This window comes from Adiantum capillus-veneris, chromosome 1 (assembly GCF_014529385.1).
Source record: "Adiantum capillus-veneris isolate H3 chromosome 1, ASM1452938v2, whole genome shotgun sequence".
Classification (NCBI taxonomy): domain Eukaryota; kingdom Viridiplantae; phylum Streptophyta; class Polypodiopsida; order Polypodiales; family Pteridaceae; genus Adiantum; species Adiantum capillus-veneris.
Window position 1 is genome coordinate 187,903,217 of NC_140931.1, and position 131,419 is coordinate 188,034,635.

General features: G+C 43.0%; 1 protein-coding gene and 1 pseudogene across 1 annotated transcript; one reads left to right on the forward strand and one right to left on the reverse strand.

Moving 5' to 3' along the window:
• Positions 1–6,252: 6,252 nt before the first annotated feature.
• On the reverse strand, positions 6,253–79,409 carry LOC147466187 (dynein regulatory complex subunit 4-like). The gene is made up of 12 exons (XM_086524558.1): positions 79,327–79,409; positions 78,924–79,186; positions 58,305–58,424; positions 58,088–58,215; positions 55,579–55,657; positions 55,427–55,507; positions 29,342–29,521; positions 29,120–29,269; positions 28,930–29,034; positions 7,142–7,273; positions 6,888–7,031; positions 6,253–6,601 (listed from the first exon to the last, which is right to left on the reverse strand). Exons 2-12 carry the CDS (start codon positions 79,137–79,139, stop codon positions 6,503–6,505), a joined length of 1,434 nt encoding a protein of 477 aa, XP_086380684.1. The 5' UTR covers positions 79,140–79,186; positions 79,327–79,409; the 3' UTR covers positions 6,253–6,502.
• Positions 79,410–105,418: 26,009 nt separating this feature from the next.
• Positions 105,419–120,508, forward strand: LOC147466188 (4-hydroxyphenylpyruvate dioxygenase-like; annotated as a pseudogene).
• Positions 120,509–131,419: the final 10,911 nt, after the last annotated feature.

The window sequence follows — 131,419 nt, forward strand, 5'->3', positions numbered from 1 at the left end:
ATGCACCAATATCTTATAACCCACCGGCATCAAAGTAATTGGGCACCAGTGAGAGAATCGCTCGCAAAACGCTTGCTTAGGCAACAATATAAGTAAACCTTCTTTCCAAGAAATTGGAAAATCGTGTTTCTCCCATGTTGCATTTATCATGAAAAGCAGTGGTTGTTCAAGAGCCTCCCTAAAGGAGAGGAAAAATTCCACAATAAGCCCATCCCAACCGGGAGACCGCCAACGGCCCAAAGCAAGCAATGCACTATGCAATTCTGAGGCAATGAAGGGGTCCTCAAGGAAACATGCATCTTGCAGGAATATGATTGGACTAGCAAAGGAAAGCATCAATTGACACGCATGGCAGGCAACCGAAGCAGCCTAAGAAGGAGCAGCAAACACCTGTCGATAATGCAAAACCATGGCATCAGCAAGTTCTTGCTTTGAAGAAGTCCAAACGCTGGAGGAAAGCATAACCCGCTTGATTGCTTGTGAGACTCTTGCATGATGCAAATGCTTAAAGAATTGCTTCGAAGCACAGCCTTTATCCATGAAAGCCTATTGTCAGGCATGCATCTGCCATTTAGCAAGTTTTCGCTTGTCATTATGTTGAATACACACACAAGCTTCGCACAACTCCGACATCACAGAGTTAGACAAAGGCCACAAATCAACCCAACACTTTAGCTATTGACAAGCTTGCTTCGCATCCTTGACATCCCCTCGAATGCACTGCATGTAATGTCACAAACTGCTCACGTGTCAAAGCTCTACAGAATGGAGCTAACTTACAGATGCCGGTCGAGGGGCCTAAACCCTAAGAAGAACAAGTAGCAGAAGAAGAAGTCCTACCAACTTATGGAAACCCCATCCGATAGGGCCCCACTGACATCAAGGGATTTAAATAAAGCAAGACTCACACACACACACACACACACACACACACACACACACACGCGTGAAAAGCTAATGACGTAGCAACTGTACGGACGCTCCGTGTTTTGCGTTGATTGATGACGTGGCAGTTGTACGAAATTCCGCAAATCGCGCTTGCATCTTTTTGGCATTGCTTTTGGGACCATAAGCTTTTGAGTTTTGAAGGCTTTTTATGTAAACTGCTTTTGGGGTACAGAATTGGGCAAGACATTGACTGTCGAGGCAAGGCCTGAACACAGTTTGCGCAGAATTGAGGGGAGCCAGGTACGCTCAGGACAGCTGGTGGCACAGAGCAGGCCAGAGGTGGCGCGTAGAACAGCAAAGGCAGCGCAGGGCTGCAGGGATGTAGAGATGTATGAAATAGAGAGAAATATCCATTATCCATACATGCATGAATAAAGTGTTAACTAAAGAAAAGAGTGGAGGAAAAATATATTGAACAAGCGAAAAAGAAGGATTAAAAAGTACAAAAAAAGAGAGATAAAAGTGACAATGGAGTAGAGAGGGAATTTAAGAATTAGAAGGAGAGGTAGAGAGATAGAGAGATGTAGAAAAGTGAAGAGGGAAACTTGCAAAGAGAGTTTGAGAGAAGGAGAGGCAAAGCAGGGGGGATACATATAGAGAGATGGAGGAACAGTGAGAGGTGTGGAGGTGGAGATGGATTAGTAAATAGAGAGAGGTGAAGAGAGATAGAGAGAGATAATGGAAAGAGAAAGAGAGGGAAAGGGGCAAAGAGAGAGAGAGAGAGAGAGAGAGAGAGAGAGAGAGGTTGAAAATAAAGAGCGGCATTGATAAAAAAAAAGAGAGAGGTGGAGGTAGAGGGTGAGAGTGAAGAGAGGGAAAGGGAAATAGGGATAGAGAGGTGAAGTTAGAGGTAGAGAGGTGATAGGAGGGAAGCCCAAATAGAGGTAGAGAGAGAGGCAGAGATAGAAGGCATAATAGAGAGGTTTGAGAGATTGAAGCATGCACATTAGCTTCCTCGCAAGGGAGGGTTGAAAAGAAAAAACGATATCTTTGTATGATGCATGCATCACTGATGTGTTAAACTCTTACAATCAATGCCCTAAGCAATTGGGATTCATGACTAGTTGCTTTATCGGCAAACTTTCAAGGTGAATACTCAAAGAACTCCAAGTCCTACACTTGTGGAAAGGTTGGTGCAAGGTTCACTTATGGGAACACCAATCTAGGAGGAACCGATTATCATGGAAACAAGGTAATTGTTCAAAGGGAGAAGAGAGGCGGTAATGAAGCATTCACTTCCCACCATCCAAAATTTGTTATGGAGTCAAGAGAATGCAAACCACATGGTCGGCCAAAAAAGATAATATTTGATGTTCCATCTTGTGAGGAGGATATCACCAATGAGATGAACTAGGACAAGCATAGTTGAACAGCATTTGAAGGGTGTCCAACACAAGATTTGGAGGTAGAGAGACATAGAAAGTGAGTTTGCTGCGGATCATCCGTGAGAGCATAATGATATGTGGCCGCTCTATCTGTGTCCACCAGGGCTAGGCTTGGTGCCCATATGGCTGCTCCATACATCAATGAAGGTGTGACTAGTGTGTTGAATAGCAACCCCTTCGTCCTGGGCTCCTGAAAGTGTGCCTGGTGACACTGCCTCAAGCTTGGCTAGAGCAGCGTATCCTATAGTGAGTCTATCATGAGCTCCTGACCCCATGGTGAAATGTGTCCCTGCAGTAGAGAAAGCGACTCCAAGGTTACATATGATTTGACCATCTCCACATGTCCTCCTGCTAGCATGAAAGGGCCCAACTCCCCCTGTGGTGATGTGTGTAAGATCATGACCTTGGTCTTGCCAAGGTTCACTTAAGCCCTCTCTGAGTGCAGAACTCATCAAGTGCCTCTAGATGTCGCTGTAGACCTTTTGGAGTCTCGAAAACTTAAATGATGTCATCAGCATATAACATGATATGGACTGGTGTACCTGATAAATCAACCCCATCTCCACCTCGTAAGAGGGCTAGTATCTTGGCTGCATAGATGATGTGATCCCAGTATGGTCCGAGGCTCTCCCATGCTCTAGGCGCTCTATGGCTATAACGACTATCCTCTTAGTGAAAAAGGTAGTTGTGGTAGGTCGAGACTCCTGTGGCTGTGGGATGGGGGCGCTGGTGTGGTACATTGTATAGACCGTCTTCATATGTGTGCCGTCTCTGTGGATCCTCTATCCGTGTCGATGCGCGTGGCTCCCTGAAACTCCACCAAGAGACTTTGCAGTCTCTGCTCATGAAACGGTGATCCTCTGACTCCTCAAATGCTCACTTTTTATGGCAAGTAAGTCTCTCCATCTCTCTCTGTGATGAGCCCTATAGCCCTCTATGTGCGGAGACGTGTCTGTAGCTCTCGACACTCGTTCTCATACTATCTGTTATGGGGCATACTCCTAGCTCCAATGTGCTCCCCACAGTGTGTCCGATGTGGGAAGCTGCTCCAGGCAATGTTGTCTAGTATGGAGGCCAACTGTGCAGTGAGATCATCCAGTGGTGCTGTAGGATCAAGCCTCTCTCTACTCTGTCTGCATAGATGTCTATTGAGATGTGGGAGAAGTAGATAGTGGCATGTGGAGTTGATGAAGCTCGGGCAGGTGTGCCGGCTATGGGAGGTCCAGATATGTGTGGTCTGCACCAATAGGTCGGGGGGGGAAGTGTAAAGGAGGTGATGAGTGATGCAACCTCTATAGGTCCCATGACATAGGCCACCACCGTGTCGGCTGATCTGGTGTCCTTCATGTGGAAAGCAAGTCAATCCTCCAGATCCTGGCCAGTGGGCCATCGTGTTACAAATAACAAGACGGTGGCATGTCACTAGCTCCAAAAAATTATATATATATATATATATATATATATATATATATATATATATATATATATATATATATATATATATATATATATATATATATATATATATATATATATATATATATATATATATATATATATATACACACACACACACACACACACACACACACATATATATATATATATATATATGTATGTATATATATATATATATATATATATATATATATATATATATATATATATATATATATATATATATATGTGTATATATATATATATATATATATATATACATATATATATATATATACCAAGATGAATCTAGAAAAAGCCTAAAATCACCATCAAAGGAAAGTGCAAGGTAAAGACCCATGGTAGTCACCCACAAGACAATATCACCATCAGCTCCACCATGCGTAGTATTGACAAAATACCACGCATCCCCACTAACGTCGTCAGTGCCCAATAGTGGGTGTAGAACAACCAACATATGCTCCAAAACACCACACGCACACACACATGAGCATACATCAACACAAAGCTCAATGTACTGAGTTTCTGTCAAGACTCCAAAGATCAAGGACAGACTCAACCATAATGAAACCTAGCACTAAAACAAGCATTAAATCGAAAGAATTAGCACAAAAATGAGGTAGTTGATACGGCATACACACCACAAAGGATAGAAAGAATTAGCACAATATCATATGGTCGTAACTCAAACGAAAACTTCACAATGTGAAGTCTACATGTCCGTTGTACGACTAAAAAATATACCTAGATGAATCCAAGAAAAGCCCGGATTCTTCTTTGAAGGAAAGTGCAAGGTATAGACACAATGTTCTCTGTTTGGTCCTCCATCCTTTGAGGTGTTCCTCTGCATCTACTACATGAATAAGCTCAGTATCTCTACAACCATACATGTCACACTATCTATCTTGTATATGCGCATTGAAGTCTCCCATGAGAGAGACCTCGCCCAATGTGGAGTAGTGCATAATCTCATATGAGAGGCACATGTATGGTGAGGGGCCTCGCTCATCTGTATCTCCGCTACTCTTTGTGATAGCATATGATGATCCGGATGGCAAGGTTGACACGTACGGTCATGTCCAACGCGTACACGTACGAAGACGTGCAATACTATTCGAACTAAAAAAAGTTAGACGTACGTTGACATAACGTACAATGCAAAAAAAACTTCATACATCTTTACACACTACAAGAGAGACTAAACCAAGAAGTTTTCAAACTCAGAAGTTAGAACATGATAGATCATATGAGTCATGACATAGACCTTAGTACTTGGTATTAAGTACTTCCAACTTAAGTCTTACAAGTTAGAACATGAAAGATCTATCCATGGACATTGAAAACGGTAATGTCCGAAAAAGGAAGAATCATGATCTCCAAAGTGGTGGCCGGCGGCCACCATAGTAGATCTGCTACCCGAGCCTCGTCGCACATAGGTCATGGGTGTTTGGGCAAATGCAACCGTTGGGCTCTTGGTCAAATGCAATCAAAATTGCCAGCGATCCCACCCAAAAAAAACACTTCTCAAAAAGAAAAACGGGCGAGCCATGTATGGAACATACGAGTCATACAGTACAATACGAAACGTACGAATCGTTTCGTACGCAGTACAAGGACAACCCTACCTGATGGTGAGAAGTAGCATAATGCAATGTAAATCACTCTGGTCTGTGTGAGTTGTATACTAATCCAAATATACCGCTAATCCCCCAGATCCTCCATATGTATTTTGTCACGTGGTCCTCCGATATGCAAACTCCCACTGATAACCCTCCACTCGTGGTAGCCCCCTTTCCGAGCTTTGACTGTCAACAAAGCATATCCCGCCCCTCCATCACATGTTCTAGTCTCCCTGGATGTGTCCAAAAAGAGCCATTGCAATTCCAAACTTCAATATATCTCTCTTACTGCTCACGATCTTATAGGCCCCAAAACCCTAGTCAATGGATCAACCATTGATGATAATCCGATCATCGTGGCATGTGGCTTTCTCGCCCTCCTTGCAGGCCTATCGAACTCGTGAACTAATATTTAACCCTACGTCTTCAACTTGGAATAGCTATCAAAAGTGACCAGCTCATTCTAGCACCCCCTCTCTCTCTCATTGTCTCTCCTTTTGTTTCTCTTCTCCCCTCTCTCTCTCTCTCTATCCCACTTTCCTTGCACCAAGGTTTGAAAGCATGTTGTTCTCTAGGGTAATCATTTCCAAGAGAAACGTACTTTAGCAGCTTTTACTTTAGGTAGAGGGAGGGAGGAGGTATAGTGAGACAAGAAGAGAGGGAGGGGGAGCATGGATAGAGAGGGAGAAGAAAGGGAGGGAGGAAGAAGGGATGTTGAGAGGAAGAGAGAGGGAGGGTGTGGACAGAGGGAGAGGGAGAGGGAGGGAGGGAGAACACACACACGCACGCACACACGAGCGAGAGAGAGAGAGAGAGAGAGAGAGAGAGAGAGAGAGAGAGAGTTCTATGTCACCACCAAGAAATCTTGAAGATTGATAATGAACTTAGAACTTAGCAACATGGAGAGTTAAGTACATAAAATATCTAAAACAGGCACAAACTAGTAAAGGCAGAAAATTCAACCTGAAAGTTCATGAGCCCTTGGAAAGAGTGTTCTCTTATGAAAACAATGACAACAATGCCCTTTTTCCATTCCAACATGCAAGATGGAATGACTACTCCGTTTACACAGCAAGAGACATTTTGCACCAGTTAAAACTCAGATGCATAGAAAGGCAAGCCCATTTCTTGTAGAGGTATCTTATACTGAACCAGCTTTGTTTTAAATGCAACTGACAGATCTTTGTATGCCTGTAAACGAATTCAAACAGTTAGCTCTGTAAAGTGTTTTTACTCCACAATTTTGGAAAAATCAAAAAGCTTTCAAAATATCTAAATTGCAAAAGTGAAGGATGACAAAGGTGAAGGGTGATAGTGTAGGAGATGGAAAGCCTCTTGGCATTGAGTAGTCAAAAGACTGTGTACTCTCTATCAAAAGAGGGTATATCGAAGCCTTTCCCTCAGCGTTTTCTCCTTGGAGCTCTCCTTAAACTATGTGAAATGTATGTATTGGCAAAGAAAATGAAAACAAATTTACCTTTGTAAGTCTGCCCAATTCATACCGGAGCTGCCTAATCTCCTTGTTTTTAGAATCAATGGTGTGGTTCACATTATCTTTGGCATGTTGAATGACATTTGGATCTCTATTTGCAAAAGCTAACACCTCTCCAATTTGAGCATCCTAAACAAAAAGTTTAACTCCATATCACACGATAAGGAAATATTTCTTTCATATTTATTATTTAACAACAGCTGTGTGGTTTTTGTGTGTGAACTTATTTGCAAGTGTACCTTCTTTTCCAAGGTCTCTTCCAAAACTTGAACTTTCCGCTGAATGAGGAGATTTTTAAGGTTACTTTTTTTCTGCAATTCGAATACTCCATTTTCAAACCGTTTGTAAAGCTCATCTCTTTCGCTCGTGACCTGAAAAAAACAATATTTGTATCACTAGCTGCAGGTTTAAGTGATGATCACGAGAGCAACCAATAAATTTTACTCCTCAATCCATCATGGATATGAAACTATATGTTCACCGAGTACAAAAAAGATATACATGTACCTAGCAAGCTCCATCTGAGTTACCAAACTGGGGTTATATGATGGCATGCATGGATGGGTATGAGGTGAAGAGCCCGCGAACGATGGAAATCAAGATCGGAGAAGGCCTGCTCCGGAATCCACCCAAGCTCCTAATTGGCTGACTGTTTAGAGACTCTTTTGTAGTTCCCTCTCGGTGATTCGCTTGGTATCTGAAAAACCCAAGCTGCCCTCGTGTCCAAGTCGGGTCCACTCCCTGAGTATTGACACTGAATGTTAACACTTGGACCATTGTGCTAGATCGACCATTGCAATGACCTGCCTCAGAGTCCTATCAAGATCAACCTCAAGGCACGTCGAGAGCACCATCTTCATGCCCACGACAACAATAGCTGCCTTCGTTACCAAGACCACAGCATAGTAATGCAGACTGTGACCTAGCCTAGTATAATGGGCTTTGTTATAGCTGTTTTCGACCTCCCATCTCACACACATCAGCCCTCAGCTCCTTTCCACACACTACAAATGAGCCATAGAGTGACTTCAAGACCGCAGATTTGCTGACCACACAAGATTAAAAAGTGAGCATCTCATTTCCACAGCCAACACCATAGCCCCATTGATTGCACACAGCTTCAACAAGGCTATGGCAGAGCGCTTCCCAGAGAAGTGGACTAGACACACTATTGTGCCTATCCACAACTCTGGTGACACCCTAGACCCAAGCAATTACAAGACCATCATGATTGGCCAAACTCTACAAAGCCATACTTGAGGCAGAGCTCAGCTCATATATAGAGAGGGAGAAACTCAAAACCCTCGACCATGCAGGGTGAAGACGAGCTTTTTATACTATGTAATATGGATCACATCTTCATTCTATGTTGCCTCATTGATGGGGCAAAAGCGTGGAAGAAGATGAAAGCCGAAGCAAAGGGTACCGGTAGGTGCGCGTCGCGATGTAGTAAAGAATTGGGGCAGGAAGCAAGAGGCGCAGTGCAGCAGAGAGAAAGCGCTAGGGATCGAAGCAAGGAGAGAAAAGAAGCTCGTACAATTTGGAGAAAACTCACATTAGTGAGTTTGTGGGTTTCCCCACTTTTATTATAAGTGACTTTAAAAATTGGTCCAGCTTCAATGTGAATCTGGACAAAGTATAAAATGTACATTGAAGTACAAACAAGGGTCATTTAGGGCCTTTAATCCAACAACCTCCTACTTAAAGGCATAAATGACGCCTTTAAGTTAACCAACTCCCACCAGTTGTATGCAATGTTCATGTTGAGCTCTAGCAAGAGTTTTGGAGAGAACATTTGCAGGGTTATCCTTTGTATGGATCTTAGTCAAAGTGACTAGACCATCCTCCAATACCTGATGTATGAAGTGGTACCCTACAACTATGTGTTTGATATGCGCATGAACCATGGCATTTTTGGCTAAGTAGACAGCACTCTAGCTATCATCACCCAATATGGGTGTATGAGCAAGCATGTCAAATTCTTTTGCAAGTCTGCCCAAACCAAATGGCCTCCAGGCTCCTTTGAAGCCTCTGTGGCTGAAATGTATTCGGCCTCAATAGTACTCAATGCCACATTTTCTGCAACCTAGAACACCAAGAGACTGCACCACTAGCAATAGCAAATACATATCCACTGGTAGATTTCCTGGTATCCATGTCACTTGCCATGTCTGCATCACAATATCCCTGCAACTTTAAGTCACTTTTGCTATAACAAATACACTTTGATTGAGTACCTTTCAAATATCTCATAATACATTTGACAGCTTCCCAATGCGCTTTGCTAGGATTTGAGATGTATCGACTAACAACTCCCACTGCATAAGCAATGTCGGGACGAGTGGCAACCATAGCATACATAAGAGAAAACACAAGCTGATGTATAAGGAATTCCCTTCATTGCTTTCAATGCCACATCATCTTTTGGGCAATCTGCTTTGCTAAGCTTAGTGTACGGAGGTAAAGGTACTCCAAGAGACTTCGCATCAATCATATTAAATCTATCGAGTACTTTTCCAATGTACCTTTCTTGAGATAAAAACAGCAATTTCAGCTTTCTATCTCTATTAATATGCATGCCCAAAATATGCTCTACATCATCCAAATCTTTCATAGCAAATGTTGAATTTAGCTTACGTTTCAGAGCATCAAGACTAGTCTCATGTTTCCCTACGAGTAGCATGTCATCAACACAAATAATAAGTATGATGGGACTACCATCTTTATCTCTTTTCGTATACAAACAATGATCTGCATGGTTGCGTTTAAAGCCTTGAGACAGCTTAAAAGAGTCAAACTTCTTATATCACTGCCGTGATGATTGTCTCAAACCATACACAGCCCTTGTCAGTTTGCAAACAAGTTCCTCGCGTGTAGGAAATACAAAACCTTCAGGTTGTTTCATATATATGTCCTCTTCAATGTCACCATGCCAAAACGTTGTCTATACATCCATTTGATTCAATTCCAAATCAAGCACCGCAACGAAAGCAAAAAGGACACGTAAAGTTGTAAGCTTTACAACAGGGAAAAAGATTTCTTGAAAATCAATTCCTTCTTTATGTGCATATCCTTTTGCAACCAATATTGCCATGTACTTGGGTTTTTTATCCACGATCTTAATCTTGTACACCCATTTGTTAGGAAGAGCCTTTCTCCCTTTAGGCAATGGCACAAGATCCGAAGTATCATTTGCATACAAGGATTTCATTTCCTCTTGCATTGCAAGCTCCCACTTACTGCTTGACTTAAATGATTTAGCCTCTTTATATGTAAGAGGTTCACCCTCATCTGTCAACATTACATGATCCAAAGAGAGTTTACATCTCTGCGGTTGCCTTCTTAAACGAGTTGACCTGCATACCCAATGATATACATTCTCACGCAACGGTTCTACATCATAAGGCAACTCATTTTCAGCTCTATCATGCTGCAGCCTGCTGAAAATCATTTTCAACCAATTCAGGTGGCTGTCCATCCTCATTAGGAGAGCATCAATATCATGTCCTACCTCTTCTGGCTCAAGGTTAACTGGCTGATTATCAATTTCAGCTTGCGGTAATGCATCATGAGGCTCTTTTTCAACATCAATGGGTGGCACGAAAGGCTGAAATCTGATTCTTTTCTTGTCGGCATCAGATTTTGTAGCATTCTTAAGCAATTTTGCCTCATTGAACACTACATTCCGGCTGCGTATTATCTTTCTAAACTGTGGTAACCACACTATATAGTCCATTTCACCTTCTTCCCCATAACCTAGGAAGACTCCTTTAATGGACTTCATATCAAGCTTTGGTCTCAAGTCATTGCATACATGAACAAAAGCTTCGCAGCCAACTACTCTCAAATGATCATAAGAGGTAGGTTTGCCAGACCAAACCTCCTCTGGAATGTCATTTTTCAGTATACTATTAGAAGAGCGATTACAAATATGAACTACAATTTTCAATGCCTCCCCCCAAAACTCTTGGAAAAGATTAGCGGTAGACAACATGCAACGCACTCTCTCGCATAAAGTACGATTATACCTCTCAGCCACACCATTAGAAGACGGATTATAAGGGGCTCTCAACTCCCTTTTAATCCCATTTTCATCACAAAAACGCTGAAATTCAGCAGATACATACTCTCCTCCATTATTAGATCTTAGACATTTAAGCTTAGTACTCTTTTGCGTAGTGACAAAAGCATGAAACTTCCTAAAAGCATTAAAAGTCTCACTCTTATTTTTCAACAAATGCACCCATGCTTTCCCAGTACAGTCATCAATGAATGTAACAAAATACAATCCACCACCAAAAGACTTAACAGGCATAGTGCATACACATCGGAGTGAATAAGATCAAGAGGATTAGCTGAGAGAGAGACACCAGAGTCATAAGATCTCTTTTGCTTTCCATAAAGACAATCGTTACAAAAATCAAAGTTTTTGCCTTTTACATCGACCCTCTTCAAAGAGGAAAGCACATCAATACCCTTTTGGCTCATATGGCCAAGTCTCTTATGCCATAATTCCGTGTATGAAGCAACTTCAGCAACAGCAAGAAACTTGCCTGGCAAAGCTTTGCATCGAAGATAGTACGAGGTACGTCTTTTAGACCCTTTTGCAACTTCCATGAACCCCCAGCAAAGATGATAGTATAACCATGTGCATCTAACTGGCCAATAGATAGCAAACTTTTCTTAATGCCTGGTACAAACCTGACATCATTCAACACAAGCTCTTGGCCATTGTTAAGAGCCAAACGCATGGTACCTATTCCCTCAATATTGTAAACAAACTTATCACCAAGGTAGACCTTGCCATAATTACCTGCAACATATGTAGCAAAACACTCCAAAGATGGAGTCACATGGAATGAAGCTCCAGAATCCACCAGGATAGGCTATCATTAGCACTAAGCAATGCATCAATGACATCTTTCTTCGGGATAAGCATGTCTTTTGCATTAGCTATCACCAAAACTGAGGGGCATGAAGCCGCAACCAAAATTTCCTCAACGTCTGACAACTCCTCAATGACCACACTAGAGGATACATTTGCATTCTCAATATCTCAGGAGGAATCACTGCTGATTTTTTCCGTTTCTTCTCATCTTTCTTCTTCTTATCTTGTGTTTCCTTCTCTCTTTCCTGCTCTCATGAAATACATGCAACCGGATTTCTTGTGACCCTTTCTGCCACATTGATAACAAGTGACATCCTTATCCTTAGTCTTGCTCTTACTTCTATTTTGAGTCCTGTTGCCCGCATCACGCTTTTGATTTCTACCTCTTGCATTGTAGGCAGAACTGTCACCTTCCCCACTAGACTTTGCGTCTAATCTCTCCAATGAGAATAGACCCTCTCACACAGTTATACGTGAGGATGGGACTGTTGCTCAAGGAGACAACCAAGGTTTCCATAGTATCAAGCAATGTCATAAGCAAGAAAATAGCCTTCAGCTTATCATCGAATTACCGAAGCCCATTGTCCTCCAACTAGCTCAACACACCTGTAAAAGCACTCAAATGCTCAAGAGCTGACTTCGAGTCATCAAGCTACATATTCACCAATTTTCGCATCAAATGCACCTGGTTCATAGGCGTGGTGTTCTCATAATTGGACTTTAGCTTTTGCCATATTGCATAAGCAGAGTCCAAACGCTTGATGTCCGTCAAAATGTCATCAATGATAGCCATTTTTATGTAGGCCATAGCCTTCTTATTTAACCTGGCCCACTCTTCGTCAGACAAACCTCGCGACTTATTCTGTTCCAATGCATCTTCACAATCCTTTAAGAAAAGAATACCTTGCATGCGTTCTTGCCAAAGATCGAAGCCTTGACCATCGAACCATTTCATTTCCATCAAACTTTTAGTGTCAGATGTGGAAGAGGAAGAAGCCATCTTAATTCAACCACAAGTGTGTATACAAGAGAGATGCAATAGGCTGAAAATTTCAGCAAATAGTAGCAACCACAAGACTTTGCATACAAAGAGCCACAATTTCTTTACATGAAACAATCCAAATCTGAAATTTCAGCTAAAATGTGCAATTTCAAGCACCTGTACTAAGCTTTTCACTCAATTTGTCGCGACAAACATCAATACATGTGATCCCACAACTTTGGTCTACCTGCGTATTGCTGGTTTGACCTGTAATAACCTGTAAATCACCTGTTTTGACCTAAAAACAGTATGTTTTGGCACTTTTGGTGACCTTTTCGACCCCGGAGACAAGGGGCTTCGCGATGGAAGCGAAATTGATCATGGGAGAGCAATTTTAACTCGCTGTCCAGTAGACTACGCAGGGCTGTTTTGAAACGCTAAGGCTCTGATACCAATTGAAAGCGCGAAGCAGAGGGTACCGGTAGGTGCACGTCGCAATGTAGTGCAGGATTGGGGCAAGTAGCAGGAGGTGCAGTGCAGCAGAGAGAAAGTGCTAGGGATCGAAGCAAGAAGAGAGAAGAAGCTCGTACAATTTGGAGAAAACTCACATTAGTGAGTTTGTGGGTTTTCCCACTTTTATCATAAGCGACTTTAAAAATTGGTCCAGGTTCAATGTAAACCTGGACAAAGTATAAAATGTACATTAAAATACAACACCGGGGGTCAATTAGGACCTTTAACCCAACAGAAGAGACTACATTGCTGCTCTGTGGACTTCCGCAAAGCATTTGATACAATTCTACATAAGAGGCTGTTCCAACAACTCTAGAGCTTGAATGTAGCCTTCATAGCAACGTGGGCTATATATGCTTTGTATGAGCAAAGGACGAGAAGAGTAGGCTGCCCCAAAGGCTTATCAAACTATTACTAGCACCATTGATGTGAAGCAAGGATGCCCACTCTCCCTGACCCTCTTCAAGATCTACATTGATGACATCTCACATTACATACTCCAAGTTGGTGGCGAGGGTGTAGACCTTGGAGGTACCCTAATACATATAATGCTTTACGCTGACGACATTGTTGTGATCCTAATCACAAGAGGGCTTACAACAACATGTCGAGGCTCTTCACGACTTTTGTACACAAAAACGGCTAACAGTGAACCTTGATAAAACAATGGTCATGATCTTTTCTACTTCCAAGGCAATCAATAGATGTAAAAAGATCTTCCTTCCTCTCTCTCTCTCTCTCTCTCTCTCTCTCTCTCTCTCTCTCTCTCTCTCTCTCTCTCTCTCTCTCTCTCTCTCTCTCTCTCTCAATCAAAAGTGCCATCGTTTTCCTGTAGACGCCTTGGTTTTTTGAGTGTGCGTTATTCATTATCGTCTTTTGTTTTGTTTGTAGTAGGTGTGTGTGCGTGCGATGGATCAGTTTGTTTCTCTCTATCAAGTCTACTGCAATTGGATATATCTCACTTTGGCCCTAGCTTTGGCATCTCTAGATTACAAACGCCACTCTAGAGTCCTCCTAGGCAACTCCTGTTCCTGTTCGTTCTTTCTTTTGGGCTCTCTTTGCAATTCTTTAATGATGCCAATTACTTCTTCCCTCTCACCTTATGACCCTTCTCCTATTCTTCCTCAAGTCCCCGGCTCCCTCAGCAAGTGTTTGTCTCTAAAGAGAGTTCGTTCTCCCAAACAACTCCCGCTCAGTGTTCTTCTTAGTTTTGCCTTTTGGGCTCTCTTTGCAGATTTTGTAAGGATGCCATTGGCTTCTTCCCTCGTATCTTCGTGGCCAATTATTACCCTTCTCATGTTCTTCCTCGGTACCATGGTTACAGATGGTTCTAGCTGGTGGGTTTCGGCCCCAACGTTGAGCAACTAACTTTGGGCAGCAAGCCAATTGCTTCTTCCCTCTCATCTTATGACCCATCTCTTGTTCTTCCTCAGCTCAATGGCTTTCTCAGCAAGCGTTTGCCTCTACAGAGTGAGAGTTGTCCTACGCAACTCCAGCTCAGTGTTCTTGTTGGTTCCGTCTTTAGTGCTCTCTTTCCAGATTTTCTGAAGATGCCAATCGCTTCTTCCCTCTTATCTTCGTAGCCAAATATTATCCTTCTCGTAATCTGCCTCAGTTCCATAGTTGCAGATGGTTCCAACTTGTGAGTTTCAGCCAAACTAAGAGCAACTGACTCTGAGGTGCAAGTTTCATGTATCAAAGGCTTCTATTCTTTCTCTGTTTTCTATCACAAACACGAGCACACAGTATTGGGGACCAGAAGATCGGCTAGTCCCCTTCTTTTAAGAGAATCTTTATTACGAAGAATCTTTTTACAAGCGAAGAAACCGGATAAACCCCTCGGTTCTAAATCTTAGACTCGATGGTCAATTCGTTCCTGTGCGGGATATTCAGAGAGGCGAGCTCTCAATTCCCTCTGAGGCCAGAGTGTGAAACTCCCCACCATTCCGAATTCCGCTTCCGGAATCCCCGAGCATAGGCTGAGGCCTCCTTGCTCCTCCTCCATAATAAAGTAACTGCAAAAAGCACAAACACGAAACGATGACTCGTAGAGCCTATTCACAATCTTTACCTGTAGCTCAAGGTGCGAAAAAGCGACCTTCGCTCAATGACTTCATGCAATCACTTGCAAATTATCCGTGGCTTGGTCCCTTGTTGCTAGCGCGGGCAAAACTGAATTTTTAGATAGAGAGAGAGAGAGAGAGAGAGAGAGAGAGAGAGAGAGAGAGAGCGCTGACTACAGGATGGGAGCAATGGAATAGCAAGGGAAGGAGAGAGAAAGCTGGCGGTAGATTTGGAGAGATGAGGGGGAGACAGAATCATACGTTGATTTCAGCCTTAAGGCAACGCTGGTCTTTTTTTAAAATAAGCCTTGCTTTTTTTATTAAGTGATTGCCCACTTATTAAGTGGGTAGCCAGTCACTTAATAAAAAAATGTGAACCTGTTAAAATCTCAATAACAACATAATGAGTTGAAAACCAATGCTACACTACACTTCCCAGGCGTCCATGGATGCAATTCTCAGGCACATATGCTACGTAGACATAGATTCCTAACGGGAAAGTATCTGCTTTCTCGAAAAGCACTTGAAAATATCCCGCTTTTTTTACTTTTTCAAAAAGTTTCTCAGAACCCATCTTTATTCTTGTGCCTCCGTATTTAAGCGTATTTCTTTTTCTAGTTCGGATTTCCTCCCAGACCAACGGAAAATTCCCTATCGATGCTCCTGTCACCCATCATGTGACGCATCGGGAATACGCACTCCTGCTCTCTTCCACCGAACTAATTGTACAACTCCTTCGCGATGTTTAATGTCACCCATCGTATGACACATCACAGTTGTCCGTTCCTGATGGCTTTTATCAATTCTAGTAGATCTACATGTCCTAACTCTCACAATTCAAGTGTACACATTTAAATATCCTAATTTTAATAAATAGAAATTTCTCGAAAAAATAAGAAAATAGTCTATTTAGCAACATCCACTAAGCATCTATGGTAGAATAGTTCTTGAAATTTATCAAATACTTCCGTGTACTCCTTCCAGACTTTAGTGGCCACTCCTGATGATGACTGATCTGCTCCCATTGAAGTATTTCTTCCATTTCGTCAACATGAGGAGCTTCCCCAACAATAGGTTGACTTGAACGCAATCCCAATTTATCCATTTTTCACTTATTATTTAATAAGTGACTGTTGTTGGAAAACTGGCTAAAGCAATTTTGCTAAGTTCTATAAAAGCAACCTAGCGCTAGCACTTTCGAGGTAGCAAAAGTTCCAGCAACTTGTTCTCAACAAGCCCGGCCGGAGACTTAGCGTTTTCAGCTACAAGACCAACCTGGCGTTTTTGGACATCCCAGATCAACCAACGTTTCAGATCCCAACAGATAGCGTTTTTAGATGCCACATCAGCCCTAGCGTTAACAGTTGTAGATCAGCACCAGCGTTTTTGGTTGCAGATCAGCATCAGCGTTTTGCACTTTGCCGGCATCAAATCAGCCCTAGCATCAGCGTTTTTAGTTTTCAGCACTTAGACACCACAAGATCAGCCCCTAGCCTCGCAGATCTCACCTACCCGCAGGAGATCCTCGCCGTACCGTCAGATCAACAAGCGTTTTCAGATTCAGCCCGCTATCTGCAGATTTCAGCATCTGCGTTTTCAGCGCATCGTCGTCGCGTCCTCGCCATCGCCGTCCTCGCCGACACATTGTCAGAATTTAGCAGCTAGAGGATTTGCAGATTTCAGCCCCTAGCATTTTCAGATTTTAGCCGTCATCATTGTCGTCGTCGACAAGTCCATTGCATCTAGACCATTGTACCAGATTTGGGCAATCAATAGCATAGACCTCTCTTGCCATAGAGAGGGGGGCCCTTGGAGGAGGGTTTGAGAACCGTTTGGTGTCCTCTCTCTCTCTCTCTCTCTCTCTCTCTCTCTCTCTCTCTCTCTCTCTCTCTCTCTCTCTCTCTCTCTGTGTGTGTGTGTTTCAGCACCTTCATTCACACTATCATTCACTTTGCTTGTGATCATTGCACTCTCTCATTGAAGACACCGAAGGCTCTCCCTTCCGTAAGTAAAAGAAACCCTTGAGCACAGTTCGCAGCACTCATCTTGAGCAAAATTCAACATTCACATCCGCTGCACCTTACATTGGTATCAGAGCTTTGGCACTGTTCTGTATCCTGGCAGTGTTCTGTATCACTCAAGGAAAGAACCACAAGATTTTTTTTCGCTTGTTGCGGGCACCCGTAACCCAAGTCCACTGGGCGTGTTGATTCCTAATCGTGTTTTTGAAGAGTGACAGGTAACCCAACAAAGAAGGGCTTGTCCGTCCTCCCCTTGTTCCTCTTTTCACTCATTGACAGCAAACCGTGCACTTAGCGGTCGGCCAATCGACGTGAGGTGGGAAAAAGCAACCTTGGTGTGAGCGCAAGGCCGCCAAGTGGTGCGCCCGTAGGGAGGAGTCGAGCTCGGCTAAGAGAAAATCCTACTCTAATACTGATTGCAAGCTAAAGAATCTCAAGAACCTCAAGACCTCAAGACTCAAGAGCCTCAAGAACCCAAGTTCCTCACGAACTTAAGTAACCAGGATCTCAGTGTATGGTCATCATCCGAACCGGAATGGATACTTTGCGTGCAGGTGATGAGTATGGAGGTGGCGAAGAAGAATTTTCCCTAACAGTAGGTTTTTCCGGCCCTCCCCCTTCCCCATCTACGCCAAGGGTTGCATCAAATCCTATGGAGGTTTTGGTCAAGACAATGATGGACATGATGTTACAGCAAGAAGCGCAAGGCGCCGCCTTGGATCGCGAGCGTGATCAAGCATGCTTGGTAGCCGAAGAAAGAAAGGCACAATTGGATCACGAGCACGAAGAAAGACGGTTAGCCTTGGAGCATGAGCACGAGCAACGCGCTTGGCAACCGAAGAAAGAAAGGCAGCTATTGAGCTTGAGCGTGAGCAAGCCCGCGAAGCCCAACGCATAGCGGCCGAAGACAGACAAGCGGCCTTGGAGTTGGAGCGTGAGGTACAGAGAGACCAATGCATACAAGAGTTGGTCCTACAGGTACTCACCTCGAAGTCCGAGCCACTCAAAGAATCACCAGGTAGCACAAGCAGAGATTCAAACTCCAACAATCCAGTCACGGAGAAGTTGACATTCAGTAAGTATGACAGTAAGATGGATGCTAGTGTTATTCATTCTTGATTGCATCAATTTAATGCTTATTTTGCAACAACTAAGAAGACAGGGAATAGCAAGGTTTTGACGGTAGCCATGTACCTTGCCGCTGATGCCATTATTTGATATTACGCATGGCAAGAGACATAGTTGACCGCGCACCTAGAGAAAGCCGAAGAAGGCGTGCCCCTTTCCTTCAATTGGGATGACTTCCAAGACAAGCTCAAGGCACGGTTTATGCCTCCTCAGTACTTAGCGAGGTTCAAAGAAGATTGGCGCAATCTCAAGCAAAATGGTATGTCAATCATGTCTTTTTCTAACCGTGTTTTGCAGCTCGGCACCCAATTACGCAAATCAGATAATGAGCGCAAAGAGACATTCCTTTTCGGATTGAACGAATATATCAAGTTTAATGTAGAGGTTTTCGACTCCGTGGATCTCAAGAAGGCGGTAGCAATTGCTCTCTCCCAAGAGATGAAGCACAACAAACGAAAGCTTAAGGAGAACAAGTCGTCTCACAGTACCTCTCAGACTCCTCAAAACGGTAACTCTTCTAGCCAATCTTCCACTAGTCTTTCGGAAAAGAACACTCAACATGAATCTAAGGGTAAAGCTAACACACTTGCTAAACCTAAGCTCACCCAAGATGAAAAAAGTTGCACAAGGAATTATAGGAGTATACATAACAACAAAAGAACGAGTCATTTATTCTAAGGAAGGTCGTTGTTATCAATGTCACATCAAGGGTCATAATATCATATAAAGAGCATGTGTCCTAAGAACCCATCCAACGAACCTAAAGAACCCACAGAACCCACATCCTCTGTTAATGCCATAAATGAGAACACTCGTATGTCCCAAGTTTCTCATGATCCTCTCATTGTTGAGTCTCTCATGAAGTGTTATGGTCATGTCGGGACGAGTGGCAACCATAGCATACATACGAGAACCACAAGCTGATACATAAGGCATTCCCTTCATTGCTTTCAATGCCACCTCATCCTTTGGGCAATCTGCTTTGCTAAGCTTAGTGTATGGAGGTAAAGGTACTCCAAGAGGCTTAGCAAAACTCTTTGAGGTAAGACTAGGTAAAGGTACCCCCCAAAACTCTTGGGAAAGATTAGCGGTAGACAACATGCAACGCACTCTCTCGCATAAAGTACAATTATACCTCTCAGCCACACCATTAGAAGACGGATTATAAGAGACTGTCAACTCCTTTTTAATCCCATTTTCATCCCAAAAATGTTGAAATTCAGCAGATACATACTCTCCTCCATTATCAGATCTCAAACATTTAAGCTTAGTACTCTTTTGCGTAGTGACAAACGCATGAAACTTCTTAAAAGCATTAAAAGTCTCACTCTTACTTTTCAACAAATGCACCCATCCTTTCCTAGTACAATCATCAATGAATGTAACAAAATACAATGCACCAAAAGACTTAACAGACATAGTGCATACATGGGAGTGAATAAGATCAAGAGGATTAGCTTTGCAAGAGACACCAGAGTAATAAGAAGATTTCTTTTGCTTTCCATACAGACAATCGTTACAAAAATCCAAGTTTTTGCCTTTAACATCAACCCTCTTCAGAGAGGAAAGCACATTGCATGACAAACCAAGCCTAGCGTTTCTCAGCATTGCAGAGCTTCCAGCGTTTTGCATTGCAGATCAGCACAGTGACAGCAATACAGCAGATCAGTCCTAGAGTTAGCAAATTCTCCCCGCAGAACGTCAAATCAGCCTAGCGTTTTTGGAGCAGCATAACAGACAGCGTTTTACAGTTCCGTCGCGACAAAACACCAAGGAGCGCAAGCGTTTTCAGTTTGTAGCAGTCAGACATCGCAAAAGAAGCCCCAAACCTCACAAATCTCACCTTCCCACAGCAGATCCTCGCCGCACGGTCAAATCTGGCAAAGTTTACAGATTGAGCCCGAAAAACGCAGATTTCAGCATCTGCGTTTTCAGTGCGTCGTCGTTGCGCCGTCGTCATCGACTCCGGCCGTGAGAACAATCAGCTCTCGTAAGCAATGACATGGCCTTCTTGCATTAGGACCGCACCCAGACTACGACCACAAGCATCACAATATACTTCAAATGACTTCTGCAAGTCCGGCAAAGTCAAAACTCGTCCCATAGTCAATTTCTCTTTCAATGTCTGAAAGGCAGTCACCGCTGTGGATCCCCACGAGAAAGGGACTCCTGCAAAGGGGAAGCAACCTCTGCAAACTTTCTAATGAACCGCCTGTAGTACGAACACAGTCCCAAGAAGCTTCTAACTTCATGGGCATTCTTCAAATCGGGCCAATCACGTATAGTCTCTATCTTGGCCGGATCCATTTGCACTCCTGCTGCTCAGACAATGTGTCCCAAAAAGTGTATCTCTGGTGGGAAAAGTTCACTTTCCTTTTTATTAATCACTAACTTGTGATGTCGTAATGCCTGAAAGACCTGAAGCAAATGATCTCTGTGTTCTGCCTCATTCTTGGAGAAAACAACAATGTCGTCAAAGAAAGTGCAAACAAACAGCCCGTACTCTCAAAAAATCATGTCCATCGTCCGGTTAGATGTCGCTGGAGCATTGGTTAAGCCAAAAGGCATCACCAAAAACTCAAATAACCCAAAAGTAGTCCGAAAGGCTGTCTTGTAGACGTCTCCCAGCGCGATTCGGATCTGATGATATCCACTCTTCAGGTCAATCTTGCTAAAGCACGAGGATCCCTGTAACCTGTCGAGTATATCATCGATCCTAGGAATCGGAAATCTGTTCTTGACGGTGATTTTGTTGAGAGCTCTATAATCGATGCACATTCTCCAAGATCCGTCTTTCTTCAAAACCAACAACACAGGAGAGCAATACGGTGAAGTACTAGGCTAGACAAGACCCTTGGTTCATAATCTCTTCATTCTGTGCTCTGCTCACCCGGTAAGGTGGCCGGTTCGGTGGTGTGCTTCCAAGTATCAGATCAATGGTATGAACTTCAGGACAATCAGGTGGTAACTCGCCTGGTAGGCCCTCTGAGAAGCAATCGGCATGAGAGTGGAGAAAATCTTGGCGCTCTTTATCAAGTTTAGATATATTTGTCCTATCCTTATCGCTCAATTCTTTCATAAAGATCAAGTAAACAAACAGACTGGATTTCATTAATTTTGAAACGGCCAAAGCCGATACAATAGGGACAGACTCGCCCTTCAGCTTAATATCAAGTACAATTGTTTTGCCCTTCTCTGTAGTCAAAGTCGCTTTCCTCGCCCGATAGTCGACCACGACGTTGTTCTTGTGGTACCAAGGAATCCCTAAGAGAACATCACAACCCTCCAAAGGCATTATGAAGAAGTAACCCAAATACCCCTGACAATGCAACCGAAGTTTGCCAATGACAGGTGTAATGGCTACGTCCCTATCGGGTGCCGCTAGAACTGCCTCCGCAAGTGGTCCCATCCAATCGGGAGTGATCTCGAGCCGCGCCACCAATTCCGGTGAAATGAAGTTGGCCTTGGCTCCTCCATCAAAGAAGATCGGGGCCTCTTGATCTTTCACTTTGCCCCAAGTTCGGCAGAGTTCTGTACTCTCGTCCATAGTGTAGGGATCGGTACTCACACAATCTGGAACCATTCCTGTTTTCATCTTGCCTTTTCGTCCACGTTCCTCAGCTGCTCTCGAACTCTCAGGCCTGTTGTCGTCCTTATCATTCTGTTCTTTTTGTGCCTTTTTAGGGTACTTCGCAGAGATATGTCCATGTTCCCCGCATCCAAAGCACTTCCCCTCCTTGATGAATCGAGCTCGCTCCCGAGGAGTAAGCTTGGGTCGTGCATCCTTTTTCTCTGGGTTGCTCTTTTTCTTTCTACTTTCATTCCCAAAAGTCTGTTCGGCTCGTTGTGTCATGGCCTCATATGTGGGGTAGGTCAGACTGCCAGAGTGAATGGCAAAGCCCCGCTTCGCATGACTCATCAACTCCTGAATAGAAGCTGACTTCTGCTCCAAGCAGTGATCTCGGATCTCTGTAGGTAGACCCAAGGTGAACCGCTCAATCTGTTCTCTGAACGAGATCTTCTTGAATGAAGAGGCGGGTAGAAAAGAGCTCCAGAATCTTTCACAATAAGCATTTATTGTATCTTTCTTGGTCATCCGAAGATGGTTCCAAGCAGCTCGTACATCTCGTTCATATTCTTGCATCAACCAAGAAGAAATACAAAGCTTTTTGAATTTCAGCCATTTAACTGGCGCAGTATTGTTTAAAAGAAGAGTGGACCACCAAGTACGAGCATTCCCCTTAAGGTAAGAGGTAGCTCTCCGAATCTTGGAGTGCTCTGAATAGCGTCCTCCTGCGAAAGCGATGTCAAACAGCTGTATAAAAGACAAAGCCTTAGAAGCATCTGAGTATCCTGAAAAGTATCAAATTTGATCGAGTGTCCACCTTCCTTAAACTCTCAGACTTTCTTGCTTTTATCTTCCAGAAAGTCATACTGGTTGGCTTTATAAAAATTCTTCTTGTTCACATAAAAGTTTCCGTCATCAGAATCTGAGCTGTTTGTAGACGAGTCCTCACTAGACTGTCAGTCTTTGGGTGAGATTTAGCCTTCTTTGCCTTTTTCTTGCCCTTTCCGAAGCGTTGTTTCTTGCTTCGCTTTTTGCCTTTTCTGTCTTCTTCACTCGAATCTGAAGAGCTAGAAGAACTGTCAGAAGAAGAAGAAGAAGAAGAACTGGGTACTCCTTCAAAGTGAACACGCTTCTTCTGTTTCTTTTCTTTGTCAAATGTTGACTGACGACCCAAATAACCCGGGAAGTCAGTGCCTTTCTTCTGCTTTTTGCCGTGCTTTTTGGCTTTCCTTTGCACGTCAAAAAGCTAAGCAATCCGTGCATCAACCACCTCTTCTAATTCCTTCTCTGAATATATCTTGTGAGCAAAAGGTTTCTTGAGAGCGGGTTTCGGGGATGGTGTAGTGGTTTTTTGCCACTGCTCGTGCACTTCCTTAAAAGAAGTCTCGCTCGTATACTTTGCAAATTTTGGGTGCTTCGCAAAATTGAGCCTATCCTTTGTTGCATCGCCGATCACTTGACGACGCTCCATCTCTCACGCCAAGGGGGGCCATACTCTCTGCCGGAATCTTCATTGTGATCCCTGCCCGCATCTCCAGATGCAGAGGTAGTCCATTGATCCTTGCGTGAAGCCATAGGTGCCGCGGAAAAAAAAAATTGGGGATCGGATTTCCCGTAGAAGAGAAATCGACCGTGCTCTGATACCACTATAACAGAGTTGGACACTCCAAGTTAAGAATCAATGACCGCAGCACCAAATAACCACTTCAAAACAATTCACAGATCACAATAGATTTGCACTGGCCCGACGGAGTTCCGTGCCTAGAGATATTGGCCCCAAAGACTGGCGCCCCTTTCGGTATTTCTTTATGTATTAAATCAATGTCAAAGTACAAAGGGCGGTTAGGGTTTCACTCTCAGACTCTGCGTCCAGATGCTCTGCAGAGTGAGCCCTAAACCGTTTACTTAAAGATTACAAGGGATGCCCAAAAGCAGAGCCCCAAAAGCTTCCAGTTCAAAAGCAAAATTCTCTCTCTCTCTCAAGAGAGCAAAAATAAAGCAAATCAGCTCTCTCTGTCTCTCCAATTCAACTTGCGTAGCCAAAAGCCTCAAAATTGCGTCGCTAGGAGGAAAAAAAGCAGCCCCCGCGTTTTTCGGAAATCCGTACGCTCGCCACGTGGCAATTTTAGGCTTTCAGCCACTTTAGGGTTTTAGCCAGAGATTAGGGTTGGGGTTTCCAAAAATTAGGGTTTTTGCAGATTAGGGTTTCTACTGTCAGTAGCCACGTCATCACTTTGTGACACTAGCCAACATAGAGGAGCCGCGCCATGAGTTTGCTTTCCATCGACACGCGTCTTAGTGGACCTAGGTGGGTCACAGAGTGACTGGGGCGTCATGCACACACCAGTGTCAGCCATTTGAGGAGGCCCGACGGGTCAGTTGCTTCAGAGCCAAAGGATATGCGTGCAGTTGCTACTAACTTTTACCGTGACCTGCTGTCAACAAAGTCTCAATCAAAGCGCCAAGATGCGTACAGAGAGCAGGTTTGGGCACAGATACCTTGTCTTGTGACTGAAGAGATGCACCAAAGGCTTGAGCTGCCTCTACAGCCAGAGGAGCTCCATGAGACCCTCAAAGGACTTCCCCAAGTAATTGTCCAGGTGAGCATGGTTTGACTCCCAGTTTTTTCTTGGAGTACTAGGACTTGCCTGGCTCAGATCTTTGCAACGTTTTCAGCACATCTTGCACACAAGAGAGATGCCTGGCAGCATGAGTGAGGGCTTGATCTACCTCATTCCCAAGGAGGAAGGCTCCTTGGACGAGATTCGACAGTGGTGGCCCATCATTATCCTCAACTCAACCTACAAAATTCTAGCCAAGGCTCTGAGCTTGAGGATTCAACCACTTCTAGACAGCATTATACATGGGACCCAGACAGATTTTGTCAAGGAGCGCAGTATCCTTGACAACATCTTCACTTTTTGGGAGGCGTCTGCCGTCGAGCGCCCCCAAGATGAGGATATGGTGATACTTCTCGATTTTGAGAAGGCTTACGACAGAGTTGACTAGGACTTCTTGTACGGCACTCTACGTAGGATGGGTTTCTCAGAGGTGTGTCAGCTCTCTACAGACGTGCACACAGTCATGTGCTTTTGGCACGAGGTAGAGGGGACCGGTTCATGCTCGCACGCTCGGTCAGACAGGGTTGCCCTTCAGCCCCCGTCGTCTTTTTGTTCTATGCTGAGGCGAGGAACAGATTATTGGTTTCACAACAAGTTGGTCTGCATGGCTTAGCGCTCCCTATTCGTGGCGATAAGCTACTGGATGCTGAGTTTTCCGAAGACTCAACTCTGTACTCGGCCAGGAGGGCAACCTGCACAGGTGTGAGCAGGCTCTAGAGACGTTTTGTTGTGCAACAGGCGCACTAATTAACTAGAGGAAGACAGTGGCTTTCTGGGTTGGCAATGCTCCCTACGCCTGATTGGTCGCAAGGTGAGGGCTTTAGATGGTTCCCCCACAGACTGCAGTCCGCTACTTGGGTTATCAGGTTGGCCTGAACTTGTCTCCTAAGTAGCAGATTGCTTCCCTCCTCCTATCGATCAGGAGGAAGTTGCTACATTGGAGTTCGACACGGCTCTCTTTGGCAGGCAAAGTTGTAGTGGCCAACCAGGTGTTGTTGGCTACTATGTGGTACATTATATCTTGTTGGATCTATACGAGCTCCTGCAACAACAAGTTAGAGAGGCTGACCATGAATTTTCTTTGGTCAGGACGCGACACCCAGGTAACCCGGGCCAAAGTAGCCTGGCAGGTCATCACTCTACCATGTTCTCAGGGGAGGCTGGGGATCATAGACACAGCACAGCATAGCAGATCCCTTCTTGGGAAGTTTGTTGTCAGAGGATTGCTTCCAAAGGAGGAGCCCTAGAAGGAGGTTTTGCTTCAACGACTAAGAGCTCGAGTGCCTCATGCAGGAGGCCCTTGGAGACCTTCCATCAGATGGATCTTTACAAAGATGCGTAAAGTTGGTCTGAGCAGGAGACTAGAGGATCGATTTGTTGCGAGCATGCTTTCCTCTTGGGAGCAATTGCGATGTGGCTTGGAGCAGCACCCGCCTACTTGCACGGAAGAGCGCTTGAGACAGCCCCTCATTTGGAACCCCATGGTTAGCACTCAAAGAGGCCACTTGGAAGATAGTAGGCCTCATGTTTCTTGGGGTCCCATGGCAGAGGGTCCAGCACGCACTCTAAGCTTCAGTTCTCATGCTTGCTAAAGGAGATACAAAGCATCCAGCTACTACAAGGCATGAGAGGGGTGCAGAGCATGTGCCAAGACATCACTGAAGCTTGGCTTTACCAGTTGAGTGACTCACTCCTCTAGAGACAGCAGCTCCCTGATGGATGGGGGCCTTCACACGACTGGAGGTCCTCATTGCAATTTGCGCTTGCTCAGAGTCTGTACCCTCCATGTTCTTCGAGATCCAGGTTGAGGGTTGACTACACAGAGTCTCAGTAGAGGCTCCATAGGTTGCAGAGTGCTGTGTTTAGAGGATTCGAGTAGTAGGCATCGGTGGGAGGACTTGTGTCATCGATCCTGACCCAGCAGATCTTGAAACGGGCCACTAAAGGCTTTGGGCTTGGGAGAGCTGCCGTCTGGCACGAGTGTAGTGGGATCCTGGAGAGTGGTTTTGGAGAGACCCCTTCTCTTCAGCCAACCACCGTGGGATCCCTTTCTTTCAATACACTGTTCGACTGGGGCGTCACATACTGGCAGCACGGAGAGAGGCTCGTCATGCTGCAGTACTTCATAAGCACTAGGAGGATCTCACAGCTGAGTTCTTGTCAGGCTTTTGGGCAAGGTTGTGGGACTCCAGACAACCGCGGCGAGTCACTTTGTTCCAGTGGCTAGTTGCACACAGAGCTACAGCAGTGGGGATCTGGCTAGTACATAGTGGCCTTTCGGCAGCATGTGCAGCTTGTGACCATCCTTTGGAGAGTCAGCGTCACTGTGTGGGACTACCCTATGGCACAACAGGTTTGGCTTCCGGTCCTTCGACTGATGCCAGCTCTATCTGTAACAAACTGTTGGCGTGTCAAAGCCCTGAAGAATAGAGTCAACTTGCAAATGCTGGCCGAGGGGCCTAAACCCTAGGAGAACAAGTAACAGAAGAAGAAGTCCTACCAACTTATGGGGACCCTTTCCGATGGGGCTCCAAGTGACAAAGAATTAAAATTAAGCAAGACACACACACAAGAAATTGCGAAGCTGGCTGATGACGTGGCAGATTTTTGAAAATCACGCTGGCTAATGACGTGGCATGATGTACGGATTTCCGTGTTTTGCTCTCACTGCTGACGTGGCAACTGTACGGAATTCCGGATTTTACGCTGGCAGCTTTTGAGCATTGCTTTTGGACCATATGCTTTTGAGTTTGAAGGCTTTTCACTGTAAACTGCTTTTGGGGCCTAGGGCCTTTAAATATGAGGTTAGGGCTCATTCTCTGGCATGCTTCCTGGAGAAGGTGCAGAGTCTGGAGTACCGGCTTGTACTGAGTTGATGCAATATAAAGAAATACCAAAAGAGGCGCCACGGTTTGGGGCCAATACTCTCTGGGGTGAAATTCCGTCACTCCGTGTCGCTTGTCGTCTCTCTCTTTCACTTCAATTGTTATTGAAGTGCTAAAAGTCTGTTCAGTCTGTTCTTTTCTATTGGCACGTGGTGCCCGTCTTGTGACACTATCCACAGCGCGACAGTACACTTGGGGGGCAGCTGCTTGGTCCACCCTCACGGGCCCTGCACTACAGTTTGAGCTATCTTCCACCAGCTGGATGATAGTGATCCAGGGGGGTCGACCTACACTCCAGCCTGCTACAGAGCTCATCCCCCAGGAGTGGTGCAGTGAGAGAGAGCTGTGTTGGGAGCTCGTCTATGGGTTCATTTGGCGGGCCCGTTGCTTCCGCATCTTCGAGGCTCGCCCTATCCCAACACCGGAGATTGTTCATGACTTTTGGCTGGAGTTGATGCATACTCTCAGGGACAGTTCGAGAGACTTGAAGGCAGCTCCGACTACATGCAGGAGCACAAAGAGGCATTCCGACGACTTTGGCGCCCTGGTCCTTTCTTCACCATGGTCCGGAGTGAGCCAGATAGCACTACCATCCACATGTGTGGCTTTTCCCTACTCCCATCTCTTGATTTAGCCCTCATTGTACATATGTTGTTTTTAGCCCTCATTGTATATATGTTGTTTTTTCATTGGGAGAGTCTCCCCTATGGTAGATGTAGCCCTCTCTCGTAGAGGTGATTGTAGCCCTAAGGGCAGTTTTCTTAACTAATGGAAGGTTCTTTTCTCAGAAAAAAAAACCCCCAAGGAGAAATTTGTTGGGAATGGGCTTTAGCCTATGACCCTTCTCTTATGAGATGATGGTGAGTCTTGACATGATCATAGATGAGTCCAAATCAGCCCCTACTTTCATGGATCACCTCTCTTCCTAGAAGAGCTTGGTGGAGGTACACGCCTCTCATAAAGTTGTACTACAAGTACTAGCTCTACGTGCTTGTCTCAAGGCTATAAAGAATGCCCCTTTGTACTCATACATTTCTAATTGGTGGTTGATTAACACTCATGTGTGATGGCGCACTCTTAATCATAAGTGCATCTTTGCTCTTTCCACCCTAATCTTTCATACACACACACACACACACACACCCGGTCCCCCCTTTTCCATTATTCAAGTGGCTACCCAACACCCCCCATAAACTCGGGGATATGAAAAATCACAGAAAAAAACAAGGCATATATCATAATCGGGCCAACAATAGCCAGACCCGACACAAACTAGGCACTGGAACCAACTGATTCCAAAAAACAGTGAGTAGCAAACAACAATCCCAAATGTTCGGATTTAAAAACAAATTCCATACCTCATCAAACTTTTGTTGTAGTGCACCTTTCTCAAACTCTAGATTCTTTACCATCTTTGAGTGCTCTGCAAGTGCAGTTCTGGCTTGTTGCAAAGAAAGTTTATCCTTCCAAAACACAGCCCATCTGGTGAGACATAAGAATCGAATATGAAACCAGATACCAAAATGCCTCTTCATCTGACAGTTATACCTTCTCATAGTTAGCCAGCTGTTTTTTTAAGGTCTCCACTTCTTTGAGGGCCCTTGTCAAGGGCTCTGTTAATCTCTTGTTCTCTTGAGCAATGTCATACATAAGTTTCTCATTAGCAGCTTCTTTCTTCTTCATGTCAGTAACATCTTCCTGAGATTCACTCCACATGTAAATAACATGTAAATGAGCTAAATTTTGGACAAAAAACTAAGAGAGTTGAACCTTCAAGGTCTTTATAAGGTCAAGGTTATTCTGAGTTATATCATTGTAGTAGCATTTAATCTCTGTAAAGGCTTTCTCATGTTTCTTCATGAGCTCATTAATGTGAGTATTTTTTCGTTCCTCCACCTCATGCACTTCTTGTTTGCGACGAAGCTCACAGTCATCCCTAATACACTTGATCTGTAAGCAAAAGATTCAGTATTAAAAAAATGCCTGATTAGCAAGGTAGATTAACCACTGTTTAGCATGTCACCCTGCTCAAGCTTGTGCAACTAGTGACTTTACAAAAGAAATCAGAAATTCCCAAAGGCATACTTAAAAAAAGAAGATACTGCAAGACTAGGATACGACAAGAATAAAATATAAAGGTTGTACTTCTATATTTAAGAGTTTCACTATGAGCCATATCTTTACAAAACAGGGTTGTATTTTATGTACAATTCGCCCCCAACAGTTGTTGAACAGCCTAATTGTAAGGAACCATCCATGATAAAACTTTACAGAGGATAAAATTCTGATTCCTCACTGCAGCCAAAGAAACGATTTGATGATAAATCAATGCTGTGGAGAGAAGAATGCAGATATCTGCCCAATGTCCGTGCAAAACTGGACCCACTCTTTAACAAGAGAATCCGCAGGAGAGAAAGGTCTGGAGCTCAGAAGTCAGAACATGCAATCAACAAACCTTTCACATGTATCACTGCAGTCAAAGGGACGATTTGATGATGAATCAATCCTGTGGCGAGAAGTGCCACTTCATATGCCCTCCACCTAATCTGAAGAATGTAGATGTCTGCCCAATGTGCGTGAAAAACTGGACCCCCCTCTTTAACAAGAGAATCCGCAGGAGAGGAAGGTCTGGAGCTCAGAAGTCAGAACATGTAAACAACAAACTTTCGCACGTATTAGGCTGTTACAACAGCTTCACCCGGAACAACAAAGGCTAGTGTTATGCCAATGGTACTAAGCCTGCTGACAGAGTGTGGCAGAAGACAACAGGCTATGGCTAAGAGAAAGTATATGCCTCATTAATCAGAGATTGGGAGAAGTTTTCAGGTGAGGATGAGGCCTGCTTGATGGCAAGCATACTTCATCTCTCTTAAAATTATCCTTCATCTCTCTCGATGAAGGTTTCTCCTTATTTCGATTCTCTGCCCACCATTTATGGAGGGGATACTTTTTAAAGGGTTTTCTTCATCGATCCCCCAGACCAGTGCATTATCGGTGGGAGAGCAGAGCACATGGCAACTGGATGTTCCTGTCACATGGTGCCTCAACAGCAAAGATAGCCAGCAGGGACGAGGAGAGACTGAAGGCTCCTCACAAGTAAGGTACTTCAACAAAGAGAAGATCGCATGCCGAGAAAACAAAGAGAGGCAAAGGGAAGGATGTGCACATGGTCAAACCATCGAGGCATAAAGAAGCTAGTAGAGAGTAGGGGACCCCCCTTCTAGGATCCCACCTGCCGACATCCCCTCTAATTCAGCTTGAGTATCACCTACTTCTCCAACTACATGTCTCGTGCAAATGCTTCTTGAGTAAAAGCTTCCCGAAGCCCCTCACTCAGGATGATTGTAATCTGCGTTTCAAAGTCAAGACATGTAGATCCATAATAGTCAAGAGCGAAAGAACCAACAACACTACCCGAAACACAGCGAAATGTACGGAAAGGTATTCTATTTTGGGTGGGACCGAAAAGAGGCCCCTCTTCCTCCCAACAGATCCGGTATAGACGCATAAGGTCTCTTCCAAGAGGAAATGCCAGGAGAGGTGACAGATTGACAGATTGTACAGATGTTAGCCATTGTGGGTCCAACATGTTCAGTATCAGATTTATGCTACCTTTGACGATGCTTGACATGTTTGTTCTATTTTTCCGTACAGTGATTGAGTCAGCTATGGAGATGGGTCGTGAGATGTTTGCTTCCATGGATTGCATGTAGATGCTTGTGTGGATTGGTTGCATCATGGCATGGGCTGCTATTCTTTGGATTATTTGCATGCTTGTCAAGGATGGTATGATATCAAGGGCTTGTGAGTTGATACACTGATTTTGCTATCTTGTTTGTATGCAACTATAATCTCTGTCTGAGTGCAGGGGAGCACCTTGGAGGACTCCTTGACACCTCAAGATCGCAGAGAAATGGGAATGACAAAACCTAAGGCAGACAGAACCATCGGAAGGCGATAGAAACTATCTACATCACTCCAATGCAAGTAAGAAATTGCTCAACGAGAAGTGCTGGAGCCCTATTGTCTAACAACCACTATCTCATGTGCAACAATGTGTGGTGATAGACAAACCTAAGAACCAACTCCTATGACCACTCGTTCTCACCTCTGAAGGGAAGGAAGGAGGATAGCAGAGGGAGAGGCTTACTCTCTACCAACCAGGGGATGGCTCCTTGAGTCCTGCGTAAGATACATACTATGGTCCTCAAAGGCCCTCTACCTCCACTTCTCTCTACTCTCTCAAGCTCCCAAAAAGACAAAGGCTTAGCTCAGCTCAAGCTTTCACCGCTTCATCCTACTGCATGTCCTCCATCCAATCCTCTCTCTCTCTCTCTCTCTCTCTCTCTCTCTCTCTCTCTCTCTCTCTCTCTCTCTCCAAAAAAGTGAGGATTGACCCTTATCATTACTTTAAAATCGACCATTGGTCCATATCCAAGAAAATGGGAAAAAACCTGATGGATGTACAATGAGATCATGGGAAAAAATACCATAACAAACCAGAGGAAATATCTAGAGATAAAGATACTTTAACCAAGTGGTGAAGGCGCAGCATACCTACAATACGCGTTCTGGATCTAGACACCACATCCTCCGGAAGGTCGTTTTACTACCTTGGGTTAGTGGTGGTTGGCTCCGTCAAAATGTGGAGTGTTCGGGCCTCCAGAATCAGTGCTTACAGATGGGCCTTCACAAACCAACCCACGGCATAGACCCAGACCCAAGCTCTAAGGCTGGCCAGACCTAGCAGGCAGAGACACAGGGAGCTCAAGCAAGTTCTTCCTCCAAGACTGGTGCCCAGACAGAGGAGGGCTGGCAGAAGGTCCGAGACCAACATCGCCAGAGACCACCATGTCAATTTGGCGCCCTTGGTGGTCGACCTACACCAGACCAGCAACAGTGGATCCTGCACCCGCCCCCCCCACACCTGCCTCCCCCCCTCGCCATCGCTTTCCTCTCCCCTCCTCCTCCCTCGTGTTGCGCGCTGCCCCAGCCTGTGTGCTACCCCAACCTCCGCATTGCGTGCTACGTGTTGTCCACCATGATCTCCCACATCCCTCGACTCGCCAGTATCCCCCCCCCCCCCTTTTTTTCCTTGTGAGTTATTCTCAACGCATTTGCATTCATGTCGTCATCTTTGCCTTTCGCCTTCCCCCTCTTGTTTACCAACAACAAACACAGAATGGTGGTGTTAGATGCAGCAGAATGAATGTTTGCGCTTTGCTCAAGATGAGTGCTCCGTACTGTGCTCAAGGTTCCTTTTGTTCTTATGGAAGGGAGAGCCTTCCATTCTTAATGAGAGAATGCTATGGTCACAAACAAAGTGAATGGACACTGTGCGTGCAAGTGTATGAGACTGAGAGATAGAGAGAGAAGAGAAATACGACACCAGAGATGTTGTAAAACCCTCCTCCGAAGGCCCCCACTCTCGTCGGCGAGAGTGGTCTACTTATGATTGCACAATCTGGTACAATGGTGATGCATGAGACTGATGCAAGTCTAGGCTATGTCGGCAATAACGACGGGGACGACGAGACCGACCTAAGGGCTGAAATCTGCAATCTTGTATCTGCTGTCCAAAAACGCTATAGGCTGAAATCTGCTACGATCCAAAAACGCTGATTTGTGGGGGCTGTTTCTGTGGGTCTTTGTCGCTCAAAATCTGTAGGTTTAGGGCTGAAAACTGAGGTTTCTTTAGGCTGAAAACTGATGGTCTTTCCAGGCTGAATCTGCTACTCTTCTAGGGCTGAACTTGCAAATCTTTCATTGCTTTGCATTGTTGTGGCTGAAAACGCTGCAAATCTGCAAACATTATGATCTGCAAAAACGTTAGAGAAAGCTCTGCAAAAACGCTAGGTATGGGATTTTGCAGAAAACGCTAGGTCTAAGTTCCTGCTGGCGATGGATGCTGATGCAAAACGCTAGGCAAGGCTTCATGCGGTGAAGATCTCCTTGTAGAGAAAAAGCTAGGGGGGAAGATGGTCTTGCTTGGAGGGAAAGCCCACCAAGGTCTTGCTTGAGAAGTTGCCTGCTGAGCTTGGCTCCGGTTGCCTCTTCTGCCATTTAGTGCTAGTCTAGGTTTGCTTATACACAAACTTACTCAATTTGCCCTACCTACTTTCCAACAAAAGTCACTTAAAAATAATAAGTGAAAAATGTCAAAAATAGGTTAAATTGGTTAAATGTACTGGAAAATTCCCCTAAAGGATTCTGATAGATTCTGATGGGAATGCTTATGATCATGCTGTGCAACCAGAGGATATGCATCTACACTAAGTGACTGGGCATGCACAGTCTACGAATAGACTCACAAAAAGTGCCAGGTCACTTCTAATCTAGACTGACTGGACTGACTGAACCTTGATCATGTTGTAGCTTATCCACGGACATATAGGGTTGGATGTGTCACGTGACATCCCCTCCTTTTCAAAGTGAGGTACTGGTACCGAACTGTATGGCGTCGAGAGAGATCGCCAATAGCATCTGGAATCCTGGAAGGGACTCTTCGCCGGCCCACTCTGATGCGAGGGTCGTGCGGTACTTGAACTTCATAAAGGTCTGCAACGCTTGCTTCTTTGGGCCGCGCCGAAAGCGACACAAAGTCTTTTGTGGCTCCTTCAATGCTTCAACTTTGTCGAGAGTCATGCTTCTTTCTTCTTCAAGAATCTCGATGGCTGAAAATTCCTAAAACCACTTCCAACACAAAACCATGAACATACCTATTCCATGTAAAGTGAGTGGAAAAAATCTCGTCTTTCTAAAAGACTATGAATGCAATGTAGATGAACAAAGAGACGGAGTGCTAACCCGTTGACCACACACACACAAACAATGAGATCGAATCTTGTCGTGCTAATCGAAATCAATCAACTGTGGCAAAACACAATGGAAATGCCAATGCTTGGTGCTCATACTTTCATTGCTCTTTCTACGAATGTGTCGTGCCAAGGAAGAGACATGGAATGTGACTTCCTTGAATGCATACTTTTCAGCTTTTGTTGAACAATCCACATACATCCGTGCTCATTCATGAGTGAAACGTGCTCAACGTACAATATGTCATGCCTAGGAAAAGGGATCACATAAGGACGCTGACTAAAATACAAGAAACGATCACGAATGGAACCCTCGAACAATGCGTGCGTATCAATCATGCGAACACATAATACTTCCTGTGAGGGTTCTGTGAACCTAGGCTCAAGAGCCAAGATCGAGTCTTCCTGAAGGGGTTCTTTGGACCTCAACTCGAAAGCCAAGATCGGTTCTTCGTGATTGATTGAACCTGCAACGAGGTTAGCTTCGCTAGAAAAAGCATCCACTAACACATCATCCTTGTAAACAATCATGTCATCTTCATGCAACTCATCATACTTGTGAGAAATCACATCTTGATCATGCAAATCATCATGCTTGTCCTTATCATCCAAATCATCATGCAAATCATTGTCATTCAAATCATCATGCTTATCATCATCATTCAAATCATCATGCAAATCATGTGTGTCATGCTTTGAAGAAGAAGAGACTGAGAGAGTCTCCTTTTCTCGAATCTCTTGCATTGGTGCTTGCACTTGAGAAAAAAGTCGCAAGAACTCTTGCATGCGTCGCTCGCTCTGTTCTTGTCTTGCTTTTCTTTCTGCTTCTCTTTCTGCTTTGTCTTCTACGTATCTGCGATCCATTTCTGCTTTTCTTTCTGCATGTCTGCGATTCATTTCTGCCATTCTTTCTGCATTTCTTGCTTCGCGTTCTAACCTCCTTTCCAGAAACATCTGGTCTAAAGCCTCCATAGGAGTTGGTGCAATTCTTGACGTAGATGGGGAAGGGTCAGAAAAACCTCCTAGTGGGGAAAATTCTTCTTCGCCTCTCTCATGCTCATCACCTCCAAGCGAAGTATCCATTCCGCTTCGAGTGATGACCATTTTGATGTTGTGGGTTCTTGTGGGTTCTTGGGATATGGGGTTCTTAAGTTCACGAGGAACTTGGGGTTCTTGTGGGTCTTAGGTTCTTGGGTTCTTGAGTTCACGAGGAACTTGGGTTCTTGAGGGTCTTGAAGTTCTTGAGGGTCTTGAGGTTCTTGAGGTTTTCTTCGCTTGCAAACCGTGTTTGAGAAGGATCTTCTTCTCACCTGAGTTCTACTCTTCTCCGGGGGCGCACCCCTTGGCGGCCTTGCGCTCACACCAAGGTTGCTTTTTCCCACCTCACGTCGATTGGCCGGCCACTCAGTGCACGGTCCGCTCTCAATGAGTGAAAAGAGGCACAAGGGGAGGCTCGACAAGCCCTTCTTTCTTGGGATTCCCGTCACTCTTCAAAAACACGATTAAGAATCGACACGCCCAGGTGAACTTGGGTTCGTGCGACCTCAACAAGCAAAAAAAATTCTGTGGTTCTTTCCTTGAGTTATACAGAACACTGCCAAAGCTCTGTTACCAATGTTAAGTGCAGCGGAATGAATGTTTGCGCTTTGCTCAAGATGAGTGCTCCGTACTGTGCTCAAGGTTCCTTTTGTTCTTATGAAAGGTAGAGCCTTCCATTCTTAATGAGAGAATGCTATGGTCACAAACAAAGTGAATGGACACTGTGCGTGCAAGTGTATGAGACTGAGAGATAGAGAGAGAAGAGAAATACGACACCAGAGATGTTGTAAAACCCTCCTCCGAAGGCCCCCACTCTCGTCGGCGAGAGTGGTCTACCGACGAGAGTGGTCTACTTATGATTGCACAATCTGGTACAATGGTGATGCATGAGACTGATGCAAGTCTAGGCTATGTCGGCAATAACGACGGGGACGACGAGACCGACCTAAGGGCTGAAATCTGCAATCTTGTATCTGCTGTCCAAAAACGCTATAGGCTGAAATCTGCTACGATCCAAAAACGATGATTTGTGGGGGCTGTTTCTGTGGGTCTTTGTCGCTGAAAATCTGCAGGTTTAGGGCTGAAAACTGAGGTTTCTTTAGGCTGAAAACTGATGGTCTTTCCAGGCTGAATCTGCTACTCTTCTAGGGCTGAACTTGCAAATCTTTCATTGCTTTGCATTGTTGTGGCTGAAAACGCTGCAAATCTACAAACATTATGATCTGCAAAAACGCTAGAGAAAGCTTTGCAAAAACGCTAGGTATGGGATTTTGCAGAAAACGCTAGGTCTAAGTTCCTGCTGGCGATGGATGCTGATGCAAAACGCTAGGCAAGGCTTCATGCGGTGAAGATCTCCTTGTAGAGAAAAAGCTAGGGGGGAAGATGGTCTTGCTTGGAGGGAAAGCCCACCAAGGTCTTGCTTGAGAAGTTGCCTGCTGAGCTTGGCTCCGGTTGCCTCTTCTGCCATTTAGTGCTAGTCTAGGTTTGCTTATACACAAACTTACTCAATTTGCCCTACCTACTTTCCAACAAAAGTCACTTAAAAATAATAAGTGAAAAATGTCAAAAATAGGTTAAATTGGTTAAATGTACTGGAAAATTCCCCTGAAGGATTTTGATGGATTCTGATGGGAATGCTTATGATCATGCTGTGTGCAACCAGAGGATATGCATCTACGCTAAGTGACTGGGCATGCACGGTCTACGAATAGACTCACAAAAAGTACCAGATCACTTCTAATCTAGACTGACTAAACCCCGATCATGTTGTAGCTTGTCCACGGACACATAGGGTTGGATGTGTCACATGACAAGTGGCCCTTGCTCCACCTCACCTACAGAAGCCCCCTCGCCCAACCTCGGGGAGCTGACCCTTCGACTTGCATTTTTGCCAGAAGAGCAAGCGAGCTTGATGGCCGAGGTGGATGCTTGCAAGCCACCTCGGTTATCTGCAAGATCATCGCTACTCGACCCATCCGTGGCGAGGTTCGTGATTTGCTTCAGGCACGACTCCTCTCCGATGTGGGCAAAATCACCAATGTCCAAATCTTGGGAGAGGGTACTACCAGATAGAGTTCGAGTCTCCATAGATGACGGCCATGGTGATTTTGATGAGCCCGCTAGGTATCCGAGCAGCTCCAACATACTTCAGACGATGGCATCATGGTTTCGACCCTACTACAGATGTGCTTGAAGAGGAAGTAGACTTGCCTATCTCAATCTGCTTCCCAGGCCCGAAGCGAGAGTACCTCCCTCTTCTCCCTAGGATTCGTGGATGTGCTTGAGGAGGAAGTAGACTTGCCTATCTCAATCTGCTTCCCAGGCCCGAAGCGAGAGTACCTCCCTCTTCTCCCTAGGATTGGTTTTGTCACAAGCTGGTGACGTGGCTAGACCCTAGACACACGCTGCGTGGCAGTAGCCCGGAAAATGCGTCGTAAAATGCATTGACAGATTGACACGTGGCAGACTGTACAAACCCCCGCAAATTGCGCTCATTGTTGACGTGGCAGTTTTTCGTAAAACGCACTGACCTGATGACGTGGGAGTCCGTACGATTTTCGCAAATTACGCTAGCCAGCTTTTAAGTTTGAGATTTAGGGGCTGTGCTTTTGGGCATCCCTTGTAACAATAAATTAGCATGTGGAGGCCTCATTACTCTGAGCATCTGGATGTAGAGTCTGAGTGTGAGTTCCCGCAGACTCCCGTGTACTTTGCACACAAATTAATATAAAAGGAAATATTGAAAGGGACCCCAGTCTTTGGGGCCAATAACTCTTGGCACGGAACGACGCCGTGTCGTGTCGTGTTTTGTGGACTGTTTTAAAGTGAGTCTCTGCTGTGTCGCAGTAGAATCTAGACTTGGGGTGTCCAAGTTTGTTATAGAGCGCGGCTGATTTCTCTTCTACCGAGAAAGCCGATCCTTTTCTCGCGATACTTATGGATTCCAACAAGAATCAATCGACTTCTTCTGCATCTATAAAGGCAGGAGGAGATCACGAAGAAGATTTTGATGACTTAACAAAGGAAGAGTACGGGCCACCTCGGCCTACTCAGTACGAACTTCAAGAGATGGAACGTCGACAGCAGGTTGACAAGTGCACAAAGTAGATGATTAAATTTGCGAAGGATCCGCAGTTTGCAAAATTTTTGTCTCAGCAATCCATCACAAAAGTGCAAACCCAGTTGCACAAAGCCACAGAACCACCCATCAAACCGGCAATCAAGAAACCTCCTTCTCCGAGGATGTTTACAAAGCAAGAGTTACAAGAGGTGGTTCAGACAAAGATGAGTCGGCTTTTCGACGCAAATAATCAATCCAAAAAGCAAGTGAAAAAGTGCAAGAAGGGGATTGAATACCCTGGTTATTTGGGCCATCAATCTTCTCTTGCATTTGCAAGAAAGCAGAAGAAGCATGTACAATTTGAAGGACTACCCAGTTCTTCTTCTTCTTCTTCTTCTGACAATTCTTCTAGCTCTTTTGACTCGAGCAAAGAGGACAAAAAAGGCAAAAAGCGAAGCAAAAAGCACAGCTTCAGAAAAGGCAAGAAAAAGGCAAAGAAACCCAGATTTCACCCAGTTTTTGACAGTTCTACAGATGAGTCATCCTCTGACAGTTCGGACTCTGACGAACATATGTTTTATGCAAAGAAGAAGCATTTTTACAGAGCCAACCAATATGACTTCCTTGAATTCAAAGAAAGTGGACAATCGATTAAATTTGAATCCATTTCTTGGTTCCGAGATGCTCCGAGGGCTTTGGCCTTCATTCAACAATTTGACATAGTCTTCTCTGGAGGGCACTACTCAGAGCACTCCAAGATTAGGAGGGCTACATCTTTCTTCAAAGGAAATGCTCGAACATGGTGGTCCACTCTTCTTCTGAGAAAGGAAGCTCCAGTCAAGTGGTTGAAATTCAAAAGGCTCTTTATTTCTTCTTGGCTGACTCGGGAGTACGAACGAGATATACAACTGCTTGGAATCATCTTCGGATGACCAAGGGAGATTCTTTGGACGCTTATTGCGAGAGATTTTGGAACTCTTTTCTACTAACCTCTTCATTTAAGAAGGTCTCTTTTAAGGAACAGATTGAGTGGCTTTGCTGCGGACTCCCTACAGAGATCCGAGACTACTGCCTAGAACAAAAGTCAAATTCTATTTAAGAATGGATGGGTCGTGCGAAATGGGGTTTCCCGATACATTCGGGAAATTTGACTTACACCACTGATGAGATCTTGACGCAGAGAACCCAACAGACCTCTAACAATGCAAGTAGAAAGAGAAAGAGTTCCCAAGAAAAGAAAGATAAGGATACACGACCCCGGCTCACTCTTCGAGAGAGGGCCAATTACATCAAAGAAGGGAATTGTTTTGGTTGCGGGGAACATGGGCACATCTCCGCAAAGTGCCCCAAAAAGGCACAGCAAGAACAAAATGGAGACATGCCAAAGAGTTCCAGAGTAGGAGAGGAAGTGGCACAAAAGGCAAGATGAAAGCAGGACTCGTACCAAATTGCATGGGTACTGAACCAAGCCTGATCGGTGAAAGTACAGAACTTTGTCGAGCTTGGGGCAAAGTGAAAGATCAAGAAGCATTGATTTTCTTCGATGGAGGAGCGGAGGCCAACTTCAATTTACCTGAATTGGCAGCGCGGCTTGAGATTACACCCAATAGGATGGGACTACCAGACGGGACATAGCCATTACACCTGTCATTGGCAAACTTCGGTTGCATTGTCAGGGGTGTTTGGGGCACGAGGACTTTTACATAATGCCCTTGGAAGGTTGTGACGTCCTCCTAGGAGTCCCTTGGTACCATAAGAACAACACCATGGTAGATTATTGGGCAAAGAAAGCAACTTTGACGAACGAAAATGGCCGAAAAATTGTACTTGATGTAAAATTGAAGGGCGAGTCTGTCACAAGCAGCTTTCGAAAAGCAGATGCGGTGGGCTAACATCTTGTCACAGTTTCACTTCCTGATTGTCCATGTTCAGAGACAGAAGAACTTGGTGGCAGATACTTTGTCTCAAGAGCCGCTAGTCTTGGCTATTTTCGCGATTCATCATAGAAGCTTCGAGGACATGGTTGATCAGTACGCCACAGATCCGAATTTTTTGGATTTATTCACTCGAATATAGAATGGGGAGGTAGTAGCGGGATATTCCATACGGGATGGCTACTGGATGAAGAAAACAATGTCATGCGTTACACAACCGTTAAGGGAAAAGGTTTTGATTGAGTGCCATTGTCCACCTTTTACAAGTCAGCGCGGCATCGACACCACCTTGAAAGGTGTGGAGCGTTACTCCTTTTGGCCGAGACTCAAGAAAGATGTGGACGACTTTGTACGCAGTTGTTTGGTATGCCAGAAGGTCAAGTTTGACAGGCATAAGCCAGGGATTGTTACAGCCTTTACCCATTCCCACCCGCCCTTGGGAAAGTATTGCTATGGATTTCATTTTTTATCTCCCGAAGACACAGAGTGGGCATGATGGCATTTGGACTGTCATCGACAGATTTAGCAAGCAAGCTCACTTCATTCCAGTGAAGAAAACAGGCAAGCCGGATCATTTAGCAAGATTGTTCATTGCACAAATTTTCAGATTACATGGCATGCTTGAGACAATAGTCCCCAACAGAGATCCCCAATTTACGAGTTTGTTTTGGAAGGCTAATTGGGGAACATTGGCACACGGTTGCAGTTCTCATCATCTTTCCACCCGCAGACAGATGGGCAATCTGAGATTGCAAATTCAGTTGTACTTGATGTATTGAAGTCTTAAGATTGCAAATTCAGTTGTACTAGATTTATTGAAGTCTTACATATCTCATCAGAAGACTCAATGGGAAAAAAAATTGCCCTTGGCAGAATTTGCCTACAATAACACGATCCACTCTTCGACGAGGAAGGCGCCATTTGAGATCATTGAAGGTGCTCCGAAGGTTCCACCCTTCCTTAGCACGAAAGGTAAGATTTTTGAAGCCGACCAGTACACGAGGGACTTGGACATTGCTTTTGCCAAGGTTCGGGAGGCTTTAGCGAAATCTCAGGAACGACACAAGAAGCCAGCAGATCGACACCATCGCGATTTGAAATTAAAGGAAGACGATTGGGTGCTCTTACGTTTTGAGAAGACACGCCTAAGAAAGAAAAAGGAAAAGGAGCAGCTTTTCCAAAGCTTAGCATAAGGTACTATGACCCTTTCCAGATAAAAGAAAACATAAATGATGTCTCCTTTGGACTAAAGCTGCCCGATACTTGGAAGATTCACAATGCATTTCATGTGAGTCTATTGAAGCCTTTTAAAGGCGATGTGCCCGATGATGGGGAGCCAGATGAGCAACCCGAAGTGGAGGAAAGCGAGGAGATACTCGTTCTAGAACACATATTGGCAAACAAGGGCAGAAAGATTAAAGGTAAAGTGATTAGAGGGTTCTTGGTTAAGTTCAAGAACTATCCTGCATTGGATGCGAAGTGGATGGAGGAGGAGGACGTAGCCGATACTCCTCAAATTTTGTTGTGATGTCAAGTGATGTCCTGTGATGTCTCCTAATGTGACTGTCGTTTTGTACAAGTGCTAGATGTGTTGTGTCTAGTGCGTTGGTACTAACAGCCAATGTCTACTAAGACAGTTTATGGCCTCTGTCTGTTTTGCAGGCGTAATCGAGGGCGATTACATTTCTTTCAAGAGGGGGGTATGTCACAAACTACTGACGTGGTTGGCCCTTGGACACACACACCCTGCGTGGCAGCAGCCCCGAAAACACGTCGTAAAATGCGCTGACAGACTGACACATGGCAGACTGTACGCACCCCCGCAAATTGCGCTAACTGCTGACATGGTAGTTTTTCGTAAAAGCACTGACCTGATGACGTGGCAGTCTGTACGATTTCCGCAAATTACACTGGCCATTTTTTGAGTTGAAGCTTTTGAGTTTGAGATTTTGGGGCTTTTCTAACAATAAATTAGTCTGTGGGGGCCTCACTTGTGAGAGTGAGCTACGGAAAGAGTGTGAGCCACGTGCACCGAAAACGCTGGAGAGAGAGAGAGAGAGAGAGAGAGAGAGAGAGAGAGAGAGAGAACGCAAGTGCTCTGCAAATGATGCTCTCAATACACAATCTGTATGACTACAAGACCCTAAGCATTCTATTTATAGAAGCTTAAGTTGAGGTAGGGCAAAAATGTGTAACTGGTGCAAAAAACATAAAAGCCCAAAAATGGCTAAAAATGTGTGCACCGAGCCACGCTCACAAAATGACCGGCCAAACACGTGCTAAAAATGTCCGCCCATGCAATCTACATGATGTGCGATGGGTGGCCAACCCGAGACAATCACTAGCCGTACAAAATGGCAACGCAACGGTGGTGTAACTACACCCCCTCTCAGCACTGGATGCTGAGACAACACAGAGGAGTCAACGGTGAGAAGCCAAAGTCCATTGAGGTACAGCCTTCCTGAAAGTCTGTTGCATTGTCCGATGTAGGAACATACTCCAAATGAAGATCTCTAGTCAAAACCCGCTCCCAAACATAGTGGTATTGCACCTCAATGTGCTTTGTCCGAGCGTGAAAGATAGGGTTCTTGGAAATAGCAATGCAACTCTAATTGTCGCACAAAAGACAAGTCGTAGCAGTCTGGGGAAAACACAGCTCTCCCAGTAATCTCCGTAGCCATATGGCCTCACAAGCAACATAGCAAGCTGCTCTGTACTCCGCCTCTGTAGAAGATAGCGCAACGGTGGGTTGCAGCTTACTGGTCCATGAAATGGGTCCTGAGCCAAGTGTGAAAACTACTACTGTAGTAGAGCACCGTGTATCTGGATTTTCTGTCCAACCTGAATCGCACCAACCAAGTAAGGTGCAGCCCTTGGAGCGACCATAGAACACACCATGGTCCAAGGTGCCGTTGATGTACCACAAAGTACGCTAGGCACATTGCCAATGTCGCTGACGAGGTCGGGTTTTGAAGGAACTGAGGAAAGAAACAGTGTAACAGATGTCTGATTTGGAATAAGTCAGCCATACGAGGCAGCCAACAACATTCTTGTACTACTCCAAGTCAATCCGTGGGGAAGGATCGTGAAGCGATACGTTCTCTCCGGGCTCAAGAGGAGTGCCAATCGGTCTGCAGCCTATCATCTCGAATCTCTCCAGGATAGCATTTGCATACTTCCGCTGAGAAAACAAGATGTCGTCTAGTGTCTGAAAAATCTGAAATCCAAGAAAATAGTGAAGAAGCCCAAGATCAATCATCTCGAAACGCGTCTCCATAGCTTTCATGATCGACTTGATCCTGCTGGTCCAAGAGCCTGTGAAAATGAGATCGTCCACATACACAATCACTATCGCAACCAAAAGGCCATCAGAGACAACATAACAGTTGGAATCTGATGAGGTATGTCGTAACCCCAGCTTCAAGAGAAACTGGTCAAGTGTGAGGTACCACTATCGTCCAGCATGCTTTAATCCATATAATGCTTTCCACAACTGATAGACCCAATCCTCCTTGCCTGGTATACGAAACCCAAGAGGTTGCTTCATATAAACTTCTTTATCCAAATCTCCATTCAGAAACGCACTTTTGACATCCATCTGGAAGTTAGACCAACCAAAGTTGGCTGCTAGAGCAAACACTGTGCGTATGGTAGTCATGCGAGGGGTGGGAGCAAAGGTCTCATCAAAGTCCACGCCTGGTCGCTGTGTGAAACCCCGAGCAACAAGTCTCACCTTGTGCTTGTCGAGGGAATCACTGGCCTTGTAGGAGTGCTCATCGGGCCACATAGATTAATATCAACCAGTGCAAGTGGTGCCAAAGCTCTGTTGGATGCCTGCTTCGGAAAGGTAACCCTGTGTTGCTTGCCCATCTGGCAGGCCTCGCATACGCCTGATGAGGAGAATATCGCTGGTTAACCCTCCACCGTAGAGGTCCTAGCAATCTGCTAAAGCTGTTGATAACATAGATGTCCAAATCGTGCATACCATTAGAGAAGAAGACTCCGTGATCCTAGAGAGAAGAGAAGTGAGGCGGTAAAGTAACCATCGCGCTCACCGCGTGCAAGGATAGTACCTGTCGTAGGATCAGAAATGGTGACTGTGCCACTATGAAAGTGTATGTCAGCTCCTTGAGAGTCCAAACTCGACACAGAGAGGAGGTTGAAGGCCATGTCCGGAAGTAAAACGCCTCCATTGAACTGAACTTCGGGTCTGCGGTGGAACGAAAGAGGGTAGTCTGGCCTGTGCCAGACACTGGAATCTCATGGTTTTCACCCATAGTGACGGTCTGCCCGTGAGTCTCTTTGAGAGAGCTAAACCATGACTGTTGGGGAGTCATATAAGTGGTGGCTCCACTGTCAAAACCCAAGTACCTGACTAGCATGTAGCAAGAGCGTGGTCTGTCGTCGCACCAAGAGCGGTCCCCGCCATCTCGTGAGAGGCTACAACAGCAGTGGAAGCTGTCTGTTTCTCTCTGTTGGCCTCGTCTCGCTTCTTCTTTCTGCATTCTAATTCTCTGTGCCCTTTCTGGTGGCAATGGTAACATTCGATGTCCTTGTTTTTCTTCTTCTTCTTACCTTTACCTTTTCTGTTACCTTCTTCAACTATCATAGCTCCTTTTGCATCAACAGCACCTCCGGCTCAGAATGCAGAGTGTCCCTCAATCTGTCTAAGAAAAGGGAGAATCTCGTCCAAGGTGGGAAAAGAGGTACGTCCGGATGTGAGCAAACTCTGAAATTAGGGATCAAAGCGTGGGGGAAGCTTGAATAATAAGAGGTCAGCCATGCGCGCCGAGGTGATGTCGCCTCCGCAAGAGACAAGGTCATCCCAGAGTTCCCGCATGCAGTCATCCCAGAGTTCCCGTATGCGGCGGGTCAACCCATCAAGTGAGTTGAAATCCTTGAACTGGAGGTTGTACAACTCCCGTTCAAGTGTGATCTATTTGGCAAAGGAGGTCTCCTCAAACTGGTCAAGAATCCGTCTCCACAATGGATGTGCATGCTCCTCGTTGAAAACTTCCTTCGTGATGCGGTTCGAGAGGTTCATCATAAGAAAGGTGAAGACTTGTATATCCTGATCCACCCACTCGTCGATCTGGGCCTAAGTGGCGGTGGGAAGGGAAGGCTTAGTAGCCGAATGGGTGAAATCATTCAATCATTCCCAGAGTCGATGGTAGGTAATAATTGTGCGGACTCGTGTCCTCCACAGAGAATAGTTGTGTAAATCCAACTTCTCCTCCTCGGCAAACTGGGTGAGGGCATAATTGTTGAATGTAGCGTTGGCAGATGTCGACGTAGTCACAGAAGTGGAAGTGGTTGTAGTCACAAAAGACGTAGTGGCCCCCTTCTGGGACTCTTGTTGGTGTCCCTTCTCCTTCAAAGTCGACGTGTCGTGTGCTCAGAGAGAAGTCCCAAAGGTAGATCGATAAGATCGCAAGACGTCGATGAAGGTACCGTTCCCAAGGCTGTAGCAGTCCAAGATAACCGCACGGACAACCACCGGATGGTGTCCTGACAAGCAAGGGATGGTTCAACCGCAAAAGAGGTAAAAATTCAGCGTGCTGTCCGCCCAAAAAGCGCTGCAAAGGGTGCTGAAAACTTTGTTGTGATAGAGATGTCAGCGTGCCTGTACGCCACGGGTCAGTGCGGGAGCGTCGCAGAGTGTCAGAGGAGAGGGTTCTCGCACTTTTCAACCGTCGAGGGGCTGAAAACAGAGAAAAAACAGCAAGTAATAAGTACCGAAAATGGTGCCAATTGGGTGTAGATACCTGTCCAACGTGTAGAGCTGCAAGTTCCAGGCAGTGTAAAAGACTCCTGGATGGTCCTTGGCCGCTCTCGTATATACACAAGGTTAGCGTTTTCTGAAAAACGCCGCAAGTCACCAAAAACGCCAGCAAAACACGGAAAAACGCAACAAGATCTGCAAAACGCAGATCTGTCCAAAAACACTAGGGTTTGCAAAAACGCCAGCAGATGTTGGTGCCGGTTTTGGTGCGATTTGCTACAGGAGGGAAGCACTAGGGAGAAGGATTGTCACGTGCACATCTAACCCTATGTGTACGTGGACAAGCTACTTCATGACATGGGTTCAGTTCAATTCAGTTCAGTTCAGTTGGCCTAGCTTAGGAAGTGATCTGGCACATTTGCGAGTCTGTTCGCAGACCATGCATGCTCAGACACTTAGAATGGATGCATATCCTCTGGTTGCACACAACATGACCATAAGATTTCCAGCAAAACCCATCAGGAGCATTTTCCAGTGCATTAGACCTATTTTCTCTATTTTTGACATTTTTCACTTATTATTTTTAAGTGACTTTTGTTGGGAACTAGGTAGACAATTTTGCTAATGAAATATATAAGCAACCTAGCATTAGCACAATCTGGCAGAGAAGGAGGAAGTGCACCAAGCAATGCAATTGCAACAGGCATCTCTCTCCCCATCTCAAGCAAGAACCACCCCCCCTTCAGCCTGGCGTTTTTCGGGTCCTGGGTTCTCGAGGGTCTTGAGGTTCTTGGGGGTCTTGAGGGTCTTGGGTTCTTGAGGCTCTTGAGGTTCTTCTTTCGCTTGCAATCTATGTTAGAGAAGGATCTTCTCTAACATGCGAAGTATCCATTCCGCTTCAAGTGATCACAGTGTATGGTCAGTCATCACCCGAAGCGAAATGGATACTTCGCATGGAGGTGATGGGCATGAAAGTAGCGAAGAAGAATTTCCTCACCATGAAGGTTTTCCTGACCCTCCCCCTTGGCCATCTACGCCAGGGATTGCACCAAATCCTGTGGAGGCTTTGGTCAAGACAATGATGGACATGATGACACAACAACAAGAAGCAAATCGCGTTGCGATGGCACAACAAGAAGCGGATTGCCGTGCCTTGGCGCGAAGTACGCTTGGCGGCCGGGGAACGAGAAGAAAGAAAAGCAGCAAGAAAAGCAAAAAAAAAGACCAACCTGGAGCAAGCGCGCTTGGCGGCCGAAAAGAAAAAGGAAGACTTGGATCGTGAATACATAGACAGAATGGCAGCCTTGGAACGCGAGCACGACGCACACGAAGAAAGAAAAGCGGCCTTGGAGTTAGAGCGTGAGATCCAGAGAGAACAACGCATGAACGACTTGGTCCTACATGTCCTCACCTCGAAGTCCGAGCCAACCAAAGATGTTGGTAGTTCATCAAGTGGTGCAAGCCGAGATTCGGACTCCAACAACCTAGTCACAGAGAAGTTGACTTTCAGAAAGTATGATGGTAAGATGGATGCTACTGTTATTCATTCTTGGTTGCATCAATTTAATGCTTATTTCGCGACAACTAAGAAGACAGGCAATAGCAAGGTTTTGACGGTAGCCATGTACCTTGCTGGTGATGTCATTAATTGGTACCACGCATGGCAAGAGGCACAGTTAGCTGCGCACCTAAAGGAAGCCGAGGATGGCACGCCCCTTTCTTTCAATTGGGCCGACTTCCAAGAAAAGCTCAAGGCGTGGTTTATGCCACCTCACTACCTCGCACGATTGAAGGACGATTGGCGCGCTCTCGAGCAAAATGGTATGCCAGTTATGTCTTTCTCTAATCGTGTCTTGCAGCTCAGCACTCAATTACGCAAATCGGATGCGGAGCGCAAAGAGGCATTCCTTTATGGATTGGACGAGTATATCAAGTTTGATGTGGAGGTACTCGACCCAATCGATCTCAACAAGGCAGTAGCAATTGCTCTTGCACAAGAGATGAAGCACAACAAGGGAAAGCCTAAAGAAAACAAGACTTCCACAAGTACCTCTCAGACTACGCAGAACCCTACAAACGGTAAGAATGGTAAGAACGGTAAGAACGGCCACTCATCTAACCAATCTTCCAAGAGTCTCTCAGAAAAGAACTCTCCAAATGAACCTAAGGGTAAAACTAACAAAATTGCTAGAACTAAGCTTACTCCAAATGAAAAAGCAGAACAAGGAATTTTAGGAGGATACATCACGTCGGAAGAGCAAAGCATTTATTCTAAGGAAGGTCGTTGTTATCACTGTCACATTAAGGGTCGCATAAAAAGAACATGTCCTAAGCTTGACTCTAATGAATCTATAGAATCCACAGAAACCACTTCCTCTGTCAATGCAATAAATGACAACACGAGTGTGCCCCAAGTTTCTCATGGCCCTCCCATTGATAAGTCTCTCATTAAATGTTATGGTCATATGACGGGGTAGCGTTTTGTTATATTGTTTGATCCAGGCAGTATGCATAATGTGATTAGTCCCTCTCTTGTTGAGAGAGCCCACCTAGAGGATAGTCAAAAATCTCCTCTCGAGGTCTCTGGTTTCGCTACCGGTATGGACTCTCTCATCACAAAAGAGTGCCTTGATGTGTTGTTTATAGTTCAACAAGCTGTTTTCCGTGGAGAATTTTTAACCTCTCTTCTCTCAGGATGTGATATGATTTTGGGCATTTGATGGTTTCATGAGCATAACCCTCTCATTGATTGCGGAAAATACGTTCACTTTTAATGCCAAAAGTGACTCTCCCATTGTCATTCATGGAGAGCAAGTTGTTCATTCTTCATCTCTCATTTCTAATGTGCAGGCGAAGATTGAAAGAAATCAGGAGACGGAAACTCTCTCAGTCTCGTCTTCTCCCAAGCAAGACACACATGATGATAACCATGATGAATTGCCTGATAATGATACGCATGATGATTTGAATAACAATGACAAGCATGATGATTTGCATGATGATCACGATGTGATTTTTCACGAGCATGATGATATGTATGATCAAGACGTGATTGTTCACAAGGATGATGGTTTAGTTGATGCTTTTTCTAACGAAGCTAACCTCGTTGCAAATTCGATCGATCACGAAGAATCGATCTTGGCTTTCGAGTCGAGGTCCAAAGCACCCCCACAGGTAGATTCGATCGATCACGAAGAACCGATCTTGGCTCTCGAGCCCAGGTCCAAAGAACCCTCACAAGAAGTACTATGTGTTCGAATGATTAGTCAGCACGCATTGTTCGAGTGTTTCATTCGTGATCGTTTCCTATATTTTAGTGAGCGTCTTTATGTGACCCCTTTTCCTAGGCATGACATATTGTACGTTGCGCACATTTCACTCATGAATGAGCACGGATGTATGCGGATTGTTCATGGAAAGCTGAAATGTTTGCATTCAAGGAAGTCACATTCCATGTCTCTTCCTTGGCATGACACATTTGTAGAAAGAGCACAAGAAAGTATGAGCACCAAGCATGGGGGCATTTCCGTAGTGAATTGCCACAGTTGATTGATTTAGATCAGAAAGACAAGATTCGATCTCATTGTTTGCGTGTGTGTGGTGAACCATTTGGCACTCCGTCTATTTGTTCATCTACATTGCATGCACAGTCTTTGAGGAAGACAAGATTTTTTCCAGTCACTTTACATGGAATAGGTATGTTCATGTTTTTGTGTTGACAGTGGTTTTAGGAATTTTCAACCTCTGAGATTCTTGAAGAAGGTAGACGCATGACTCTAGACGAAGTTGAAGCATTGAAGGAGCCTCAGAAGACTTTGTCGCTTTCGACGCGACCCAAAGAAGCAAGCATTGCAGACCTTTATGAAGTTCAAGTATCGCACGACCCACGCATCAGAGTGGGCCGGCGAAGAGTCCTTTCCAGGATTCCAGACCCTGTTGGCGATCTCCCTCCATGCCATACAGTTCGGTACCAGTACCTCACTTTGAAAAGAAGGGGATGTTACGTGCACATCTAGCCCTATGTGTACGTGGACAAGCTACTTCATAACATGGGTTCAGTTCAGTTCAGTTGGCCTAGCTTAGGAAGTGATCTAGCACTTTTGTGAGTCTGTTCGCAGACCGTGCATGCCCAAACACTTAGAATAGATGCAGATCCTCTAGTTGCACGTAGCATGACCATCAAATTTCCATTAGAACCCATCAAGAGCATTTTCCAATGCATTGGACCTATGATCCCTATTTTTGACATTTTTCACTTATTCTTTTTAAGTGACTTTTCTTGGAAACTAGGTAGGCAATTTTGCTAATGAAATATATAAGCAACCTAGCACTAGCACAATCTGGCAGAGGAGGAGAAAGTACACCAGGCAATGCAATTGCAACAGGCATCTCTCTCCCCATCTCAAGCAAGAACCACCCCCCCCTTCAGCCTGGCGTTTTTCATGACCATCAACCCACCGTTTTCAGCCAAGACTTGCAGCAGAATTCAGCCTTTTGGACAGTACTCAACGGCCCCCACCCAGTAGCGTTTGTAGAACCAGCAAGACCAGGGCAACGTTTCAGCAGGTTCAGCGTTTTTTAGACAGAAATATTCAGCGTTTTCTGCAGCAATAAGCCAGCGTTTTCAGCAGCATGACATCAGCGATTTCAACAGCATGAAAATCAGCGTTTTCCGCAGCATAAACAGCAAGAGATCTCGCCCTTCCAACAGTTAGCAAAATTCAGTCCCGTCGTCGCCGTCGACTTCATTCTAGGCTCTAGCTACACTTTGCATCAGCATCTTGTACCAGTCTTGTGCAATCAATAGTAGACCACTCTCTCCATCGAGAGTGGGGCCCTTGGAGGAGGGTTTGACAACTTCCCAATGTCGTATTCTCTTCTCTCTCGATCACTTAGTCTCAGCACCTTCACGCAGAGCGTCTATTCACTTTGTTTGAGATCAATTGCACTCTCTCATTAAGGAAACGGAAGGCTTTCCCTTCCGTAGGTAAAAGGAACCCTTGAGCACAGTTTGGAGCACTCATCTTGAGCAAAGTTCAATATTCACTTCCGCTGCACCTTACAAGGATGCAGATCAAGGCTACAGATGCAAAAACGCTATTGTTCTTGCAGAAAACGCTAGGGCTGAAAAACGTTGATCAGCGTTTTTGATATCCCCCGTGATGGAAACCAGCAGAAGTGTTAGCGCTAGCCTCAGGAGGAGAGATCGATGCAGATTCTCCATTGTTGGCGACTGATACCATGTGAGGGTGGGCAGCGAAAAGAGTGTGAGCCATGCGCGCCGAAAACGCTGGAGAGAGAGAGAGAGAGAGAGAGAGAGAGAGAGAGAGAGAGAGAGAGAGAGACCGCCTCCCTCTCCGCCACCATTCCGCCTCCCCCTCCTCCACCTTCACCCCCACCTCTCGCTCCTCTCTCCCCAGTGGGGCCCTCAACCTCATCTCCCGACCCATCCCACACTCCTCAAATTCAGGGGTCTGGACACACGTCTGCAAGGAGGCGATCTTTGGGTGGTGCTTTCGCTACGAGCCGCATGGCTTGGGAGGGACATCAATGCGAGGCATTGGAAACTTATTCTTGACAGTCATGTTGTTCAAATCCCTCTAATCAACACACAAACGAGACAAACCATCCTTCTTGCATAAAAATAAAATAGGAGCAGCAAAAGGACTTACACTAGGGCATATGAATCCTCTAGTTGCCAACTCCGTGAGTTGCCGCTCTAACTCTTCTTCTTGAGTCTTGTTCAAACGGTAGGGAGCCTTACTCACTAGTTGTGTCCCCCTACGTGAGTTCTATGCGATGGTCCTCCGGCCACTCGAGAGGGAAGATCATCCTGCAAAAAGAGATGCTCATACTTGGTAAACAAACCTGAATACCTTTCTAGAGCCTTGAGGTTCTGAGTGACTGGAGAGGCATAAATGAATGCCGCTTGTGCTCGTCTTCGTAATTCACGCTTCGCCTGCACATGAGAAATGAGAGGTAAAGAATGAAGACCCTTCTCACCACGAATGATCATGAGAGTCACTTTTGGCATTTAGAGTGAGCGTATTGTCTGCCCAATCAATGAGAGGGTTATGTTCACGAAACCATCGAATGCCCAAAATCATATCACATCCTGAAAGAGGAGACACAACAAATCTTCTACGGAAGGAAGCTTGCCGAACAGTGAATAACACATCAAAGCACTCTTGTGTAATGAGAGAGTTCATACCGGGAGCGAAGCCTGACACCTCGAGAATTGTCATGTAGCTAACCTTCAAGCGGGCTCTTTCTACAAGAGAGTCACCAATCACATCATACATACTACCGGAATCAAACAAAATGACAAGACGTTGACCCTTCACATGACCATAACATTTAAAGAGAGACTCATCAAAGTGTATGTCAGAGACATGTGGAGAATCAATGTGGTTCACTAAAGTGCTTGTGGTAGATGTGGGTGCTTTGGGTTCTCTAGGTGGTGATGTCTTAGGACATGTCTTTTCCATATGACCCTTAACGTGACATTATAAACATCGACCTTCCTTCGCATAAATGATGTGTTCTTCTGGTGTTATATATCCTCCTAGAAGTCCTTGTGCAACTTTTTCACATGGGGTTAGCTTAGGTTTAGTAGGTGTTTTTCATTTACCCTTTAATTCATTTTGAGAGTTCTTTTCCAAAGGATTAGAGGAGGATGGGCTAAAAGAATTGCTATTCTTACCATACTTACCATTTTGTGGGTTCTTAGGATTCTAAGAGGTACTATGAGAAGACATGTTCTCCTTAGGCTTTCCTTTGTTGTGCTTCATCTCTTGCGCGAGAGCAATCGCTACCACCTTGTTGAGATCTTTTGGGTCGAGGACTTCGACATCAAACTTGATATACTCGTCCACCACGAAAAGGAATGCCTCTTTGCGCTCTTCATCCGATTTGCGTAATTGCCAAGCTACAAAACACGGTTAGAAAAAGATATAACTAGAGTACCGTTTTGCTTGAGGTTATGCCAATCTTCTTTTAACCGGGCTAGGTATTGAGGTAGCTTGTCTTGGAAGTCGGCCCAATTGAAAGAAAGGGACACACCTTCCTCGGCTTTCTCTAGGTGCACGGCCAACTGTGCCTCTTACCATGCATGATAGCAATTAATGGCATCTCCGGCAAGATACATGGCTACCGTCAAAACTTTGCTATTCCCTGTTTTCTTAGTTGACGCAAAGTAAGCATTCAATTGATGCAACCAAGAATGAATAACATTAGCATCCATCTTACTATCATACTTACTGAACGTCAACTTCTCAGTGATTGGGTTGTTGAAATCATCGATTTGACCAAAGCCTCAGTAGGATTTGGTGCAATCCGTGGCGTAGATGGGCATGGGGGAGGATCGCGGAACAATCCTCCTAGTGTAGAAACTTCTTCTTCTCCAACTCCACTCTCATCACCTTCACGCAAGGTATCCATTCCGCTTTGGGTGATGACCATACACTGAGATCTTAGATACTTGAGTTGAGTTCTTGAGAGACTTGAGTTCTTAGCTTGCAATCGGTGTTTGAGAAGGCTTTTCTCTTACCCGAGCTCGACTCTTCCCTGCGGCGGGCGCACCCCTTCGCGGCCTTGCGCTCGCACCAAAGTTTCTTTTTCCCACCTCGCGTCGATTGGCCAGCCACTAAGTGCACGGTCCGCTCTCAATGAGTGAAAAGAGGAACAAGGGGAGGCTGGACAAGCCCTTCTTTGTTGGGTTACCTCTTAGTCTGCAAAAACACGATAAGAAATCGACACGTCCAAGTGGACTTGGGTTACGTGCGACCGCAACAAGCAAAAAAATTTATGTGGTTCTTTCCTTGAGTGATACAGAACACTGCCAAAGAGCTCTGATACCAATGTCAGGTGCAGCGGAAGTGAATGTTGATAGTGCTTAGGATGAGTGCTCCGAACTGTGCTCAAGGGTTCCTTTTAATTACTTAGAGAGACTCGAGAGAGTGCAAGTGCAATGATCACAAAGAAAGTGTGATATTGTCAATGAAAGTGATGAGAATGAGAGAGAGAGAGAGAGAGAGAGAGAGAGAGAGAAGAATACGACACCAGATGGTTTTCAAACCCCCCTCCAAGGGACCCTCCTCTCTATGGCGAGAGAGGTCTATACTTTAGATTGCACAAATCTGGTACAATGGTCTAGATGCAATGGACTTGCCGACGATGTCGACGACGATGATGGCGATGACAAGGACAGGCTGAAAACTGAAAAACGCTAGGGCTGAAATCTGGAAACGCTGGCTGAAAACTGGAAACGTTGGCTGAAATCTGGAAACGCTGGCAAATCTGGAACTCCTGTGAGGTTCTGCTACAATAGGAGTGGGATCTGCGAGGATAAGGGCTGATCTGCACAGCTGAATGCTGAAAACCAAAAATGCTGGGGCTGGTTTTGGCTGAAAATGAAAACGCTAGGGCTGATCTTGGGCTGAAGCTGAAAACGTTACAGATTCAGACGTGGGGAAGGAACTTGCGGCGAGGATCTGGTGCGGGATGGGTAGATTTGCAAGGCTAAGGCTGAAAATCCAAAAACGCTAGTGCTCTTGATGGCTGACACCAAAAACGCCAAGTGTTGCTGAGAGAGAGACTCTGCAAGTTGGAGAACTTCTTCTGTTGTCTCTTCTGCTTGTACTGAGTGCTCAATGGGTTTCTTTTATAGTTCTTTTAGCAAATTGCCCTACTTACTTTTCCAACAAAAGTCACTTATTAATAACTAGGTAAAAAATGTGTATTTTGGGAAAAAGGGTTCTATGCTCTGGAAAATGCTCATGACGGGTACAGAATGTCATGCTAATGTGCACGTGCAATCAGAGGGTGCGCAACTATTCTAAGTGCCTCGACATGCACGGCCAGCGCACAATCTCACAAGGGCCAGAACACTTCCTAGGCTAACCTGAACCCTAGACCTGGGATAGCTTGTCCACATGCACATAGGGTTAGATGTGCACGTGACAACATGACACCACTACATAAACCTCACCACGCCTCTCATTTCCATATGATTCATCTGAAGCTCCATCATTATCCAACAGAAAAATTTACTAAGACAACTAAAGCCATATTAGCACAAGCCCTTCATCAAATTCATGGAGAGTTTCAAAAAAAGGCCCTCTTGTATTTAATGCAGCGGTCTCCAAGTTCATTCATACAGTATAGTCAAGTTCATTTACTTTATGGTTTTCATTAAATGTCTTTGAAGAATGAATACATCCAATTTGAAAAGCCGTGTCCCATGATAACTGAACTAAGTGGATATATTGACTCTTTAAAGCTAACCTTCTTCTCAGTTTTGGTCTGCAACTCTTTTTCACCAACATCATACTCTTGCTTCATTTTTGTGAGCTCTTTTCCATGGTCCTAAACAAAGTCATTTGACAGGTCAAACTTTTTGTTCAGCACCTTTGAAGCCAGCATCTTATTCTAATTACCAGTTTAACTTGCTTTATAGTGTCTTCATAAGCAAGCTCTAACTCCCTGATTTTCTCTTTTAGGCCTAACTGCTCACTCCTGCATTTATCAAAAAATCTTTCAGGTAATACAATAGTCGTTTAAAAGAAACAAAAGGATTCTTCATTGTTCCAAATGGGCCCTCCCAGACCTTTGAAATGTCAGCTTTGCATAAAGCTACGACCAGTCCTCAAATTTTAGGAAAAAAACAAGAAATTTCAAATAGTACAAGAAATTCCAGGAGTACAAGAGATTAGCAGCACAATTCCTCACTTACTGAAACAGAGACGTGACATCAAAGAATGCATTTGCCTTTGGCAATCATGTGGCAGCTTGGAGTAAGAACTACTCAATTTTCAAGAGAGGAAGAAAGCAGGTGTTCACGGAGAGAAAATAGCAAAGCCAGTAAAAGGTCCCTCAAAAGAGACCGCTAACCCTTTGAGCAAGCAAGGACCTTTTCTTAAAAAGGAACACTTGGAAGACAAAATAGCTCATAAATATAAGCCAAATACGCACAAGTAGAAGTAGCATCGATGCACTATATAAATATTCCAAATATAAAAACGGCATTAGCCCACAAAGAGAGCCTTTTTGGAGATCTGCAGTCAATTAATGGGAGTCTATATGTCACAAACTGATGACATGGCATACTGGCACCGGAACAGAAGAGAGGAGCCGAACTGGACTTGACAGAGTTGAGCGGAAGAACCGGCAAAAGGCAGCGTGAAATGTGGCACAAAATGTGACAGAGTTGAGCCGAAGAACCGGTAAAAGGCAGCGTAAAATGTGGCACAAAATGCGCATGAATCATGGGAGGCCATACATCTATTGACGTGGCATCTAGCACGCTGGAGAGCTTTTGGTCGCCAGTTATGGGAAGCGTTAACTTTTGGTGCTTTTGAGTATCAGTTTTTTATAGTGGTTGGCTTTGGAGCTTCTAGCACTTGTAATACAACATTGATTTTTAAGCCAATGACCAGCAGAGTCAGAAAAAGGCCGCGTGAAACACGGTAGAGCCGAACTAGACGGAGCCGACCAGAAGAGCCAGCCAAAGGCAATGTGAAACGCAGCGCAAATGCGGCATGAATCATGAGAGGCCAGACGGCTCTCACCCCCCGTGTTTTATACAACTGACTGCGCCCAGATGATTTGGCTCCTTCATTCCGTTGTGGTTCGAACTCAGCCCTCTAACATCCCTTCCGGTTCGGTGCCCGCATGCCACGTCATCCATTTGTGGCAGTTTCCGCAAGGAACGTCTAGTTGAGGGTCAATATTTTTGGGAGAGGAACTTCGCCGCTCTATCTCTCTTGTCTTGCGTGTTCTGTCCGCTTTCAAGTTCATGTTTGTTTTAATTCAGTTCGGTATTGTTGCAACGTTCCTACCGCCTTGTCAGCGACTTGCCAGTGACCATGCATTAATGAGGGCCAATAGAACTGTCACAACTGGATGATGTGGCATGACCACCTAGAAGAGCCAATTGAGGTATCCTCTCACTTCATAAAGTGCGAACTATCTCTATCCATATACTACTGAGAGTATCCACCGAAGAGGAACGCTGACCACTAAGAACATACATGTCTCTAGCCTTCCCTAATAAAGCAACGGCAACCACAATGGAGAAAATAATATGTCGAGCATGCATCTCAAAAGCGTGGATAGTGCTTGGCAACATGTCCAAGGTATCAAGTCTGCAATATCCATCAACAAGAAAACAGAGTCCTCTTCTTTCCCCATCATAAGTAAGGTGAACCCGGAAACTGTAACAGCCAGAATACCGCTCCCCAAGACACAAAGCCTATGTGATTACCCACGACGTACCAGAGTGCATCTCCATGCTGAACCATGAGCATGAGGGCAAATACTTACCTCTCTAGAGCAGTGCAGCTCTCTCTCTCTAACAGCCGGGAGCTGTTGTCTCCTCTCCTACCAGAGTTTTCTCTCTAGAATTTTTAAGAGATCGTCTCTTAAACAGAGACTCTCTTGAACCGACTCTCTCTAGTCTCTCACTAGAGAGAGAGAGAGAGAGAGAGAGAGAGAGAGAGAGAGAGAGAGAGAGAGAAATGAAATGTAATATTAACGTCTTCAAAAGGCCTAAATGACCTATGAAACCAAAAGGTTACATGTGGTGAATCTAATACCAGGTCTGGGTACAAAAAGTACAAAGAACTGAAAAGAAAATAGTGGGTAGGGGTGGGGTGAAAGCTGATACAAAGGGAAGACAAAGGGTGAGCTGATACAATGGAGAGAGAGAGAGAGAGAGAGAACTGGTCATAGATCCGAATTAGGTCGTAGAAGTTGTATTGCCCTAATTGCCAAAGGTCATGGCAAAAGTCGGTAGCATCTCATGTAAAGCTTTTCACACAGAGATGCGACCTATGATCTCCTCAAGCTACCTTTCCAATAGTTGTCAAAAGTTTGAAAAGCTCCAAAACAACAAAAAATTAAAGTTTTGATTAATAATCAAAATTGTAGGAGAATATAAGCACCTACAAAAGCTCCATCTCACGCTTTGTTGTTTGTTCTCGGAGCAGCTTTAAAGCTACTTCATGTTCTGCTTTGACAGCTGCAATATTGTTATGCTGTTCGTATAAAAGATGCTTCATCTTCTGATTATACACCTGAATCAAATCAAGGCAAACATGTTATCTGTGATAATCTTCCAAACTATACCAGGAGTGAACCACTTCATGACTTATAAGAGACTTACTTTAATCTCATCTTGATGTCTCTCTTCCATTTCCTCAAGGTTTCTGTCTTTGATTCTCAGTTCCACTTTTGCCTGCTCCAGTTCTTTTTTCTTGATCTCTAAAAAGGAGGCAATCTTGTCCTGAAATTTTTGCACAATAGACACGACACATCACCACCTTCCAAAGAACGTACAAATATTAAATAATGATACATGGAACTTTTGACATCTTACTTTAGTTTTGAAACTACTATCAATTTTGCTCACCATTAATGCCTACATAAACATTCTTGCCAATTTTCAGCCAAGTATGATATTATTTTCACATGGCTATGAGAACACAATTTTTACACAGGTATGGTTCAAATAATCATATGAGAATGGTTCCGACTATGTTGCTGGTAAAGGTGGCAAATTGATTAGTAAACAAAATCACGGAAACAAAAAATTGACACACTGACACAAAATGAGGGCTCGATTACGTAAGGCCGACCCCCCTCCCGCCCTTGAACAGGCCCTATGTTAAAATCTCCAAATGGAAAGACAACCCATGTTGAGCACCTCTATGATGCATACAGGATAAAGCAAAGCTTGCAGTTGCTCAAAAACATCAGCCAAGACACAACCCGTAATTCTACTTTCAAGGACTCAAGGTTGCGGAAGCTGAGTGCCCATAGTAGCTGCGGCGCACAACTACTTCGGGAAAAATAGTACTTTTTGCCTATTTTTGCAGAACTTAAACGATTTCCCCTTAGTTTAGGTCGAAGCTACTTTTTTAGGACAAATCTCCACCTATCCCACTCTCCAAGCTATATTCCCTGCTTCTACAGGATAAAGCAAAGCTTGCAGTTGCTCAAAAACATCAGCCAAGACACAACCCGTAATTCTACTTTCAAGGACTCAAGGTTGCGGAAGCTGAGTGCCCATAGTAGCTGCGGCGCACAACTACTTCGGGAAAAATAGTACTTTTTGCCTATTTTTGCAGAACTTAAACGATTTCCCCTTAGTTTAGGTCGAAGCTACTTTTTTAGGACAAATCTCCACCTATCCCACTCTCCAAGCTATATTCCCTGCTTCTAAGTGGTTCCCGACTTCAAAATTTGCCCATTTCAAGGTTGTTTTGATCCTTCAAAGCGATTTGAAATTCTCATTAAAAAAATTCCTAGCCGGTTTTGAATGGTTTGAAGGCTTCTTGCTCCGCAGCACTATCGTTGTCCCTAGCTTCATAGCTCACATTTTTCAAATTTCTCAACATTCTCTCTAGCCTAGAGAGAAAAAATCATTTGTTATGAAACAAAAGCCCTTATGTCTAATAGAAACAATGATAACAACCCGTTGCTAGCTCATCAGAACTTGTTTATGATGGCATTACTTATTCTGTAATCATCATCAACCTCGACTATGCAAGCATTTAAGAAGAGGAGACTCAAGAGACATGTTGCTCTAGATGCCCTTTTAGCAAGAACACCCTTCTACAATATATGACTAGTCTACTTGGTGCTTGAGACTGAGTGTGCTTCAAGCATTTTCATCATAAGAACTCGAACATCATGAAGAAATTATTTTTTCATTAATTTCTATACATTAATATATTGTGTGCTGCCCCATTTAAGAGAGAATGAATTTCTATACATTTGGTATATTGTGTGCTGCCCCATTTAAGAGAGTTCCCGCGGGATGGTGACATTATCATCCTGGGGGACTTCAATGCTAGAATTGCCCACCACTAGACAATATTTTATGATACTTCAGAGGAGATGCTAGGGGAGCTGGATACTACAGAGATGGGCCTATCTAGACTATCACAGGGGCATACTGAGTATGGACAGTACTTGATAGACATGGGGACTGCACATGGGAGGTTTTACATGCTTTCCACACAAACATGGAGCCAGCATAGTGGATTATGTCATGGCACCGCCAAGCTTTATCTCTAGTATCCAGGACCTCACAGTTGGACCCAGACATGTTGGGGTGGCATTAGATCATGCCCTTCTATCGATGACCATCTGTTTTCAGTTTAGTGTAGCACACATGCCACAAGCAGCAGCCCCTACTCGCTACACATCTAAGAAATAGACGGACTCTGTCTACATAGACGGGATATACACACGCCTGTGCACTGAGGAGCCATGGCGATCCCTAGAGGAGCTTACCTCTGTACTGACACAGACTCTACATGATGCAGCAGCAAAGGCATACATACCCACACACGACGTGAGCAGAGACGACGCTCTAGCAGCATGCCCTAGAACAGTTGGTATGATGAGGAGTGCCGCGAGATGAGAGCCAGACTTCAGAGGGACGTGCTTTTGGGAGACACCACTCACAGACAGTCTCCGATTGCCTTCCGACACACTAGGAGGGCTTTTTGGCTCAGCTAGAGCAAGATCTATATCAACTATTCTCGAGTCAAGACTCAGGTGAGGCATGGCGACTCTTTCATGAGCATTATTCCCCCCCTCTTGCCATTACCATTACTTCCATAGAAGCTTGGGGCCAGTATGCATCATCTCTGTACATAGTTCCTGGGCAGCCACCTCTTTCCGATCCCCCTGAGCCATGCCCACACACGTGTGCTTTTTGCATTGCTGAGATGGTGAAGAAGGCCATTGATAGGATGAGAACTGGGAGAGCATATGATGATGATGGCTTAGTGGTTGAGCATTTCATACATGCCAGGGACCTGCTCGCAAAGCTTCTAACAATAATGTTCAACCATGCCATGTGTGAGGGCATGCCTGATACTTGGAGTCTATCTACTATTGTACCTATCTTCAAGTCAAGAGACCCGATGGAGCTTGGGAACTATCGCACTATCATGATTCATGTCACAAGGCGGGCACCACGTGCCAATAGAAAAGAACAGACTGAACAACTTTAAGCACTTCAAATAACAATTGAACTGAGAGAGAGAGAGAGAGAGAGAGACGACACGCGACACGGAGTGGCGGAATTCCACTCCAAAGAGTATTGGCCCCAAACCTTGGCGCCCCTTTTAGTATTTCTTTATATTGCATCAACACAGTACAAGCCGGTACTCCAAACTCTGCACCTCCTCCAGGAAGCATGCCAAAGAATGAGCCCTAACCTAATATTTTAAGCCCTTGGCCTAAAAAGCAATTATAGTGAAAAGCTTTCAAACTTCAAAGCATCTGGTCCAAAAGCAAAGCCAAAAAGCTGCCAAGGTAAATCACGGAAATCCTTACAGCCTGCCACGTCATCAACCAACGCAATTTTCGGAAATCTCCCTATTGTCCTTAGGGTTAGGGTTAGGGTTTCTGCAGTTTTAGGGTTAGGGTTTCTAGAATTAGGGTTTGCAGGTTTTAGGGTTAAGGTTTCCAAAATTAGGGTTTGTAGGTTTTAGAGTTAGGGTTTTTAGAATTAGGGTTTCAACAGTTAGGGTTTCTGGCAAAAATTAGGGTTAGGGTTTCTGCTCTCAGGCAGCCACGTCATCACTTTGTGACAGTTTAGGCCCCTCGGCCACATCTGTAAGTTGGCTCCATTCTTTAGGCTTTGACACATGAGCAGTTTGTTACAATTCAACACATATTGGCTCGGTTGTATGCATCCATTCTTGAGCAGCAACTCAATAGATGGGCAGAGAGGGAGGGCATACGCGCAACCGGGTAAGCAAGATTCAAGAGAGGTTTCTCTACTCTAGACCGCATTCTAACACTAAGAGCAATTATTGAGGAAGGCAGGTCACATGGGAGACGGATCTATTGTAGCTGTGTGGATTTCTGCAAAGCTTTTAACACAATGCCCAGAGCTAGATTGAAGCGCAGACTACAAGAGAAGGGAGTACCCACAGAGGAATCATGGCATTATACAGGTCAGTGGTGGGGCATGTACGCACTCCAAAGGGGCTATCTACATTGGTTCACTCCACTATCGGGGTGAACCAGGCTGCCCCCCCTCTCCTACTCTATTTGGTATGTATGTAGATGGGGTTTCTGACTTTATTGAGAGAGATGGTGATAGAGGGGCACAGCTGGCAAGGACATGGATTCCACTATTATTATATGCTGATGATATTGTGTTGATCTCCGACTCTTTAGAGGGGATGCAACGCCACTTGGACGCATTGCATAGGTTTGCCCACGATAGTGGTTTGTCTGTCAACCTTGGTAAAACCAAGGTTATGGTGTTTAACCCCACCGCACGGTGGATCAAGAGAGCAGCACCCACACTAACATATGGCCATGAGACAGTGGAATATACCAATGCTTACACCTACCTTAGGGTGGTCTTTAGTGGACCATCACTCTCATTGAGGAGAGCAGCAGAGACAAGACTCACCAGAGCCTATGCAACATTGGGGGGATTGGAGAGGATGTGTTTACAGATTCAGTTTCAAGAGCCTCGGACTAGGCTCTAGCTTTTTGACACCCTGGTGGCTTCCGCATTGCTCTATGGAGTTCAAATATGGGGGCCCTCTTTGGACTATCATGGGAGGTCGGGTCGCACTGATGGATGAGGAGACATGGAGAAGCCCCTGGTCTCTATGATCTCGCGGCTCATTAGAACCAAGGCTTCAGTTACCACATAACATTATTCGAGCACAGCTAGCTGCCCCCCCACTAGTGGTTGAGGCGCTTATCAGATCAGTCTCCTTTATGCACTGCTTATGAGACCTCCACAGAGATAGATATGTCCGCCTACCATTTGAGTCCTCTCAACAGTTAGCTATGCAAGGAGATACAACATGCTGGTATGGAGAGATGACGTCATGGTTTCATGGACATGGGTTCACCATGGACAGATTGCCCCCTTTCCAATACTCATTGGATGCAAAGTTACCTGGAACGGGAACGGGGGCCTCCGGAAGCCCCCCCCCCCCCCCCCCACCGAAAAGAAAAACGGGAATGGGAGCTGGAACGGTAAGCTTAAAATATGCTTAAATTAGGTTGGATTTAACCTATATGTTAGTAGAGAGCCATACTGTCACCAGGAGGTGTATTTTTCCTGTTGCCTTCCGTAAATAAGTATTAGATATATTTATTTTATTTTTACTTGTTTGTCCCGGAACCCTTGAAAAAGGTGCAAGTGGACATTGCATGGCCAGTGTGAAACGGCTGCAGCCAAATGGGTTTCTCACATCGGGGATCTAGGTCGGTCAGACAGGGACTGCCCGGGCCAGTTAGCACTGAATTCTGATGAGTATGGAAGCTCGTGTGCGCCAAACTGGAATTTGGGCCACTCGTCAAGTCACTGCAACTTTATAAGTTGAAAGGGGCCAGTACATTGTAGATGTTGGTCAAATGGTAGTCTTCAATGATGGTCATGAGACCGATAGGGACGCCATGGAAGCATCTCCTAAAATTTAGGGAACTGCTATTTTTGACCGGAAAATGTGTTCGCGTCATTAGCTCTGGAATGACAGGGGGAACATTTTATTGCTCTGCTGCCAAGTCAACTAACCCACCAGTTGAGATATTTTTAGCAGGGAAAGCCCAAACTCGGAAACTGGGCGACGTGTCAGCCTGTGAGCGATTCTGCCACTCTGGGAGGCAAAAACGAGCTGCATATCAACAAAGGGGACGCCATTTTCAGCTTCAGGTGGATTGTAGCAGATACAGAAGCTATGGAATGCTTACCTTGCCCTCTATGCACAGTATGGTGACGGGAGTGATGCCCCGCACGCTACATACTGCTCTCTTTCTCCCCTACGTACAGTATGTTATGCCCCACTAGTGGGCTTCTCATTTGATCTATGTACAATTCTGGGGGTTTATGCGCGTTTGCCAAGGCAAGAGCCTTCTGAACAGGAACCGGATTAGCTAATTGCTAATCCCCCACAGGTACGCACAGTTCCATCACGAAAGATTGCGAGTTTGGAGAGTTTTCTCGCGTGAAAACTCGTCCAATTCACTGGGGAACTGTCCCATTGCGTGCGGGAGCCCTTGGGACACGCGTAGGCGTGTTCGCTCCGCTAAAAACGATCCGAAACAGGGAATTACAGCCTGCTGTGTTTTTCTGCAGGTTTAGGGTTTCGCACCTAAACTGCAAGGGAACATTGGGGGAGCCTCGTGAGAGCCTTGGGATGCGTGTACAGGCTTTTGGGCTCCCGGCAGTGAAAAACAGAGAATTACAGCCCGCTGAATTTCTGTGACAGCTCACCAGAAAGCTTCCAGATATCGAGGGAATCCATCCTAGACAGGTGTTTTTGACCTACAGGGGTTTTTGTGCCGTTATGCTGTCGAAATCCGGTCGAAAACCTGCGTTTTCAGCCCTCGCCAGGTTTGGACAGCTTTGTGAAAGCTTGTGCTAAGTGGTCGGATCGTCTACCTTAATTTGAATAAAGAAATACCGAAAGGGGCGCCAGTCTTTGGGGCCTACAGGGTGTCGATCTCGTGTGCGCAGTGACATTCTAGTTGCTGGACGCAACTGTGTTCTCTTCCCTTCTCAGTGCTCTGTGTAAAGTTAACAGGTAATTGAAATAGTACCGCCCTCTACGTTGTATAGGCCAGTTATATGGTTTCCATCGACGGGATAGTCACTTTTTCTTCAAAAAGTGCAGCGTGGATTGTTGTGGGTGAAAGCAACACAGAGCTTGTCGATATGGCAAAGAAGAGAGACCAAGTACCTGAAGAGGGATCTTCCTCACATGGCACAGAGAAAATTCCTTCAACTCTTCAAGAAGAGGACAGGTTGTTTAGAACTCAACTGCGTTGTTGCATGGACATGTTTCAGCAGTTGGCTAACAACCCAAGGATGTAGGAATTCTTACAGGCTCCGACACAGGGTTTTCAGCCTCCTACACAGGGCATGACTGAGCCGTTGCAGGAAAAGGAGATTTCCAATGCGCAGAGGACTCATGATGCTCGAGGGAAAGCCCATGTGGTTGAGCAACTAGCGGTGTCCAATGATCCAAAGCAACTTGCTTTAGCTGGACAGGAGCCGTTTGTGAATGGTCAAGGGAGCAATGAACAGGCTATGCGTCAGACCCTTCCATTACCTAATACTTATCCTGGTTATTTTGGAGGTGGTTCAGTGTTTCAAGCTATGGCTGGACCTTCCACAGGTTATATGCCAGGGAATGTGTTCGGGACAATGCAAACAGGCATGGGTAACCCTATGTACGCGAACATGGGTGTCCAACCAGGTTTTCAGGGTGCGTATGGTCAGTTTCGAGTGCCCGGAACACAATTTGGTATGGCTGGTCTTTCGCAGCCATACGTACAAAATGCAGATATGACAGGGAAAACAGTTGATGCGAGTGCTGGAATGAACACTCATGGAGCACCACTGTTACAGGCACCTGTTTATGATAATGTGGCTCCTTTGAGTCAGCCTAAGGATTACAAGGAAGGTGGGCAGGGAGTGAAGTTTGAAACTTTCAGAGGAACTCAGGACCAATTAAAGGCTTTGACCTTCATACAGCAGTTCGATGCAGCTTATGCTGCAGGCAACTTCACGGAATCTTCAAAGATACGCAAGGCTGCCACTTTCTTGAAAGGGAATGCGCTTCAATGGTGGACCGCATTGTTTAACCAAGGTCAAGCCCCAACAACGTGGGTCCAATTCAAACAGCTTTTTGCGCCTGCATGGTTGACAAACACTTTTGAAGTGGATGTGATGACAGAATGGCACGAGTTGAATGCTAAACAGTGTGCGAATTTGGAAGAGTACAATAAACAGTTTTGGGCCGCACTGTTGCCAGTCACCTCTTACAGGTTTGTGCCATTGTCAGAACAGATTGAGAAGTACTGTTGCGGATTGCCCAAGAAAATCAGGGACTACTGCACAAAGACTACTGTCATGAATATGTTTCAGTTGATAGAGAATGCAAGAGTGGCCAGCAATCTGTTGAAGGGAGATTCCGATGGATTTAATAGCCACAAGAAAGGGTCCCAGGGCAAACAGTTTTCAGCCAAGGGCAATGTTGCAGCAAAGCCTTCTGAGTCTCCTGCAAAGAAGCCCTCCACTCAAGAAGCTGATACGTCCAAGAAGCAGTCTAAATCTTCTTCGGAACGAGGACAGGGACAAAAAAGGCATTTTTCTGGCAAAACTTTTCAAGAAAGGAAAGCTCTTAGGGAGGCCAAGAAATGCTACATTTGTGAACAGGAAGGACACTTTGCAAATGAGTGCCCACAGAAGAAGTCACAAGATAAGGATGACAAGTCAGACCATAAAGGGAAGAAGCCAAAGCCGAGTGCAGGACTTGTTCCAGATTTGGCTGGAGATCAGCCAAACACAGATGCCACGGAGCTGTGCAGAGCTTGGGGCAAAGTTAGAGACCAGACAGTGCTGGTTTTCTTTGATCCAGGAGCCCGTGCAAATTTCATATCACCAGAATTGGCATCAAAGTTGGGCATTCGTGCAGAGGAGATGGGTATGACAGGGGAAGCAGGTTTGGCATGCCCAGGACATTCAGAGCCTGTTACTCCCATTCTGGGAAAGCTTCGTCTGCACATTCAGAGCTATGTGGATGCGGAAGAATTTCATATTATGCCGCTTGAGGGCTGTGATGTGTTATTGGGTATCCCATGGTGTTACAGGTTGCATGCTATGGTGGATACTTACAACAAAAAGATTACCCTTGTACATAAGAGGAAAGACTCATGTCCTTGATGTAAAGCTTAAAGGCGAGTCTGTTCCAGTTGTTTCTGCTTCTGCTATTTCATCTGTAATAAAGAATCATCTTTCTGCGTACTTGATCTTTGCAAAAGAAGTACCTCAAGTTGTATCTAATTTGTCTACCTTAGATAAAGACAGGTCAACTTTTTTGAGTGGTTTCAGTGATTGTTTTTCGGACTCTTTGCCAGGGGAGTTACCTCCTGAGAGACCTGAGGATCATACTATAGATCTTGTGCCAGGTTCTAGTCCACCGAATAGACCACCATACAGGGTTAGTGCAACCCAACAGAAAGAGATTATGGGTCAGGTCAACGAGCTTTTAGAGAAGGGGCTGATTCAGCCCAGTTCATCCCCTTTTTGTTCGCCTGTACTCTTAGTGCAGAAGAAGGATGGTTCATGGCGCATGTGCATTGACTATCGCGCCTTGAATAAGAATACCATCAAGACCAGGTTCCCCATACCGAGGATAGATGACATTCTTGATCGGCTTGAGGGAGCGTCATTGTTTACAAGAATAGACCTAAAGAGCGGGTATCATCAGATACGCATTACACCAGAAGATGTCCATAAGACTGCGTTCAGGACAACATTTGGTCTCTATGAGTTTCTTGTCATGCCATTTGGTCTCACAAATGCTCTTGCCACATTTAATAGAATGATGGACAGAATTTTTAGACCACATAGAAACTTCGTGGGTACCTTCTTTGATGACATGATTGTCTACTCAAAGTCTGAAGAGGAGCATAGGGATCACTTGACCGCAGTTTTCAATGAGCTACGCAAGAATAGGCTACTCATTAATGCGAAGAAAAGTGAGTTCTTTTTGCAAGAGATTCACTTCCTTGGGCACATTGTTTCAAAGGATGGGGTACGCATGGATCCCGCTAAAGTGGAAGCAATTAGGTCATGGCCATGCTTGAAGTCCGTACATGACATTCGAAGCTTTCTAGGCTTATGTTCCTATTACAGGAGGTTCATCCGAAATTTTGCTGAGATTGCTTCTCCACTCCATGCACTGCAAGGAAAAGGAGTTACTTTCAAGTGGACAGCCAAGGAATTTTTAGCGTTCAAACACTTGAAAGAGAAGCTGACTTCAGATCCGGTAATTATTTTGCCAGATCTTTCTAAACCTTTTGTGGTTCAATGTGATGCGTGTGGCCATAGTTTGGTGCAGTTCTAATGCAGAATGGCCGAGTAGTCGCATATGAGAGCAGAATTCTTTTGAAGACTGAAAGAAACTTGCAAGTCTATGAGAAAGAATTGCTGGCAGTAATTCATGCTCTCACTAGTTGGAAACACTATCTGCTAGGGGCTGATTTTGTTGTCCAAACGGATCATCAAACCTTGCGATATTTTCTCACACAGACGAAGTTGTCTAAGAAGCACATGCGATGGGCAAACATCTTGTCAATGTTCCATTTTCAGATTGTGCATGTGCAAGGAAAAAAGAACGTGGTGGCTGATGCGTTGTCTCGAAAGCCCCAAATTTCAGCAGTGTCAATTCCGTACCATTGTGAACTAGACGAAATGAAGACACAATATGCTAAAGATTCAGATTTTGCAAGGATCTATGACCAGCTTGTTGATGGGCAACATCATGAGCACTATATGCTTAAGAATGACTTTCTCATGATGCATGGAAAGTTATGCGTTACTACACAGTTACGGCCAAAGATTTTGATGGAAAGTCATGCTCCACTTTATGTTGGGCATCGTGGAATTGATGCGACACTGAAAGGGGTTGAGGCATTCTTCTATAGGCCAGCTTTGCGTCAAGATGTTGACACATTTGTAAGATCATGCTTAGTATGCCAAAAAGTCAAATTTGACAGACAAAAGCAATCGGGATTGTTGCAGCCATTGCCGATCCCTGATAGGCCATGGGAAAGTATAGCAATGGACTTTATCTTTGATCTTCCAAGGACGCAAACAAGAAATGATGGGATTTGGACTATCATTTGTAGGTTCAGTAAGCAGGCCCATTTCATTCCTGTTAGGAAGAAGATAAAGCCAGAACACATGGTCAAGATATTCATGAGCAATATCTTTAAATATCATGGGATGCCTCAGTCAATTGTCAGTGACAGGGATCCACGTATGACGAGTCTTTTCTGGAAGGCATTGTTTGAGAACATGGGCACTACGCTCAAGTTCTCTTCTTCGTTTCATCCGCAAACTGATGGACAGTCAGAAGAGGCAAATTCTACTATCTTGGACCTACTCAAATGTTATGTCTCAGAGCACAAGGCAACTTGGGAACACCATCTCCCATTGGTTAAATATGCTTACAATAACACTGTGCATATATCAACAGGTAAGGCACCATTTGAGATAGTGGAAGGAGGAAAGAAAGTCCCAGCCATTTTGCACACTAAGGACAAGATATTTGAGGCAGACAAGTATGTGCAAGATATGGATGAAACATACAGGAAGATAAAGATTGCTCTTGAGAAGACTCAGGCTAAGCAAAAGAAAGCTGCTGATCGTCACCGTCGTGAACTTGTATTTTCACTTGGTGATTGGGTACTTTTGCGCTTTGAAAAGGCCAGGTTAAGGAAAAGGAAAGGCAAGGAACGCTTGTTTCCTAAGCTCAGTATGCGATATTATGGTCCTTTTCAGATTTCAGAAAAGATCAGCGATGTAGCTTACAGGTTAAAGCTACCAGAAGGCTAGAAAATACATAATGCTTTTCATGTCAGCCTTCTAAGGCCCTTTGTTGGTGATGTGCCAGAGAATATGCTTGATGAGGAACAACCCGAAGTGGAAGAATTGGATGAAATCCTTGTTCCTGAACAGATATTGGCACATAAAGAAAGAAAGGTTAGAGGAAAAGTTGCAAGACGCTATTTGGTGAAGTTCAAAAACTATCCATCGTCAAATGCCAAATGGATGGAAGAGTCTGAATTGCTTGATTCACCTCAGCTATTGCAATTGTATCTTGAAGCCTTTCAAATGGAACCCACAGTGACTTGATGCAGCCTTTTTGGAGCAAGGCAAGAGCATGGTTCATGATGCTCAAGAGAGTAGTTAAGCAATTGTATCTACTCTTTCCATACAGAATTTAGCTATATTTATTTTATTTTTACTTGTTTGTCCCGGAACCCTTGAAAAGGTGCAAGTGGACATTGCATGGCCAGTGTGAAACGGCTGCAGCCAAATGGGTTTCTCACATCGGGGATCTAGGTCGGTCAGACAGGGACTGCCCGGGCCAGTTAGCACTGAATTCTGATGAGTATGGAAGCTCGTGTGCGCCAAACTGGAATTTGGGCCACTCGTCAAGTCACTGCAACTTTATAAGTTGAAAGGGGCCAGTACATTGTAGATGTTGGTCAAATGGTAGTCTTCAATGATGGTCATGAGACCGATAGGGACGCCATGGAAGCATCTCCTAAAATTTAGGGAACTGCTATTTTTGACCGGAAAATGTGTTCGCGTCATTAGCTCTGGAATGACAGGGAGAACATTTTATTGCTCTGCTGCCAAGTCAACTGACGCACCAGTTGAGATATTTTTAGCAGGGAAAGCCCAAACTCGGAAACTGGGCGACGTGTCAGCCTGTGAGCGATTCTGCCACTCTGGGAGGCAAAAACGAGTTGCATATCAACAAAGGGGACGCCATTTTCAGCTTCAGGTGGATTGTAGCAGATACAGAAGCTATGGAATGCTTACCTTGCCCTCTATGCACAGTATGGTGACGGGAGTGATGCCCCGCACGCTACATACTACTCTCTTTCTCCCCTACGTACAGTATGTTATGCCCCACTAGTGGGCTTCTCATTTGACCTATGTACAGTTCTGGGGGTTTATGCGCGTTTGCCAAGGCAAGAGCCTTCTCAACAGGAACCGGATTAGCTAATTGCTAATCCCCCCCACAGGTACGCACAGTTCCATCACGAAAGATTGCGAGTTTGGAGAGTTTTCTCGCGTGAAAACTCGTCCAATTCACAGGGGAACTGTCCCATTGCGTGAGGGAGCCCTTGGGACACGCGTAGGCGTGTTCGCTCCGCTAAAAACGATCCGAAACAGGGAATTACAGCCTGCTGTGTTTTTCTGCAGGTTTAGGGTTTCGCACCTAAACTGCAAGGGAACATTGGGGGAGCCTCGTGAGAGCCTTGGGATGCGTGTACACGCTTTTGGGCTCCCGGCAGTGAAAAACAGAGAATTACAGCCCGCTGAATTTCTGTGACAGCTCACCAGAAAGCTTCCAGATATCGAGGGAATCCGTCCTAGACAGGTGTTTTTGACCTACAGGGGTTTTTGTGCCGTTATGCTGTCGAAATCCGGTCGAAAACCTGCGTTTTCAGCCCTCGCCAGGTTTGGACAGCTATGTGAAAGCTTGTGCTAAGTGGTCGGATAGTCTACCTTAATTTGAATAAAGAAATACCGAAAGGGGCGCCAATCTTTGGGGCCTACAGGGTGTCGGTCTCGTGTGCGCAGTGACATTCTAGTCGCTGGACGCAACTGTGTTCTCTTCCCTTCTCAGTGCTTTGTGTAAAGTTAACAAGTAATTGAAATAGTACGGCCCTCTACGTTGTATTGGCCGGTTATGCATACACACCCATTAGTCCAAGTAGAATCCTAATTAGGCATGCTTTGCAATGATTCTTCGGTCTTAAGGCTTGCACGCGATTGCGCACAACACACAACACATGAATTGGGATCAACCTTTACAAAAGCATCTTGATTCTTCATAGAAAGAACATTAACTCAAAGTTCAATAGAAGTCCAAACTCCACACAAAAGCTTGGAACAAAAATATGATAGATTATAAATATAGCTAAGAATGCGGCCAAGGCGCTACAAAAAGACATGTAGAGGCTAGAGTGCTAAATAACAATTGTAAGAGTCACTAGGTGACATGTCAAGACTCAATCACTCGTGTGGTAGTGCAATACAAAAAGTGGGCAAAGCCGGCGGTCACAAAGGAAACAATATCAAAAACCAATGAGCAATGAGTCATGATTCGTGCTTGATGCAGAGTTACCCGGAACGCGGAACGGGAACGGCGACGGGCCTCCCTGCGGAACGGGGGAACGGGAATGGGCCCGGAACGGGAACGGCGCGGAACGGCAGGCTAAAAAAACACCCGAATATTATTTTTTTTAGCGTTATGTGTTTGAATACAAGTAGTATTAGAGTCCTTTGACTCTAATAAAGGACTCTAATACCCACAAAAAACACGATTCGAAGACCATTTAACCTTATTATGACTTGATTGGGATGTGAGGCGCCCAGAGTACATAACCAGATGAACAACAATGACCAAACACAATGCCCAAAGTACAAAAACAATGCTCTCAAATAATTGCAAGAGTAGTAGTCAGAGATAACACTTTGGAATTAATTATGGCTAACATAGTAACAAGCCTCAAGGGCCGCCAGCGGCCAAGGTGCTACAAAAAAACCAAGGGGGCAAAGTTCAAACCAGACTTCAGTGACCACAATACCAAAAGACTGAAGGTGACAAATACCATAAAGATGCTAGTAGCTACAAATGGCAAAGAGGGCAAGGCTCAAGCAGCCATACAAAAAGGTGGATAAATGGCAAAGACTCAAGACTCAAGAGCCACTAGCCTGAGAGGCCTCCCAATCCGTAGTAGCCGGCTGTAAATCATGCACATCTTCCCATTCCTCATCATCGAGGTCTAGGTCCGGCTCGATCTCAGCCACAGATGAAGTACCTGGTGTTGGTGGATGTGCATCTCCACCCGCCTGAGAAGCCTCTTGCTCCATCTCCCACTATGTAAAAGGATCTGTCTGTTTGTCTGTACTCTTGCAAAGCATTTTCAAATTTGCGCTGACGAAGACTAGATCATTAGCCTTCTCCACTCCAAGCCAGTTTCTCTTCTTGGAAGCAATGTGGCTAAAGGTACTCCACAATTGCTCCAAGGATGAGGTACTAACTGACTGGCTGAGAATATGGATCGCCAATCTCTGAAGCTCAGGGCCATCATAGCCATAGTCCTCCCACCAAAGCACTGAACCTATTTTCCTGCGATCAATCTGAGCATCTGGACTGCCAAATGACCCCCGCATCTCTCTGTACTCTCTCAGCTGATCTCTGACAATGCGTCGCCCATCTCTGTCTAGAACCATCTTGTTTAAGATCTCTGTAAATTGGTTCATGACTTCCCTATCTGTCTCTTGCCTTGCACCTTGGAACTCTGGATCCACCAGGTACGCTGCCCCGTGTAAAGGAGAGGCATATGAATTCCACCTCGAGCTGCAAAGCCCATGGATCTCCTCATATCGCTCTGCGTTTGGCTCAAGCTGTGCAAGTTGCTCAATCATGCGGTCCATTGCCTCATAAATCTTGCCAATGCAAGGATCCATGCCATCCAGAACTCGAAGCAAATGAACCACCGGTTTTACCTGTGCATCTAGACTCTTGAGCTCCTTCCACAAGATCCTCTGCCTTATCCTTGCACAAAATCCCTGCAACTGTCTTTGCATAGGGGGAAGTGGTGAACTCATCACTGATGAAGACCTGTCGGACCGCATTTTGACATTCAGACAGCCTGCGTACAAGAAGAAAGTTGAATGCGAAGCGGGTATCTGAATACTTTAGAAGCACTTTGCCGCCCGACCTCTTGAGGTACTCACTCCGAACCAAGTTGTGATTGTTGATGAAAGTAACCATCTTCACTGCATCAGCAATGACTGGAGCAATCCAATCTAGCTTGCCGATGTCTTTTAGAAGGTTGTTCAAGCAGTGTGCCATGCAAAAGCACACTGTCACATGCGGATAGTGGCCCTCTATGATAGCTGCTGCTGCCCTGTTTGATGCCTCCCCATCTGTGACAAAGGCCACCACGTGTTGCTCACCGTTGGTTTCTATGGCCGCTGTCCACTCTGCAGAGAGAACATCAGCGGACTTGCCACTCTCAGTGGCATCATGAGAGTGCACAAAGTACATCTCTCCACTGGAGTATGCGACGAGACCATGGATAGATCTCTTCCTTGTATCGCTCCACCCGTCAGCAATGAGGGAAACGCCATGTTTTGCCCAAAGACGCTGAATGTTGAGGGTTGCTTGCTCCACGATAGCCTTCTCTCGATCGAGCAAGGTGGTTCGGAGAGCCTCTGAAGATAGCGGCACATAGCCGGTGCCATACTCTCCTATCCGTTGCACCATGACTTTCCAATACTCCGACCTATTTCGATCAAACATAGAAGAGGTTAGTATCAAAAAAGTGGAAACGACGATAACGGAAGAAATGAGAGAGAAGATTGATGAATCATAAAACAATGAACATACCTCGCTGCGACAAATGGGATATGGTCGTGATAGAAGAATCGAGCCACGGCCGCATCGACCTCTTCTTTCTTCTTTGGGTCCCAAGAGGTGGCAAGGGTCTTTTGGCGACGAATTGGACCTTTTGAAGATGCACCAACACCTACACCGGGTAGAGAGAAAGAAGGGAAAATGAGGGTCTTTGGATCAATACCTTTGCGTGCCGGCTTGGCTTTATGGTTGAATTGCCAATCCTTTTCCTCGAGCTCCTTCCTCTTCTCGATGGTTACGTTGGCACAAAATTTCACCTCATGTCCCGGCACTTGAAGAAAGTGTGCCCTCACTTTGTCATGCCCCCCTTTTATGCGTGTAAGAGCATAGCTTGCATCCCCATGCACGAGAACCTCCCGCCGCCGACAAGGTGCCCTCCGAGGTCACTTCATCCCACCACGACCATTCCTTCGCCTTTTGAGTGTTGCCCGCATGAACGGAGGGGGTTGAACGAGAAGAAGAGGCCATGGATGATGGATTATCCGTGAAAGAGAGAGCTTGATCTTGAACTTTGAGAGAGAGAGAGAGAGGCTTGCCGCTTGATTCCGTGAGAGCTTGAAAGAGAGCTTGAGCCTTGAGCCTTGAAAGTTGAGGGTTAGAACTTAGAAGTTAGCCCAAGAGAGAGAGAGGTTGAGAGCTTGAGCCTTGAGGCATGCCGCGGCGCCACACTATGGCTTGAGAGTTGAGAGCAAGCTAGGGAGAATGAGCTTGGCTTGAGAGTTGAGAGCAAGGCTCAAGCAAGGGAGAATGGGCCTTGAGGCTTGATGAGTGTGTGAAGAATGGGGGAGGAGGGGGGCATTATATACTTTTTTCATTGCTGAAAATGGCCGTTGGCTGCCCAACAGTCATTTTTTTAAATTTCAAAAACTGCCGTTGGGGCCGTTCCGGTGGTCCCGTTCCGGTGACAGCTTTCAGCCGAAACGCCGTTCCGTTCCGACGCGTTCCAGAAACCTCCGGCCGGCCGGAACGCCGTTCCGGCGTTCCAAGGCCCTAAAATGCCGTTCCCCGGTAACTCTGGCTTGATGTTTACCTCTGGGTAGGGACAGAAGAGCATCCCACCTCCCAATCTATAGTGGAGTCCTAGACGTCGTGAATATCATCCTAGTCCTCCTGCATAGGCTCATCCTCATGCGTAGATCCTCCTGCCTCTCCAAGCACCTCTGCCTTTGTCTCCATCTCCCACAGTAGAAAAGGATCTGTCACTTTGGATGCTGACTTGCAAAGAATTCTTAAGTTTGCACTGACAAAAACAAGATCATTTGCTTTCTCCACTCCAAGTTTCTCTTTCTAGATGCAATATGGCTATATATACTCCATAATTACTCCAAGCAAGAGGAGCTGACCGCTTGACTGAGAATGCGGACGGCAAGTCGTTGAAGATCGGGACCATCTGAACCATTTTTTTGCCACCACAAGACGGAGGAAATCTTGGTGCGATCAATTTGGGCATCGGCTGTTCCAAATGATCCTCGCATGTCCCTGTAAAGTGCAAGCTGATCCTTGATTTTGCGTTGCATGTCACGATCACGGTGAAGCTTCTTCAAGATGGTGTTCCAATGTGTGTTCACCTCCGAATCATGCTCATGTCCTGCACCCTGGAACTCTGGGTCCAACACAAAAGCTGCACCATGAAGAGGTGAACCATAGGCCTTCCACCTGCTACTGCAAAGGTCTTTGATTTCTTCGAGCCTATCTGGGTCCTTCTCAAGATCTTCAAGCGCCTCGACCATGCAATCCATTGCTTCATAGACCTTGCCAATGCAAGGTTGCATACCATCCATCACTCTAAGCAAGTGGATCACCGGTTTCACCATTTTGTCAATAGTCTTTAGAGACTCCCAAAACTCAGGATCCTCTACCTTCCCTGTACAAATGATCACTACGATTGTACTTGCATAAGAAGTGTCAGTAAACTCTATAATGATGAAGAGCTGTCGCATTGCACTTAGACACTCTACAAAGCGGCTTACCATAAGATAGTTGTAGGCAAACGTGGATGCAATGAGAGGCTCTATCCAAGGTAGTTTGCCGAAATCCTTCAAGAGGTTAAGGCAATGTGCCATGCAAAAGGACACCGTGATGTGAGGATAAGCGCCTTCCAAAATAGCTCCGACTGCCCTCTTCGATGCCTCCCCATCGGTGACCACACCTATCACAAGGTTCGACCTAGGGGATTCTATGGCAGAGGCCCACTCACCCACAAGGACATCTGCTGATTTAATTTTTCCTGTCTCCGTGGCGTCATGGGAGTGGGTAAAATACATCTCCCCTTTGGAATAGGCAACAATGCCATGGATGGACCTCCTTCTAGTGTCGCTCCATCCATCCGCAATGAGGTCTAGCCATACTTCGTCCATTGCCTCTTCATGTTGAGGGTTGCAATCTCCACAACGGCCTTCTCTCTATCGAGTAGAGTAGTGCAAAGGGCCTCGGATGAGGGTGGCACATAGCGTGCCCATACTCTCCAATCCTCGTGTACATGGTCTTGAAGTACTCCAACCTACACATTACACACGAGGTATTAGAATTTAGGATTTACTATTTAGATGACAATGAGCATCGAGATGATTGATTGTCAAAAAATGATATTAAGACCGAGCCTTGCGATTGTGGGACGCTTAGGCCTTGCCGCTTCTTTCTCTTCTTTGTTGGCTTTGATGGCGGCATCCTTGGCTTCAAAAACCTTCAACAATTACTCATTGACGGCCTTGCATATTGCTACTTGTTGTCCCTCTAGCTTAAGGAGGTGAGCACGAACTTTGATTGTGTGGATTGCCATTCAAAGCCGCATAGGTTGCACTTCCATGCGCGTGCACCACCAGTCTTTTCCAACACTCGGGAATGCACTTCATCCCACCATGATGCTTCATCCTTCTTCTTCTTGGCACCCAAGGTGTCACGTTCACTTGAAGGAAGCTTGCGCCACAAGCAATGAGACTCGAGAGAGGAAGGAAGCTTGAGAGAGAGAGGGGGGGGGGGGGGGGAGGAGAATGAAGCTTCAAGCTTAAGCCTAGAGGCTTGAGGCCCGAGGGAGAGGGAGACGGAGAGAGCGCCTTCAAACTTGAAAGTTGAGGGAAAGAGAGAGATGAAGCCGTGGAGAGAGGGAGAGGTGGAGTCTCGACTCTCAAGCTTGAGCCTTGAGGCCCAAGGGAGAGGGAGAGAGGTGATGAATCATGACTCGAGAGAGATGGAGAGACGGAGAGGTGGAGAGTGAGCATTGAGGGAGAAGTGGAGCCTCAAGGTTGAGCCTTGAGGCTTAAAGCCTTGAGGCCGAAGGGAGAGGGAGAGAGAGGCTAGAGCCTTGGCTTGAGGGAGAGAAGAGAGCTTGACTTGCCGCTTGACTCTTGCGGCAACTTCAAACTTGAGCCTTGAGGGAGTATAAAGAAAGAGCGAAGGACTTGGGGCTTATATAGGAGAGGAAAATACCCCCGTCTCTTTTCCCCCTCCTACAACATTCAAAAGCGCCCAACATCCACTTTTTTTAAAACTGCAAAACGGTCATTTTTTTCAAAATCCCGCTTTCCGTGCAACCGTTCCGATAGTGTTCCGCCGCCCATTTCGGTTATGCAAGAAACGGGAACGCCGTTCGAGCAGTGTTTCTGTTCCGGACGCCTGGAATGTGTGGGAACACGTTCCGAGCCCATTCCGCCCGTTCCCTGTTACTCTGACTGGATGCACCCTCTCTAACTCTTAAACAGTCCGATCACCAAGCTCATCCACCAAGACCTTACTCAACTTGATACCAAGAGGACTTGGATACAATCGGCAAAGGAACTAGGCATGAAGATAAATTTCTATAGAGAGAATCTTCTCTAGCTCACTGAGGATGGTTTTGTGACGAGGCCCAGATACATGGACACCATCTTATCTCATGGGATACGATGCGCTATTGGCCAGATATGCACATCTTCACACCACCTTCGGATCGAGACTGGTAGATACAACGGAGTACACAACATGCCCCCTGTGTCACATGGAACCTGAGATAGAGTTGTACTACACATGCCACTGCCCAGTCTACTATGAGATACGAGGCCACTTCCACTGCCTTTTCAGAGAGGGCTTTGGACCACTCTCTAGAGTCATGGGGTACAAGGACCAGAGTGCCTAGGATTGTTTTTGCTTGAGTTGCACAGACACAAAGAGAGCCTGATGAGAGGATTGGCTAGCCAATCTCAAAGACGAATCACAGACTTCTTTAGAGCAGACATTGGACATTTGCAAGAGCTACTACCACAATAGAGCCCACATTCTCTTCGCACCAAAGGCACGCTAATCAATCGAGCAACCGAGCTAGGATGATCCAGACGCCCACGACTACGAAGGACTACACAACATTGACGGAAGCTGCATCAAAGCATTCAGATCACTTTGGCACGACATGCACGATGCTCGGTCAGACTACTGACCATGGAGGAGATTGTTGAGATGCGCTAGCGATCGATGTTGGATCTCCTGTGATTTTAGCTCTTTCTAAGGATACACCCATACTGTGTTGTCTTAGCCCCCCCATTCACTTCACCCCCTGCCCCCTACTCATATCCTACACAAGCCTAGCTAGTTGCTTAGCTCACATCTAAAAGCTTATGATTCTATAGTATTTTTATTTTGTTACTCGGACTTTCTAGTCTCATAGATCATTTTGGCCTTCCGAAAACGTTAATATAACATTTCATTTCTCTCTCTCTCTCTCTCTCTCTCTCTCTCTCTCTCTCTCTCTCTCTCTCTCTCTCTCTCTCTCTCTCTCTCTCTCTCTCTCTCTCTCTGCATACCCGTTCCAGCTGCACAAAGTTTCTCTCTTGCTCTTCTCTCATTTTATCTGCTTGAAGTGATTCCAACTGGCCCTTCATTTCTTTAGGCGAAAGGAGCACAGGTTTATCACCATCTCCGTCTGTAGCATCTCCTTTCGATTTTTTCTTTTTGGGTGCTGCAGGTTTATCTTTGCCAGCAGCAGAAGACTTCTTGAGAGGTTCCTTCTTGGGCCCCATTAGGGCTAGACTCTCCTCAGCAGCTAAGAGCGGGACTTAACTTATCCCTGCAATGGCAACACACGAGAAATGTACATTCGCAAAGCAACACCTCTCTCTCTCTCTCTCTCTCTCTCTCTCTCTCTCTCTCTCTCTCTCTCTCTGCGCGTGTGTGTGGCAGCCGTAGCAAGCGAGAGGATGCGCGAACCTGCGCTTGCCTGCCGAAATTGGGCGATCGCTAGGCCTAACTATCCAACGTTTCAAAGTTTTCATCATGTCACCTAAAATTAAGAGCCTCGTCTCACCAACTAGTCTTGCTTGGTGGGTGTTGCTATAGAACATAACAAAACATACGCAGATGTCTTGGATGTCGATCACAGAACCTAGTGCAAGACATATTTGAGGAGGAAAGCGTTGGGATAAAGGATTTTCCTCGTGTTACATAATAGCTATGCAGAGGAGAACGTTAGGTTGCAATATATAAAATGCATTGCGAAACAAAGACATATGTAGATTCACATCAACCACTTAGGAATAAAGTAAATATGTATATAGTACATTGAGTACTACAATACATAAGTTGAATTACCGAACTGTGAGAAAAGAAGTGCGTGTCTATTTGATATATAGATTCAATGATCAAGATTGAGCATGCACTAGTGAGGAAAACATGTGGCTAAATTAAACTTAAGGAAGCATTGACAAACTCAAAGAATACCCAAAAAAAAAATCATACTTAAAATTGAACTGCACTATCGACTTATAATCGTGTACGGGTGTGGTCCAATTATGCAAGCCGGAGGACAATGTTTGAATCAAGTTACACAAAAGCAATGTGAATAGTTCAACATTTTGTCTTGCAGTAAGGCACAAAGTGAAAATGCTAAATATATAGTGAATGTCATGCAACAGTGCCATACAAAAGTACGGTGGAGAGTTGGCATTGTGCTCTCTCCCAAATTTATAAGAAACAAAAGTCGTACCCTGCCTTGTAGGACTTATGTGTTGAGCTAAGGAAATGCATAGGCATGGGGAATTGAATACAAATAACAAGCCTTGCAGTGTTAGCGAGCTAGAGTCGTGGTTGTGCAGTCGAAACGTCCACTGTTGTGAATAGATATTCCTTTTGTCACACACAAAATAGGAGTTAACACAAATATAAAGGATGCAGGATATAGATTCAACTTAAAGTGAAGCAGAGGTAGCTTTATATTGTATGTCATAGACAGTGTAGGGTTTATTGTAGCGATGAGTTCTCAATTCAAAAGCCCCAGTGGAACCTAGTGAAGCATGTGTGCTAAATTGCAAAGTTTACATATATCGATCATTAGCAATTGTCTTCTTTTGAAATGTAACTGTTGCCGAGGGGGTGATGGGTGTCAGGGCTATCAAAATCAGGTGGGCAAGTGTAGTGGTTTTAAGCACTCTGGCAGTACCTCCACCATGCTCATCGTCTCCTTCTGACTAGCTATGGGCCAAGGTTTGAAGCTTTCAACCTGTCATCGTAGGCTTCTACACGCCAAAAAGCATGTGGGCCATCTACACAACGTGGCCAATACCACATAGATCAAAAGAGCACTCTGCTAATGATAGACCTAATTATGTGCCACCTCTCATCTAGTCCCTCTTCTGCATATTCATCCTCGTGCCTCTGTGCCCAAACCTCCTCAACAATGATTCCTCCTGCTCTCAATCAGCAGCAACCTAAGCTACCTTTGGCCCCTCAATGGTGATGACCTTTGGCGTCCTGCCTTCAAAAGGCCTTTGAGCCCTTTGCTACTCTCTGACATTGCTTGCTCTTGAATCACCATCACAAGCCATTATTTTTGCCTGCTCTTGAAGCACCACCTTGGCTTTGGCCCCCTTGCTCTCGACACAACTCTACCATGCCTTCTTTCACTCCTTACCGGATTGTATATACAAAATCCCTCCAGTTGTGTTGCACTCAGATGGTGTTGCAACTGGCTGCCACTATGTTGCCTATTGTTTCAATCACCCCCTCTTTTGCCCACTGCCTCTAGGCCTCGTACTCCAAAGCAGCCCAAGATAGGCTATCTTTGCTCATGCCTTTTCGAGGAACCACATCAGATCTTTGTTACCTTACCCAATATAGTCTTTGCCCCATGACCATCTCTCTCCATGTGGGATGGTCTAGGCTCAGTCTATGCCATAGGCCTTTTGTTCACCCATCATCTCCCAATTTCTCCCATTGGATGTGTATAGCCCCAAACAACTTAAAGCCCTTGCTCTGTGAGCACCCCTTATCGAACTGCCACAAGAGCCCTCAATGGCGGTCCTCTGCCCATTTGCTCTTGCCCTAGAGATTCATGTTCACTATGTGCTGCTCCGCTTACCCCTGCAGATTCGTCTACTGCCTCTACCTTCAAACCCTCTACCCCTATGTTCATAATTGCAGATCCCTCACCAGCTGTTGTCTTTTCAACGATGGAAATGTTGTTTGTTTTAAAATGTGTTGTGCTTTTCAACAATGGTTGTTTTTCAATGTTGTTTGGCTATAATATGATTGGTTGGTTATGATTGACATGATCAGTTGTTGGCCATGTGATTAGATTGAATTGCAATGGTCTATATCATGCCAAGCGGCCACCTCTTGGCTCTAAACTGCAAAAAACCACATTAGGCTCACCAAGTAAAAAGATATATGCAAGGTCATTATTAAAACCAAGCTTGAGCTCCTGGCTATGATTTAGCATGAGGGCAATGGCCTAGATCTTGCCAAGCGGCCACATGTCGGCTCAAGAATTTGAAAAACCATATTAGACTTACCAAGTAAACAAAGGATTTGTATTGAAACGTCACTGGGCTTTTGTAGGTTGGTATTAAACAAAGCACCATGATCTCCTACATACAAAATTGTTGTAGACATTGTGGCTGCTCTGGCCTTAACTCCTCCTATTGCACTTGAAGCTTGGTGACAAGAAATGGAATATGCAAATGAGGCCTCTATAAAAAATGAGTGGTGTCCCTTTTGATGCTCTTTCTCTGGCTCTTGTTAGATGAGCAGCTAACATTCCCTCCCTCTTTTCATGTGTCGTTTGCAACACATCTACTTAGGGTGCTAACTAGTGGTCACGATTCCTCGTTGTAGTCCTTTTTGCATGTTGATTGAGACCTTGTTGGTACCAGAGGCGGAGTTTTTTGTCTTCAGTTGCTATAAACTACATGGTGATTGTGTTTCTTTGCTCAACTGCGGAGTAGCTGACAAATCTTGCTCGCAGGTTGGTGATGATGGGGCCAAAGATCTTGGATCTATAATCTTGTATAGAATGCTTCTTCAAATGTTTGCATATAGTAGGATGGTAGAAACATCACCCTAGCAAAGAATCCATGGAGCACTTCCTCCAAAGGTTGGCCAAATAAATCATAGCATAAGCCCTCGGCGCGAGGAATGACATCCATGCTGCATCTGTTTGCTATGTGCAGTGAAAAGTCTGCAAGCAGCTTAGGATCATTTCAGCAATCTTTACCAACACGATACATGCTAAATCCGGAATCCCTTGAAATAGCTGAATGGTTGAGGATAATGTTTCCACCATATATGTTTCTATGGGCTGGTTATTCTCGGGTGGTGAAAACCTGGGGTAGTTGAGCCAAGTGGGCCTCTTTTGTTGGATGATAGAATGTTGTTGCCAGCCTCTCGCTCTCAGTACTGAGCACTGCACAAGATTTTGTTTGATATGTAATGGCGCATTTGTATACAAAATAAGATACTTGGGGTGTCGATTTAGCCTGATCCCTCGCCATTTTGGATGCATCAATGTTGGGTTGGCTTGGAAGTCCTTGAGTAGTCTTTCTTTGATCTGGAGTACTTCAAACTTTATGAGGGGGAAGGGGAGATCTTGTTAATGCCATGACTCATTGACATTGGCCGGTATGAGGGGGTTGACATTGATGGAGTGCAGTATCCACTCTTCCCACTGCATGGCTTCTTTCCAGATTGTCTCCGTATCCTCTTCCACTCGCTCCTTTAATGCCGATTCTTCCTCAGCAGTTAAGGTTTTCGGTTGAGATGAGGGTACAACTTCATCATGAGAAATATCTAGCTCTAGGAGACTAGCTCTTCGGTGGTAACTGCTTCAAAGTCCATAAACTGCAGGGTGTCTTTAATTCCCATTGTGGAATCTATTGGTTCTTCCCCTGGTGTGGTTGCATGTGTTGTGGAAGCCTCTTGTGCTTTTCTCAATTCCGCTTTAAGTTGGTCAATGTCTTTTTGATATCTTTCCTCTAATGGAGAGTTCTCTCCTCTGCATTTTCTCTAGCTTAGCTCAATCTCCACGTCTCTAATCTTATGTTCCATTGCTTTGTATGCCTCATATGTGCCCTATAGTGTGGCTTTTGTAGGGCTGTCCTTGAGCTGATTTAGCAATGTAGTTGCATATGTGGATATCACTGTCAAAAGTTTGCAAAAATTCACATAAAAAGAAACTTTGAAAAACTTTCATTCTTTGTGCATACAAAAAAACCTTCCACAAATTCGTCCCTTTTTCATTTCACATTAATATATATGTTACATAGTGTTAAATTACTTGAACAATGTCAAGACAATAGTTAACACTGTTGTGTTTGAAAATGACCAAAAAAACTATCCAAGTGTATGTTTGGAATCTCTAGATAACACACAACAATATCTCTTTCAGGTGTTGGTGGTTACTATGACATGCCATACTGCTCCATTAGGTCATGCTAGCTGATCTAAGTTTCGATGTGAATGAAAGTATGTTTGCCAATGTTGTGCGCACATTATCGCTAAAGTATAACTTGATAAGCTTTTTTGTGTTGTTGATGGCATGCAGCAAGAGGTTGTAGGAGTCGAAGTTGATTTGCTTTAGCATTTGAAATTTGATCATTATGTATGTGAACATTATGAGAGGTGTCCATTGGATTTGCATTATGTTAGAACATTGACGTCTATACATCCATGTACTCATTGTCTTCAATCCATTTTGCACAGTGTGGAGTGCAAAGTTTGTAGTAATAGTATGTTGTCAGCTAGTCCTTGTCATTCAAACATGCATTTTGTTCTTCTACCCACGTCCACATTACTGATTTTGTATAGAAATTTGATATTGTGCTATAAATTGTTTTTGCAACAAGTGCATTATTGACCCAAATGAATCCCATCCCATGCTTGGCATTGCTGAATCTATCTTTCTTTTTCCATTTGTGTATGTAAGTACCTTCGTATTGATAACATGTATAAGCAATGGTGAGTTCATGGTCAAGTATTGTTTCAAGAGTTAGAGATTTTCATCCTCCTCAATCAAAGGAGGGTCATTCGTAGTAGCACTAAGTCCCTTGTGTGGTATTATTATAATCTTGAGAAAAGAGTTGTATATGCTTCCATGTTTGGGCATGTCCAAGAAAAATGCATTGTCATTCATCTTTTTCAAGTGACCATCAAATCTAGGGGCCAACTTAAATGTAGAGCTCTTTACTACACTTTTTAGTTTTTAGTTATCTATTTTAAGGCAAATAAAGGGCATTCCCCTTGAGACAGGAAAGTCATTTTTTAACATTTGCATGTGTTGTGTACCTTTGTTGTTCTCTTCTATTGCAATTTGTAACCTCTTCTAGAATTATGGCATGGTCTCATGCCAAGAAGTCAAAGGCTAGGACATCACTACTAATTTAAGAGACTAGGATGAGTAATTTTTATGCATAAAAAATCTCAAAAGAAGCTCAATCTGTGGTAGAATGAAGTGTGTTATTATATGCGAACTAAAGAATAGGGAGGTGTTGGTCTTAACTAGCAATGTTCTCAGTTGTGTTATATCTATGGAGGTCCATGATGGTACTATTTGTCACTTTGGTTGTACTAGCAGCAGTGAAGTCCATCTTAGACGCTAAGTTCTTAGTGAGTGCAACCCAAGATAATTACAAAAGAGGCATCACAATTAAAAGAGATGATGCCATGGTAAGGAAATATACTCTTACTTTCAAAGACAAAAAATTGTTTTGATGAATACCAAACCATACATGTGAAAAATGAGGATAATCAAAATACGTATCAAGCATGCTATCAAATGATTCAAATGAGCAAAATTGTGATTCAAGTAAACATTGTTGATTTTATTAAAAACACATGAACAAGTCATTATGATTCACATCAAGTTTACGATTCAAAGCATCTTCTATCACATTAGCTTTACTAGGTTAATACTGAAACAATGGGATGAAAATTTTGAATAAAAACAACCATTTTATATGATGATATAAAATGCTAGATTGATTCAACTATTTTTTTCTTGTTGATCTAGTCTAATTAAGACTTTAGATCCCATAAGGTTAAAGGTAGTAATTTCAAATGCCTCGAGTGTGGACAAAGCTACTATATTTATCATATGTGTTGTACTTTACTTCATATGGTTTCTATTTCCGACTTTCAAAGACCAACTTTAGACACTATATGCCTTGAAACAATTTTATATTATTCAAGATTTTCATTCAACTAGTTTTCATGCAATAATTCAAATACAATATGCAAGTGATCCATATGTTCCTCTTTACTTTGACCAAAAACTAAAACATCATGAAAAAATACAATCATAAACTCTTGATACACACAAGAAAAATCTTATTCATGCATGCAAACATAGCACATGCATTAGTGCTACCAAAGGGTAGGAAAAATGAATTCCTAGTACCCAAATTGTGTAAAAAAACAGTTTTAGAGTTGTCACTTGGATGTGTGCACCATTTTTTGGTAGCTATATTTGCGATCAATTTACTTTAAAAAAGTTTCATATCTCAAATTATCGAGCAAGGCATCAACACAAGGCATGGGCAGTCACTTTGTTTAAAGCTCTATAATATATGCACATACAAAGAATTTTGTTCTTCACTTGTGCTAACAAGATAGAGGCACTAAATGGAGAGGATCTAGGATCATTTAGTCCTTTCTCTAAGTGTTAAGTGATTTGTCTTTGTATTTTCTACTTGGTGTAATGGACTATGTCTGCATGGGGCTCTATGTGGGGTTGCTAAAATGGAAAAATCTCTATCTTATGGTCTAGGTCACCACAAGAGGGTGGAGATAGGGAGGATAATCATCAACAAATCAATTAAAACTTTGTATTCCTTCATGATGCTGCATGAGGCTCTATGTGAGGGTTGAGAACTTGGAAAAATCTCTATCTTATGGTCTAGATCAAGATGAGAGCAACATGAGAGATGAGAGGTAGGCATCAACAAAGCAATCAAAATATTGTGACATAATAGATTTGCAGTTTGGAAAGAGGGAAGGTTCATTTTGTTCAATTCTATGACATAAACCATGTATGCTTTATCATCATTTCTTAGTGCACATTTTGTTTGTGTATGTGAGATGAGAGGAAACATTTCAAAAGATGCAACACCATAAAGGAAGATATTTTGATCTTTAAATATGAAGGTTATAGTGTGTGTATTGTAATCAATGTCTGGGTTGTTTGGTCTCTAAATGGCTTACCCAAAATTGTGTTTGTAGATTGTAATGGTGCAATTAAAAATTCACGTTTCTTAGTGTAAGTACCAATGTAGTTTTCAACCGATTTAATTTCATGCATACGACTATACCTTGTTCCTTGAAAAGCACACTTCACTTTATAATGACGGTGTGGTCTTTAAGTTGAGTTTTTTGACAAGTTTTTAAATATGAAATGATGTGAGCTACTGTTGTTGTACCAAATTTTGTAATCATCAACAAGTGGATCGGTGAACCTACTGCAAGTTTAGATTAGGAAAACATTGATGTTAATAGAAAGAGTTGTTTCAATGATGTTTTTGAGGATGGAAAATATCATTCAAGGGGGGAGTAATGTCACGACAAGGAAAGCAACAACAGAACGAGGGGGGGGATCTTGGGCAAGGCCATCTAGGCATGCAAGCTGAGGGGACTTGTACAAATAGGACCAGTGGCTAGCTTTAAGAGAAGGTGATTGTGTGGAGATGAGCATGTGGTAGTTTGTTGGTCCTCACACTATAGCACCATTGTAGGACACTTGTCCATAGGTTTTTCCATCACATCCTAGAATCTTTTGGCATGAGCTAGAATCATAATAGTACAAGTTCCTTGTCCTCGGTGTAAATAATCATGTATGTCCTAATATTCAAACATTGTTTCATTAATCATTCAATGGGATACATGACATGCATGTAAGATAAAGCATAGCCGTGGAATGCTTGAATGTACAATGACAAAGAATTAGCAATATAAGTACCACCTGAATTGGTTTCTAGGGTCCATAATCACCATTATTGATAAGAAAGAGACATCATCTCTTGCGTGCATCTAAGAATGAGGAGACTCATTCCTAAATGAGACACTCTTCTTTCATAGAGACAAAATAAATGCATAGAAGTAGATATCTTTGTCCAAAGCATAATACAAAAAATTGCATAGGGAAAAATAAATGCCAATAAAAATATAACGTTATAAACGTCTGTTTGAGACCATGCCATGTATGTAATATGTGCACCTTCTGCACAAATTCATACTAAAGTTCTTGGAGGTGTGTGAAAATAGGTATGCTTGGGCACCTAAATACCCCTTGTGCACATATGTGTTAGGAAATATGACGTAGCTAAATAGATATTTGAGTAGATTACTTAATGGAGAAAGATAGATTTCACACACAAGAGATTATAGAGTAGAGAGAGAGAGAGAGAGAGAGAGAGTACACACGATATACGTGGTTCACCCAATGTGGGCTACATCCACGGGAAAGCAGCCACTCAATGACTTTAATACTTCAAAACAAGAAGTAGTTTACAAAGGGATTATACCCTTAATAGAGATCCCGCCTTGCTTCACTCTCACCACCTCACACTCACCTTGTTGCATCAACTTCACACTATATAATGTGTGTAGAAATGGCCTCCTTTTATAGGCCAAAAGGGCTGCCCTCTCTCATGAGAGGCAGCCATGTGTATCTGCCCTTGTGTAGATAAGTCCAAATCGGACCCTCCAATCCGCCCATGTGGGGCCGCCCTTGAAAAGACAAGTCCACTTTTGAATTCGGCCACCGGCCACCACCAGCTATTGACTTCCAACCATCGGCCACCGGCCATTGACTACCGGCCACCGGCCAACTGACCGGTCGTTTTCCGACCACTTTTCGGCCGTCGTCCGGCCATAATATTCCGACGAAAAGGTATATTCCGCCGAAGGAAAAAAAATCTTGGGGGCTTTCGCCCCCGAGGCCCCTAAAGTTGCCCCTGAATTTTGGCCATAAAAATTTTGGTTTCCGACGAGTGATTTTTATTTCCGGGGAGTTATTTTCCTTCACGCACGATGGCTTCTCCTCATAATGGGGGCCTTACAAATGTGCATTTTTACCACAGAAAATTACAAGGGGTAAATCAAGCTCCATACTTAACAATATGCACCCTTGTGCATGCCTTACATGTCTCACTAGGGTACTCATGCTATCATGAACTTGAAAACAAATGCGCATCTTTATACATAATTATATACACTCTTGTCCATTTGTTCTCATGATTCCCAGAGAGATTGTAAGCCTAAATTTTTTAGCATAATAATAGATTCCAAATCTTTAAAGAGTGCAATGTGCTTGCCGATAGCTACAAAGGTACTTTGTCATAAAAAAGGAACATATACTTGGTAAAGACCATAGGAATTATAAGCACAATCATGAATTTGAATATGTTTGGACCTATAATGGGGTAGTACTTGTTGAAATGTACTTGTAGAGATTTTACTTTACAAATCACCACCATCATGCGATTATGATTTGATCTATTGTGACTCGTCTTCATTGGACTGTGTCCCATAATATCGCAAAGATAGTATGTTGGTTATTCTTCTCACAATGTCCATCATTGTACCTTAATCTGACAGATGATGTCCTTGAAAAAGTGTCATAAATTGTTGTAGAAGTGTAGAAAAAGTCTTCTTGTGTGGAGTTTTTAATAGATTCTCCCCCACCCTGCTCTATGTGTATGCCCCTCTTCCCAAGGATGTCGACCACTCCTTTCTATCGACTTTGATTCTCAACCACCCTTTTCCCTATGCACATGCAAAGTGGGTTCTTTTCCCTCTCTTTTAGGAAATCTTCCTCCACCATCTTCCTCCCAAGAGCTAACCTATGCTTAGATACAATTGAGAGGACAAGGGTAGTGGCACATCGCTTCTTCACCCTAACCTACACTTATAAAGCCCTTGCTATACTAAGCCCACTTGCCATACCATTGAAGGAGTATGAGCGAAAGTGCGACGCGAGAGAGAGTGCGAGAAGAAGAGCACGACGATATGGTGAACTCGCTCTACTGTAATGTGTAGAGCATAGTGAGTTCTTATTAGGTTTTTACAAAAGAATATGTGTACATACTTGGCGGCCCGCCCACTTACCTGGGTGACCACATTGGACTTTATACCCCAACAACCTCCCACTTAAAGTCCAATGTGGTACTTTAAGTGTGAGAGAAGCTACTATACAAGCTAATATACAAGAAATGTAGAGAAGTGATGTACTACCCTACACCTAACTGCTTGCGAAAATGCGCAAAGCTCTCTGAGGGAAGTCCTTTTGTAAGTAGATCAGCAGGATTTTCTGTGGTGTGAACTTTGACAAGCTGAAGTTGCTTATCCTCGAGCATTTCCCTGATGAAATGATACTTCACATCCACATGCTTTGTCTTTGAGTGATAAATTGGATTGCGAGCCAATTGTATAGCACTTTGACTATCACAATATGACACAGGCATCTCTTCTTTGATTCCCAAATATGTTACTAGTCGATTAAGCCAAATTGATTCTTTGCATGCCTCTGATGCTGCAACATATTCAGCCTCTGTAGTAGACTGAGTAACACAATCTTGTAATCTAGAACGCCATGATACTGCTCCACCAGCCAATGTAAAGACATACCCTGACGTAGACCTTCGGTTGTCTAAGTCACCTGCATAATCTGAGTCTGTAAAACCCTTTACACTTAGCTCCTGACTCCCATAGCATATACGCATACTCTTTGTAGCTTTCAGTTATCTCAATATTCCTTTCACTGCCTCCCAATGTTTCTTGCCTGGGTTTGACATGTATCGACTTACTACTCCCACTGCAAATGCAATGTCTGGGCGAGTAGCAATCATTGCATACATCAAACTAACCACTGCAGACGCATATGGAATCTTATCCATTTCAGCCTGTTCTTCCTCAGACACAGGACAATCTTGTTTGCTAAGTTTCACATATGGTGGCAATGGAACACTCAGTGCCTTTCCCTTCTCCATATTGAAACGTTGCAAAACCTTGTCAATATACTCTGTTTGAGATAACCAAATCAACTTCTTTGATCTGTCTCTCTCAATGCGCATACCAAGTATATGACTTGCCTCACCCATGTCTTTCATGTCAAACGATTTTGCCATCTTTGACTTCAAAGCTGAAATTTCTTCCAAGTGCTTGCCAGCAATCAACATGTCAGCCACATACAAAATAAGGATCAGCCAACTACCATCCTTAGCCTTCTTTGTATATAGACAGTGATCGAACTCACTACGTTTGTAGCCTTGAGAAAGCATAAACTTGTGGAATTTATGGTACCATGCCCTCGGTGATTGTTTTAAGCCATAAAGACTCTTTAACAACTGGCATACCCAATCTTCCTTGCCTTTCTCAACAAACCCTTCTGGCTGCTGCATGTAAATTTCCACATCTAAATCACCATGCAAGAACGCTGTCTTGACATCCATTTGGTGCAACACCAAATCTAATATAAGCATCTCAATGTAGTCATCTTGACCACCGGAGAGAAGACTTCATCAAAGTCAATGCCTTGTTCTTGCTTAAAGCCCTTGGCAACAAGCCTTGCTTTGTACTTTGGCTGACTATCATGAGAGGTGATCTTATACCTGTAAACCCATTTACAAGGTAGAGCCTTTTTGCCCTGTGGTAATTTAACTAGATCCCATGTCTTGTTTTTATGCAGAGCTGTCATCTCTGACTGCATGGCCAATTGCCAATTCCCGGAGTCCTTCATTTGCACTGCTGCCTTGTAACATGAAGGCTCATTGCAATCAGTCAACATGACATAGTTCATAGATGGAACAAACCTATCAGGAGGTCGCGTGACACATCCAGATCTACGCACAATAGGTGGCTCAGGCTCAGCCACAACCTGTGGTTCTACTCTATCCTGTCCTTGCTCCTCTTGAGCCCTGACATTTTGTCTTGCACGTGCAGGTCCATCTTCTTGGAAGACAACTCTTCTAATCTCCTCAACCCTCTCTGGTTTAGAATGATATTTGGATTCATTAAAGTGAACATCATTGCTGCGGACAACCTTTCTGGATTCGGGATCCCAAAGTCTGTACCCCATCTCACCAAAATTACCATAGCCTAGAAAGATGCACTTTCTACTCTTTGGCTCAAGTTTGTTCCTAAATTCCTTTGGAACGTGAGTATATGCCTCACAGCCAAAGACTCTGAGATGCTTGTATGAGGGCATTTTGCCTGACCATACCATCTCTGGCACTGAATCCTTCTGCAAAACCTTGCTAGGAGATCTATTTACAAGATGAACAGTTGTTGATACAGCTTCAGCCCAAAACCCATTTGGCAGCTGTGCATTAGACAACATACTTCTGACCTTCTCTTGTATGGTCCTATTCATCCTCTCAACAACACCATTTTGAGGAGGATTGTAAGGAGCAGTAAGTTCACATTTTATACCTTTTGACTCACAAAAGTCCTGAAAGGCCTTTGAAACATACTCTCCACCATTGTCAGTGCGTAAGCATTTAAGCTTCTTGCCACTCTTATTCTCTACAAGTGTCACAAACGTTTTGAAAACACTAAACGCTTCATCCTTGTGCTTGAGAAAGTAAACCCATACTTTCCTCGAGTAATCATCTATAAATGTCATAAAGTAAGAAGCTCCCCCTAGAGATAGGTTAGGCATAGGTCCACACAAATCACTATGAACAAGTGCCAACTGTGTATCTCTTCTACTGCTTCTATGCTTATGTGGCTGCTGTGTTTGCTTACCATACAGACAATGTTCACAGAATTCAAAATCATTAAATGAAAAGCCGGGCAAATAACCAGAACGAGACAAGATTTCCATTCCCTTCTTGGACATATGTCCTAACCGGCTATGCCACAAAGAAACATTCGGCTGCTCGGTTACATTGATTACATTTTTAGAGACATTTGATACATAAATCATGTAAAGTCCTCCAGACTTTACTCCATGTGCTACTGTCATAGAACCCTTGGATATCTTCCACATGTTCTGTCCAAAAGTGGTGACGTAGCCAGCATCATCAAGTAAACCTGTGCTGATCAAGCTCTTTGTAATTGCGGGAACATGTCTCACATTCTTTAGCGTGAAAGAAGAGCCATTCTGAAACTTCAATTGAACATCTCCAACACCTAAGATCTCACATGTCTGCCCATTGCCTAGCCGAACATGATCTTTAGTGGTCACATAAGAGGTAAACCACTCCTTGTTTGGAGACACATGAAGTGATGCCCCTGAGTCTATAATCCAGTCACTCAGTGCATTTCCATCAGATGCTGTAAGAAGAGCTGAGTCCATTGTATTCTTCAAGAAATAGATGTCTCCTGACACTAGACTGTCATCCTCTACAACAGTGTTTGTCACATTTATTTCTTGAATCTTCATTGAGGACTTGTTCTTCTCACCATGGTCTTCAGCTTTCTCTTTGCCTTTTTCTGCTTTCCATTCTCTGCAGTCTCTTTTCATGTGACCCTTCTTGCCACAATGGTAGCATTCTATGTCACTCTTGCCTTTAGCACTGCGGGACTTGCTACGAGACCGATTCCTCTTTCCACCTTTGTCTTTTCTTTGGTCCTTCCCCTAACAACTAAGGCTGTTCCTTTGCCTTTGTCCATTGTCTTTCTATTGGTTTCTTCAGTAAGCAGACTTCCTTCTACACCTGCTATGTTGAAACCATCTGGAGGTGCAGAATTACTCAAATACTCAAAGCTGTGCGAAAAGTGTCCCAACTTTCCGGCAATGTGATCAACAGGAACATAGCTCTAACAGGTTCATCAAACTTGACACCTTGAGCTGACAACTGACTGTAGATGGTGTTGAATTCATTCAGATGATTGGACATAGGGGTCCCTTCTTTCATCTTCAAGTCAACAAGCTTCTTAAGCCAGTATACCTGTGAAGCTGCACTCTGCTTCTCATAAAGATCACTCAACTTTATCCATGCTTGATAAGCCGACATCTCGTCTGCTACATTGAAGTAAACGCTTTCTGCCAAAGTCAGCATAATGGTAGAAAGTGCCAATTCATCCATTTCGCTCCATTCATCTTCGCCCATATCTTCTGGTTTTATCCCCTTGAGCTTTATAGGTTTTATCTGCTTCTTTTGTACCAACACGTGCCAAATCTGCTTCTTCCACAATGGGAAATTGGTTCCATCCATCTTCTTGATATTGTAAAGAGCAGTGTCCTGTGATCCAGCCATAGCTACGCTTCACAGTAGTTTACTTTCCTGGGAAAAATTCGGTAGAGTTTCCCCTGTAAACTGACCTCTGAACCAATATCAACCTGTCAAATGAACCAAGAAAGCTTCAGATTCTGCAGAAATTTTGGCAGAGTCTCCTTTGTAAAATGGCTCCGGTGTACTAAAAACAGACCAAAAAACAGCTCAAAAAACACTGTCTCTCTGACACTGTAAGCTGTGGTTAAACCTGTCCTGCACCTGTACTGTCTCTGACTGTCCTATCAATGTCCTGTAAGCATAGACTGCGACAATGCCTCAACGGCAGTAAAGCAAAGATGCAATCCCAACTGTCTAACTCACAGTCAATACATCCTAGCTGCCTATCTAAGGGTGCTCGAGGGATCGCTCCAAGACCTGTATCACCGAAAGGATCTCAACATTCGAGAATCCCCCAGCTCAATAAAACCTCACTCGACCCTCAACAAAGGTTGCAGTAAATCTGACAGTACATAGGCTTCCCACAAAGTCATACATCCACAAATTTCCCACTGTATGCTGTAACCGCTGGGGCGGTTGTTTGCTGCGTGACTCACAGCCAGCAAACCCTCAACAGACATACATCATCTTTGACAATACATCCCATGTGGAAGTACCTGCAATGTCAGGATGAAATCTGGAATATCAAGGAGCAAACACAAGCTACTTGATGAACTAGTAGATGTCGCCTACAGTCTGTGTGTAGATGCGCCCGTGTCGTATGTGACACGCCTCCAAGAACTGTGAGCCGTCCTTCGATGTGTAGACAGCCACAAATCAACACTCTGGGAGTGTCGATATTCTTAGCACCTGCATTCGTAGGCCGAAAAACCCAAATTTGTAGAGTCGGATCTGCACCCGCTGAGACCACGTAGTCGAAAATGGCCTGCGCAGAACTTTGTCGAAGCCGAACGGTGACCGAGATGACCTCAGAATGAAATTCTGAGCACACCGAGGCCTATGGGCTCACCCACAAGATTTGGGGCCGTGTCTTTGCTTGTCGAATTTCACTCCAATCTGAGTTGGTGACTCTAGCCTCCTGCAGTGCTGCCCCGAGCCTCGATCTGAGCTCTGATACCAGTTGAAGGAGTACGAGCGGAAGTGCGACGCGAGAGAGAGTGCGAGAAGAAGAGCACGGCGATATGGTGAACTCGCTCTACTGTAATGTGTAGAGCATAGTGAGTTCTTATTAGGTTTTTACAAAAGAATATGTGTACATACCTGGCGGCCCGCCCACTTACCTGGGCGACCACATTGGGCTTTATACCCCAACAACCATGTGGGCTAATTTCCCATTGCCTAGGACCATTGCCCTCACACAAGAACTCCCAAACGAGATTTATCCTCTCCTTTGGGTAGTCTTTCTTGAAGTAGACAGCGTGTCCTCTTGATTTGTAGGAGTCTCCATTCTTGCACTCATCCTTTGAAGGAAAGATAATTATTAGCCTCTAGTTGTGCATGAACGGCTGCTTGAAATTTAGGATTAATTTGCACTTTTTGCAATAGTTGTGAAAAAGATCTATTTTTTAAAAAAAAATTATCATCTTCATCTTTCATTCTTAACAAGTTTTCGTCAATTTCTTAAATATCAAACGCCATGAATACCTCTTATAAATCAAGAGGAGTTCTTATAGTACCCACATCCCATGGGCCTTTGAACCATCCTCTCTTCAGCAAGCAAGGAAGACCAAAAAGTATGACTCGTTAATCGATGTAGAAATTTGAGTCAAGAAAAACTAGAAATTGACACAGTGTAGAGGGACACATTTTTTGAAAGTGAAACCCCTCAAGAGGACTTTTCCATTATGATGAGAAATTACAAAGTGCATGCAACAAGAAAATATATTCTATCAAGCTCTTTGTTAATTACACGTTGTGTGAAGGCTTGAGAGTTCACAAATTGGGTAACTAATAGCTGTGTTTTGCCATTTTGCACATGCATTACTAGCCTCCCTTGCAAAGGTATTCAATCACGCACATCGGCAAAATTTAGATGATAAGTACATAATCATGATTAAGCAGCTTAAGCAAAAAACCTCCCTCGCAAAGGCATTCAATCACGCACCTTGGGTAGCCTCGTGGAGAGGGAGAGAGTATATTTAGATGATAATTCCATAATCATGATTATGCAACTTAAGAAAAAAGTTATGGGATTAAGAAGATTTCTCTTCTTTTTTGTGCCATGATAGATTAACTACTAAATAAGTGTTAAGACCCAATTAGAGAGAGAGAGAGAGAGAGAGAGAGAGAGAGAGAGAGAGAGAGAGGACCTTGGATGTAATTTTTGTGTGGATCTAAGCATAATTTGAGAGCTTAGGAATGTGCTACGTACACACACATACAACTCCTACGAAGACAAATGGCACCCTTTAAAGCTATGGTATCTGTGAAAAGTAGGAGATACCTTGTTTGCCAAGCCAAAGCCCTTGCTTTGTCACCCCTTTCCTTGCTTTGTGGGTCAACCTTCCCTTTTTAGGCTGTGTATGAGTGATATGAAGATCATATGTAGCCTATGTGCTTATCAGAATGTCTAATTCACATTGCTTTCTCCCCAAATCAAATCATGGTTTGAGAGCCATTTTAAACTTGTTTTGATCCCAAAAAATTATGTTGATATTCTTAAATGATTTCCCACGACACCTTTTTGTTTTTCACAAGAGCTTCTCGGATAGTAAAAATGTCGTCTCAAGATTGTTTCAAAGTTATTTTAAGCTTAGTAGATTATGAATGTTTTGAGGCTCTTTTAACACTTTAGCCTTAGTCTTTCCATTCATGTTTACTCCATAGCCTATATTAGGTCAAATGCAGGTATTTTCTCTCATTATGCTAGAGAGATAAAATTTCTTGTCCAACTTTACATTTTCATTTTGATCACTTTGAAACATCTTGGCATGATCAAATAACTTTCTATTACCTTCAAATTGTTTTTAGACTTATCAAGAATAGATTTGGTGACTGGTTTGTGGAAATAGAGTATATGCACATCATATTGAACTTTACAACATATCTCAATGGGTTGGAAATGTTGATTGATATAGACATGTTGTGCTTGCAACTCCTTTGATAGAGGTTTGCAAACCATACTATCAAAATTGAAGATTCTTGTGATGAATTTCTTCAAAAGTTAGCAAGGAATGTGATGGAAGAAACATCACAAGGACATAAATTCCCATAAGAATGTTGTTAGGGTTGTCTCTAAGATCCCAACAAATCCCTATGTAGTCTTCCGTGAATACAATCCATAGATGACTAGTTTGGTTAGCATCATGCAATGTCTTATTGATTGTAACAAGCATCTTGGAAATCTTGAAAATCATTTGGCATGCAAGATGATTTGGAGACATTTTTAGGAGGTTCATGATATCTTTTAGAGTGGTAAAGGGTTTTGCATAAAGAGGTGTTGCCGGTCTGTAATTCCATGTTGTAGTGCTTCATGATTGCAACAGTCATCTCTAAATAGGACGAGTAGTTGACAACCTTAACTCTTGCACCTATATCTACCAAAAAATCTCTTGTTGTAGCATCATTCTAAGCAAACAATGATTTTGACATGATTGTTTGACATACTAGCAGGCATACCATGTAATGAGCTTGATACCTCAACACTTAGAGGTTAGGTTGTGCATTACCATGGAGTAGGGTTACAAGGAGATTGAAGAAAATGCAAGATTGCATATGTAGACTCTCCTTTCAATGAGGGGATTCTACATCTCACTCCTCCCGATGGATTGAGTAACCCTGGCAATTGAGGGTTGTGACCTTGAGAGGGAATTGAGATAGGAATGTGCTTCATTACTTTTGCATTAAGGGGATGGGATCGAGATAGATAGATCGCCACAATAGGAACTCTCGGGCTCATAGGTGTAGTAGATGAGCAAGATAAATTTCGATATTTTAAGTACAGGTTATATTAGTCTAAATCCTTGGATTGGAAAATTAGAGGGTATACCTTTATTTTTTCTAGTGCCTCACATGTTTCTAGTCCTTATTTGATGCCCTTGCCATCAATGATGAATTTCCATTGGGACATATAGCTCTCTTGCCCTTGGTGCTAACATAAGAACTTGACATAGATGACTGTCTTTGCTTTACTTGTATCTCTATGAGATCATGATCAAGGGAGACCGACTCTCTCAGTATTGAGTAGTACCACTCGTTCACATGAAAGGGATCCTCTATATCTCAGTAGTGAAGTGAAAAATGAGAGCCTTCTTCTTGATCATACCCTTGCAAGCTCTCAAAGTTTTGTTAAAGAGGAGGGATCATTCTCCTCAAGATGGGGACAGGGTTGACACATGTTGTCATGTACTATGTGTACATGTACAATGATGTTTGTGGACACTTGTGGCTCATACTTCAAGATGGGGGCAGGGTTGACATGTGCGGTCAAGTACGATGTGCACACGTATGATGATGTGCAATACTAGTTGAACAAAAAAAAGATGTACATTGACATGACGTAAGACAAAAAAATAAAAAGCAAGCATCTTTTACACTTAGATTCTAGAGTTAACATCTACAATTAGGAATGTCCATTGCCTAAGGCTTAAGCAAGACTAAGTAGCAAGACTTGTTGGTTGCTTATGCATGCTGCATGCGAAACATCAAGAGTCAAGGCTACATGAGGTTTGAGATTATGGCTTAAAAGTTAGAAATAAGATAATATTCTCTATAATCTACAAGTATATATTATCAAGACTCAAAAGTTCGAATTGACAAGACTACAAGTTTGAAGTGCCGATGGAGAGTGACGAGTCGAGACATTGGACAAAAGTTTTCAAAAATGAGAGGACATGATCGCATTACGTAAGTAGAGATGTTACAAAAAGTAGAGAATGACTAAAATTGAGTCTTAAGTAAACTCTACATCATACTATATGTGACAAAGAAAAGGATAGGTTTTCATATCGGTCTCAAACTTGGAATTGTGATCTGAGCTTGAGCTATGAGCATCATCACTCTCATCATCACAAGAATCCAAAGCACCAGATGCAATTCCATAGTCTCCCTCATTGAAAATGTTTCCCACTTTGTCAAACTCTGGCTCCCTAGGCTCTAGGGGCCTAGAAAGGTAGGAATCCTCCATAGGGGTGTCTAGAGTAGAAGAGCCCTACCTGAGCCTCTATGCACATACCTTTGTGATGCTTTAGAAGATACTCTACCGCTACCACAAGCTTTAGACGTTGAAGCTCCTCTACCTCTGAAGTCAAAGCTCACACAACAACCTTCTTACGAGATCACGTGTGAGAGATGTGGTGATCTATCTCCTCAAGCTCCATATAGAGCTCGCGAAGATTTTATCCTCCTTAGGATCACGATCTTTGTTGAGACTTTTAATAGTTTCAAGAGAGAGCATGCTCTTGTGCACATTAACCTATTTGTTGACATCTACAAAAATAAATGGGGTTAGGAAATCGGAGACCTATATGCTCCTCTTTTGATAAATGGGAATGTAAAGATTAACATGTAAAAAATCAATATTGTTACTTGCCAAGCCATTGGCATCTCATGCATGAGCGCGCCATATGTAGATTGGAGTGACAATAGATTAGTCATTCCAATTGTCTTGTAGATAGTTTATTCCTTTTTTTTTTGTGAATTAAGGAATATGCATACCAATTTTAATCGCATGCATGAGAGGAGCAATTTAAGAAAAGTGATGAGGAATAAGGGAGAGGAGAAGAGACATTTTGAGTTAGATTTTTCATAACCAAATAAACCTATCCAAGGACTCTCATTGCCACCATTTGAGCATGGGGCAATTGATACCCAAAACTCTCCACTTGGTCTTGGTCCCGATGAACCACCTCACTCTTTCTCTTTCTATGTCTACTTGCTCTCTCTCTCTCTCTCTCTCTCTCTCTCTCTCTCTCTCTCACACACACACACACACACACACACACACACACACACACACACAAAACAGGTTGTCAGGCGTACAATTTTGACTATTGCAGGTTATGAAAAAAGGACGGAATCGCATAGAATCTGAAGTAGTTCACTCAATTTTCAAAGGCTCTTTAATGTGTCCATGGTAAGAAGGATGACCCAACAAGGACTCAACAACTCAATTTTGGTTTTGATCCAACAGGCCATGCAAATCAACCAAAAAATACGCGTGGAGGCCCTGCACTTCCTCTAATTTTTCAAACTCATTGTAAAAAAGATAGGTAATGGACTATTAAATAATAGCAATAATCTATTGTGTACCCTAGTGCTAAAGAAAAACCTAGGTTTACTATAATCCCACCTACAAATTTTATCTAATGCACCTTGGAGGCCCTTGCCACTTGACATAAGGAAAGGGCTTGAAAAGATGGGGGGGGGGGGGGGGGGGGGGGGGGGGGGGGGGGAGGGGAGACCAAGCCAAAGAAAGAAAGAGAGTGGATTGGGTGCCAAGAAAAGGGTCTCTCTCTCTCTCTCTCTCTCTCTCTCTCTCTCTCTCTCTCTCTCTCCATAGGAAGGGCCACACACTCGTAAGTTTTAATTTGAATGTTAGGACACCCACAACGATTGGAGGAAAACACTTAGGTTTAGTATAATTCCATCTAAATTTTTTGATATTTATCTCTAATTGTGAATGGTTGTTATCAACAAGCAGGAGGAAGCGGCTTGTCGAGAAGAAGAAGATAGGTCCTTGATAGAAATATAGTGTACTTGTAAAAATGTTCGGGTATGTTCTGGGTCACAATGTAAATATGTTGTATTGATTGGATATGCCAAGGTCTACATGTATTCTTTTTTAGTTAATTCAAATCAAGATCTTAAGAGCGTTAAAAAAAAACTACAAAGGTTAGAGAAGATAAACTAATGTTTAGAGAATCTGCAAAGTGTAGAGAAGTTCAGCGCAAAACCTTCAAATATAGTAAGTTTTTCTCTAAAATGTTTGAAAAAAAGATATAGTATAGCCAAGTGCTTGATAAATCCTCAATTTAGTATAATCCCACCTGTAGATTTTTAATTTTATCTCTAAATTATAGATTTGAAGGTGAGGAAACCTACAAAGTATAGAGAAATTGAGTGTAAAAGCCTTCAAATATAATCAAGTTGCTCTAAAATGTCTCGTTTGCAAGTTTTCTAAGTTTTTAGGAGAAAGCAAATGCCTCAACTAGATTTAGTGTAACCTCCTTACAAAATTTTGAGATTTGCGTCAAAAAATTTAATGTCTTTAAACGCTAGAGAAAACCTAGATTTAGTGCAATATTGTCACTTACAAATTTTGAGATTCACCTTTGAATTCCAAGTCAACCCAAAGGCAAGAGCACTAACAAAGCTCAAAGAAATCTAGCGTAAAAACTTTCAAAAATAGCCAAGAATTATCACAGTTTTCTCCCATCATCCACCTTTGCCGTTTGTTGAGATTTGCTCCTACTTTGGGCTTGCACATCTTTTGCCTTGGATTTGTCGGATTGAACTTTCTAAATTGTTTCAACTCTCAATTTTACCTATTCTCAATTTCGTAGATGTCGATGTCGATTCTTTACTTTTGATTCTCAATTGTGGATTTCGTCGATTTTAGCTTTGTTGATTGCTGATTGTAAAACCAATGTTTATTCTCCCACCTCTCTCTCTCTCTCCAGTGCCGGTGTTAGAGCCCTCTCTCTCTCTCTCTCTCTCTCACACACACACACACACACACACACACTCATAGACACACATGTTGTAGTGAATGGTGCTCTCTCTCTCTCTCTCTCTCTCTCTCTCTCACTTACACATGCGTTCTGTCTCTCTCTCTCTCTCTCTCTCTCTCTGTCTCTGTCTCTCTCACACACACACACACACACACACACACACACACACATAATACATGCAGGGCATCCATAACAAATTGTTGGACTCCTATCGTTGAATTGTCGAGCACAATGTACTTTATTAATGCAATGCAAATGTGAAAAGCCTTCGTGCAATGCGCCAACACCTCGGGGAATGGCACATCGATTTTATCTCTTATATTCACACACACATCGAGAGAATGGGTTTCTCTCTCTCTCTCTCTCTCTCTCTCTCTCTCACACACACACACACACACACACACACACACACACACACACACACACACACACACGCATCTAGCTTTTGAACTTCAAACATCGAGGTCAAAGATCATTTACGACATAAAAGGTTCGTGCAAACCTCCAAAAGGAGGTTCATTGAGCAACACATGGAGAAAAATTATTTATGCCTTCAAAATGTAAAGGAAAGCCACTCTTCAAATGATTTTCAAAAATAAAAGTAATTAGTGGTCAGCCTTGAAATTGAGGGCTGAGTGTGAGTGAAATAGCCTCCCCAAAACTATAAACTTAAGTATTATAAATTTAGATAAAGTACTAAAGTCTTTTTGACTTTCCACTTTCCCAAGACTCCTTCAAGTCTTTTCATTTTATATCATCCTAGTACTTACCTTTCACTTTTGCAATTTCAATTAAATGTTTTTGAAAGGTTCTTTTTGAAATGAAGCGGAAAGTGACACATGGAGAGCCTCTCCTTCCTTGAAAATTTTAAACTGCTTCATATATAGTATAGAAGTTTAGATGTAGCCAGTATGCTAGTAGATGGCTTGAAGAAATTGATATATCCCTTTTGATGGATAGTATTTCAAAGTGCATTGTTCTACTTGTTTATTCCTTTCGATTAAGTATAAAAAACAATGATGAGGATAGCTACTATGATCATGTAGAGGCGAGCATGGGACAAGCATTGTCCATTGGTGGGGAGTGTTTGGTAGTAGAAGATGGGTGCTCAAGGCAATAGGTGTGCATGGGTTTTGCTTGAGCCACTAAGAGTTTGTTCTGGTAGAAAGAGGATAAAGAGCTAATGGCTTAGGTGGGAGCAGTTGTAGCCACAACTCGGACAGACTATGTGCGTATGTGTGTGTGTGTGTGTGTGAGAGAGAGAGAGAGAGAGAGAGAGAGAGAGAGAGAGAGAGATCTAGGAGCCCATTCCATTGTCCAAACTTAGGGGACGCATTCTTCTCCATGCTCTCTCTCACCACCCCATCAACAACGATGGCACTTCCCTTTACCTTAGAGCACTGTGGGGGCTAACGTAGGCTAGAGATATTTATTTGTAGGTTATGATGTTGATGTAGTACTTGAAGCAAAAAGTTAAAATGGGTCCTTTTCTTGCAATGATGAATACAAAAAGACCTTAATTGGAGATGCAAGGATGCATAGCATCTTAGCATTGGATGCATTTGGGATTCTTCTATGGCTAGCAATGTTGTTTTAGCTTCTAGAAGCCATTGCCGTCGCGTACTTTAGCTTCACATATTTGGAGGAGTTGTAGATGTTTTACATCTATCCGAAGGCATGTGTGTGTGTGTGTGTGTGTGTGAGAGAGAGAGAGAGAGAGAGAGAGAGAGAGAAATTGTTATCTTCCTAGAGTGATTCCAAGGACTATAGTTTCATTCTCCTCACACGTGGGCACGTAGATACACACACACCTACCTGTATATGACTTTGTTTGTGTGTGTGTGTAAATGTGCGCGTGCGAGAGAGAGAGAGAGAGAGAGAGAGAGAGAGAGAGAGAGAGAGAGAGAGAGCCAATAACCATGCTTTTCTTGGTCACAGCAACGCGCGGGTCACATGCTAGTCTTTATTATATTAGAAGGAATCTTTGCGGATACCGTTCTACTCCACAATGTAACATACATATCAATACAAAATTATCTAGGCAAGAATTAAACTCACACCAAACTGTCTTAGAGTGCCTCTTAGATAACCAACTCACCAAGTGGGTTTCGGTGCTTGCTATGTACTCCTTGTTTTAAAACAAGTGAAAGGGTCACAATGGCTTTCTAAAACAATAAGAAAAAGTGATGAAATCATAAGGTTGGGTTTAACTAGAATTATATAAGACGAGGCATTGTTTGGGAATGTCTTTTTTATTAAGTGACTGAGTTTCCTCCTCGCAAAGAAGTAAACCGGAAATACTAGCAATTTTTCTGAAATCTACAAGATTTTTGAACTAAGTTCTCACATATTTCATCAGTTTTTCTTCTCTTTACCATGATATATGTATGTACTTATAGAATTTGTCGGAACATTCAAGGAAAGTCTCAATCATCACTAAAAACAGTGAAAGTATGCTTAACTCAAATCTCCTCTAAGGTTGTTTGTGTATATATTATATTTATATTTATATTTACACACACACACACACATATATATACATCAATGAGTTGTTATGTCTCTCTCTCTCTCTCTCTCTATATATATATACACACACACACACACACACACACACACACACACACACATACATACATACATACATACATATATATATATATATATATATATATATATATATATATATATATGCCTCAAGAATGAAAATATGAAAGTTTTCTCTTATGCAGTTTTGAATATTTAAAATGATCCAATAAGTTTTCCATACCAAAGCCCTTCTACTTGCTACCTTGAGTGCTCAATGGAAAGAGCAAGCAATGTATCACTTTCTAAAACTCACAAATACATCAAAAACATATTTTTCTATGTATACAACGATATTCTTGAAATGACCTTATCAAACACATGGAACTTTCTATTATTTTATATACTCCAAAGTCAATTTTTTTCACATGAAACTTTCAATCATCTATAGCAAAATTGTGAAAGAGTCACCTAAAATTTTCTACAAGGTCGTTTCATTTTTTCTTAAGCTTATAAAGGCGATTTCTTCAATCATCAATTGTAGTCTTACAAGGGTCAACTTGATGAGTGTAGTTTTCGATCATGATACATTTTAAAATGCAAGGTTATATTTTTAAAAGACCCTCTAGCTAACATGTTTAAGCATATCAAGAGGGTTTTCTTAAATAAACTGTCTAATGCAAGTAGGGGGTACCCGATTGGAAAAAATCGAAAAAACAAAGGAATATGATGTGATACATTGTTGGCAGCAAGCGAAACCTGAGAACGGGCGAAAGGTGATCAACAGGTGCAGCTGAGCCTGCAAGGAAGGCAGGCGACGTCGAGAGGCAGATGGTGGCGGAGCGTGCAGGGGCAGCCACGCGCACTACCCTTGGTATACCAAGTGGAGGAGATGAGTAGCACGTCGGGAGGGGAAAGAAGCTTTTTTCTTAATATACAAAGGGCATCCCCTTGCAACAAATGAATGTTGCAGCGTTGGTTACTGCAACAGAGGTGTAGCCGATTTTTTATGCGTCCGAGTTCGAATCTTGTGATAATTTTGGCTTGTCGTTTGTAGGGGGCTAGGATGGGTGTGTGAGTGTGAGTGGGGAGAATTTGTCAAGATTCTAGGTAATTAAATGGGTTGTCTGCTAGTAGCATTTAATTTAAGTTTGTACCAAACTAGTGTTAAGGTCCTCGTAAAAGTAAGATTAAGATTATACACGTAATTTGGCCGCTGTTTCTTACTGAATTGCGCTCGTGAAGTCCCGGGTACGCTGTAGATATCTGTTCCTGTCGTGTTGAGCTCCTGTACGAGTCCAGCTTTCCTATCACAGGCTTATCACCATCTCCGCCTGTAGCATCTCCTTTCCCTTTTTTCTTTTTGGGGCCAACAGTAGAACACTACTATAGGAGTTGATGGATTAGCCTCAGAAAGTGAGCCCCTCTTTGGAACACATGGCAATAGCAACACACGCAAGACATGGAGAAATGTACATTCACAAACCACAGCTGGGGAAGGACAATCCAAAGAGCTGGTAGAGGTGCATGCACTACAAGTGATGGGCCTCGAAATATGATCCTTGTTCCTTCTCGCATTAACCACATTTTTGAACGATAGATGATCCTTAGTTGTCGTTGCTCTACTTATTCTGGTTTATCCACTTGAAGCTCCAGATCTAAGTGACGATGGATATCGACCCCAAGCCTGCTCTTGCACTTGTGGGCTGCTAGAATTTCGTGCGCAAGAACCCCTTCTCCGATCGCTTCAAAATGCATCGCTTCCACCACATAGAGTACTGGTGCGGAGATGCAGGCAATACATGGCGCCGCTTCTCCTGGGGCCTGGGTATGGCTCTTGTCGCAAAGTCCGATCAAACCACCGGAAATCAGACCTATTGCAGTTATGTCTTGCAAAGCAATGATCTTATCTTTGCCTTTTCAGCTCCTTACCCAAATGTCGCGGTTGAAGACCTTTCACAAGAAGCTACTGCTGTTGCACTGGTTGGAACAGCAAGGATGCTCATTGCTTCTTCCAGTCACATGGCCTTGTTGTGCATGCTTTAGGTGTCGTCGTTGAGGATGCTGAAGAAGCATTTAGAATTAGTGTCACAAATGGAACAATACAAGGAGCTTTTGACATGTTACCATATAGAAAAAAATATAAATTTGCTAGATGATTCACTAGTTTGAATACACACAACTAGTAAAAGTGCAAACTAGCAATTGTGAGACACTTTCTAGTTGGTCAATCTAGTAAGTTTGTTACTACATGGCAAATGATACTACCATATAGTAACTAAGTTGCTAGATCTAACTAGAAACTCTTCACACTTGCTAGTTTGACCTTAGTGTGTCAAACTAGTTAATCATCTAGCAAATCCAAACTAATAAGTCACCTAGTAAATCTAAATTAGTTAACGACCTAGCAAATTCAAACTAGTAAGACATATAGAAAATCTAAACTAGCAGAATGTATGCTAAGTTCAATCTTTAAGTGATTCAGGAAATGATTTAATCAACTTAACAAGAGAGGTACATGTAACCAAATATGAAAGTTCAATAAGAAAATGTCATTTTCAAACACATAGAAGTTTCAAAGATACAAATCTCAATCTTCATTTGCCAACTCCACATCTTTGAATGACAAAGCTCCTACCTTATCAAAATTGATACAAACTATGCTCTTCACTAAGAGCCAAGTCACTAAATCCTCACACATATGGTAAAAGAATTGGTGTCACCCGCCTTCCTCTTGAAGAAGGAATGTGTTTTTTTGAGAGCTGTATAAGTAGGTTTTACAAGATGATAAATGTCTTCAACTTTCTTAGTACAAAGCCATTTCATTAGAATGGCTTTTGTATCACTTACACATAACTCTCGTGCCTACAAAAAAAAAACAAAGAGTATCAGTCATCATCTAGTTAAATTCTATGTGTATTAGTCAAAGTATAGTGCAAGTAGTACATCTAACAAAATACACACCTTTTTTTCTAAAACAGAGCTTTCATCAATAAAACTCTCTTCTCTGGATCCGCTTGATAGTTCCTAAACATGAAAAACAATATAGTTTTAATCCTAGTTACCAAAGATTTCATTTATATAGATTAACTTAACCAATTTACCTTTTTCTTTTTGTTATTGGAAACCTTTGAAGCTTTCTCCTTTTTTTAAAGAAGCTCTTGAAGCTTAGTCGTAGCCTAAAAACACGACATTCAACAACTTATAAAAGAAAGTAAAATCCAATATCAATCAAGCTACTCAACACAAATATATTATTAGCATACTTTTCTTTTATGCACACTTTTTCTAGAGATCAGATCTACGTTTGAATCGCAAAATTCACTTGAAGTGTTATCTTTCATTTTCTATATACCAAACAATCACAATAATCAAGCAATAGAAAACGTATTTTATGCATCAAACAACATAACTTCAAACTCAAACCTTGTTCTCTACATGGTTATGATCAACACCATGTGAACTCTCATAAGATTTTTTTTTCTTCCAAAGCAACCCCAAAGCTCCCATCTGCTATAAATCTTTGATACTCCTAAATAAAAAATAATCATAATTTAAGTGAAATATATATATATATATATATATATATATATATATATATATATATAGAGAGAGAGAGAGAGAGAGAGAGAGAGAGTACTTTTGAACATACCTCATAAGCATCGTTTTCTTCATCATTATTTTGCCAAGGAATTTCTGGAATATATACTTCTACATCTTCCTAAGTTTTCATAAATAAACCATAAACAAATTTAACTTTAAGAACACACATTTAGAAGCTCAAGATGAATAGTGTGTAGTAACCAATGACTCACATTAGCTGGTGCCTCCTTTTCCATCTTGTTTTCAGTTACCACAATAGTATGCACGTCAGTAAGCTTTGCCAAAGCATTGTCATCGTGAGCATTCTCTACCTATTGAAAATAAAATGTAGATGAAACAAAGCATCAAATAAGCCACTAAGTATTCATGCTAACTATCTTACCATTTTGTTAGGAGAATCATCTTTATCCAAGTCATTGGATTCTCCATGTTGCATCCCAACATCCTTATCATGTAAATCCTTATTTATGGCCTATATTTGCATTAAAAATATCTTGTAAGTATAAAACACACAAAAAACATAACTTTATTCATGCATTAAATAACCATACCGTAGATCCACTCGAGGAAGACGTTGATTGGTGGGCCTTTTGTTTGGTATATTTGCGCTTAGCGGCAAGAGACTTGATACACCATAAATAAATATCCTCCTCCTTCCAAGGATAAGAAGCTCCATCTATGACAATGTCTTTGAGTTTGCCTATGTTGTCTCCAATGATGCTCATAACTTGATTCTTTCGTTCAAGATTGTTTCGAAGGTCACCAATAGAGTCAACTTTTGCAAACCATTTTCCCACCTCCCCGTAGTTAGAGTATAACACTCTATATTGATCCGGATGATACTTCAAAAGAAAATTTCTACCATAAAGCTTCCCTGCATCTCTATGTGTGTGAGGTGGAGGTCTAAACACCTGGTCATATATCTCTGGATTATATTTAGCTGCACAAGGTGGATCCCCATATGTAGTAATGCTAGTGGGATTTCCTAATATTCTTTTGTTCCCAGTATAATTGGCTCTCCATACACTCAATTCTTTGAGAGCTTCATCATGAGGTTTTGAAAGCAATGCAGCTGAAAGAGATTGCAGACAACTCATATTTACCCTAACAAAGTCAAACAAGCACACACATATAAAAATAATTAACAACAACAAATAAAAACAAGTTAAATCACTTTAAAAAAAGAGACTTAAGTCAACATTGACATATCTAAGTAGTGGGTTACAAAATTAAATATAGACTTGACACATTATACACATGCTCAAATAGTGGGGTACAAAATTAAATGTAGACTTGACACATTTTAGACATGTTCAAATAGTGAATTACAAAATATAATCATTCATTGGAGCGCCATATAATAGGTACCCAACGATCAAGCTTCCCTAGCTTAGTGATCTTCTTCTTCTTCACTACAACCCAATCTTCGAGTAGAAACAAACAACTCTCCCAACTTCTCCATTCATTCTCCTCTATTTTAACTTTCCAAATATTGCTTTGATACATAGGAGGCTTTAGTATAGCAAGCTTTACCATTTTTTCCTCACAGTTAATTTCCCTAACCACGGCATGCTTCAATTATTCCACACCTCCATTTTCGATGCATACTTTTACTATATCATGCTCTTGGAGCCATAAAGGAACATTTCCACATTGTCCTTCCTCTAGCAATCTATCCCTTCTCTTTAAGTCTTTCACTTCATAAGCTATGAACTTATGTCCTCGCGATAATGGCATTGGAATAAACTTATGTAGCAAAGATGAGATTGGATGAATACAATCCCAAGTGAAGGGCAACGGTATCTTTTCAAGGACACTCATTCCTGTAACTGTATCAATAAGTAATCGTTCTGAATGAGTATCACCTACAATGCATTGCTTATAGTATCTCCCTGCAAAGAAAAGCATGGACTTTTCCTGATGCTGCATAGAGAAAAAAGAAGTTTTAGAAGCTTTCCAATGGCCCCTTTCCTCTACTTGTTGATTCATATCATCAACCTTCACCACCACATCAGAGCCAACTTTGTATATTTCCCCTCTGAAGAGAACCTTGTCATATGCCTTTACTTCTGCAATAGGAATGCTTGCTTCAATGTTCCAAAAGCTCCTTAAAAAGGTAGACTCCTCACTTGTTGGATTCCGATAGACACATCGCTTCTTTGAAATTGCGATGCCTTTTAGAAGAAGGCTATCTATACATGACGATCTTTGACCATGTTTCAACATGGTATTCCACAAAGATTTCGCTGCACCAATAGACGAAACAATTGCTAAACCATCCATATGTTGCAGTGGACACTCCTCTGAGTAGTCTTCTATAGCAGAGTTATTGAAAGTTCCACCCATAGAGGCATGCAAAGATCTTAAGAATCTTTGTTCCGGAAGAAGCCCATCGCTGTCTAATTGCACAATCTGAAAAACTCTAGTAAAGAACTTTCTCAAATAATATTGGACAAATGATGCTTCATCCTGCATATTATTTGTCTTGATGGTGCTATATATCTTTACAAGACGCTCAAAGATATAACACTAGTACCGATCATGTAGACCATGACGTATCACATCATCAAGAAGCTCACCACTTCCAGCAACATGTTCCAAGGGAGAAGAATTTTCTCCAAAGTATTCTTCCATTCTCATTCTCCAAGATTGTAGAAGTGATTTTACCACTTGAATATCACCAATGGACCAGCCATGATCTCTAGAGTAATTGTAGAAACTATGAGCTATATCAATCAATAAATAGCCCAGAACTTGCATCTGTTCATCTATCCCATTGACTATCCTTAGAATATAAGGAAGACACCACTAAATAAATTTTTGATTCTCCTCAGCCTTAAAAGAGTCACAATAGACACTTGGAGCATTTGGCCACCGTCCATATCGAATTGAGCTAGGCATCACCTTGGTGAGTTCTCTCACAACTGCATCTATCTCCTTCTTTTGAGAAGCATCGGCCTTCTGAATTAGATGTGAAATATACTTCTTAAATATATTTAATGACATTGTGTGCATCACATCATACACGCAGTCAAGGGATACATCAAAACCATATAAGTCAGTAAGTCTCCACAGGATGGAGACCCCTGAGAGACCTGCTTTTTTCAAGGCTGCTTCCTTTTCAACTTGTGTACAACATCGCCTGGCTTCCTCCAAAGCAGCTTTCATCTCACCAAATGTTCTATGTGGCGGTGGAAATCTACTTTGATAGCGATGTTCATTATAAACATATCGACCATCCAGTTTTGTACCATCTTTCACTAGAGTTGCTTGTGCCTTGTCACGCCTGCAAAAGTCACTTCCTCCATTTTTAAACATGCCTATCTTGCACTGCGCAGGGTGGTCTCCAGTAACCATCATCACCATGGCACATATCGTGCACAACTTTGTATAACCTTCAGGATCCTCAAAAACTTTTTCTACTGGATACTCATATATCACATCCACTCCATGAAGATATAATTTCTCTAGCTCATCCACTAAAGGAGTTAAGCATGTTGCAAAAACATCGCCAGAGCTCTTTATACTCTTTTTACAACTTTGCGGGATAAACAAGACTGGCAAGACCTCTATGGAGGAGTTGGGACCTACATTAAGCAACAAAATCTCCACAGCACCACAACTTTTTTGAGTCGTCTGGGACGTCTGAAAACCGTCCCAATGAAGCAACAATGCTACATTACGGGGATCACCCTGACCACACCATCACACATCTTAGCATTAAAGATGAGTGAAATAATGTCACAAAAATTATACATGTATAACTAACCCTTTGAAATTTCTTGTTGCATTGAATATCTTCCAAGCATTCGAGACACGTGAATTGATAAGCTCCTTTATCTGCATCCCATCCTCTTTGCAAGGCTTCATGTCGCTTAGAGCTTGGAAAAGTGGTGTAGATATTTTTGCACACTGGATTAGAGCAAACCACTGGTAGCTCATATAAAACCATTGGATCCCAGAAATCTTTTACTTCTTGGAACTTCGTTCCATTCCAGAAATCAACGATCCTTCTTTGTGCATCGTTTACAATTTCAGGAAGCCATTCTTGCTTATGGCGCCATACATTCAACATCTCATGACAAAATGTATTGCATTTAGTCAAAAGATTTAATTGAGGTCCAATTGGTATATAGTCGAAAGATAGCATACACTTCCTTGGCTTTTCACAAACGGGGCATTTTTCACAACACTGAAGGCAATCTCGCTTTAGCTTTTTAGAGCGAGGTTCTCTAGAGCATAAACACTTTGGCATTTCTCCAATAAAATTATCTTCCGAACTTGGTTGAAGGAGTTGTGGCGGATGCCTTGCCCCTTGATATCCTGTGCAGACACGATAACGTTGGGCAGAAATCATTCCGAGCCCTTTCAGCATTGTTTGTAGTTGGTCCCAACATGCAGGGACTCTAATACCACCAAGGTCTCCTTCCCATGTAGATGGGAGCTGAATTAGCAGTCTCACTAAACTTTGCTTGGCGCTTGGACAACTGACCCTTGATCCCCCAAAATCGTCGAACATCAAGCGAAGCATTTTATCTTGTACACCTATTGGTAATCGATGTTCATCCCATAGAGATTGTAGTTCCACTACTCTCTCAATGAGCTCCATGTAAAAAATAGAGAAATCATCTTCTAGAACATCATTGGTGTCCATGGGAGCCTCATTTTGGCTTTGATCATCCACTACTGCCTCAAATGACATGTGTTCACGGTCACTTGAGTCTTGCACATGATCGTAGGCGAAGTTCTCGCTTGATAGCCCATGTTAAGCTAAGCCAAACTTATTTTTTAAGCTATCATATTTTTTAAAGAGATCTTGATGACGATAATAGGTCGAAGCATGAACTTGTCGACCGCCTCCGCAATACAGTGAGCAACGGCAAATAGTGTGTCTTTCACCCTTACTAACCCTTTCCACTCTATTAATTGGACCAATAGAGGGAGAAACTTGGGGTTCAAGAAGAGTTGACATAGTTGGAGGTGTAGATAGAGGTGTAACCAGAGCTGACGTGGAAGGGAAGTCTGACTCTAGTTGCACCTTCTCCTTTTACTTATTGATGGATGGACTTTTCCCAGTGCATCTTGTTGACGGTGATGATAGAAAGTCCTCTTTGTTACAAAAGCACACCCATTTGATAAGTGTTTGCAAAGGTAACCTCACGAGCACTTCCAAGATAGACTTTGACTCATGACTAATAAAGAAAATACATTTCAGAAAGAATTCTTACGTCAATACAGATTTGAGATCATCAAGAAAGAAAACAAAGCAAGAATAGAAGTTTTGATCCTTTTTTAATGAAAGAAGATGACACACTTTAACTAAGAACTTTCTTAATCACAAATTAGCCTGGAGCATCTTCTACAACCAATGGAGGAAGAACACAACTCCAAATTTTCTTGTTGGGTATGAGGCTGAGTAAAGCTTTAGCCTAGAGTGAATTACATCAATAGGCATACTTTGGAATCCTAGGGTAGAGATTTTGTAACCAGATACAAGCCCAAGACATGCTTTCAATGATAGCACACCCAATTTTAGATGCCACCCTATAGAATGGTCTATAAAGATGGTTACTACACATGTGGGAGGCCCATCTTTGCCAAATAAATAATAGAAGGTCTCTGGCCAATGATCTATGTTGACTCCGTTTTCCTTCAAGCCATCAACAACGTTTTTCACGAGGTCGAAGCGAACCTTATAAGCTCTTGCTTTCATAACATTCCAAGGCAATTCTTGATCTTTTTCCATAACGACAATGTGATTACAAATACCTAATAAGTTTGAAGTGGTAATTATTAAAAAATCTCTCTCTCTCTCTCTCTCTCTCTCTCTCTCTCTCTAGATACACATCAAGTCTACGCACCCAATAATTAGATCTCTTGTTTACCCTAATTATTCAACAAATATAAGACATTTTAGCGTAGTTGTCGACAAAGGCTTCAAATTTAACCTACAAACAAGAGTGTTGTCCTTATTTTCTAAGGTTAAGAAAAATGTTTTGGCAAGCCTACTCTCTCTCTCTCTCTCTCTCTCTCTCTCTCTCTCTCAATGCATATCATAAAATATATTTCAATGAATCTAGTTTTTTTCGAGCTTTGCTCAATAAACAATATCACCATGTTTAGGAAAAATGTGTCTCAACTTAATATCGTGCCATTTCTAGTTTCAAATTTAACCTAAAAATTAACGGGAGTTTTGTGCTTATTTTGTATGGTTAAAGAAAAGGTTTTGGCAAGCCTACTCTCCCCCCCCCCCCCCCCCCCCCCCCCCCCCCCCCCTCTCTCTCTCTCTCTCTCTCTCTCTCTCTCTCTCTCTCTCTCTCAATGCATATCATAAAATAGATTTCAATAAATCTAGTTTTTTCGAGCTTTGCTCAATAAACAATATCACCATGTTTTCAATGTGTTGAATCAGTGTTTAGGAAAAATGTGTCTCAACTTAATATCGTGCCATTTCTAGTTTCAAAAATGTCGGTTGAGGGCAAGAGGATAAGGAGAAATTCCACCCCAAAATAGAAAAAAATAGTGTAAAAACCCGAAAAATATCCTAATTTTTAAAAATTTCCTACTCAAGGAAAGGAGTTCTGTATGTTTCGAAAAATGATTTTTCCTGAACAGGCTACTGTACTTTAATTTAACTATTAAATAGCTGTGTTAAATTAAAGCTTTAATTTAATTATCAAAGCTTACTTGGATATTGAGTTGCTGTCTGCTGTAGAATAAGATCGAGCTAGCAGTCCCGAATTCGTTGAGAAGGAATATTATCCAGCACGCACCAGCCGACGCGGTCTGTAGAATTTGAGCTAAGAAGCTGCAGCAACGGGAATTCGAAGACGCTGAGGCTCGTAGGTATCGCCAACCCTAGCCACTAAACACTTGAGTTGAGACGCAATATTGGGGCGGCATCTGTAGAAGAGCAGCACCTTCTATATTAGAAGCTCTTTATAAGAGAAGCACCTTCTGCAGTCATGCGTGTCTGTAGAGAAAGAGCAGCACCGGTACCGCGAGCAGAGCTGGAAACAAAGCTCCTGCGTGTATGTAGAGGAGCAGCAATAGTGTATGCGCGCGTGAATATATCACCACGCCAGAAGCTTAATGCTAAAACTGTGCAGAGCTTGCGAGGCGTTGCAATGGCTTTCTCCTTTTGGCTCGCGCTGAGCTGGGTTCCCGCCCATGCGCCATACCGCTTGGTTAATTTTCGGCGATAGGGTAGAGATAGAGGTAGGTACACCTTTAATTTTAGTGGGCCCAAATCAATCAACCTTAAACCGTCCAATTGGGTTACTCATACTGGCATTACATACTATCAACTTGGAAGACTAGTAGGTTCTATATTGAATTAGACACGAATCTCGCAAGATCCCTGCAACAAACTGACTTCAAAGGTGTTGGTTCTGTTAGTAAAAGAGCCAGTGAATGGAATTCGAACCCCTGCAAGGTGCTCAACAGAGAAGAGTCGAAACACATGGGCTATGCCCCAAGGCTGCTACAAACTACAACATTATTTTAAAAAAACATATGCACAGCTGCAGCTTACGCTCTCGCCACCCCTTTTCCTTTTCAACCAAGGAAATCTTGCCATCTGCCATCGTCGCTCCCCTTACACCTCCCTTACCCATCGAGTGCCCTGATCTTGATCTGTCTTCGCCATCGTCACTTGGCTGCCTGCGCTTTATCTCCTTTTTGCCTGGGCATGCTCGCCAAAGCGGCATCTGTTCAGATTCTAAGCGTTCATGATTTTTTTAAAATCGTAGGGCCATACTGGTAGGTTCTCCAATTTATTGGATGGAATCTACTCAGATGCCATTGGGTGCAAGCTTCCCTTCATAATTATCCATCAAAACTGAGATGCATGGATTTGAACCCTCAACAAACGATGCTTTAACTCTACGCGTGCTGGCCTAAGCCATGGGGATGCATGCCCACGGTGCGACTGGTGGGTTCGTTGCCTTTAAAATAAATTATTCGCCTCCTCGTGCCCTGCTGCATCTCGCTCTGCCTATGCAGCTGCAGTGTCTTCCCTCGTGCCCCAAGCCCCATGCATTCTACTCCCTCTGCCTTGCTGGTGACTCCGCCGCCAATGCATCCCAATTGCTGCCGTTTTTATTGCTTCTGAGAGGGCATCGCCCCAGATTCGACCTATCAACGATTTTTTTTAAATCGTTGGCACATACTCATGGTTTTTAAGTAAAAAAATTGAACCTTTTATCGATAATTTAATTTTTGTAAATTTCCACCCCTAGCATTGGATCTTGCCGTGTTGTTCGAAGACAATTAGGGAATGCCACCAGATGGTGGTTTTATCGTGCATGAGGAGATGCCAACAAAGAAAAGCACCCTCTAATAAGTTAAAAAGTGAAATTCTCAACATCAATTTCGAGGATTGTCCATCCCCTAAGGAAAATAAAGTTGTTTGGCGATATGAAAGCCATTGTAATCATCCATTTGACAAAACACCAATAGCTCCATTGACTATCATGTCAAGCTTCATTCATACAGGGAGCGCCACCCCTAGCATTGGATCTTGCCTTGTTGTTCAAAGACAAATAGGGAGCGCCACCAGATGGTGGTTTTGTCGTAGAAGACTAATAGGAGGATAGGACGCGAGTAGCGATAGAAGGCATGCCATGCACGAGGAGATGCCAACAAAGAAAAGCACCCTCTAATAAGTTAAAAAGTGAAATTCTCAACATCAATTTCGAGGATTGTCCATGCCCTAAGAAAATAAAAGTTGTTTGGCGACATGAAAGCCATGTAGTCATCCATATGACAAAACACCAACAACTCCATTGACTATCATGTCAAGCTTACATAAAGCATGTGTAGATGTGTATTTTATAAATGAGAGTATGGGGGCATTACCTGACATACAAGACTTTGGTATGTTGATCGAGTTGTTTACCTTGCTTGTACTCAAAATTGGCAGCACCCAAATGAGCTTGGGAAGCAAGTGGAGACCGCATCGGTATTAGACATTGCAAGACTAATGGCTTTGCCAACAGCTCCCAGCCAATCCATGCGTACTTTAGAGGTCAATGAGGCAAAAGCAACATACGATATGTAATTGCAACACGAAGGCCATCGTTACGGTAATCCTATTCCCAACCGTTTGGCAAACCTGCTTTGATTCTCTGTTTCTTGGTAGATTGCACAGCCTTAGAGATTTCTGGCCGCAGAGATTCTTGCAGTTCTACACCGACATACCCCTTACGTACAAAGATTAAAATTTGAGATACACAATTTAGAGAAATATAGTGTAAAAGCAAGATCTCCAAAAAGAGCTTGAGCACAAGGCTAAATTGAAAGAAGAGGAGCAACACATAAGCAGCAGTGACGACATAAGCAACAGTGACGATACACATGATTGAAGAAGTGAATACCGCAGTCGAGATACAACAAAAGTCAATGAAGCGATGATGATGGAGATTGTAGTAGGCATGATTACAATAGTAATAGATTGCACTGAAAGAAATCATGATGATATTGTCAGCGACTGTTCAAAAACAACCTTACACTTAGCACTACCTTGGTTGATATGTATGACAAATGTGGTAGGGCCAAGAAGCTTTGAGTTGTTTTCAAAAGGTGCAAAGTGAGCGCATCTCTCCACATGCAATCACCACCTATGTTTACATCTTGAAGACATGTGGCAATGGAAGATGTTGAGATGAGCACAAGAACTCAGGATGATATAGTTTGTCAAGGAGATCCTAGCTCTTCAAAAGGACATCAATCAAGGGGAACTTGAGCTGTAGAATTTCATCATAAGTCATGGATCTTTTCACAATATAATCTCTCATGGTTATGTGATTGAACCATGCTCCTCATGAAGTTGTGTCACACTACAGGCAGACTCATTACGCCATGATAGTATTATAGACATCTCTATAATCTTTCGTGATGTTTCAATGCCATGATATCATTATCATGTCGAGCTCTCGGTACTGCAAAACTCCTCGCTTATCTTCGTGAGGCTTTGATACCATGTTGAACCACCACGCACAAGAGAGAGGAGAGAGGGACGACATCACATTTGCAAACCCTAAAGGTGTGTTAAGTGGTCACACGAGATGAGTTTATATAGAGGGGAGCAAGGGGCTATATATAGAGATAAGATATATAGCACAACATGCACTCCAACCCTTACTCCCTACTTGGAACATCTTCCAAAACATTAAAGGTGCCCTCTTTGAGTCACTTTATACCAATCCACTTGTGATAATTCCTCCTATGGTACACTCTACACTGTCTTATGACCAAACTCCAAAATAAACTAAGTAAAAAATGCACCAAACTTTAGAGGAAGCTTAGCCACTCTTTGTACTCTAACCAAGCCATCATTCCCGTACTTGAGAAATTCTAAACTACCTCATGAGACGCTTCATGTGGAAACACATTGGATATACTCGATACATGCTCTCTCTTGACCACTTATTTGCCTACACAAACGATTTTCCATATACTCTCTTTTCTTTGAACGACTTTGAATCCCCACCGTTTCCAATTATTGGCATGACTTCAATTCTTGTTTTTCTCTTGCTTAACATTGAATCATCACAATATCCTATTGCCTCCCTCTACTACATAGCCCACCATCCTTGTGAGCGGAAGGTGTTTAGTATCATTGCTTCAATCTACAATATAGAGAGCAAGGGCACAAATATTTGGTTGGCATAGAAATAGGCGAAGAGATGTAGACCGAAGTAGTAGGACTTTTCAAGGGTATCTATGGCCTCTCTCTATCTCTATCTCTCTCCATATATATCTCTACCTTTCTCTCTCTCTCTCTCTCTCTCTCTCTCTCTCTCTCTCTCTCTCTCTAGAGTTTCAAGGAATTTCTAAAGCTATTTTATCATGCATACTCCATATCTCTCTCTCTCTCTCTCTCTCTCTCTCTCTCTCTCTCTCTCTCTCTCTCTCTCTCGGGTTGCAAGGAACTTCTAAAGCTATTCCATCATGCATATTGTTTGATTTTTTCCCTTGAAAATGGGTCTCTCCATCACTTTGCATATGCATTACTTCCATCCTTCCTCTAATCTCTTTCAATGTATCTAAGTTTTTGTTTTGGTGCTCTAATCATTTAGCTATGTCCTATTTCTGAAAATTTTCTATGTTTGAGCTAGTGTATTTTATTTTAGATTTCATCATGAAGTCCAAAGTGTCAATTTGTTGCCACACACACACAAAATATAAGGTATTTCTAATAGTTTTTTTTTTAAAAATTCACTACCTATATAGTGCAAAGACACTTTAAGGAAAAGAAAATGCTAATTAAGGAAAAAGTAAAGGAGAAGAGAAACACAAATGTACCATGTAAAGTAGACCACCACTTTATATGGACAAAAAAAAGACTTTTGACTCTCCACCTTCATGTGTCTTTTCATTTCCTAAACTTACCCTTCACTTAGGCACTTAAAATGTTTTGAAAGGCTTTATATTTTTTCTAGATTGGGGAGACCTAATGCCAAAATTAACACAATTTCTCAAAACTTCAACAAGCATCAAGTAGAGATGGAATTTATAAGCCTTAATATGGACATTTGACATTTAAAGTTTTTAATCGATTGCCTCTTGTAGTAGGGAATACATTCTCCCATTGAACTAGATATATATGCAATGATTTTCAAGGAGTGTAGCATTATTTGCAGTACTTGTATCACCTCTAAGCTACACTAATAAGTATTTTCATGATCAGACCATAAAAAGAAAGAGATGGCGCCACAATCTCTTCTTTGAAAGTAGACACAGTAAATAGGTCTTGCACAACTTTCCTTGGGAAAATCTCATCATACAATATACCTTCTAAAAAAAACAAAAACAACTCTAAGATATGAGAAAATGATATAGACAAGTGCCCAAACTTAGGTATTGATTTTTTCAAGGTCATGGAATATGAGAGTTACAATGCAGTCTGATGCTTCTTTGCAAAAATGAATTACGAGAAAATATAAAAACATCACAAAATAACTTAATAAAAATAGTATAAGTACCATAGTACATACATATATTAAAAGAATACGTAATATGATTAGTGCTTAGTATAAAATAATCACTATATTGCGATGTCGAAAGGCATGCTTAGTAAGTGGGTTGGACCTAGAATTTGTTACTTGTAACTAGTGACTACATAATTACTATATAGTAATTGCATTGAATTTAGGATTTGCTACTTCTAACTAGCAAGTCAACATAGTTACTATATAGTAATTGTGTGGAATTGGGATTTACTACTTCCAACTAGCAATTACACATAGTTGCTATATAGTAATTGCATTAGACCAAGGATTTACTACTTCTATGTAGCAACTCCACTGAGTACTATATAGGAAATCTAGAGCTACTTGAAAGTTTCTAGTTCCATCCAGCAATTATAGACCTATCATGTAGGAACTTATGAATTTTCTAGTTCAATCTAGCCAAAAGCTCCTTACTTCCTACTTAGATCTAGGAAGTACATGGAACCCAAAACTAATTTCTATATGGTAACATGTCAGAAGCTCCTTGTGATATATACCTGCGTATGAGCCTCATAGATGGGTTGATGATGCATCTCTGATGCCAGTCTTGGGGCTATTGTTTCCGAGGTCAAGCTCTATTGTGATTTAGTACTCAGGTATGTAAGCTTTTTCAATGGTTTCGATGGTCCTTTCTTGCCCAAGTACGAGAACGTAAATTCTCCTCCCTTTTCCTACAGGCTTGCGCGACTAGATCATGCGGCGGCGAATGTACATCACCTATCGGAGAATGTGCAATACATAGCCAATTTTACAGGCTTTCATGAATTTGCAGAATTTACTACAGATGATGTGGGTACTTTTGAGAGTGGACTGAATTCCATGGTTGTTGCAAGCAATAATGAGATGGTGTTACTTCCACTCAATGGGCCTGTGTTTGGAACAAAGCGCAAATCGCAGATACAGACTTATCTTGAATACAATGAAGGCCCTGGTTTGCAGCACCTAGCCCTTCTTTCCAAGGACATCTCAAGAAAATGCAACTGAGAACACGTCGACTTATTATCGTAACCTCAGGGACAGGGTTGCGGATATTTTGACAGAGGCACAAATGGTTCAATGCGAAGAGCTTGGCATCTTAGTGGACAGAGACGACCAAGGGGTGCTTCTTCAAATTTTTACCAAGCCTCTGGGGGATAGGTAACCTTATTAACTTGTAGCCTTTCGTTCTTTTGTGAAATGTTTGTCTGTTTATCTGTTAGGCAGTTGGAATAGTTTCTTTTCTGTATAAGGCTAAAGCCACATTTCACAAGAAGTTTTGGACAGATCCTCACAAGAATTCCCACATTGTGACTTACCTCAACATCATGAGCTTCTGCGAGAGAGGCATTGCATACCTAGCTAGGTACGATACCGCCGGCGCGGTGGGGGGCCCGGTGGTCTGTGGAAATTATCAGAGTTGCTCACATGTATGATTAATCACGATTAGTGTTTCAGTTAAAGCATGTTTAAGATCATATACACATTGCTCATAGACAATATGCAGTTACCAATACTCGAAGTTCTTGCTTCATTAGTTGTTGGATGAAGTGTTCCAAGTGTTACATTTGTTGGCACGTAGTCTATTCTTTTATAGATGATGAAGAGGTGTACCCCTTCGTGATAGGTTGTGCCTCATGGAATGAGTCACAACTCTTCATCATTAACTAACCTTAGTCTAAGACCTTAGTTGGTCTTATCTATTAATTCCAATATTCCCCCTTAAGACAAGTAAGGTCTTAGGAGAAATATCTCTAAACTGATTTTATATATAGAAGTCATTTGTGTAAGATCTATCCTGGACCATAAGGATAGTTAAATAAATGAGCTTTTTCATCTGATGTCTTCATTTTTACTTTTGGTTTTGTCTTTTTGATTTTTGCATTTGCTTTGACTTTATATCTAAGATGTTTAAGTTTATTATTGGCATTAGTGTTCCCTTGTAGCTCACTACTCCCCCTCAAGGGGATACTAGTGGCAATAATAAAGAGTGTAGATGACGATGGTATAGTGGGTGAAAATAGTGTACTAAATCTATATGGTTGTGAATGTGCAGTGGAAGAATTTATACATGATGTTATGTATTCAATGGTGTGATTAATTAGGTGTTTAAGGTTAAGTGTAAACACGTATTTATATTTAGAATAAGGTGGTGTTGTAGATATAGGTATATGGGATACATCACATAAAGGTGGTGTAATGAAGTGGATGTGGGGTTTATTGAGTGAAGATGGGCAGTTATGTAAGATGGGCGACAAATGTGAACATATAGAGGTGTCTTCAGCTTTGTCGGTACAATATGCAGCATCATCATCAAAGGGAGGAACTTCAACACCGAAGAGGCTCCAAGGTTCTTCTGAGTCGAGCAAGCCTTCCATGAATGCCGTGGTGGCGAGGTAAAATGGTATGGAGAGGAGGTTCTGATGAAAGAAGGGTGGAGGGAAGGGTGCCACAAGACCATCATGACTGCCACTCACCATAGCCTCACCCTCTGGGGATTCCGTGACCAACAAATCCTCATGAACATCTATGATATGTCAAACCGGCTTTCATGGAGTCGTCACCATACAAAAAACATTTAAACTCCACCAATATAAGTCCATTAAAAGAGAGGCTTCACCAAGGACTCCCTCTTCCAACAAATGGAGGAAGCAAACACGGTGCCCCTTTGGTCTCCATAATTGATAAGCTCTTGGAGAAATTCTCCATGATGTTCCTCCGAGAGAACTTTCAAAAAATACTCAACATGCTCCTCTTGAAGATTTTGATCAGAGAAGAGAGATGGCTACTTACAAGCCGGATGCAAAAGAGCAGTAAAACCATGGATTGGTCTTTTCTTCCTATCCCACCTCTTTGGGCAAGATATAGGAGGTCATCCCTCTTGGGCGTGTCCTCAAGCACATCCCTACAAGGATAGATAGATCTAATATCTATAGACTTTATGAAAGGAGTATAAAGTATGAAGTACCAAGTAGAGAATAGAGATCAAATAAAAGTATCGTATCGTGATCCATCAATTGGACATAAAAAAAGGTTGACTTCTCGATCTCTTTGTAAGCCTTCTCATGAAGTGGTGAATAAGACGTATGGTTTCCCTTTCCATGTCAGTCATTCGAAGCACCTTGTATAGGGGCAAGAGTGCAACGACAAGACCCTTGATATCTTGCCAAAACTCGTCCTTCAAGCAAAGCTGTTGGATGGCTCTCACATCTTGTTCACTGGCAAGTGGCTCTCCTTCCATCCACTCAATTCATCGGACACCATGGTATTTTGCAAATTGTTTTTCATGTCATATAGATGCTCAAGAAGAAGCCACATGGTGGCAAACCGTGTCACGAACAGCTTCTTCAACTTCAAGTTGGAGTACGTGTGGTAGATGACAAGTACTCTCACTTTGGAATTGACAAATCTGACAATGGAGAGTGCTTGTCCCAAGGATATCCTTTTACCAAGGTAGGTCCCCTATGTCCTCCAAGAGGAGGTCAATGCAACGCAACATGCATGAATGTTCTTTTACCAAGGTAGGTCCCCTATATCCTCCAAGAGGAGGTCAATGCAATGCAACGCGCATGGAGTCCATACTAAGGATGAAAATCCTCTTCTAACTTATTTCTCATGGAAGCATTGCTGATGATAGCTTGAATGACATTTTTTGACCCATCAACCTACATGTGGAAAGAAGAAGATGAGCATGGGATTTAACCATTCATGTAAATTTTAAAACGAGGCAAATTGCGGCCATTTGCAAATTTTGGCTTGTGTCAAGTATGGCTTGGAAGATGTGATGATACATGAATGCGCGTGTGACCTTCTTTCCTCTTGCTCTGGCATCCACCGCTCATAAAAAGTAGGTGCCAAGAGGACATGAGACAACGATATTGATGATACTCCTCTTCTTATGATAACTCCATCGATCGGAGAGAATGGAGCATCCATACTTTGCCCATGCGGCATGCACTGGCTCAAGGGACTTGTCAATTCGTGCCCTCTCCTCATCGAGCTTCTTGGTGCGCATGTCGTGGTAGGACACTCCCGTCCACCCATCACATGGACTGACTGCGGCAATGACCTTCACCATATGCTTCCATCAATCAGTTCGAAAGATATTAAAAGAGAGATTGTACTCAATGAAGGTGCATGCCATCTCTATCTTTGTTCTCCTTTGCCTCTCCTTCAGAAAAGACATTGGGCTTGAGCAACCACATACCATTTGTGCAAGAGTGGCTTGTTTGGGAGGATGGCCTCCTTGACTTGTCAGCGAGCTCGAGCTACTACCTCAACCGTTGGAGGCCATCTCACTGGATGCAACGGAGATTGATGGAGAAGCCTCCTCTCCCGAATTGGAGAGATCAAAATTGGGTGGCACCACCTCCTCTGAAGCCCTTGAAACACCCTTGTGCATCTTCAAGGGGAGATATTTTGCTTTTGCACTCCACCAAGATGTCTTCGGGAATTTTTTTGAATGGGCCGCCTTGACCTCCCCACTTTGTCAAGTGAATGATAAGGCGGGTGATACGTGAGGTCATGGTCTTGGGGAAATATTTGCAAAACCATTTGCAAAATTTTTGCTTGTTTTTTACTCTCTCATAGTAGTGGCAATGCTTTTCAAAGGCTCCATGAAAAGGGGGTGGCATTGTGTATACTCGAGTGTAGTATGTAGAGCTTGAAGGAGATGAATAGTGATGTAGAGAGGTGTAGATGGATAATAGATATAGGCTTATAGCTTGAGATCTTATGAGTGATGAAGTGAGAACTTGGTGGAGATGAGAATTGAGAAGTGTTGTAGAGAGGGGGAGAGATAGATGGACAATAGAGAGACTAGAGCTCGAGAGTTGATGCTTGAGCAATGGAGTAGCTTGATAGAGGCATGAGCTTCAAGCCTTCAAGCTTGTATGTAGATAGCTTGATGGTGGAGGAGAGGAATGGGAAATCCTTGAATTGATTTTGGGGGGGGGGGAGAGAGAGAGAGAGAGAGAGAGAGAGAGAGAATTGGAGACTCAAGAGTCAAGTGTGTGTGGAAATTTGAAACTTGAAATTAGTTGAGCTTTGAAGGTTGAGGCTTGGACTAGGGCCAATTCCCTCTCTCACTTGGGAACATCCTATGCCCTCAATCGATGCCCCAAAAGGCATCCAAGGCCAAGCTATCGTAAAAAATTCCACGTAGTCAACAGTCAACATGGGACATAACCTTAAAAAACCGTCAAGCAGGATAGAATGACATGATCATACATGACGGGACAAGATGGAACATACGATACATTCCATTTACTGGACAAGACCTCCCCTAATAGGGGGAGATGCTTCCATCTTCTTCTCCTTCAATGTGGTATGCATAATTTGAAGGTCATCTTTCTATGCCTCCTCTTTCACCTCTTTGTGGAGGTTCTTGACTACCTCCACCCATCCATCCCTCTGGCCTTCTAGCTCCTTATCAAGGCTTTGGCCTTGAAAAAACCATCCAAGAGGTTGATGGTTGTGGTGTCCACCTTGGTTGTTTCTCCTCCTCTCTTGATGGTTGGCCACATAATGAGTCCACTATCCCTTTGAGGAGGTCACTTATGAAGCACCTCAATGATTTTTCTTCCTCCCTTGTGATGGCCGATCACTTAACACTAGTTTGGTACCAAAAATGACATTTTATTATGCTTTTTCCACAAACCTAAATAAAATGAGAAAACATCTCAAGAAATGCTTTTGTACACTTATAAAATGTTAGCCAAAGTACTCATAAAACAACAATTGATATTTCACTAAAACTCATACCCCAATCTAAGAAAAAAATGAGAAGGGTACATGCAATAATCCATGGTAACTACTTGTATATATGCTTGACATTTTTACATTTCTCGTGTAAAACATTTTCTTTGTGACTATAATTAAATATAGAAAATCATGTGGGTCAAATATGCAACATTTGAGAATTCAATTAATTCCCCCATACTAAACATTTAGTTCATCTAAACTTTTGTTGTCTTATGCTGCATATGTACTAGATCTACCACTCCATTACTTAAAATGATACTATTTGATGGTTATGCAAGCCACATTTGGTGATTTATGTCATATCCTAAAAACTGCGCATGTTGAAATTTTTATTTAAAAAAAATCAAAGATTACCTTAAATAAGGCCTTGATTATGGACACAATTGGAGAAGCTATATGCACACTTCCATTGGTTTTTCATAGCAATGTTTGTTTTACAAGAAATTATGCACTATAAATTTTCTTAAATGAGCTTAAATTACAAGATTTATGTAAGTTTGAAACTTTGAAAAATGCTTCAATGATGAGTATTAGCGTATAGATACATTATAGACCTTAAATTTGTCCAATAACCTCATCATGTTATTGAAAGAGGCTCTGAAAGACCAATTTTTTTTCTCTGTGTGTGTTTTCAAGATTTGGGTTTTTTTTATCGTAACAATAATTTGGTCTTAGAACTAAGTTATGAAGCTCACGTTCTTGTTATAATAAGTTTTTTCCTATTCATAAACCTTGAAATCCATGCAAAATCTTATTTTGATAAAAAGTTATGTTCAATTTGTGGTTTTTTATAAATTGCGCTAATTTAAATGATTTTCTATCTGAAATCTTATCACCATTATCTCAATATGGTATTAATGTTACCATATACATGTGGTAGTGATGTGTGTGAACACACTTAGAACCGTCGGCATGCCCCGACGGTTTTTTCCCTTGTGCATTGTATATACGTCCATCACCCTAGGGCTAACTTATCTTTCCATTGCACACGAAGTAATACTCTCTTTGTTGTGTGCCTTGAGCTTCCTTTGTCTTCTCCAAGCTGTGTGTGTTTTCCTGCAACCCTAATTCCAAAAATTGGTATCAGAGCAGGTTGCATCCTCCCGGGCTTAGTCGAAGCAACTCACCAGACGCCTGCTCACTTTCTTCAATTTCTGTGAGCTTTGGCGAGCGTTCGTAGGTCAACAAATATTATGGGGAAAGGTCGGAGAGCTTAGTCTGCTTAGATTTCTGATTCGGGCTCATTTCGGCCTTCATTTCCACTACAAGCAATATTACGCGGGCTATTTCGTCATTTTGTGCAAAATTTCTATTAGTGCCATTTTTTGCATAACGGGTGCCTTACACTCTTCTACGGTTTTTTCTATATAGCACGTGTTGTTCCCGCTTCGTTTCTCCTCTTTTTGGACAGTTTTCACATCAGGTGCATGCATTCGCCATGGTTGACAACAACACAAATGTGTTCAAGATGTTTGCTGCTAAGGATAGATTGGATGGGGACAATTACCCTATGAGGGCTTACATGATGCAACATGTTCGTGTGCCAAAGGGTGTCTGGAATATTGTGCAGGGCATTGATGTGCGTCTAGTTCCGAGGATGTAGGCGATGTTGAGGATGTTGCAAGGTCTTGCTGCAAGGACTGCTGCTATTAGAGTTGTTTTGACTACGGTAGAACAAGCTCGTTGGGATGTAAAAGATGTGCAGGCTCATGCATTAATTCTGTTGTCTGTGAAGCACAATATTACTCCTCACATTCTGCAAAACAGGCTTGGGATATTCTGGTCGGTCTTTATGCAAGCCGCAATAAGGCAAAAAATTGCATTGCTACGTAAAGGGCTGGAGTCGAAGATTATGCACGAGGAAGAGGATATGGACACTTTTCTTGCTGGTGTCAAGGATATCAATGAGAAACTTATTTATGCAGGTCAAGTCATTTCAGACAGTTCCCTTGTGCAGACGGTTCTTGATGCCTTGCCAGATTCTTACCAGACTTTTGCTAGTACTTGGAGACTTATGACCCAAGAAAATCTTGATGTTGTCAAGTTTGATGCATTATGCAATTATTGTTGCAAGAGTTGCTTTCTAGGAAAAACAGGCCTACATAGCGTGCATTTGAACAGGGCTTGATTGCTGCTCAAAGAAAAGGTGGTAACAATAATGCAACCACTTCTCATGGTTCTTCTGCGAGGGAAAAAACACTCGTTCCTAGTGCTTCTACTAGCAGCTATTCATCTCGAAATTCTGGTGATAAGGGCAAAAGAAGTTTCATTGCCATTATTATAAAGCTAATGATCACTTGATCAAGCAGTGTCCTAAGTTGAAGGCCAAAGATGCTAAGAAGAAAGAAGCTGGTTCCACTACTAATGCTGGTTCCACTACAAATCTAGCTATTATTGAGTCTCCCATGAAAGGAGATTGTGATGCTCATGTTGATGCAGAATAGGCTTTTAGTGCAGAGTGCACTTATAATCCTATTGTCCATGAGGCATGCATGTCAGTTGCTGCAGATTCACGTGTGGTATTTTGACAGTGGTGCTACAAAGCACATTACCTCACATCGTGATTTGTTCACCTCTCTTGAGTCTGTCCCTGATGGGAATTCGATTACTTGTGCCAACAATGCCTCTTATCCGGGGAGTTGGAAAGATTGTGCTTACTGTTGCAAATGGCAGTTCTTTCACACTTGTTGATGCAATTTAATTACCTGGTATCAAGAAGAATCTTTTGTTTGTATCTGCATTTGCTAGACTTGGTCTTGTAGACAAATTTGTGGATGACACATGTACAATACATGATCTCAGTTTTGGTGATGAAATTGTTGCATCTGGCATTTTATGTGGTGGTCTGTATAAGCTCACTTTATATGATCAGTGTGGACAGAATTTTGCAAATGTGGTTGTGGATTCAAAGGCTATTTCAGATGCCAAATTGTGGCATGCACGTTTTGGTCATCTGAATTTTGACAGTTTGCTGTGTTTACACAAATCTCATATGGTAACTTCTTTGTCGCCTCTTGAAGCACCTGTCAAACATGTTTGCGAAGGCTGTATTTTGGGTAAGATGCAATGTTCTAAGTTTCCAAAGGATGGTTCAATTACAGCAGCATGCAGGTTGCAGCTTGTGCATAGTGATGTTGTCATGCAAACTTTGTCCTTGGTCAAATACCTTTACTTCACGACTTTTATTGATAATTACTCCAAGCATGCATGGGTATATATACTTAAACCAAAATCCGAAGTATTTATGTGTTTCAAACAATTTTTGGCTATGGCTGAAAATGTCTCGAAATGTACTATGGGCACCTTCCATTCCGATCAAGGGGTGGAGTATTTGTCTCATGAATTTAATGCATTTTTGGCTAGTCGTGGGATAAAACACCAATGTACAGTGCCTTATACGCCTCAACAAAATGATGTTGCTGAGAGGAAAAAGAGATCACTTAGAAAAATGGCACGTTGTGTGGTTAAAAGTCAAGCTTTGCCGCATTCGTTTTGGATTGAGGCCATCATGTATGCCACTTATGTACTTAACATGTGTTCTACAAAAGCTTTGCAATCTATGACTCCATATGAAGCATGGCATGATAGAAAGCCTTCTATTTAGCACATGCATGTTTTTGGTTGTTTGGCATATGCTTTGGTGCCACAAACACTGCACATAAAATTGGATGACAAGGCTGTCAAATGTATTTTTGTTGGTTATAGTGCTGAAAGCAAAGGTTACAGGTTGTATCATCCACAAACAAAGCGTATTCTGGTTTCACGGGATGTTGTGTTTGTGGAACATTCTATTCACCCCTTGTACTAGAGACAATAATGTAAGCTCACAAGAGATTTATGACACTTTGTTGCTTCTTTTCAGTGATGGAAGTTCAAACGTAAATTCCAATGAGGAAAATGTACAGCCTATGGGGGTGTTTGAAAATGTTACAGATCAGCCTATTCCTGATGTAGATGTACATGATGTACTTGATGAGGAAAGGGCTGAAACTTAGTAGACTAGAGGTATGCCAAAATGGCTGGTGCATACTTTGCGTGACAATAAATTGGATGCACCTTTGTCTAGTTGTACTCGTTCAGGTTATTGCCATGCATCTTATGCATCAGATTGTTACGCTTTGGCTGTTTCTAGCTTACATGATGTCGAGGAACCTCTGTCTTTTGATGAAGCACATAATTTAGAAAATTGGATGGCTGCCATGCAATCAGAATATGATGCACTTATAGAAAATGATAGATGGACTTTATGTGATTTGCCTTCTGGAAAAAAGGCCATTGGTACGAAGTGGGTTTACAAGTTGAAACGCAAGCCGGATAGTGAGATTGATCGCTATAAGGCTCCACTTGTTGCAAAAGGGTTATGCACAACAAAAAGGCATACATTATGAAGAGACTTTTGCTCCCACTTGTCGTATGACTATTGTGCGTTTTGTATGTGCATTGGCAACTCATTTTGGTTGGGATATAAATCAATCAGACATTGTTACCGCTTTCTTGAATGGCAACATATTTGAGGAAGTTTATGTAACGCAGCCTCGCGGTTTTGTCAAGAGAGGACAAGAGGATAAGGTGTGAAAATAACAAAGCTTTGTATGGGTTGAAGCAATCTCCTTGTGCTTGGTGTGAGAAGGCTGACACTCATTTGGTCAAACGAGGCTTTTGTAACAGTCCAACAGAAAACACATTGTATGTAAAGCATGAGTGTGATGTACTTCTCATTGTGGTTCTCTGCGTGGATGATTTGCTGACCACTGGACCAAATGAAAGACATATTGTTGAATTTACGGCTAATTTGAATGCTACTTTCAAGATGAAAGATTTGGGGATGTTGCATCATTACTTGCGTACACAGTTTAAGCAGTGTGATGGTGGTATTGCCTTGTGTCAGAAAAGTTACATAGAGACATTGCCATGTAAGTTTGGACTTGAGGATTGCAAACCTATTGCCACTCCCATGAAAACAGGTTTGAAATTGAGTCTTCATGATGCTCGTGATCCTGTAGATGTCACTCTTTACCAAACTGTTGTTGGATGCCTCATTTATGTATGCAACACGAGGTCGGATATTCAATTTGCAGTCTCGCAGGTTGGCATGGTTAAGAAAGAAGCATCCTACTATGGACGCTTCCATTTGTGAGGCTGAGTACAGAGCTGTCGTCACAACTACGATTGAGTGTGTATGGCTTAGACACCTTATGGTTGATTTGGGTGTTGGACAAGACACACTGCCAACACTATCTACACTGACAGTCAGAGTGCATTGACAGTTGCGAGGAACACAGTTTTTCATTCTCGCACAAAGCACATTGAGGTGCATTACCACTATGTCAGGGAGAGGCTCTCAGCAGGAGAGATAAGCTTGGCTTATGTGCCAAACATAAGACAACGTTGCAGATCTTTTCACAAAGGCATTATCTCGTGAGAAGTTCGAAGATTTCTGCAAAGCTTTGGGCTTACTCCCCTTTGAGGACTGATCATGTCCTCTGGACAGGGCCCTTCCCTTTTACTCTATGTGCCAGCTCTCGTTCACCGCATCACTCTAGAAGGGATTTGTCAGCATATACATGTGGTAGTGATGTGAGTGAACACACTTAGGACCGCCGGGGCATTTTTTCCCTCACCATCACTCTAGGGCTAACTTATCTTTCCATTGCACACAAAGTAACACTCTCTCTTTTTTGTGCTTTGAGCTTCCTTTGTCTTCTCCAAGCTGAAAAAACAACCCTAATTCCAATAATTAATTTTGGTGGTTAAAAAATTGTTATGTTCTTCACCTCATAACTAAACTAAGGCTGGAAAAACATGTCTCGGGACACTTAAGTTTCAAGGTAAAGAACTAGTGTTAATGGCACCACCTAGCCTTTGAGGAGGTCGATTTCCTCCCTCATGGGGATGTTCTCATTACTCAACTAAACATATTGAATTCTAGCTCGACAATCCTTGCAAGGAGCTTGTGTTTAATGAGAATCATGTTGCCTTCTTGTTATTATTGATGAGAGTTTTAAGAGTCGTCTCGAGGTTGTTGACATGTGACTCCATTGTAGTCATCTAATAGAACTTTCTTGATCTTAGACGCACATCATCAAGAGTTCACCCTCTGCACAAGCAATGGTGTGTGTTTAAGTGCTAATTTATATCATTACCCACAACCTAAATCTAACGATTAAAAGAGATTTGACAGAGGTTAATGAAAATAAATACAAATATATTTTTGTGATTATTTGTACATATGCCATTGAATTTTGATTTTAACTATATCTTGAAAATAAGAGAGGTACTATAGCTACAACAAGTGGTTTCTACATAAAGATTG

Coding starts and splice junctions, on each gene's coding strand:
- LOC147466187 (XM_086524558.1), bottom strand. CDS start 79,139: ATGGGGCCCAAGAAGGAACCTCTCAAGAAGTCTTCTGCTGCTGGCAAA. Junction 55,508..55,578: donor CTATAAAGCAAGTTAAACTG/GTAATTAGAATA, acceptor GACTTTGTTTAG/GACCATGGAAAAGAGCTCAC. Junction 29,035..29,119: donor AGCTGGCTAACTATGAGAAG/GTATAACTGTCA, acceptor GTGTTTTGGAAG/GATAAACTTTCTTTGCAACA.